Below are 143,193 nucleotides of genomic sequence, written 5' to 3' on the forward strand. Positions count from 1 at the left end.
ATTGGTGTCTGACTAAATACTTTTATGCCACACTGTGTGTGTGTATATATATATATATATATATATATATATATATATATATATATATATATATATATATATATATATATATATATATATATATATACAGGCGTCCTGCTATCAGACACCATTACTATGGAACCAACTTCCAATCTGGGTTAAGGAGGCTGACACCACCTCCACCTCTAAAACTAAACTTAAAACCTTTCTGTTTAGTAAAGACTATAGTTAGTGTTTAGTAAACCTCTAGTTAGTGTTAGTAAACCACTAGTTAGTGTTAGTAAACCTCTAGTTAGTGTTAGTAAACCTCTAGTTAGTGTTTAGTAAACCTCTAGTTAGTGTTAGTAAACCTCTAGTTAGTGTTAGTAAACCTTTAGTTAGTGTTAGTAAACCTCTAGTTAGTAAACCTCTAGTTAGTGTTTAGTAAACCTCTAGTTAGTGTTTAGTAAACCTCTAGTTAGTGTTAGTAAACCTCTAGTTAGTGTTAGTAAACCTTTAGTTAGTGTTTAGTAAACCTCTAGCTGGTGTTGGTAAATCTCTAGGTAGTGTAAACTCTAGTGTGTTAGAGTCAGTAGTCATAGTTGCAGCTATAGAACAAGACTATAATAGTTAGTCTCAAATATAGCTTGGTGGTAGATATGCTGCTATAGGCCTATGCTGCAGGGGGGCACCAACATGATCCACTGGGCGGTGCCCATCAGCCCTCCCTCTCTTTCCTTTCTCAGTTATTAATTTTAATTATACTACGGTCCGTGTGAATACTAGACTCTGATTGGCTGGCAGGTGTCCATTAAAAGTGATAACCTACACCTAGAAAACAAGTTCGGTCAAATTGCCTGATATCTTTGATATCGCTGGATCAACTGCCCGGTGGTAACCACGGCAACCGAGATTCAAAGAAGAAGAGCCGGCTACCGCAGGACGGTAAAGAGCAGAAGTCCGGCAAATCTTAATATATCATATGTAGCTTAATAAAACGATTTAGGAAACTATCTGTGGACTTTGATTCTTTGAAACAATTATATTTACTGTTTGTTACTGTACCTGGTTATTACTGTACTGTAAAAGAAAGGGTTACCGGAAAAACTCCCCTTTAGGAGGGAAGAAACCTTGAGCAGGACCAGGCTCATCAGGGGGGACCCTCCTGCCGAGGGCCAGACTGGGGGTCGGGGACGTCAACAGCACAGCAGGCAGGTGGAAGCAGCAACGGGATGACCGGGGGTGGGGACCGCACGCAGGCCAGCACGCAGCTCCCGAAGCTCCGGCCCAATCAGCAAGTCCCAGGTTAGGTGCAGGGTCGCGGAAAGGTTGATAAGTTTATGTCAAACCATTCAAAGGTTATGGCAGAAAATAGGAACTATCAAATATGGACCAACCAGATGAAAGGGGGGCGCGCTTTTTGGCATCTATCGTTGCCACGGTAATGCTTTTGACTGAGAAAAGTAATGCGCATCGTCGCAGGATGGAGACCCATATTTTGATGTATAACACACCTGGGTGCATGTTACGGTTTTCAATGCAATTCAATTTGATTTATATACGTCTAATACAACAAAAGTTGTCTCTAGACGCTTTCCAGAGACCCAGAACATAAACCCCGAGCAATTATTACATAAACAATGGCAGGTAAAAACTCCCATAGTGGGAGAAAAACCTTAAGTCAAACAGTGGCAAGAAAAACTCCCCTTTAGGAGGAAGAAACCTTGAGCAGGACCAGGCTCATAAGGGGGGACCCTCCTGCCGAAGGCCAGACTGGGGGGGTCGGGGACGTCAGCGGCACACAGCAGGCAGGTGGAAGCAGGCAGGTGGAAGGTTGAAGTCAGCTGAACATAAATCATTTAGTTTTGAGAATGACATTGATCCAGATGCACATTTTTACAAAGATTGGAACTCTGGGTCCAAATACTACACGGAAAATCAGTTTAATGAACTCAGTTTGGAAGGATTTTCAATTATACATTTTAATAGTCGAAGCCTCTATGCAAATTTTGCTCAAATCAAAGAAAATGTGCAATCATTAAAACATAGTTTTCAAGTCATTGCCATTAGTGAAACCTGGCTGACAAATGAATGGGCTCTAATTTTATATTAGAATTAGATTATATTAGAAACCATGGATTACAAAAGGTCTGCAAAGGGCATGTAATAAGAAAAATCAACTGTTCAAAAAGTTTTTACAGCAGAGAACTAGTGATAGTGAGGAAAAATATAAGAGCTATAAGAACAAACTAACCACCATTATGAGGATTCAAAAGAAGGAATACTATAGTAAAATATTGGCGGACAGTAAAAATAACATACAAAAAACTTGGAAGGTAATCAATCATATTATTCAGAATAAAAGTAATAACTCAGAACTTCCAGATTATTTTATAAATAAAGTTAATAATAATGTAAACGATTTAAAAAATATTGTTGACGAGTTCAATGACTACTTCGTAGATGTTGGAGCTTCGCTGGCAAAACAGATTACTGTATCCGATGACAATAAAAATATGTTTAATCTGATCAACACTAATGTCAGTTCTATGTTTCTAAGTGGAATACATGAAACTGATATTATTGAAATTGTAAGAAAATTTAAATATAAGAGATCACTTGACATACACTCCATTGATACAGTAATTATTAAAGATGTTATTGATTATATTTTGAGACCGTTGACCTATGTTTGTAATCTTTCTTTCCAAAAAGGAATTTTTCCAAACAACTTGAAGTTAGCAAAGGTGATCCCAATTCATAAAAATGGAGATAAACACTGTATGGAAAATTACAGACCAATATCACTTTTACCGCAATTTTCTAAAATTTTAGAGAAATTGTTTGTGAAACAATTAAATCGGTTCATTCATAAAAATAAATTATTAAGTGAAAATCAATATGGATTCAGAGAAAGTAGAACTACTGCTTTTGCAGTAATGCATGGTAGAAGAAATAGCAAATGCAAATGAAAATAATGAGTGTTCTATTGGTCTGTATATTGATCTGCAGAAAGCTTTTGATACCATAGATCACAATAAGGTATTGAAGAAATTAAAGATGTATGGAATACGAGGGGTTGCTCATTCTTGGCTGGAAAGTTATTCAGGTAATAGACAACAGTGTGTACAAATTAATGATACTATGTCAGCATTTAGAAAGATTACTTGTGGTGTACCTCAAGGATCAGTGATTGGTCCAATACTGTTTATTCTTTATATTAATGACATCTGCAATGTAACTGATTTTTTTAGATATGTTTTATTTGCCGATGATACCAATTTGTTGCTCTGGTACAAATTTAAGGGAACTTTTGTGTTGTGTAGAAAGGGAGCTGGAAAATCTCAAGACTTGGTTTGATGTCAATAAATTATCTTTAAATATTAAAAAAAACAAAATTCATGGTTTTTGGGAATCAAAATGAAAGTGATGGTAATATTAAATTAAAAATATGTAATGTTGATATTGAAAGGGTTTTTGAGACTAAATTCCTTGGGGTTGTCATCGACCAAAATTTAACATGGAAACAACACATTGAATACATTAAAGGGAAAATTTCAAAATCACTCGCAATCCTGTATAAATCCAGAAATGTACTGAATTCCAAGGCCTTGCATTTGATTTATTACTCATTGATTGTTCCCTATTTATCTTACTGTGTGGAATTGTGGGGATCCACCTTTAAAACCACCTTAAATTCAATAATAAAACTTCAAAAACGAGCCATACGTATCATCAATAAGGCTGATTACTACGCTCAGACAGATCCACTTGTTCTAAATTCTCATGTTATTACATTTTATGATTTGTTTTATTTCAAAATCATGCAAATTATGTTCATAGCAAAATCAAAAATGCTCCCTGACCCAATACAGAGGTTATTTTCAATTCAGGAGACTCGTTACAATCTTAGAGGTGTCTGCAATTTCACAGTGCAAATAGCTAAAAAAGGTATGAAAAGGAGATGTGTCTCCATCACTGGAGTTAAATTCTGGAATGATGCCAACATAAATTTAAAAACATGTCATTCTTTTTTTGTATTTAAGAAAATGGTTTGTAAAGCTATTTTTGAAGCTTATAAGTGCAATTGACCATCTATAAATGTTTCTTTGCTTTTCTATTGTTTCTTTGCCTTCTGTTGTTTCTTTGCTTTTCTATTCTCTTTTTGGTTTTCTGGAGGTCGGTAGCCAAAAAAAGAAAGTTGGTACAATAGGATAGGCTTTTATAAGCATTTTGCTTCAGCCTATGCCTTTTCAGTTATTGTTCAACACATTTTTTGGTTTTGTATGAAATGTTAATGCTGTGCACAATGTTTTTTTTGGTGTTGTTTTGTGTTGTCATGACTAAATAAACATTAATTCATTCAAGCAGCAGCGGGATGACCGGGGGTGGGGACCGCAGGCAGGTGGAAGCAGCAGCGGGATGACCAGAGGGGGGGGTGGGCGCAGGCAGGTGGAAGGGGTAGCGGGATGACCAGAGGGGGGGGGGGGGACCGCAGGCAGGTGGAAGCAGCAACGGGATGACCGGGGGGTGGGGACCGGGACCCCAGGCCAGCACGCAGCTCCCGAAGCTCCGGTCTGCAAACATGCACAAAAGAGAAAAAAGGGGGGCCAGCACAAAAAACTACAGGATTGTGGACAAAAATGATAGCTATGAGATACTTATGATAAATAAAAATGGAAATGGAGAAGAGAGGAACGGAAGAGGAGAGGAGAAGAAGGGTGAGAGGCACCGCCCAGTGGATCATGTCGGTGCCCCCCTGCAGCATAGGCCTATAGCAGCATATCTACCACCAAGCTATATTTGAGACTAACTATTATAGTCTTGTTCTATAGCTGCAACTATGACTACTGACTAACAGAGTAGAGTTTACACTACCTAGAGATTTACCAACACCAGCTAGAGGTTTACTAAACACTAACTATAGGCTTTACTAAACAGAAGTTAGTTTAGTTTAGTTTAGTTTTAAAGGTGGAGGTGGTGTCAACCTCCTTAACCCAGATTGGAAGTTGGTTCCATAGTAACGGTGCCTGATAGCAGAACGCTCGCCCTCCAAATCTAGATTTGGATACTCTAGGAACCACGAGTAAACCTGCACTCCGAGAACAGAGAGCTCTGCCAGGAACATAAGGCACTATCAGATCTTGCAAATAATGCAGAGCTAAGCCGTTCTGGGCTTTATATGCAAGTAATAAAATTTTAAATTGGATTCTGAATTTTACAGGTAGCTAATTGAGCAACACTAACACTGGAGAGATGTGGTCTCTCCTGCTGATTCCTGTCAGTACTCGTGCTGCTGCATTTTGGATCAGGTGGAGCCTATTCAGCAAATTACTTGGACATCCTGCTAATAACAAATTACAGTAATCTAGTTTAGAAGATACAAACGCATGATTCGGTTCGGGACGTATTAACTGCCGAAGGAATGGCATAAATTGCACCCAAATGACACGATTAATTAAAAATGGCCGACTTCCTGTTCGGTTTCGGCCATGGCGCCAAGAGACCTTTCTTTTGCCGCTTTTGCACTAGTATCACCTTAGCTCGGTTCTACCCGTTTTGTGCTTTTGCATTAGGGCTGAGACGGGTAGAGCCGCTCCAAGCCGATACCTTTTTCTGTAACCATTTCAGTGAGGTTCTATAGCGGGCTGAGCAGGGACTATTTCTGAGGTCACCACCCTCCTCGCCACCGATTGGTCGGGGGGCGGGGACGTCACCACCCTCCGCGCCACTGATTGGTCGGGGAGCGGGGCCGTCATCACCCTCCACGCCTCTGATTGGTCGGGGGGCGGGGCCGTCATCACCCTCCACGCCTCTGATTGGTCGGGGGGCGGGGCCGTCAAACGTTTGAATCAGGAAGCGGGAGTCAGCGCGAGGCGACTCGCGGCCATGGATCTATGGATCTATTGCTCGTGGCTCGCGGCGATTTTATTATACAGCAAAAACGTCTGTTTGGTGATCCAACTCTGAGGTGCAGATGCTCATAAACCTGGTGGCTGTCGAGAAAAAATTAAAAAAGCGATGTAGACGGGCTGTTTTTTTCTCAGCCGCTCCCGGCTCCAGCTGATTTCTCATCTGCGCCGACACAAACAAAGGTGTTGCGCAATCGAGTACGTCACAGCAGCTTCACCCCAACCCCCCCACTTCTCCCCTGGCAGTGCGAAAACACACGTGTGGAGCCGCGCCGAGCCGAGTCGGGCCAAGTAAGTCCTAGTGCAAAAGTGCCATTTAAGTTGCGACATGATACAGGTGTGTAGCGATTTTCGTGCATGTACGTCAAACTGTATTGTGGGGCTTGAGGCACAAAGTTTTCTAGGGGGCGCTGTTGAGCCATTTTGCCACACCCATTAATGCAAACCATTAAATATAAAATTTTTCGCCAGGCCTGGCTTGCGTGCAAAATTTGGTGACTTTTGGGGCACGTTTAGGGGGGCAAAAAGGCCCTCCTTTCGTCAGAAGAAAGAACAAAGAATACAATAGGGCCTTCGCACTGTAAGTGCTCGGGCCCTAATGAGAGAAGCTTCAAGTGGCAACGCTTTTTAATTTTGTTAGTTTGTCTCGGCGCTGCTGAAAAGTCAGCTGGGAGCCGCGAGCAGCTATGAAGAGACAGAGCTCCTGGTGGATCTGGTCGTTCATTATCGCCCATTTATATCCCTTTTTAATTCTCTCCTCAGCACCAGGTTTATGAACATCTGCACCTCAGAGTTGGATCACCAAACAGACTTTTTCTGACATTACTGGTCGAATAAATGAACAAGAAGCCGCCGTCAGAGTCGCTCTTTCGCTGATTTCCGTCACCTGACTCTGACGTCTGACTCCAACCCCCCGACCAATCGGGGCCTGTAGTGTGATGATGTCAGATGCAGCCTGACTCAGCCGCTTAGAACCTCGGCAGAGTCGTTACAGAAAAGTATCTACTCGGCACGCATCGACCTCTTCTGGGAAAGCGCCAAACCGAGTCGACATGCCCTGGCTTAAGCAGGGGGACACGTCTGGCCCTGCAGGATCTGAGTCCCTGATCGTAGTGAGTTACTGATGGTTCAGCTCTCTGCAGGTCCTTCACTAGGTCCCTGTGTGGTTCTGGGATCTTTACTCACCGTTCTGGTGATCATTTTTACCCCCCGGGGTGAGATCTTGGTGGAGCCCCAGATGGAGGGAGATTATCAGTGTCTTGTATGTCTTCCATTTTCTAATAATTGCTCCCACAATTGATTTCTTCACACCAAGCTGTTACCTATTGCAGATTCAGTCTTCCCAGCCTGGAGCAGGTCTACAATTTAGTTTCTCACGTCCTTTGACAGCTCTTTGGTCTTGGCTATAGTGGAGTTTGGAGTGTGACTGTTTGAGGTTGTGGACAGGTGTCTTTTATACTGATAACCAGTTAAAACAGGAGTCTTTTATACTGGTAACCAGTTAAAACAGGAGTCTTTTATACTGGTAACCAGTTAAAACAGGTGTCTTTTATACTGATAACCAGTTAAAACAGGTGTCTTTTATACTGGTAACCAGTTAAAACAGGTGTCTTTTATACTGATAACCAGTTAAAACAGGAGTCTTTTATACTGATAACCAGTTAAAACAGGTGTCTTTTATACTGGTAACCAGTTAAAACAGGTGTCTTTTATACTGATAACCAGTTAAAACAGGTGCCATTAATACAGGTAACGAGTGGAGGACAGAGGAGCTTCTTAAAGAACAAGTTACAGGTCGGAGAAAGACAGAAATGTTGCTTGTTTTTATACTTATTTTACCATGGAATTTACCAATTAATTCAGTGAAAATCCTTCAATGTGATTTCCTGGATTATTTCCATTCTGTCTCTCATAGTTGAAGTTACCTATGATGAAAATTACAGGCCTCTCTCATCTTTTTAAGTGGCAGAACTTGCACAATTGGTGTCTGACTAAATACTTTTATGCCACACTGTGTGTGTGTATATATATATATATATATATATATATATATATATATATATATATATATATATATATATATATATATATATATATATATATATATATATACAGGCGTCCTGCTATCAGACACCATTACTATGGAACCAACTTCCAATCTGGGTTAAGGAGGCTGACACCACCTCCACCTCTAAAACTAAACTTAAAACCTTTCTGTTTAGTAAAGACTATAGTTAGTGTTTAGTAAACCTCTAGTTAGTGTTAGTAAACCACTAGTTAGTGTTAGTAAACCTCTAGTTAGTGTTAGTAAACCTCTAGTTAGTGTTTAGTAAACCTCTAGTTAGTGTTAGTAAACCTCTAGTTAGTGTTTAGTAAACCTCTAGTTAGTGTTTAGTAAACCTCTAGTTAGTGTTAGTAAACCTCTAGTTAGTGTTAGTAAACCTCTAGTTAGTGTTAGTAAACCTCTAGTTAGTGTTAGTAAACCTCTAGTTAGTGTTTAGTAAACCTCTAGTTAGTGTTTAGTAAACCTCTAGTTAGTGTTAGTAAACCTCTAGTTAGTGTTTAGTAAACCTCTAGTTAGTGTTAGTAAACCTCTAGTTAGTGTTAGTAAACCTCTAGTTAGTGTTTAGTAAACCTCTAGTTAGTGTTAGTAAACCTCTAGTTAGTGTTAGTAAACCTCTAGTTAGTGTTAGTAAACCTCTAGTTAGTGTTAGTAAACCTTTAGTTAGTGTTAGTAAACCTCTAGTTAGTAAACCTCTAGTTAGTGTTTAGTAAACCTCTAGTTAGTGTTTAGTAAACCTCTAGTTAGTGTTTAGTAAACCTCTAGTTAGTGTTAGTAAACCTCTAGTTAGTGTTAGTAAACCTTTAGTTAGTGTTTAGTAAACCTCTAGCTGGTGTTGGTAAATCTCTAGGTAGTGTAAACTCTAGTGTGTTAGAGTCAGTAGTCATAGTTGCAGCTATAGAACAAGACTATAATAGTTAGTCTCAAATATAGCTTGGTGGTAGATATGCTGCTATAGGCCTATGCTGCAGGGGGGCACCAACATGATCCACTGGGCGGTGCCCATCAGCCCTCCCTCTCTTTCCTTTCTCAGTTATTAATTTTAATTATACTACGGTCCGTGTGAATACTAGACTCTGATTGGCTGGCAGGTGTCCATTAAAACTGATAACCTACACCTAGAAAACAAGTTCGGTCAAATTGCCTGATATCTTTGATATCGCTGGATCAACTGCCCGGTGGTAACCACGGCAACCGAGATTCAGAGAAGAAGAGCCGGCTACCGCAGGACGGTAAAGAGCAGAAGTCCGGCAAATCTTAATATATCATATGTAGCTTAATAAAACGATTTAGGAAACTATCTGTGGACTTTGATTCTTTGAAACAATTATATTTACTGTTTGTTACTGTACCATGGCCGAGCGGAGCTGAGCGGACTAGAATATCTCCCGTTGCTGAGTCGTATCTCAGGTCCGTCCTAGTTACTGGAGAATCAACACTGTGTCCATTAAGGACCTTATGGGACGGTAGATTGTTCCAGGTATTAGTCAAACCCTCAGGTGTTACCAAGAAAACTGAGTTATGGCTTGTTAAAAAACTTACCAGGTTGCAACGGCTGCAGACGAGAGATTAAATAGTCAGCTCAGCCGCTCAGCTGTGGCTTGTTATAAAACTAATGATTTCAACTGAAAACACATTAAAGCATGAATAACTCATTTAATATTTATGTTTTTTGGTAAGTGACCTTGGTATAAGCGGGATAATGCCCTTCGAGTTGGACATTAACATAAATATAAGGACTTTGCAGAGGCAAACCGTCCTCCGCTTCGGTTCACACCCCTGCGTCGTCCATATATTTATGTTAATGGACACTTCGTCGGGCATTATTCCTTACGTATCTCATTACCATCATTGTTGTCAATGTTGTCCTGGTCTTTTGATCCAAGAGAATTGAAGCATGTTGTCCAAGAGTGGCTTCCCCAAAACACCAAATACTTGGTTTAAAAGTTTATTTAAAAGAAGCAATCAGACCATAGTAATGGTTCCTGATAGGAGAAAGGCCCGCCCTCCAAATCTACATTTGGTACTCTTGGACGGAGGATGTTGGTAGGAGGTCTTATCTCTGTTACAGTCTGATCCATTTTGGGGATGGACTCCTCTGATATCCTCATAGCAACAGAATGGGTGGTCAGTTGACACGTATAAGCCCCTTAGAGTGAAGAAAAGAGTGTATGTTCGACTTTTGATCAAAGAGAAGTGAAGCATGAGTGGCTTCCCCAAAACACCAAATACTTGTTTTAAAAGTTTATTTAAAAGAAGCAATCAGACAAAAGCACAAAAGGCAAATTTAGTTACGATTTTATTACACGTACTGTAAGTCATTGGTGAATAAATTCAGACCAAAGAATTTCAAAGTTTGATTAATTTCCTGCTTAAATCTTTTTAACCCCACAAAACTTGAAATCATATCAGATCAGTGTCATAGATGTACAGTATTTGAATGCAGTGGAAATTAAAAGGTCTAACACATGTATTTCTATGAAATGATCAATGTTTTTCTACATATTTGAGGAGGAGATTTCTAAAAGTAGCGGTTCATCACCTCACGTTACCCGAGCAAGTCATCCATCCAGCTGCTGTTGACTGATTGTTGTTGTGTATTGGTGTTTTCAGATGCCAACAGTATGTCTGCGTTGCTTGGCTCAGACATGGGCAGCAGCGCTTCTGTTCCAAAGATGTCATCAGAAAAAATATTTAATTGAGCTGAAGGAGCTGCAGGTGCAGGTGGAGGTAAAGCCGACCCAAATAAATCATCCAGAGAGTTAGAGGCGAGTGCGCTGCTTGGTTGCACTGCACACACATCTGCACTACTCGATATGTCCCCAACTCCAAAGATGTCATCTGGAAACGGAGATAAGAGATTTGTGGAGGCTTCCACTCCTCCGTTACTGGGCATGTTAACAGTCGGAGGAAGACTGAATAGATCGTCATTCGAGCTGAATACGTCAAAGTCAGCGTTGTGTTCACTGGTCTGGTTGACTGTGCCAAAGGGATTTGAGGTGTCTTGTTGCTTCAGAGGTGCCGTGTCAGGTTGGTCTGACATGGCAGTACCTGATACTGGTTCAGAGTCAAACAGGTTAAAGACTTCGGCACAAGCAGGAGCAGACACAACGGTGTCAACCGGAAGAGATGGAAGTGTATGAGTGGGAGTACCAAACACATCAAAACATTCAGAGGAACCTGCTTGATTCAAAAGTGCATCACTGCTCATGTTTCCTCCCATTTCATGTGGTGCAGCAGCTGTTTTGATCATCTTTGGGGTAGAGTCATCAAAACAGTCAAAGGAATCTGGTTGATCGTCAGCTCTGAGACTGAGAAGCGCTTCATCGATCACCGTTCCTCCCATTTCATCTGGTGCATCAGCTGTACTGTCTGTCTTTGGAGAAGATTCATCACAGCATTCAGAGGGATGTGGTTGATGGTCAGTGCTGACACTGAACAGTGCTCCACTGCTTATGTTTTCTCCCGGTTCGTGTGCTGCAGCAGCTGCTTTGTTTGTCTTTATAGCAGGTTCACCAGAACATTCAGAGGGATCTGGTTGATGTTCGGCGCTGAGATCAGAAAGTGCTTCATTGTTCACCGTTCCTCCCATTTCATCTGGTGCATTGGGTGCCTTGTCTGTATTTGGGGCAGATTCCTCAAAGCATTGGGATGAATCTGGTGGCTGTTCAGTGCTGAGACTGAGAAGTGCTTCATTTCTCACTTTATCTCCCATTTTGTCTGGTGCATCGGGAACATTTTGCGTCTTTGGAGCAGACTCATCGAGACATTCAGAGGGATCTGGTTGATGTTCAGTGCTGAGACTGAAAAGTGCTTCATCGTTCACCGTTCCTCCCATTTCATCTGGTTCATCGGGTGTCTTGTCTGTATTTGGGGCAGATTCCTCAAAGCATTGGGACGAATCTGGTTGCTGTTCAGTGCTGACACTCAAAAGTGCTTCATTTCTCACATTATCTCCCATTTTGTCCGGTGCATCAGGAACTATTATCGTCTTTGGAGCAGACTCATCGAGACATTCAGAGGGATCTGGTTGATGTTCAGTGCTGAGACTGAGAAGCGCTTCATCGTTCACCGTTCCTCCCATTTCATCTGGTGCATCAGCTGTACTGTCTGTCTTTGGAGAAGATTCATCACAGCATTCAGAGGGATGTGGTTGATGGTCAGTGCTGACACTGAACAGTGCTCCACTGCTTATGTTTTCTCCCGGTTCATGTGCTGCAGCAGCTGCTTTGTTTGTCTTTATAGCAGGTTCACCAGAACATTCAGAGGGATCTGGTTGATGTTCGACGCTGAGATCAGAAAGTGCTTCATCGTTCACCGTTCCTCCCATTTCATCTGGTGCATTGGGTGCCTTGTCTGTATTTGGGGCAGATTCCTCAAAGCATTGGGATGAATCTGGTGGCTGTTCAGTGCTGAGACTGAGAAGTGCTTCATTTCTCACATTATCTCCCATTTTGTCTGGTGCATCGGGAACATTTTGCGTCTTTGGAGCAGACTCATCGAGACGTTCAGAGGGATCTGGTTGATGTTCAGTGCTGAGACTGAAAAGTGCTTCCTTTCTCACATTATCTCCCATTTTGTCTGTTGCATCTGGTGTTCTGTTTGTCTCTGGAGCAGCAGCATCTTTATTTTCCTGAATCTCCACGGCATCAACGAGGACTGACTTGATACCTTCTCCAAAAGTCGCATCATTTCTTCTCTGAGTAGTTGGATCACTGGCCGACTCCTCGTGCATGGTGTGCAGTGAAAGCCCAGCAGAGGGAAGACTGTTGGACTGTATTTCACGACCAGTGGCGGACTGGCCTGTGGTCTCGCTGCTCTGTAATTTGAACTCACGATCAGCTGGATGTTTATCAGTTGACTCTTGAGCTGTTAGATCGTCACCTCTCTCATTATTAGACCTCTGCGGCACGTTTGGTTCCTCTGTAGAGCGACAGATACTCTCCAGCACAGCAGGCTCAGAAGACTTTATATGGTTAGCATTATCTGGTCCCAGAGGTTCAGCTGGAGAAATATCCTTTTGCTCTTCTTTTGTTACAGCCTCATTTTCTTTCTCTGCGTTTGTGTCATCAGCTTGTGTTTTGTCATGTTTTTCAGCTTGTGCGGGCGATTTTGCGGCGTCTGTAGATGACTGCCACAACCTTCCAAGGATTCCACTACTAGCCTTGACATCAGGTTTCTTGGCATCCTTTGGTTCAGCTTTGTTTGCTCTGTCATTTCTGCTTGGTGTGAAGAGCTTAGACAAAGGACTCTTTCCTTTGGGCCAGGCTCCCAGTTTAGTCTTTGAATTTGCTCTTGCCAAAGGCTTCTTCTGATCACTGCTGTTTTGTTGGTCTTTGATTGGGTTGCTTGTTTCCAACTGGTTTTCCCTGCTACTAGGATTGTCTTCCTCTCTGGTTGCATGCCCTGCAGGACTTTGTGGAGCGCTCAGATGTCCTGAATCACTTGCACTGAGTGAATCTTTTGGAGGGACTTCCAGTCCTTCAGATGGCTCTTGTTGCTGCGTGACATCCTGAGTTACACTGGAAGTTTCCGCGAGGCTTTGTGAATCCTGTGAGTCATAAACCATGTCCACTCCTCCACCAGAAATCTTGATGTCAGGATGGGGACTTTCTGGACCGCTCTGCCCTGTGAATTCACCGCCGTGGTTTGAGGTGTCGGTTGTTTTTTCATGGGGTATGTATTTAGGGATGTCATGGTCCACGCTGATGTTATCGCTGATGTCTGTGGCACCGCTGGATTTATTCATGTGAATCTGTTCAGGTTGATCTGGGAGCAATTCATCTTGTGGGTCTACGCTCGGCTGATGCGACTGGTCGGATTGAAATACATCAATATATGGAGCAAACCTTACAGATTTCTGAACTTTATTTGGAGATGATGCTGGTCTGTTAGATGTTGCGTTGCCATTGGGGCTTAATGTAGGTGTCACACCTGCCTGACTAGTGTTTTGTTTTTTAACAGAACTACTTTTGTCTGTGCAGGGCAGCAGACGGTCTGGAGCTTTTGGAGAAGTGACAATTTGGATATGTCCCGCTTTGGTTGAACTGCTCACACGGCTTGGTTTCTCTGAGGGCAACTTCTCAACTGAGATCGAATCTGCTGTCCTACCTTGTTCCTTGACTCCCCTCTCTCTAATTTCCCCTCTGTGGTTGAGGCTTTCATTTCTCCAACGCTCAGAAAAGCTTGTGCGTCCTGTTGCTGCTTGGCCAGTGCCAGGTATCTCATTTTTTAGTGTTGGCACATGTGTTTTTTGTGTTGCATTAACCACTGTATTCTTCTTGTCAGGTGGCCAGCTCATTTTCAGTTTTCCCATGCCATCAGCAGTGCTGTTACGTCCCAGCTCTCTTGCAGCTGACTTTGTTAAAAATGCATCAGCGGAAGAGCTGAACTTGTCTTTTGTCATTTTGGGAGTGGAACTGGTGTTTGGCTCATCTGTTCCTTTGTCTTTGCTAAGCCAGTGATGTTTATGTTGTGTGCGCCCAAATCCTTCATCATAATTTCCTTTTCTCTTGAAAAGTTGTTGGTAGTGAGAAATGCAGTAGAACTCTCCATAAAGAGATGAATAATTGTGAATGCTGCAAGAGAACAGATGATAAAAACTGTTTATCTGTCCTACACCGTGTTTATTACTTGCATGATCCACTGCTGTGACAGATTTTATTGAATTAAATATTGGAAATGAACCCCAGAAGTTTGAAATTTAACCCGATCATATTTAAATGTGATTCATTTTATATTATGCTATTTAAGTCTCACCTGAGCTTCTTCTTGCAGTGTTTGCAGCAGAAACAGTTGTTGTGCAGTGTCATTTTATTGGCCACCATTTTCTCCATTGGGTAGACGGGTGTCAAACAGGCTGAACACATCTCCTGAGCCGGTGACTGGAACTATGAGGATGATGATGATGAAAAAAAACCTCAGTTTATGGTCACTCTTATGTACATGTGACATAGCAGGAACTAATGTCATCTAGGATGTAACCTACAGAAATCTATGATTTTCCTTTCATTTATTTATCTGTGGTCCAAATTAGTGAAAGACGACATGGAAGAGCTACCGGTACTTGAGCAGTAATTATTTTTTTAAATGGAAACGTTGAGACATTAAAGTGACTGGTTGCTGCCTTAGAGGTCTCCCCATGTAGCATCACCTCGTCTCCGCTTGCTGTGCGTTTGTGCGTGTGAAATACTGCCCCCTGGTGTTCAATACAAGGAAGTCCAGTTCTTTATGGACCGGCTCCTCACTAGCTTCGCTTACGCTAGTTTTTTGTTGCCATAGAAACGTATTTTCTGCATTCTAACTACAGGCCTGTTCCTTTACTCTCCCAATTCTCCAAAATACTCCAAAATAAAATGGTAATACAGACAGACTGGACAAATTCATTGAAAAACACAATCTGCTTAAAGACAGTCAATACGGATTCAAAACAGACAGATCAACATCTCTAGCACTTATTGAGTTAATAAAAGAAATCACAAATTGTATAGACGGCAGAGCTATTTAAGAAACAGGCAGCAGTTTGTACAAATAGGGGATTATAAATCAGAAGATATGGAAATTACTTGTGGAGTACCACAGGGGTCAGTATTGGGTCCAAAATTGTTTATATTATACATCAACGACATATGCAGGGTATCAAAAATACTGAAATTTGTTTTATTTGCAGACGATATAAATATTTTCTGTTCTCAAATCACAGCCGATGGCAATGGCAGGTTTGTAATTGTATCCAGGAAACTTTTTGATACAAATGTTGTCACGGTTAACATTTATGCTACAAATGTAGATGATGTTGCCTTTTTTGAACGGGTATTCTCCAAGCTCCCTGACCTAGACTTGCGTTTTTTAATTTTGCCGGGAGACTTTAACTACTGGTTCGACCCAGAACTAGATTGCTCTTGTACCAAACCAGCCATGAGGAGTAAGCCAGCCTCATATATCCAATCCTTTCTGTCGGAGTGTGGAATTTCTGACATCTGGCGCCTCCTTCATCCTAAAGATAGGACGTACTCCTTTTTCTCTCACGTTCATCATACATACACCAGGATAGACCACTTTTTTGTTGATGACAGGATCGTTCGGGGAGGATCCGGCCGGAATAACGTGATCCTTCCACGCGCTACGTCCGGCCGGAGAAGCCCCACCCTGTCTGGTGAAAAGAAGCGGCCTGCTCACTCGTCAGGTTAAGGAGGAGACCTGAGCTCAGTGCATACTCTGAATTTGACGGGGATGAGTCAAGGATAAGCACCTTTCTCAACTCACTACCCATTCCCTCTATTCCGCCAGATCTAATTAAGAAGCTATAACTCCTATAACTCAAGCTGAAGTAGCTCAAGCTATCTCCTCAATGCAGTCTGGGAAGACGCCTGGGCCAGACGGATTCCCCGCTGAATCTTTTAAGCAGTTCTCAAAGCCCCTTTCAACGCAATTTGCAGCTGCTCTACTTGAATCACACCAACGTGGTTCACTTCCACCATCGCTGACAGAGGCATTCATAACGTTCATTGCACAGAAAGAGAAAAACCCTGCCGACCTCGCCTCTTATCGCCCTATCTCGCTGCTCAACACTGATGCTAAAATCCTGGTGAAGGTACTAGCCCTCAGACTGGACGAAGCCCTTCCTCACATAATATCCACTGATCAAACAGGTTTTATCGAAAACCGCCATTCGTTCTTCAATGTACGACGACTACTGGATGTGCTATATACGCCTTCTCACGACCGAACCCCAGAGTGTATTGTTTCTATTGACGCTGAGAAGGTGTTCGAGCGTGTCGAATGCAGATATTTAGGGCCCGAGCACTGCCTGCGCCCCCCCTCTGGTCATCCCGTTGCTGCTTCCACCTGCCTGCGCCCTAATCGGTACACACCTGTATCATGTCGCAACTTAAAGAAAAGTCTCTTGGCGCCATGGCCGAAACCGAACAGGAAGTTGGCCATTTTGAATTAATCGTGTAATTTTGGCGCAATTTATGTGATTTCTTCGGCCGTTAATGCGGCCCAAACCGTAACGTGCACCCAGGTGTGTTATACATCAAAATTTGCGTCTCGATCCTGCGACGATGGGCATTACTTTTCTCAGTCAAAAGCGTTACCGTGGCGACGCTAGACGCCAAAAAGCGCGCCCCCCTTCATCTGATTGGTCCATATTTGATAGTTCCTACTTTCTGCCATAACTTTTGAATGGTTTGAGTTAAAGAGTCGTGGGTGGTGTCATCGGACTCGGTTTTGAGTACTTGACCTTCATTGGCCTGAATTAGCCCCGCCACTTCTTCTGATTGGTCGATATTTGATAGTTCCTATTTTCTGGCATAACTTTTGAATGGTTTGACATAAAGAGTCGTGGCTGGTGTCATCGGACTCGGTTTTTCAGCTGCAGCACGCCTGAACGTGCACAAGGGTGCGAGGGCCTGTTCATCACTGCTTGAAGCTTTAATTGTTTTTAGTTTTGGATACGTTTGGCTTTGGCCCTATGTTTATAGGCTGGATCAATTCAATTAAATTCAATTTTATTTGTATAGCGTCTAATATAACAGATGTTGTATTAGGTGTTGTATTATGTTGACGCTTTCCAGAGACCCAGAACATGACCCCCGAGCAATTATTACATAAACAATGGCAGGTAAAAACTCCCCTAGTGGGAGAAAAGCCTTAAGCCAAACAGTGGCAAGGAAAAACTCCCCTTTAGGAGGGAAGAAACCATCAAACTGCTCTATGCTGCACCCACTGCATCGGTTCAGACTAATGGCATAACTTCACGACCTTTTATGCTAGGCCGTGGAACACGTCAAGGCTGCCCACTGAGCCCAATTCTTTTCAATATGGCTACAGAGCCGCTTGCAATTGCGCTCAGAGATAATACCAGCATTGTTGGCATCCATAGGGGCGGCGTAGAACATAAAGTCTCTCTATATGCTGACGACCTCTTGCTGTATGTCTTGGACCCAACAAATTCCTTATCTGCGGCGCTGTCTCTATTTGTCAAATTTGGGCCCCTTTCAGGCTATAAAATTAACTTACATAAGACTAAGCTATTTCCGGTAAACGATGAGGCCCTAGAAGCGGATTATAGCAACATTCCATTTACAATTGAGAGACAACAGCTCACTTATCTAGGAATAGAGATCACCCGTAAATTTGACAAACTTTTCAAAAAAAACTTCATACCTCTGCAAAATCAGGTTTGCACTGGCCCTGACTGGCCGTATAAACTCTATAAAAATGAACATATTACCAAAGTTTACATACTTATTTCCATGTTTGCCTGTATTGGTTCTTAAATCCTTTTTTGCTTCACTAGACTCGACTATCTCCACATACATTTGGCAGAACAAAAGACCCAGAATAAACAAAACGGTACTTCAGCGATAAAAAAAGACAGAGGTATGGGACTCCTCAATATGCGCTATTACTAATGGGCAGCAAACATCCGCTCTCTCGCTTTCTGGCACCGATACAACCTTCAATCTGATGGCCCGGAATGGACAACTGTGGAGCTTAACTCTGTCCAAAACTTGTCACTTTCTGCACTACTCGGTGCCCCACTCAAACATCCAATACCCCAACAAATACAAAACCCAGTTATGGTTGTGATATACATTCTCAATGTAACATTGTTATTTTTATATTCATTGTGAAAAATAATAAAAAAGATTTGAAACAGAAAGATAATACTTTGAGTAAATACAGAATGTGTAGTGATCCTAACCGCCAGTGCAGAGCTCAGAATGTGCCATCGCGCAGGGTGTGAGTGGGCGAGAGAGAGAGAGAGCGTGAGCTGGAGCGGGTGTGAGATGGGTGAGCAGAAAAAGCAGGAGACTACTAAAAGACTACTAAGGTAGTTGCTGTATATTGGAGTGACTCAAATAAAGCTCCAAAGTGTCTCTGCCCAACCCGGAGTCCCCCTGTGTCTGTGTTCTCCACTGCGGCGAAAGGATGAAGGGGTTTAACCCCGAAGTGATAACCCTCCAGGAGACGGACAGGAACCCCGTTAACACCACGTTCATTAAATGCTATCAAAGTGCTTCATGCTGGAAATCCCTCAGCCTGAACTCGTAATTTATGTTACCGTAGTGACCAACCAGCACTTGAATCTTTTGCTTAGGGGTGTCAAATTAGCACGTTAATTGCGATTAATTAATTACAGGCATATTTAGCGCGTTATGTTTTTTAATCCCTTAATCTATTTTTTAATCTCTAACTTTACTTTTTCTGTTTGCGAGTTGCCTTTATTTTGAAATCTGTGTTTGTGCGGTCAGCTTTTTGTGCTTGAGTTGTGGGTGAAAAACAACGGCCAGAAAAGAAAAATGAGAGAATATGTGAAGTGCCGGTCAGGAATTTGGACACACTTTCTCATTCAAGTCAATGGGGGGAGTGTGTCCGGGCTCTGGACTGGCAGGAAACATACCAAATTAAAAAGCAAATTAAAGGGGAAAGGGAAACAAAAAACAAACAAAACAAAAGCACAAAAAAATGAATGTATGTAACTCTGCTGTCCGGACCGGTCCCGTCCTGCTGCTGTCTCTCTCCTAAAATAACTATCGTTCTAGAAAACCATCATACTCATACACACTTACATAAATACACTCACACACCCAAATGGCCACATCTGAAATCTGAGCAATAACATTGACTTAGTTTTTTTGCACAGTTTTGTTTGTCTGTTTGTTTTGTTTGTTTTCTAGTGTCCCCTCTTGTCCTGTACCTGTATGCGTTTTTGTTTTGCACATTTGTATTGTTACCTGTTTTGTATTAAATAAAGTTAAAAAAACCCGCGCACGTGCAAGTCTGGCGAATGTTCTTGCCAAGTGGATGTAAACGGCTAGGACTGCATCTGTTCAAGTCCACTAAAAATATGAATAAATTACTTTATAGAGCCACTTTTTGTTGTTATATATCAATCCTTTGATCTGCCACAATAATGTAATTAATTTAAAGGAAAAAACCTCGAGTTGAGGGCATTTCTCAGCAGTTTTTAGGTGAAATTAAAAAAACAGATTAATTAGATTAATTTATTACAGATCTTAATTAATTAATCTCTCAATTTCTTTAATCGCTTGACAGAACAAATTTTGCTACATAATAAAGTAATTTCCACAAAATCCTGTCTTTTAACTGAACTTTGAATTTACATTGTAAGGTTTTTGAAGGCGTCTGGGTCATATCTTGTCAGAAAAAAGGCAAACGTGGTCACCATCAGTTGTACATGACTCTTCATGATCCATTGTGGGACACATCAAGTGTAGTAAACAGGGTTTACCAGTTATGCCAACTATACTGTGAATCAAACCCAAAAATTTGAGAATGTAAACCCAGAATCCGTAACCAAGATATCAAAATCTTTATTCAGACTGCAATCGTCTTCTACATGTTTATTTTCCCACCGTCAGCTCTTAAACCTTTTCTGTTTTTGAACCAGGTGCCCTTTCTTTTTTTCTGGTTGCAATCTTCAAACTAGTGTGAAATCGTTTACGACGAGGGGGTGCTTTTCACGGCAGGGGTCCGTGGGTCCAGTCTACCTACTTTCTCAATAAATGCCACTAGTGCCACAAAAAATGTTTAAAAAAAAAAAGAATACTGTCGTCATGTCATGGATTTTCATGTTATAGATCACCGTTTGAATGACTAACAAAAGCCATCAGACATTGCAACAGCTTCTAAACTATGGTTACAGCTGCATGCACGGTTTCATGAGCCTTTTCATACCATATCATTTTCAACTCCAAATACAAGCTTGTCTGTATGGTGATCATTTATAGCACTCTGAGTGATTTCTTACGGGAATTTAGCAAAAGCCTCAACAGCGTTTCACTTCTAGTGCAGCTCACTTTTGTTTTGGGCTTGTGTTTTTCTTTAAATATTTCAAAACCATCGTTTGTGGACGTTACTTGGTGCCACCAAAGGCTCTGAATGCCTAATAGTTTCTACCTTACCATCGCCAGTGTAAGGCATAGAGTTGGAAGAGATGTCCCATCAATCATCTACCCTCTTTCATCAGAATATGAAACAAATATTTTCAATATTTTAATACTAATGTAATCTAATTTTGTCTTACTTGATTAATAATGGTAACTGCCGTTTGGTCGGAAATCTGGAGTCACAAGTATAAAGATCAAAACTGCACGCCACAAACTTTAATCTCACAACTAATCAAAATAAAAAATTTTATTCATCGGCCATCTGGTTTATGGAGGAGTACTGAATGACAGAATGAATATTTCCAAGTTGCTCCATAAGAGTGATTCAGGACAATAACCATCAACAAATACAAACCGTGAGCAGTTAATCTGTCTGTTTCAGCTAGAAACCGAAGAATCTCCTTTGTGGTTTCCCGCTCTTATTTTTTGCCATCTTTTTTTTTGCCAACGCAGTACTGAAATCTGATTGGCTGTTTTGTTTTAGAGCTTGCTTATGATTGGCTGAAAAAAGCATGTAACATGTAGCTCAAAAAGCAAGATGAGGTTATCTAGTTTTGTTGCAATAATAAGAAAAGAAAAGTGTGAAGCATACATTTTTACAACCTCGGCTTTTATTTAACAATTTAAACAGTGTTAACTATATGCTTATCTTTAATACATAATGTGAACACTTTTATCAAGTGGTTACAGTATAAAATCTATAAGACAAATGTTTTGCAATTAAAGGTAACATTTTAAATATAAGATCAATTCACACCTAACAAAAAAGCTTTCGTTAAAACACAATAGGATATAAAAACAAGTGGAATAGGTTTCTTCCTAAAGTTAAAGGGCTGTGATCACACTCAGTGGCATTTTTAGTGATTTTACTTTGGTTTACTAAACGTTACAAATACTGTCCCTTCTTCGTTGGCTTTGCTCGACGCTTTATCTTCAAAAGCGTGTCTCGATCTTTGCATCAAAGGAGATGCCATGACCTCGTATCTGGTTGGACTCCTGACTACTTCAAACAGAGCAGGTGCCTCGCTTTCAGGGTTGTTGGTGACGATTGTTGAAGTCGTGGAGGAAACAAATACATTACCAAATCCATCGCTCTCCTCGTACGTTTCTCTAACCGTCTTGGTGCCGATGATTCCCGCGGGTTGCTCTGGAACAGCTTTTACCTCGAGCACACTGATCTCGTGCGCTGGACTGGGGGGTATTTTTGGAGGTTCTGTAGCAGCAGACTCCGATACGTGATGTGCATCATTGCAACTTTGAGAAGTGTCTTCAGCTGTTGGTTTGAATGTGGACAGGACTTGCTTTGGTGGTTCTGCCGGCTTTCTTGCAGACTGAATGGAGATGAACGACGGGGAAGACGGGGAAGACTGAGAGGACGACTGTCTCACAAGCGGCTTGCCGTGCACCTGTTTGTTTTCTTTCTTAGAGAGGCTTGGCTCCACATCGGTGGTCTCTTTAGTGCAACCTAATTTCGACTTGTTAGACCCAATACTGATTTTCCTGATGTTGCCTGCAGGTTGAAGATCCTGCTCAGATTTGAAAGACTCGTCAAACAGCCCTGACAATCCTGCGATGTCAGCCTCAGATTTGAGATTGGACACAGAGTACAAAGCCTTCTTAATTGTTTCCTCAATGTCGAGCAGTTTTGATAATGTCTGATCCTTAAGCTTCCTTATCTCCTTGCTTGCCCTCTCCAGATCTTCAAATGCCATCTCAACTGATGAGATACTTTCAAGATCATCCTCCTGAGTTTCTACTTCAACTTTCTTTTCATCCATTTTCCTTTGCTTAACATTTCCACTTGATGTGTCCATCCAGTCAGGAACATGCTCATACAGAGTCTTCAAGGAGCTAGGGTCGACTCTGGTGGCCTCTCCTTCTATCTCCTGAACCTGACAAAGGATTCCTTTGAGTTCCTCTCGCTTTCTTAAATTGTCAAAGATTTCCATTGCCGCCTTCACATTTCCTGTCATGATCTCTTCCTTGTGCACAGAAAGCCTTTGTCGTCTTTCATCCTCTGTCTCCCTTACTTTCTTCTCTCTTAGAACAACTTTGTCTCCAACTTCTTGCTTCTTTTGATTGAACTTTTGCTGCAGATGGTTTGCTGCAGCTGGTCTGTCAGCCGTAGTGTTGTGCAGGGTCTTGGAAGGGTGGGGATGGCATTTGTGTTGTTCAGCAATGGTTTTGTCAATTTGTCCGTTGTCACAGACATCAACATGTGTGACTTTGACCTTCTTGGATAGCATGGGTCTTCTGTCCACAGCCTCTCTGTCTTTTCTTTCAAAGTTTTGCAGAGCAGCATGCAAACTCACGTTCATCTCTTGTTTTCCATCTTCTGCATAACTCTTCAAACACATCTGTATCTCCTCGGCTGCATTTATCTTCTGGATCACATTTCTCTCCATTTCCACTTTGTTGCTGTTTGACATTATAATATGGCAGTTGGATTTCTGCACTGCATCTCCCGCTGGCTTTGTTTTTTTCTCATTTCCCTTTGAGTTCATGGTTGGATGTTTTTTTGTCGGATTTGAACCTTGCAATGCATCATCAAAACATTTTTTGTGGTGTGTGTCTTGTAAGCTTGGGATACATGACTTCCCATAAGTTGCATGTTCTTGTTGTATGTTTGTGAGGTGTATAGGAACCTGCTGGCTTTGCTTTGGAGGAACCGCTGGACTGGCGTTGTCTTCAACAGGACAGGAAACTTTGAGAGCAGGAGCGGGTGAGGTATTTGGTCTTTCCACAACTACAGATTTCATCCACTGTGGCTTTGGTGGTAAAGCTGGCTTCTGCTCCTTTGGTTTTTCATTTTTTTCATGGGGTGAAGTGACTCTTTCCAAGCTGCATGACTTAGAATTTCCATTTGCTACAGGATTGGGGGTTGAATTCTGTGTTAGGATGGTTGGCCGTCCTTCACAGGTTACTGAAATTGAAGGAGATAGTTTTGTGTCAGATGGAGATACAGACACCACAACACCCTGATTGTGAACAGCCTTGCTCCTCCCCGAATAAGCCTTGCCTGAACCCCTATATATCATGGCACCTTTGTAGTCTCCTTTTGAGACATTTACGCTAGATTTCTCAAGAGATTCCAGAGCCAACTGCACATTACCTCTCACAATATTTTCTGTATCTGTGAACGTCTGATCTGTTGCTGCATTCTGCAGAGACCTAATAGCTGCCTTTACATCTCCTCTAATAACGTCTTCTGCCTTGGCTTCAACTGTCTGATGGTTAAAATCACAATCTATAAAAGCTGGCAGTGAATGTGGCGCACAATTACTGTCTAAGACTGCACTTTGTTGACAAGTCTCAAAGAAGATATGGCTTTCTTGATTCTTCTCTGTAACACTGACCTTTGGATAAGTCCTGATTTGCTGGCATCCAGAGGAAGATGAACATGAGGACTGTGCCAGCGTTGAAGAGCGATCCTCTTGCGCTGCCATGTTCAAGTTGTATATCTTTCCAGGAACAATGACTTCCCGCTCCACCAGCAAGCTTTGCTGTTTAGCCATTTCAAGAGACTTTTTGGCTGCTTTCACATCTCCAGAGATAATAACCTCTTTTTCTGGTTGATTTCCTTCCTTTACGAGACCTTGTTCTGACAAGTCCATATCATAGATAGTTCCAGGTTGAATAATCTCCCGCTCCACGCACAGACTCTGCTGCTTTGCGCGCTCTAATGACTCCAACGTTGCCTTGATGTCCCCAGGTACGATCTCCTCTTTGTCAACGATGACGGGTTGCTTGACAGCAAGCTGTTGTTTTGCTGACAAAATGTCTCCAGGGATGATTTCTTCCTTTGGTGCGCAGCTATCAACACATACTAAGCACTCTGACGAGAAAACCTTTTTGGTGTTCTTTACATTGCCCGGCAGCACGTCACAAACGGTTCTCTCAATCTGTTCCTTTTGCTGGCAGAGGCTTCTCTTTGCTTCTTTCACTCCCCCCTGAACTGTTTCAGGTTGCTCCTTTTCCACAAGGTTCTGATCAGCTTCACATTCGGACGTATCAGCATGAAGACTCTTTAAATAATGCAGATCTCCTTTTTCAATGCAACTTTTGTACAAGTTCACATTTCCCTTCTCATTTTCGTCAACTCTACATGATGTCGCGGTCCTCTGGCTGTTGGCAGTGGCCAAGAGATTTCCGATTGTAGACTTCACATCTCCTCGCTCTTTCACACAGCTCTCAAATTTTGTTTCATAACTGCTGGTAAGTGAATAAACAGACATATTTGCTTGTCCCTCCCCAGTCTCCTGCATTATGATTCCCTTTTTCAGATCCTTATTGTAAACAAGCAACTCTTCAATCATCTGGACGATGTTTCTGATTCTTTGATCACCCTCAATATTGACAGTGGCGGTTGACTCGAAGACTGGAAGCTCGACCACCGTAGTGTTAACTTTGCCCTTTTCTGTTTCCCTCAGGAGAGTAATTTGTGGTTTGAGCTTTGGTGTGAGCAGGAGTTGTAGCATGATGTTCCTGATGTTGCCCCCAACAATGTCCTCTTTCTGGACTTGCACACCTTCAGCGCTCTCAAGCAGATATTTGACCATGTTCACGTTCCTGCTTTCATTTGCTTCTATTATGATGCCACTTGATTGGACAAAATTCATGTCATACAGGTATGACAAGGTGTCAGCCACACTGCTGACAGTGATTTTGTCCAGTGGAGTGGTTTCAAAGAGCCAGGTGGTGCACTTCACATCAGCTTGGGGTATCTCCTCAACACCTTGCACTGAGTTATCTTTAGACTCCTTGATTTTGTCCAGAGGTTGCGATTCAAACAGCCAGGTGCAGCGTTTTACATCTCCCTTCTGGCTGTCCTCCCTGTGGACTGTCTTTAATGGACTCAGCTCCTGAGGCTCACCTTTCAGACTGTCCATGGTCTGATTCTCAAAGAGCCAGGTGGACGTCCTGACATCACCACGCTGGACATCAGTGACACTAACCATTCTCACAAACTTATGGGACTGGTCAGATTCAAATATCTTTTTGTTCAGCTGCACGTTGCCGCTTTCAAAGTCTTCAGTGACCCTGATGGCAGGCTCATCTTCATAGTTGAAGGAGTCCAGAGGCTGTGTCTCAAACTTCCATCTGGCTGATTTGACATCACCTTTCTTGACATCTTCTTGAGTGACAGCTCGTATTACATAAACTTCATTCTCTGCCTTGATGGCGTCGAGCGGTTTTGTCTCAAACATCCACCTTGCCCCTCTTACATCGCTGCTCATGACCTCTTCTTTTTTTACGGTGGTCACCTCATGAAACTGACCCTCCTTGTCTCTGATGGCATACAATGGCAGGGACTCAAACATCATGGTGCTTGACTTCACGTCAACATTGCCCACAGGTTCCTCCACAGAGCCCGACGTCTGCTCCATGGGTTCCTCCTGTATTTTGTCCAATGACGAAGTTTGAAATATGAACTTCTTGTTGTGTACGTCACCACTCTCAAGACCTTCAACGTTTTGCATGCTTGCATCACCAAGGTCCTTATTGATCAGGTTCATGGGACAATTCTCAAACATCCAGGAGAATTTATGCACCGAACCTTTCTCGATTTGGTTGTCTTGGTTCTGTCCCTCAGATGTCACAATTTCTGATCCTATTTCATCTAGTGACTGAGACTCAAAAAGTTCTTTAACCCGTGAGACATCTCCAGACTGAAAATTGACCTGGCTGATGCATCTCGAACCTTGTTGAGCATCTGAATTCTTACTTATTCTGTCCAAGGTTTCTGTTTCAAACAGGTGTGTGACAGTTTGAACACCAATCTCTGATTTAGAAGAATCCTGTATGGTGCTGCATAGCTTCAAGTTGAACGGCTCCCCATCTTGAATGATGTCTAGAGGCTGTGACTCAAAAAGCCAAGTAATGGACTTGACATTGGTTTTGTCAATTATTTCTTCATCCTTTGATTTCTCCAGTTTGTCATGCACAACATCCATCGGCTGTGTTTCAAATAACCATTTGCAGGTCTTGACGTCACCTCTACAAGTCCCCTCTTCCACAGAGGACTTATTCTCTCTCTGATTGAACTTGCAGTGGATCCCATCCATTGTCTGGGTTTCAAAAAGCCACTTTGCCATCTTGACATCGCCTGAGCAGTCCTCCTGCCTGGTGATTCCTTTGATTACTTCAACGTTTCCTTTTCCTTCCACCAACTGGTCCAGAGGCTTGGTTTCAAACATCCACTTGTAGTTTTTGACATTTGTATTGATTAATTCCTCTCGGCTGACTGTTGTAACCTCATGGAGATTTCCGGAGCTGTCCTTTATTGCATACAAAGGAGTCGTCTCAAACATTGCCTTGTAACCTTTGACATTTCCACCTGTGACACTACTTTCACTCTCACTAATCTTCTCCTCAGAATGAGCAATTTTGCTCAAAGGAATTGTCTCAAAGACTTGTTTGAATCTCTTGACGTCCCCCCTTTCGATCTCTTGTTCTTTTAATAAGTAGTTGGTTCGGAAACCACAACTCTCAAAAAGCTGTTTTTTGCCTTTAACTTCTCCTAACTCTTCAGCTGAAAGGCTAATCTTTTGCAGGTGCCCAACTTCGTAGCTGTCACTAAGAGTGTGCATGGGCTGAGTTTCAAACAGCCACATAGATGTCTTGACATCTCCCCCAATTATTTCTTCCTTTTCCACAGACCTTTCTGGAGAATCTCCTTTCAGAGTTGCCAAGGGCTGAATCTCGAAGAGCATCCTTTTGTTGATGACATCAGCCTCTCCTGTGTAGTCAGCAGCCTTTGTTTCAAGCTTGTCTACTCCTGTAATCTCTTGTATTGTGTCAAATGGCTGAGTTTCGAACATCCACCTTTTTCGTTCAACACCTCCTCTGTTCCCTTCCTCCAGAGATATACCCCGAATTATCTTCACGCCCTCACTCCCCTTATTTATCATGTCCAAAGGCTGAGTTTCAAAAAGCCAACGGGCAGTGCTGGTTTTGCCACTGTTAATCTCCTCCCTGCAGATTGACTTGATCTCGTGGATATTGCCACTGTTGTCTTTGATGGCGCAGCAAGGTTCAGCCTGGAACACTTTCACAGTCTTCTGAACGTCTCCTTTCTGCTCCTGAAGCTCAGATTTCAGTTTCAGGAAGCTGTGGTCTTCAAAGGAATTGCAGCGTCCCAAGTCACCCAGTGGTTTAGACTCAAAAAGCAGCCGAGTCCCTCTTACATCACCGGGCTGGATCGGTTCTTTCAGAACTGCCTCCACCAGTTCACCCTCGTCCGCTTCTGACTTGTTGAGGGAGTCTAAGGGCTGGGTCTCAAACAACCACGTTGATGTTCTCACATCCCCTCTTACGGATGTCTGTCGTGTAGCAGGCATGTGTTGGGTGCCGTCCATGTGCTCAAACATCGAGGAGGTGCTTCTGACATCTCCGCCTTTTAGCTCCTCATCATCCAGAAGCTTTTTGGTATCATGAGGATCTCCAATGTTCTCCAGATTCCAGTTCTCAAAGATCCACCTCATTGACTGCACTTCACCCTGATAAGCTGTGTCTGCAGCCTGGTTAGTCTCTGACTGCACTGCTCTCATGATGTCGTCATCTATCGCATCATCGAAACCAGCCCTTAGGTCAGGGTGGATGTGTTTAAAGAGCCTCTTCAGCTCACTCTTCTGCCGCTGCTGGTAGAAGATGGAGAAAGTTTCCTTAGGTGGAGGTGCAGGGAGGCTGCTCAATGCTATGAGTCCTTCATAGTCGAGGGGTCTCGGTGGTACAGGAGGTGGGGGTAGCGGGAGGTCATCTTCCTCATGAGTTGACTGTAAAACTGTGATTTTCCTGGCTGCATCAGCCATCTTGAAAAACAAAACAGATAGGGGTAGCAGTGTAAGGACAGAGCCGTGATAAAAAGTTATAAAAATATATCTAAAGTTGCATGCATGAAGTAAGAAAACCAACCTTTACCTTCAGCTACGCTCGTGGGTTGTTTTTCACAGCAAACCATCGTCTGTCACACCAGGGTTAACGGTACACTTCACAGCTGTTAGTGAGCAGATGTCTCTCACACACACACACACACACACACACGCTTGTGCTGTTTTTAGACGCAAACACCGGAGGAGGCCACTACACTCAGGGCTGGATTTGGTTCAGCGCTGATTCCAGTTTCCCGTCTAGTTTCCTGTTTCTCATTCAAAAATACACAACGCAGCGGGCTCAGGCTGTATCCACACGAAGACGGGACGCTCATAATTTCAAAAACGTTCTGCGTAAAGACGGAGATGAGACAGTAAAGTTATGTGCACGTCCACAGGAATGCACCCGATATCCCTGAAATAGCTGTGAAATACATGCCAGGCCACTTGATGGCGCTGTGATGATGGAAGTAAGCGGACACAGGCCGCAAGACATCGGGCATATGCAAAAAATCTGTTGGCAGAGATGCAGCAACAACGGAGCCACGTAAACTGAGATCCAGATCTCTCCACTCTGGAACCTGCTTTCCCAAATGATTGTTTAGAGACCCCCCCAAACGCCGGCTTCGTGTGGACAATACGCTGGTTTTATAAGATACTGTTTTTTTTTTGTTTTTTTTTTATTATAATCCCCAATTTTTTTTCCCATTTTCACCCAGTGCTCCTACCTAAGTGACAGTCCTGGGCGTTGCTCCCTCTACCAACCCCGGGAGTTCCTGCACTGAGCTCAGGTCTCCTCCTTAACCTGAGGAGTGAGCAGCAGCAGCATTTTTTCACCAGACAGGGTGGGGCTTCTCCGGCCGGACGTAGCGCGTGGAAGGATCACGTTATTCCAGCCAGATCCTCCCCACCCCATCTGTTCCCCGGTTGGCCAGAGGGGGCAGTAGAGCCCAGGACTGTTGCATGTTTTTGTGAGGGTAGAGAACATTAGCTACCCAAGGGAACACGGGGAGAACATGCAAACTCCACACAGAAAGATCCTTTCACCAACCCCACCCAGGGTGTGGTGCTGAAGTCATGGGGGAACTAACACGCACTTCAGCACCCACAGCATCCCCGGCGGGAATCAAACCCAGGACCTTCTTGTGTGAGACGGCTGCACTACCCTGCCCCGCTATTATAAGATACTGTTACGTTCAGCCCTGAGCTGGTCTGGGTGTGGATGGGTCCGGGTTCAACTGGGCTGGTCTTGGTGTGTCCGGGTTCAACTGGGCTGGTCTGGGTGTGTCCGGGTTCAACTGGGCCGGTCTTGATGGGTCCGGGTTCAACTGGGCTGGTCTGGGTGTGGATGGGTCCGGGTTCAACTGGGCTGGTCTGGGTGGGTCTGGGTTCAACTGGGCTGGTGTTGGTGCTGATGGGTCCGGGTTCAACTGGGCTGGTCTGGGTGCAGATGGGTCCGGGTTCAACTGGGCTGGTCTGGGTGCTGATGGGTCCGGGTTCAACTGGGCTGGCAGGTTGAACTTTCACATTGGGCCCTGACAGAAACCTCTCTGTTTGTGTTTGCATTCCCGTACCCTACGATTACCTTTTGACTCTAAATCAGATTTATTTTCTGGATTTTTTTAGGGGCAGTTGATAAAAAAGTCAAAGCATCTTGAATTCTTTAGTTTTATTTACAGGTAAATATCATTAAAATGTAGAATTAAAGATTTGAAGAGAGATCCACAGAGCTCAGAACAGCCAGCTGGGAGTGTTTTAACAGGGTTTTAGTGATGAACGGTATCATGTTGGTGGCTCCAAAAATACTTAGTGAACGAGTCAGGACAAGATGAAAGATGAAGAAAACTGCAGCTGTCAACTCATGCAGGAGTGTTGTTTGTGATGGGATCTAAATGTAGCCACGTTGTTTAAGCCGTTACTTCTTAAAAACTTGTGTTGTGCAAACAAAGACTTAAAGACACTGCACACGTTAATAAGACGACATAGTTTAGTACAGACAAAAGTTGATGAATTTCACGATACCTTAGTGTTTTTAGTTCTCGTTGTCGGAGTAGCGATGGATTCCTGTTTAAGAACATGAGGAAAATGATTTTCAGCTATATGACAAACACATGGGATCTGTAATCTCAGAGGATGCTCATTCACCTGTTGCTGTACTAAAAAAACTGGGGAAGGGAAGTTTTGGGCCGAAACAATGGGGTTGAAGAAATGACAGTCATTGATGATATATGGCTGCATTCTGTATAAACTTATCTTATCAGGGATGTTTTTCTTTGTCTGTCAAAGAGAAACAGTTGAATGCACATCCTCCAGTTATAGTGAATCAGTAATAGTCTTAGCTGCGTTCACACATTTAAAAGAGATTTATTTCAGCTATTGTGACAGCGCAGTTATTTCCTGCTGAAGCTTTGACCTCGGCGTGTGAGAAGAATGTGAAGCGTTTCAGGAACTCACTGGCGGTGTTGAGCCCCCTGAGGAGTCGCTCGCTGCTGCTCTGGACAGATAGAGCGCCGATCTGTCTCTCAGCGAGGAGGGAGTAGATGTCCTGTCCCTGGTTTGTCCCACTGGGGTGCCCCCCTTGTTCACTGATGATGGACTATATTTGTCATCTGCAGAAGAAAAGAAAACACATTGGAAATGCAGCTTCACCTTTCTGAATGAAACTCAGAAATCCTCCCAGGGTGGGGTCAGGATGGGACATTTGTAAAAGCAGTAGGGTGTTGCAGCCTAAAGAAAAGCAGGAGCAGATTGTGTTAAGTGTGAGCAACGAGTTACGGCAACAGCTCGACTGTGTATTTTTAGATACACTCATAGTGAGTGTATTTATAGCAAAGATGGAATCTGCCTTATCACCGTTAACTTGCCCGCTTTAGCGCACAGTGTACGCTAAAACCTCAGACACAGAGACAGTTTCTTCCCCCAAGCTGTTGCTCGGATGAACTCTAACAACTAATATAGTCTCGGAGAAATCAATCACCGTGCAATAATAACAATAATAACAGTAATTATAACTATAATAACACTATCATATGCTGTAACAATGCACCTTCCAATAATAATCATGTCTGCCTCATTCTGCTGCACCTTTCACTTTTTAAGAATTGTATATACGTTATTAAGAGCTGCCATTACCATGTATACCTCATACTGCTGCACCTTTCAGTTTTTAAAAATTGTATATATGTTATTAAGAGCTGTTATTACCATGTATACCTCATACTGCTGCACCTTTCCGTGTTTTAATTGTATATATGTTAATAAGTGCCACATTTGTTTATTACTGTTTGCTACTTTTTAAATCTGGGTACAGCCACCGAAATGACCAGAGTCAAATTCCTTGTCGGGCATGTTCAAACTTGGCCAATAAAGCTGATTCTGATTCAGATTCAGATTTTGATTCATGCATGCGCACTAAGGCATGAAACCGTGGTTTACTGCTCAAAAGAGAAACCACTGGGTCTTCTTGGGCTTTGCAGCCGTGAACAGCCCCAGACGGCCGACCGGGACCCTCGGCGCGCTGACCACCAGAAAGGAAAGGGGGGAAAAAACCCAGCAACTGCCAGCTCAGCTGGAGTGATACAGATTGTTTGGACATTGTTTGCATGAGCTCCGTCAAATCATCAACACCTGACCCGAGGAATTCCAACCGCCTGACTGAAAACAGCAGATGTCCTCAGTTTGCATCGTATCAGCTGAAAACAGCAGACTGCTGTCATTTAACCTGTTATGTAGCTGGTGTTATATGATAACCCCACCCCTCCCCCACCCCCATCAGGAAATCAACCCACAGCCACGTTAATAACAGAATAAATCTGAAGGTCACCGGGCCGGTGTGTGTTGCACCAGCCAACCATCTGTAACTAATGGCCAGATTGAAAGTCACACACCCTTTTTCGCAGGCTAAGCCCTCCCGGGACAAAAGGATGGGCTGGCGAGCCGGCGCCTCTCACGAGTCTGGACTTAAAACATTTTCATAGATGGGTGAGCAGACAGAATGAACCACCCAGGGCCGTGTTTGCGCTGCCGAGGTCCTAACCCACCAAACTGGGGGGTCGTTGGTTTGTTGTCCCCCACACATTTAGACACACTTATCTAACGTGAGGAAAGCAAAACTCATGCTGTAACCACACCAAAAGGGACTCAAAGGCACTACTTCTCTGTGATTCCCAACCTTGGCAGAGAAGACGTCTCTCTGATCGGGGCTAATTCTGCAGGAATGAGGAAGAGCTATTAGCAGCGCGGTGATGGGCCAGCCCTTTCTGCTGGGCACAGCTGTGCAAACGGTGGTGACATGCAGTTGGTGTTTGTTCCTCGCCGCCCTCACCTCCGGCAGCTGCTGGCCACTCTGGCCACATTCACAGACGGTAATGACAACCAGAATGCCAAGAGACTGCTCATCCTGGAGAGCCGGGGAGCCTGTCCACACCTCCGTCAGCTGCCTCAAACCTCACGTCCCAGTCTCCCCACAGCCTCCTTCATGGACATGCCAACTCCTTTCAAGATGAACGTTTGTGACCACGAGCAGGGGTCCGTGGTCGATGGTGCTCTTTGACCTCTAGCTTCAGTAAATAAATGACACCGTCTGAAGGACTAAAGCCAGTCCTTTACTAATGTGACATTTCAACAAATCTACTTCCCAGTCAGGTCTGACCATCACACTTGTATAATAACCAAACCTTTTCTATATAAAGGTACAGATGACTCCTTGATGCCTCTGACGGTCATTATTTACCACGCGTTCATGGACCCGTCCCGTTGGAGGGTTTGTACTCACTCAGCTATAATCCAGTCCTGGTGTCCGGGTGTCTCCCGGTGTAGCGCTGCGGGTTGGGATGGCAGACCCTGGCGGTCCGGTGGTGCGTCGTCCAGCGAGTCTCGCTGGCTCTGAACTCTTTCTAGTCTCTGGCCTCGGTCAGAGCTGATTTTATCTGGGGGCGCTGTCCGCTATTTTGGGCTGGTGGGCTGGCTGCTGCTGGAGGCCTGAGTCAGTCAGCCCTGTTGGTCACTGGGACACCCCCACCCCCCACCCCCACCTTTTCTCATGGCCACATCATCACCGACTATTACAGGCGCTGGGTGGGACCAGGACATGTGGCTCGGGGGTATGGAGACGAAACAATGCACAGAAACATGCAGAGGGCTCTTTTATTGGCCCTGCTGGAGCGCTCTGCTCCGACTGCATCAACGGGGACATTCGTTCGTCCAGTTACCGTCTGTTTTCCTGAAATACCATAGACATATATACGTAGATGAAGTAATATATATCCCCCCTCACAAAAATAAGAAAAAGACAGAAACATATTTTCTCATCAACAAAACATATTTAACATTTTTCAAATAACAAAATAACATATTTGAACCATTTTTCAGACAATAAAATAACTGAAAAAATCTGAAAAATGGTTCAAAAATTTTATTTTGTTACTTGAAAATTTTTAAATATGTTTATGTAAAATATGCTTTGTTGATGAGAAAATATGTTTCTCTATTTTTCTTATTTTTGTGAGGGGGATATATATAGTTTTTCGGCACTACCTTGTTCTCTATAGCTGATATAACATGAATTACTCCTATGTGGGATCAATAAAGTTCTTATTTTTGCCGAACATTTTTTGCCGAAAATTAAATATATTATATTTGGTGCTTAACTGTTTCCCAAGTATATTAGTGCGTGTGTGAATGAATAAATGAGATGTAAAACGTACATTTCTTTGTAAAAAGGCGCTTTATGAAAATAAGTCCATTCACTTGTATTAGTTTACAGCGCAGTCTTGAACATCCAATATGGCGGCGGCGTTGACGTATCGCAGCAGCGGCAAAACCACTCGATGTGGTGTTTACGTATATATGTCTATGTGAAATACCTGCCACGTTTAGATGTTCTCTGTCTCTGACTCACGCCACAACATGGCAAACGTCAGCGGTATCAGGTCCAGCTCTCAGACGTCTGCGTCACGCTCGGAGCCGTCAGACACAGCCTCGTGCTATCTTAAGCAAGAGCGGCAAACGCATAGTTATGCCTTTACAAGATTACATCCTCATCTTTATTTAGCTGTTTTCCTTCCACCATGACCAGGCGCACGGGAATCTGCTCAGCAGACGCTCGTTTACACGGTGGCCTCTCAGATCTTCTGACCTTGAACCTGATTACTGTCCTGTTCAGACTCACTGCTGCAGCGGGAGCAGATGCATTCATCGTCTTTTTAAAGCGAGGACAGCTGGTGACGCGCCGAGGCTCCAAGATATGCCCATAAATCATGACGTGGTCGGAGCTGGACCCCATCTGGCCTCTAAGATGTTGCTTTACATAAACATGAAATCAGACCCCGCTGCTCACCGTGTGTTCCTCTCGCTGCTCTGCCGGGAGACTCCGGGCGTCCATTCATAACTTTCCCACCATGCACCTGTGTCGTTCTCTGTGGATGAACAAGATGATGTCTTGTGATTACGTCACACAGGGTTTTTCAGGGTTTCAGGTGGACAAGCATGCCAACAGACCCTCTAACATTGTACCACATTGTGATATTCATTCATTTATTCTTCTCGATTAGAGCGTTTCATTCCCCCCATGTCTGTATTTATTAATTATATTAAAGGTATAGTCTGTAATCGTATTCAAAAACATTTATTGTTATACTGGGTGAAATGGTCCTTCCATCCTGAGAGTATCCAGTGAATAATGTGTTCAGAAAAAGGAAAGAAAAAAATCCGACCTCTCTGACAGCTTTAATCCTGTAAAAACTCTGACCAATCTGTTTTTTGCGCACCGAGTGGCACGGATTGGTCAGAGGACCAGAGGATTGGCAGGGGGGAAAGAACCAATCAGATGCCTACATTCAAGGCATCAGATGCCTACGGCGTAGGCTACGGCATAGGGTACGCCCCCCCCCCCCCCCCTAAAACCGGCCTCGCTTACAGGTGAATGAGACATGGGGTAGTTTTGTTGAAAATGTACTGTCCAAAATGTCCTGGAAAACTGGACTCCTGCAAATGCGCGTTCCCCCAAGTTTGTGGGGGCGTGGCTTTGGACGGAGCGCTGACGGGGGGGGGGATGGGGGGGCTTAGAGGAGGTGCCAGCTCTCCAACATTACAGACTACACCTTTAAGAGTGTCTAGAAGACGGAAAGAGCTGACATGCCCTGGCTACACATCGCAAATGCACTAAAACGTATCTAAGACTGTATGCATGTACCGTACTTCTCAAAAAGGGCAAACACTGATATTAATCCCAACATATATCTACAAGGTAAACACATTGAGGTGGTGCAAGACTTTAAATACCTAGGAATATCTCTTGACCCTGAACTCCTTTTCAAACACCAGATAAAAAAGACTAAACAGAATCAAGTTTAACTTGTCCAACTTCAGGTTTATTAGGAACAACCTACTCCTGAGACAGCAACATTATATTTTGATATCATGATCATACCACACATGTCCTACTGCATAACAAGCTGGCAAACAGCCTGCAAGACAACACTAAAACAAATTGAAATAGTCTACAAACAAGCCCTGAAAATATTGGATAAAAAACCCAAAACATACCATCACTGTCAGATATTACAAAAAGCATGAGCGTTTAAACTGGGACAACACAAAATATAATGACACTATTTTGATCTATAAAGTCTTTCATGGCCAGGCTCCACCCCACTACAAGAATGTGTGAAAATAAATTCAAACAGATGAACCAGAGCTGGTGTTAGAGGAGACTGGATAGTTCCTTTTAGAAAAAGTGCTTTTAGTGGAGCCACTTTTTGGGTTGGTGCCTCTCACTCCTGGAATAAAACACCAACGATACGAGAACTTCCCACTCTGACCTCTTTCACCAAACATGTTAAATCCTGGCTATTGGAGGAACAACACTGTTATCACGACCAGGCTTAAACTGGTGTAGTTTGTTTAAATGTTAATTCTCTGTTTTAATTCGTACATACAGGGCAATGTGCAATGCAACACATACTTTGTATGTCACACAACTTGGATACTCTCAGTAGCATAATATTACCATCGCTGGTATTTCATTATTCTAATATGCATTTTTTGCTCAAGTCACTTTAAACTCAAGTCACTTTAGATACAATCCATACTGCTTTAAAATGCTGCTAAATCTATTTTGCTATTATGTATGTTTTATGTTTGTTCCAGTGTGCGAAATACCCATCCATATTCGGGGGGGGTCCCTAACTCGCGTTTTTTGTTTTTGTTTTTTGTTTTTTGTTTTTTAAACAGTGTGGCCCTATGCAATAAACCATCAGCTACAATCAGCCTACAATAGCCTATGACAAATACACGCACACTTTTAACCATTTTAGATGCACGTTTTTTTTACTCACAGGAGGCAAAATTGTGCATTACGATGAAGAATGTTATTTACAAATTAAATCTGATAATTCAAATAAATAAAAGACATTAATTGGCACCACACTGGTGCACAGTGCACTTAATGAATAAATACCAGGTATAAGGACACTGGCGCACGACCAGTGTATTGTAGAAACGAATAAACAAATAAAATAGGCTAATGTATTTTTTTAGATAAATTAAAAAAAAAAACAATGAAAATTAATTGTGCATTCAAATAATTCAATTCAATTCAATTCAATTTTATTTATATAGCGTCTAATACAACACAGTTGTCTCTAGACGCTTTCCAGAGACCCATACCCAGAACATGACCCCCGAGCAGTTAATAGAAAATAACAGTAATAACAACAAATGAGACGTCCAATCAGTGCACTTAAACAGATCCTCAGGCCTGCACAATGATGACTGATTATTTAACGTTATGTAACCATCCAGGAAATTATGTTTTAACACAGCTGTGTGAACACATTCACAAATCACCCTCATAACAGGTCATCACGCAAAATGAAAAAAAAAACATGATGGCTCTCAACAGGTGGACTGAATTGTTTATGTTTTCTGTGGGGACTGTGGGTGGAAACCAGCATTTCTGCTAAAACCCGGTGTATTTACACTGATTAATGTAGTGTTCATTAATATGCATTGTCCCGTCTAAAAATAAACTTAAACTTAAAACACAAACAAACTAGTAAAGTATTTATTTTAAGCAGTTCAGGAAGTTACATCATGAGACATCATGAGCTTTTCATTATTGTTTGCTGATGTGATAAAAACAGTAATAAGACCTGAAGCCAACCAGCGAAACATGAAGCTCTGCAGCAGGGCAGTGGGGACTAACGTCTGCAGCAGAGCAGTGGGGACTAACGTCTGCAGCAGAGCAGTGAGGACTAACGTTTGCAGCAGAGCAGTGGGGACTAACGTCTGCAGCAGAGTAGTGGGGACTAAAGTCTGCAGCAGAGCAGTGGGGACTAACGTCTGCAGCAGTGGGGACTAACGTCTGCAGCAGAGCAGTGGGGACTAACGTCTGCAGCAGTGGGGACTAACGTCTGCAGCAGAGCAGTGGGGACTAACGTCTGCAGCAGTGGGGACTAACGTCTGCAGCAGAGTAGTGGGGACTAACGTCTGCAGCAGAGTAGTGGGGACTAACGTCTGCAGCAGAGTAGTGGGGACTAACGTCTGCAGCAGAGTAGTGGGGACTAAAGTCTGCAGCAGAGTAGTGGGGACTAACGTCTGCAGCAGAGCAGTGGGGACTAAAGTCTGCAGCAGTGGGGACTAAAGTCTGCAGCAGAGTAGTGGGGACTAACGTCTGCAGCAGAGTAGTGGGGACTAACGTCTGCAGCAGTGGGGACTAACGTCTGCAGCAGAGCAGTGGGGACTAACGTCTGCAGCAGTGGGGACTAACGTCTGCAGCAGAGCAGTGGGGACTAACGTCTGCAGCAGTGGGGACTAACGTCTGCAGCAGAGCAGTGGGGACTAACGTCTGCAGCAGAGTAGTGGGGACTAACGTCTGCAGCAGAGTAGTGGGGACTAACGTCTGCAGCAGAGTAGTGGGGACTAACGTCTGCAGCAGAGTAGTGGGGACTAAAGTCTGCAGCAGAGTAGTGGGGACTAACGTCTGCAGCAGAGAAGTGGGGACTAAAGTCTGCAGCAGTGGGGACTAACGTCTGCAGCAGAGCAGTGGGGACTAACGTCTGCAGCAGTGGGGACTAAAGTCTGCAGCAGAGCAGTGGGGACTAAAGTCTGCAGCAGAGCAGTGGGGACTAAAGTCTGCAGCAGTGGGGACTAACGTCTGCAGCAGAGTAGTGGGGACTAACGTCTGCAGCAGAGTAGTGGGGACTAACGTCTGCAGCAGAGTAGTGGGGACTAAAGTCTGCAGCAGAGTAGTGGGGACTAACGTCTGCAGCAGAGAAGTGGGGACTAAAGTCTGCAGCAGTGGGGACTAACGTCTGCAGCAGAGCAGTGGGGACTAAAGTCTGCAGCAGTGGGGACTAAAGTCTGCAGCAGAGTAGTGGGGACTAACGTCTGCAGCAGAGTAGTGGGGACTAACGTCTGCAGCAGTGGGGACTAACGTCTGCAGCAGAGCAGTGGGGACTAACGTCTGCAGCAGTGGGGACTAACGTCTGCAGCAGAGCAGTGGGGACTAACGTCTGCAGCAGAGCAGTGGGGACTAACGTCTGCAGCAGTGGGGACTAACGTCTGCAGCAGAGTAGTGGGGACTAACGTCTGCAGCAGAGTAGTGGGGACTAACGTCTGCAGCAGAGTAGTGGGGACTAACGTCTGCAGCAGAGTAGTGGGGACTAAAGTCTGCAGCAGAGTAGTGGGGACTAACGTCTGCAGCAGAGAAGTGGGGACTAAAGTCTGCAGCAGTGGGGACTAACGTCTGCAGCAGAGCAGTGGGGACTAACGTCTGCAGCAGTGGGGACTAAAGTCTGCAGCAGAGCAGTGGGGACTAAAGTCTGCAGCAGAGCAGTGGGGACTAAAGTCTGCAGCAGTGGGGACTAACGTCTGCAGCAGAGTAGTGGGGACTAAAGTCTGCAGCAGAGTAGTGGGGACTAACGTCTGCAGCAGAGAAGTGGGGACTAAAGTCTGCAGCAGTGGGGACTAACGTCTGCAGCAGAGTAGTGGGGACTAACGTCTGCAGCAGAGCAGACTAACGTCTGCAGCAGAACAGTGGGGACTAAAGTCTGCAGCAGAGCAGTGGGGACTAAAGTCTGCAGCAGAGCAGACTAACGTCTGCAGCAGTGGGGACTAACGTCTGCAGCAGAGTAGTGGGGACTAACGTCTGCAGCAGAGCAGTGGGGACTAAAGTCTGCAGCAGAGCAGACTAACGTCTGCAGCAGTGGGGACTAAAGTCTGCAGCAGAGCAGACTAACGTCTGCAGCAGTGGGGACTAAAGTCTGCAGCAGAGCAGTGGGGACTAAAGTCTGCAGCAGAGTAGTGGGGACTAAAGTCTGCAGCAGAGCAGACTAACGTCTGCAGCAGTGGGGACTAAAGTCTGCAGCAGAGCAGTGGGGACTAAAGTCTGCAGCAGAGTAGTGGGGACTAAAGTCTGCAGCAGAGCAGACTAACGTCTGCAGCAGTGGGGACTAAAGTCTGCAGCAGAGCAGTGGGGACTAAAGTCTGCAGCACAGTAGTGGGGACTAACGTCTGCAGCAGAGCAGTGGGGACTAGTCTGCAGCAGAGCAGTGGGGACCAACGTCTGCAGCAGAGTAGTGGGGACTAACGTCTGCAGCAGAGCAGTGGGGACTAAAGTCTGCAGCAGAGTAGTGGGGACTAAAGTCTGCAGCAGAGTAGTGGGGACTAAAGTCTGCAGCAGGGCAGTGGGGACTAACGTCTGCAGCAGTGGGGACTAAAGTCTGCAGCAGAGTAGACTAACGTCTGCAGCAGTGGGGACTAACGTCTGCAGCAGAGCAGACTAACGTCTGCAGCAGAACAGTGGGGACTAAAGTCTGCAGCAGAGCAGTGAGGACTAACGTCTGCAGCAGAGCAGACTAACGTCTGCAGCAGAACAGTGGGGACTAAAGTCTGCAGCAGAGCAGTGAGGACTAAAGTCTGCAGCAGAGCAGTGGGGACTAACGTCTGCAGCAGAGCAGTGGGGACTAAAGTCTGCAGCAGAGCAGACTAACGTCTGCAGCAGTGGGGACTAACGTCTGCAGCAGAGTAGTGGGGACTAACGTCTGCAGCAGAGCAGTGGGGACTAAAGTCTGCAGCAGAGCAGTGGGGACTAACGTCTGCAGCAGAGCAGACTAACGTCTGCAGCAGTGGGGACTAACGTCTGCAGCAGAGCAGTGGGGACTAAAGTCTGCAGCAGAGCAGTGGGGACTAAAGTCTGCAGCAGAGCAGTGGGGACTAAAGTCTGCAGCAGAGCAGTGGGGACTAACGTCTGCAGCAGAGCAGTGGGGACTAAAGTCTGCAGCAGAGTAGTGGGGACTAAAGTCTGCAGCAGAGTAGTGGGGACTAAAGTCTGCAGCAGAGTAGTGGGGACTAAAGTCTGCAGCAGAGTAGTGGGGACTAATGTCTGCAGCCCGGTGCTTGAAAAGATATGCACCTGTTCAAAACATGATCATGTTGATTGTATTAACATAATGCCAATAGGACAGGAATCAGCAATGATCTGCAGACGGCTGAACGTAGATCTGCAGACGGCTGAACGGCTGAACGGCTGAACGGCTGAACGTGGATCTGCAGACGGCTGAACGGCTGAATGTAGATCTGCAGACGGCTGAGCTGCAGACAGCTGATCTGACCTGATGTGCCTCACTGAGACCTGGCACCAACCTGAGGTCTTTTCCTCATTAAATGAAGCCTGTCCCCCTGGATACAGTTACCTGCAGAGAGCTCGCTGCACTGGCCGAGGTGGTGGCCTGGTGGTAATCTACCGTGATACTCTCAAGCTGTCTCCTCTGTCTCTACCTGAAGTGTCCTCATTTGAATATCTGGCCTTCAAATCAAAACCTCCATCCAAGATCAATGCTGTATTAATTTACCGACTGCCCAAACCACACCCATCCTTCATCACAGAGATTCATGACCTTCTCACCTCCCTCTGCTCTCTATCCTCCAATAATATTATACTGGGTGATATGAACATTCATATTGATAACCCCTCCTGTGTCTTTCTCCCGCACTGCCCCCTGGTTCACCAATGAACTGCGCGGGATGAAAGCTGCTGGCCGGGCCATTGAAAGGCGAGTCAAATCATCCGGCCTGGTGGTGCACAAGCTGGCCTACAAAGACCATTAGAAGGCCTACGCAGCAGCCCTTAAAGAAGCCCGGTCCACCTATTATTCGAACATCATCAATTGCAGTCCAGGAAATTCAAAACAGCTTTTTTCCACCATAAATCATCTCCTTAATTCCAAAAACCAAACCCAGACAGAGTCCACAGCAGAACACTGCAACAGGTTTCTTGCATTTTTCAAAGATAAGATCAATTCCATCTGGTCTCAGCTCGCAGGCTCTTCAGCACCATTTCTGCCACCTGCCTGCCCTCAACCTGCACCCTTTAGCTCCTTTGTAGCTGTCACACAGCCTGAAGTTGAGAGTCTCATCAAAACAATGAAACCCTCCACCTCCACGTTGGATCCCATTCCTACAGCTCTCATCAAATCCAACCTGTCTGTTATAAGCCCTCTTATCACACAAATAATAAACCACTCGTTAAACTCCGGCCATGTCCCGCCGTCACTCAAGACTGCCATTATCAAGCCCCTTCTGAAAAAACCCAGCCTCGATCCAGAATGTCTCTCCAACTACCGGCCCATTTCCCATCTTCCATTTCTGTCCAAGGTGCTTGAAAAAGCTGTTGCCACACAGCTACAGGAACATCTTCAACACCATTCTCTATTTGAAATTTTCCAATCTGGTTTTCCGCACTGCCCATAGTACAGAGACAGTATTATTGAGGGTAACAAATGACCTTCTCATCTCCGCCGACTCTGGATCCCCCTCCCTGCTCATCCTCCTCGACCTTTCAGCAGCCTTTGATACTGTTGACCACCATATCCTCTTAAGCCGTCTACACACCGACGTTGGTCTCCATCACTCCACACTGGACTGGTTCACCTCCTACCTTGCTGACAGGACAGAGTACGTCAGCTTGGGATCTTCCAAGTCCCAAACAGCCCCAGTTACGTGTGGTGTCCCCCAAGGATCTGTCCTAGGACCTCTCCTTTTTATCTTGTACATGCTGCCCCTGGGTCGTGTCATCAGCCGACACGGCATCTCTTTTCACTGCTATGCCGATGACACTCAGCTGTACCTCCGGACTGACCCCAACCTACGTTCCACCCCAGTCCTCTCATCTTCACCCACTCAAGCCTTTTCCAACTGCCTGGAGGAGATTAGGGGGTGGATGAGTCACAACTTCCTCCAACTCAACAGTTCCAAAACCGAAGCCATACAAATTGGCCCCCCTCACCAGGTCCAGTCATCCCCCATAACCACCATCTCCTTCTCCGGTCAAGACATCCCCCTCTCTACCTCTGTTACCAACCTCGGTGTGAAGCTGGACCCACAACTCACCTTTGTAAACCACATCAAACATCTGTACAAAACTTGCTTCTTCCACATTAAGAACCTATCCAAACTCCGCCCCCTCCTCACTTTCTCCGATGCAGAAAAACTCGTCCACGCTCTAATCTCCTCCAGGCTCGACTACTGTAACAGCCTGCTCATCGGTATCCCCAACAAACACCTCCGGAAACTTCAACTCATTCAGAACTGTGCTGCCCGAACTCTGATGAAAACTCACAAATATGACCATATCACCCCTATTCTCCAGAAACTACTCTTCCCATAACCGCAAGAATCCGATACAAGATCACCCTCATCACCACCTCTGCATCTACAGCAATGCCCCTCAATACCTCAAAGACCTCCTGACCCCTCACTCATCCACCCGTAACCTCCGCTCACAAAAGACCAACCTCTTCTATCAGCTCCATGGGAGACCGAGCTTTCTGCTCCGCTGCCCCCACATCTGGAACTCCCTCCCTGAACCTCCACATCTGGAACTCCCTCCCTGAACCCCCACATCAGGAACTCCCTCCCTGAACCTCCACATCTGGAACTCCCTCTCTGAACCTCCACATCTGGAACTCCCTCCCTGAACCTCCACATCTGGAACTCCCTCCCTGAACCTCCACATCTGGAACTCCCTCCCTGAACCTCCACATCTGGAACTCCCTCCCTGAACCTCCACATCTGGAACTCCCTCCCTGAACACCTACGTCCACCCCAGTCTGTGGACGCCTTTAAAAAGGGGCTTTCCCTGGTCTTTTTTAGATGTTTTTATTATTTGTATGCTTTTTTACTTCTGATCTTTTATGTGTCTGGATTTTTTTCCCTTGTTTCTGTAGCACTTTGAGATTATTTATGAAAAGTGCTCTACAAATAAAATGTATTATTATTATTATTATTATTATTATTATTATTATTATTATTATTATTATTATTATTATTATTATTATTATTATTATTATTATTATTATTATTATTATCTGCAGACGGCTGATCTGCAGACTGCTGAGCTGCAGCAGGTGATCTGATCTCTGGACACGTGGTGTGGTATCAAAGGTCGCAGACTTTTATCAATATGAGCTTGTGTTTGTATAATTTTACAGCCTGGTGGGTTTTAATTATTTCCTAATGCATAAAACGTGCCCATAATCATTGGCATGTGCGGTGGTTCTCGTGCACTGAAGGAGCAGCAGCTCACCTGATTGGGGGCCTCTTTTCGAGGCGTGTTGTGATGTTTGGGATCCTCTAGGGGGCGGTCTTTCCTCTTCTTACTGCTGGCTGCAGGCACGCTGCTCAGTCCAGGACTGCTGTCACAGCTCTTCTCCAGACCGGCCTTGGACTCAAACAAGGCACACAGAGCTCTGGTGCCGGCCGGCTCTCTCTGAGGCAGGACTTCCATGGAGCGACTCCGGGACAGCGTGCAGCCTTTTCCTGATCTCCACAGCGCCTCGCTCTCCCGGCCGTCCGGCCTCCTCCACCCCTCACCCACCCAGCTCTCTGAGACCTGGAGACAGTCGCTGGTTTTAGTGCTGTTGTGGAAATTTTATAAACTGCACAAAGTAAAGTACAGATCCTTAACAAAACTACACCGGTGAGCTCAAGATTACCAAAGTTTATTTTTAACTGATGTTGATCAGGAGAGTCGACGTGCAGCACACAGGCTGGACAGTCGAGTCTGAGGCAACATGTTGTTGGACTTCTTTTATATGGGAATGGGTAAGACCTGATAGGCCATTGAAACAATGGTCATTCAAGGGAAATTGTGTCCCCCCTGCATGAAACACACATAGGTGCTTGACCTTTGGTAGAAAGTATATAATGTTTGAATTTTTCCAAGACAATGCTTGTCTTGGTTTCTAGTACTCATCAGAGTAAAGGACAGTACCTCAGGTGCTCCCCCTGCTCCTTCTGGACTCCTCGGGGCGGCACCGCCTTGGTACCTGTTGAAGTATATTCATTGACAAACTTACGAGCGTTGCCCTGCTTCAGAGAGAACCAAATACCAAGCACACTCAATCACTCAATCACTGATTCCACAGAAGACTGGAGAAAGGAGCTTACTGTTGGACCAGCTGAGAGACAGACTTCCTGTTCCAGCCGGCTGAAGCCGGCGTGACCCATGACCTTTCCTGAGGCTCCGACAGAACCTTCAGGGACTGAGTCTTCCTCAGGCTGAACGACTGCATCGTGCTCTTCCTGACAACAGCTACGGTCGGGAAAGAGAGGTTGTTCTCATCCACTCACTCATCAGAGCCACAAATGCTGCACTTTAATTCATGCTTCGGTCATAAAGCTGAGCTTTAACTACGTTTGAGTTGTTGTATAACACGCTGACAGTCATATGACTCCGTTAATGTTTATGACCTCCTGTACTTCCACAGAAAACCCCACTGAGCGGCTGCACAATCACTGAATGATCATATGTTGCTGGAAGTCCTTCTATGATAATACACAAAGATAATGAGGATAAAAAAGTTGCACCTTCATTTCAAACTGATTTTTTTTAAAGGAAAAGTTCTTTTTTTTTAACAAATGTTTTGTATGAGCCGTGCAAATCTACAGGCTATGAAGTGAAACCCAGCTGCAACAGTGTGGAATAATCCTGGGCTTTGTCCGGAGATGGGACGGAGGCTTACATACCTGCGGAGGAGGAGAGGCTCGGTGGCTCGGTCGCTCTGGCTCTGCCTTCCTGTCGTCTGGTGCTGGAGCAGCATCTCTCACCGGACACAGCTATATCTAGGGGCCAAAGTCCTGGTGCACCTTGTGATTAAGGACTTCCGCTGGTGGCCTTTGCATACTTAGCATCACCTGATATTGTCTGATATGGAGTCATAAAACACATAAAACGGGGCAAAGCTCGGGGTTTTCAGTGTGTGAGTGTTGCTGCCAAGACTGAGGGGTTAAACGCCGTGTGTGAGCCTGCTGCTGTCACAGCTGGTCAGGGCACACATCTGTCACACATCTGCGTGGAGACGGCAGGCGTCGCTGCTCCGCTGCTCCGTCTCATGCCCGAGTCCCAGCTGCAGCACATCTGTACTCTGCAGCAGCAGCACTGATTCACCTCACACGCTGGGTGTTCGTCTCCTTCTTTTTCACTACTATGTTACAAAAGGCCAGAAAAGCTGACTCTGCATTGGCGGCGGCCCAGAACTGCTGCTGCATCAGTTTTAACCACAATAAATGGGGGGGAAGATTGTGTTTCAGGATATATGACATGGAGTTTCAAAGTCTGACCAGGCTCCCAGTGCTGCGTCGTCTCCGCTTCCTGGAACTGGACTGGAGAGACGTCCTTTGTGTTTGTCCCCCTGTGACGCCTCCGAGCCCGGAGACGTCCACGCCGCTTCTGGACGGGGTTTATATGAGGTGTCTCTGGACGGGGTTTATATGAGGTGTCTCTGGACGGGGTTTATATGAGGTGTCTCTGGACGGGGTTTATATGAGGTGTCTCTGTGCGGGGTTTATATGAGGTGTCTCTGGACGGGGTTTATATGAGGTGTCTCTGAGGACGGGGTTTATATGAGGTGTCTCTGGACGGGGTTTATATGAGGTGTCTCTGGAGGGGGTTTATATGAGGTGTCTCTGAGGACGGGGTTTATATGAGGTGTCTCTGGACGGGGTTTATATGAGGTGTCTCTGGACGGGTTTATATGAGGTGTCTCTGGACGGGGTTTATATGAGGTGTCTCTGGACGGGGTTTATATGGGGTGTCTCTGGACGTGGTTTATATGAGGTGTCTCTGGAGGGGGTTTATATGAGGTGTCTGTGAGGACGGGGTTTATATGAGGTGTCTCTGGACGGGGTTTATATGAGGTGTCTCTGGACGGGGTTTATATGAGGTGTCTCTGGACGGGGTTTATATGAGGTGTCTCTGAGGACGGGGTTTATATGGGGTGTCTCTGGACGGGTTTATATGAGGTGTCTCTGGACGGGGTTTATATGAGGTGTCTCTGGACGGGGTTTATATGGGGTGTCTCTGGACGTGGTTTATATGAGGTGTCTCTGGAGGGGGTTTATATGAGGTGTCTGTGAGGACGGGGTTTATATGAGGTGTCTCTGGACGGGGTTTATATGAGGTGTCTCTGGACGGGGTTTATATGAGGTGTCTCTGAGGACGGGGTTTATATGAGGTGTCTCTGGACGGGGTTTATATGAGGTGTCTCTGGACGGGTTTATATGAGGTGTCTCTGGAAGGGGGTTTATATGAGGTGTCTCTGGACGGGGTTTATATGGGGTGTCTCTGGACGTGGTTTATATGAGGTGTCTCTGGACGGGGTTTATATGGGGTGTCTCTGAGGACGGGGTTTATATGAGGTGTCTCTGAGGACGGGGTTTATATGAGGTGTCTCTGAGGACGGGGTTTATATGAGGTGTCTCTGGACAGGGTTTATATGGGGTGTCTCTGGACGGGGTTTATATGGGGTGTCTCTGGACGTGGTTTATATGAGGTGTCTCTGGACGGGGTTTATATGAGGTGTCTCTGGACGGGGTTTATATGAGGTGTCTCTGGACGGGGTGTATATGGGGTGTCTCTGGACGGGGTTTATATGGGGTGTCTCTGGACGGGGTTTATATGAGGTGTCTCTGGACGGCGTTTATATGAGGTGTCTCTGGACGGGTTTATATGAGGTGTCTCTGGACGGGGTTTATATGAGGTGTCTCTGGACGGGGTTTATATGAGGTGTCTCTGGACGGGGTTTATATGGGGTGTCTCTGGACGGGGTTTATATGGGGTGTCTCTGGACGTGGTTTATATGAGGTGTCTCTGGACGGGGTTTATATGAGGTGTCTCTGGACGGGTTTATATGAGGTGTCTCTGGACGGGGTTTATACGAGGTGTCTCTGGACGGGGTTTATATGAGGTGTCTCTGAGGACGGGGTTTATATGAGGTGTCTCAGGACGGGGTTTATATGAGGTGTCTCTGGACGGGGTTTATATGAGGTGTCTCTGGACGGGGTTTATATGAGGCTCTCTCTGAGGACGGGGTTTATATGAGGTGTCTCTGAGGACGGGGTTTATATGAGGTGTCTCTGGACGGGGTTTATATGAGGTGTCTCTGGACGGGGTTTATATGAGGTGTCTCTGGATGGGGTTTATATGAGGCTCTCTCTGAGGACGGGGTTTATATGAGGTGTCTCTGAGGACGGGGTTTATATGAGGTGTCTCTGGACGGGGTTTATATGAGGTGTCTCTGGACGGGGTTTATATGAGGTGTCTCTGGACGGGGTTTATATGAGGTGTCTCTGGACGGGGTTTATATGAGGTGTCTCTGGACGGGGTTTATATGAGGTGTCTCTGGACGGGGTTTATATGAGGCTCTCTCTGAGGACGGGGTTTATATGAGGTGTCTCTGAGGACGGGGTTTATATGAGGTGTCTCTGGACGGGGTTTATATGAGGTGTCTCTGGACGGGGTTTATATGAGGTGTCTCTGGACGGGGTTTATATGAGGTGTCTCTGGACGGGGTTTATATGAGGTGTCTCTGGACGGGGTTTATATGAGGTGTCTCTGGACGGGGTTTATATGAGATGTCTCTGGACGGGTTTATATGAGGTGTCTCTGGACGGGGTTTATATGAGGTGTCTCTGGACGGGTTTATATGAGGTGTCTCTGGACGGGGTTTATATGGGGTGTCTCTGGACGGGGTTTATATGGGGTGTCTCTGGACGGGGTTTATATGAGGTGTCTCTGGACGGGGTTTATATGAGGTGTCTCTGGACGGGTTTATATGAGGTGTCTCTGGACGGGGTTTATATGGGGTGTCTCTGGACGGGGTTTATATGGGGTGTCTCTGGACGGGGTTTATATGAGGTGTCTCTGGACGTGGTTTATATGAGGTGTCTCTGGACGGGGTTTATATGAGGTGTCTCTGAGGACGGGGTTTATATGAGGTGTCTCTGGACGGGGTTTATATGAGGTGTCTCTGGAGGGGGTTTATATGAGGTGTCTCTGGACGGGGTTTATATGAGGTGTCTCTGGAGGGGGTTTATATGAAGTGTCTCTGGACCGGGTTTATATGAGGTGTCCTCAGGGTAGGGGGGGTGCTGGGGAGGTTTCTGCTCACGTACGTACAGAGATCATCTCTGATGAGTTAAACATGTCAAGGAGAAGACGTTCCTTCAGCTTGAAATGACATTCAATGTTTAAAGGAGCATGAGGCTCCTTTTAAGAAATGAGACTCTCTAGCGCCACCCTTCACCACGACGGCCGTCGGGGGTACTGCAGCCAACAGTGAAGCCGGCACGGGAGAACGGGGAGAACGCACATGCAGCGTCATGTGACGTCACATCCGCAGCCCAGCGCGGGAAATTCGGGACCGAATTGCAGCACATTTTGCAGCACACAGCCTGTTCAAGGCAAAGGAGAGATACACTAGAGGGCTCATTCTTTTTGGTTTGGAACGCTTCATCTGACATTATTACTAGAAAACTTAAAATGTATACGGATTTTTTTCATAAATCCTGCCACAATCCGGCCTCAAGCTCCTTTAACTGTTTCGAACAATATTGGTCAAGAACTTCCCAACTGTCCCCTGGCTGGATCCATGACTTTCTCAGTAACGTGAGGTGATGAACCGCTACTTTTAGAAATCTCCTCCTCAAATATGTAGAAAAACATTGATCAATTGATGATTTCAAGTTTTGTGGGGTTAAAAAGATTTAAGCAGGAAATTAATCAAACTTTGAAATTTTCTGGTCTGGATTTATTCACCAATGACTTACAGAACGTGTAATAAAATCGTAACTAAATTTGCCTTTTGTGCTTTTGTCTGATTGCTTCTTTTAAATAAACTTTTAAAACAAGTATTTGGTGTTTTGGGGAAGCCACTCATGCTTCACTTCTCTTTGATCAAAAGTCGAACATACACTCTTTTCTTCACTCTAAGGGGCTTATATGTGTCAACTGCCCACCCATTCTGTTGCCATGAGGATATCAGAGGAGTCCATCCCCAAAATGGATCACACTGTGACAGAGATAAGACCTCCTACCAACATCCACCGTCCAAGAGTACCAAATGTAGATTTGGAGGGCGGGCGTTCTGCTATCAGACACCACTACTTTGGAACCAACTTCCAATCTGGGTTAAGGAGGCTGACACCACCTCCACCTGTAAAACTAAACTTAAAACATTTCTGTTTAGTAAAGCCTATAGTTAGTGTTTAGTAAACCTCTAGTTAGTGTTAGTAAACCTGTAGTTAGTGTTAGTAAACCTCTAGTTAGTGTCAGTAAACCTCTAGTTAGTGTTTAGTAAACCTCTAGTTAGTGTTAGTAAACCTCTAGTTAGTGTTAGTAAACCTCTAGTTAGTGTTAGTAAACCTCTAGTTAGTGTTAGTAAACCTCTAGTTAGTGTTAGTAAACCTCTAGTTAGTGTTTAGTAAACCTCTAGTTAGTGTTTAGTAAACCTCTAGTTAGTGTTAGTAAACCTCTAGTTAGTGTTAGTAAACCTCTAGTTAGTGTTAGTAAACCTCTAGTTAGTGTTAGTAAACCTCTAGTTAGTGTTTAGTAACCCTCTAGTTAGTGTTAGTAAACCTCTAGTTAGTGTTTAGTAACCCTCTAGTTAGTGTTAGTAAACCTCTAGTTAGTGTTAGTAAACCTCTAGTTAGTGTTAGTAAACCTCTAGTTAGTGTTTAGTAAACCTCTAGTTAGTGTTTAGTAACCCTCTAGTTAGTGTTAGTAAACCTCTAGTTAGTGTTTAGTAACCCTCTAGTTAGTGTTAGTAAACCTCTAGTTAGTGTTAGTAAACCTCTAGTTAGTGTTAGTAAACCTGTAGTTAGTGTTTAGTAAACCTGTAGTTAGTGTTAGTAAACCTCTAGTTAGTGTTTAGTAAACCTCTAGTTAGGGTTAGTAAACCTCTAGTTAGTGTTAGTAAACCTCTAGTTAGTGTTAGTAAACCTCTAGTTAGGGTTAGTAAACCTCTAGTTAGTGTTAGTAAACCTGTAGTTAGTGTTTAGTAAACCTCTAGTTAGTGTTTAGTAAACCTCTAGTTAGTGTTTAGTAAACCTGTAGTTAGTGTTAGTAAACCTCTAGTTAGTGTTTAGTAAACCTCTAGTTAGTGTTTAGTAAACCTCTAGTTAGTGTTAGCAAACCTCTAGTTAGTGTTTAGTAACCCTGTAGTTAGTGTTAGTAAACCTCTAGTTAGTGTTAGTAAACCTCTAGTTAGTGTTAGTAAACCTCTAGTTAGTGTTTAGTAAACCTCTAGTTAGGGTTAGTAAACCTCTAGTTAGTGTTTAGTAAACCTCTAGTTAGTGTTAGTAAACCTCTAGCTGGTGTTGGTAAACCTCTAGTTAGTGTTTAGTAAACCTCTAGTTAGTGTTAGTAAACCTCTAGTTAGTGTAAACTCTAGTGTGTTAGAGTCAGTAGTCATAGTTGCAGCTATAGAACAAGACTATAATAGTTAGTCTCAAACATATCTTGGTGGTAGATATGCTGCTATAGGCCTATGCTGCAGGGGGGCACCAACATGATCCGCTGGGCGGTGCCTCTCACCCCTCCCTCTCTTTCCTTTCTCATTAGAAGTATCTCAATACCACCATTGTTCTCCATCATTTTTGTAGTTTGTTGTGCTGGTCTGGTCAGTCATCTGCTCAGACACTGTTGCTGCCACCATCACCAAACATGTTCTCTCAAGCCTTGAAGGAAACCTGCAAACCAGCTGGACCAGGTGAGCTCAGATCCACTTCAGCATTTCATTTGGAGTTTCAATGCTAATTCAGCTATTTCCACTAGTTCCCCCAGCTGAGGAGCTGAATCATTGCAGATTATTGCTGTGGTGTATGGTGCTTCAATCTGCATTGGTGAGCATTCTGATCTAAGGCAAATGGATATGTTGAATCAAATGTATCAGAATCTTACATCTGCCTTCTGCCTGTTTTATTTAACAGGTCAGGCTTTATTGGAAGCTTTGAATTTCGTTGAACTGATCGGACTGGATGGCGAGCCAACCCTGAACCTTGAATACCTGCAGAAAGGATTTGAACCTTGTTCCAGAGCTCAATTAGCCTCAAGCCTTGGACTTTCCTGACTTGGCTGGTCTGACTCTGACTGTGGTTGGGAACTGAAGTAAAAGTGCACTACTCATTTGAACCAATCTATTACTAGTTTTTGAAATGACTAAACTAGTCACTGTTTGAAAGGCCTTTGTCTTTTGTTTTTTTTCTATGTTATATGTTGTGTCCTTTTTGTAATGTTTAATCATTTTAACAATATACTGCAGTTAAATTCAAACCTTGGTCTCAGTGTTTCATTGCCTTGCACTAGCCCACACTTGATTATAGCCTGATTATATGTGCTACATATTTTTTTTTTTCTAGATAAACTTCACTTTTATTTTTGATTTTCAAACCTTATTTTTTTTTATTATGGGCCGTGCAGAGATCTCAAACTCCCCTGTATTGGCTTTAAACATTGTACTTTTTTTTCATATCCACATGTAGTGACATCTCTGACATGTTTATTTAATTTCACGATCAAAACACTTGATAGATTATTTTTCTGCAATATTTTTAAAGCGTTATAACCTGAAGTCAACGAAGCGGTTGCTGGAAAGTGGCTGAAGTGGGAAGAAGGTCAATCCACTTTGAAACGTGGTTTTATTCTCCAGGTTTACTATCGATTATGTCTTGAGAAATATGTTTTGATGTCTCTATGGAAGTCACAAAATAAACCTTTATTTCCTTCATCGGTGATTTCAGATCTGTTCTTGAGTGTTGCATATTTCATTATTAATGTAGGATTGTCAGTTATATATTTGGTGGGTTTACTCTGCATGCACAAAAAATAAAAACACTTTCCACACAAGCAGACAACGTGTTAATTATGACTCCTTTAAGTACTACATTGTGACATAAAACAACCTAATTGAATCCTCATCTGATTGGTATAAAATGTTCTGCTTTTGCTAATGTTTTACAAAGTGCTTTAGAACTGGTTTTCTGGCTTTCTTTCTGGTTATTAAAAAAACACACACACACAATGGCCACGGTTACATGATGTTTTTTAAGTCGGAATTAATTATTCCGAATTAAACAATTCAGAATTAAACTATTTTCCTTCCAGTTTACATGGAAACAGTTATTCCGAATTGAGGTTTATATGGATAGGGGGGCGGACCGGAAGTCTACCGGGAATTGCGTCTACTGGAAGAAGAACTAACTTAGCCGCTACAACTTTGAAAAGCTCACAATTGTTATGTTTCCTGTTTCCATCTGTTATTTTAATGATTTCTATTTATTAAATAAATGGTCTCTGCTCTTGACCAGCGTTTACTGCGTGCTGCCATCTTGAAACTTTGTTAGGAAAACCAGCCCAGTGGAATATAAGATCATGGAGACAGACGGGTGAGAGAACGAGCAGAAAGAAAGACCGGAATTAATTTAAAGAGGAATGAGTGGATACATGATTGCGGAATTCTATTTGGATTTACAATCGGAATAAACCAGCCACTTACTTGGGAATTAAGTTTAATTCGGAATGGCCATTTTCATTCGGAATTAGGTGTTTACATGGTAAATTTTACTCATTTTAAATCGGATTTAATTTTAATTCTGAATTATAGAGGAATTAAACTTCCCATGTAAACGCACTGAGTGAAAATCAATAGTATAACTCAATAAAATGTTTGACGGTGAGAGCATTTCTTCACAGGCACACGGTGGAAAAGCACTTAGCGGTCAGGCTGAACGTTCCTGGGAAAATGTAGCTTTCCTTTGTTCTGTTTCAATTCTTTCTCCTCCAGAGATTGAAGTGCAGCAATCAGGGGAAACAAAGAACATCTCATGTGTTCTGATGGCTCCAGATTTAACATCCAGGAGATCTCATCAAACCTGGAGAACGATGGCGATGGTCTCTTGCTGCAAGGAACAAACAGGGAATATTATGGAGTTTATTACGTACGCAGATGCCAATAAAAAGCTATATTCATACACCTCTCCCCTGTCACTACTTGCACAAGAACATGAATAGTCAAGAACTGTCCATGTTGTCTTCCTGGTTCTGGACAGGTCCATAGTTTTATTATCTTTTATTGCTCAGGGGTTTATGTTCTGATCTCTGGAAAGCGCCTAGAGACAACTTTTGTTGTATTACACGCTATATAAATAAAATTGAATTGAATTGAATAGTTTTACCCTGCTGGTGCTTCGTCCTCAGAGTATTGTCCGTGAATAAACTCCTCATAGGACGCTTAATCAGAGATCAGTACTTTCCATTGGTTTTCAACCCAAATTCTCTCAAGAAGAAAGCACTTCCATAAACAATGACATAACAACAACTAATCAGTCAATGTTCGAATAAATCAAGAAGTGATTTCCACAGTTTCATCAAATCAACTGTCAATTTATCACCCTCATTTTTAAATTTGCAGTCTATGACTTATATTTTTAATTTGCAAGGGTTTTTGTTTTCAGTTAACCCTTAACTGCTCAATTTTTCCATTCACATCCATTTTTATCATCTCTATTTTGATCCTTTTGTTTGTTTGTCTTTTATTTTGAAAAAAGAAAAAGAAAAGAAAGAAACTGAAACGCATATTCTGAAGTAAGATAAATCAAACATCTACAAACAATGTTCATTGGATTTAATACAACTAAACTGGAAACTATCAACTTTAAAGGGGAAATATTGTGGAAGATAAAAGTGACACAAGCTGTGCTTCTCGTCCCTGGGTTTGGGGACTCAGGCGCCCCCTACCGGCACATCAGGGTAACACCACCGACAAGGATTAATCACATCCGTTACTCACCTGCTGGCGCAACACAACTGTGAACTAAACTAAGAGCATAAATATATATAAACATTATAAACAAAATTAACTTTTAGGTAACAGAGACGGTACATGCATTGAGAATGTATAAATCAGTAATATCAGCGATAAAAACCACATTAACCATAAAGTTCCGGTGTTCTGCCATTTTTTGCTGCTTTGCCAAAACATGCTACCTAATGGGTTTCTACCTTTGTAGAGCTACAATTTTACTGTGTTTTACTCCCTAAACCACTTCCTTTTCCCCCAGTGGTCCTTGTCTCTTACCAGGCCGTCATTGTAAATAAGAATGTGTTCTTAATGATCTTCCTGGTTAAATAAAGGCGAATGACTGAATTAATATCAAATAAAGTGATAGAATTGTTTTTGTTTTCTCTCTTTATCGTATAATGTTCACAAAGTGTAATGCGATTCATGTCATGGGTAGTGTATTTTTGAAGGATCAAATACTCAACATCCCATATTATCACTTGTTAATTGACTGTGCGCATGCGCAGAACCACAAAGGAGCATTTCTCGGCAGGTAGCAGAAATTGGCAGAACACCCTGACGCTGCATCGACTGCATGGATGTATTATCGAGTGGTTTTGCCACTGCTGCGATACGTCAACGTCGCCGCCATATTGGATGTGGCAAGACCTGCGCTGTAAACTAATACAAGTAAATTGACTTATTTTCATAAAGCGCCTTTCTACAAAGAAATGTACGTTTTACGTCTCATTTATTCATTCACATATTGCATATTTTACATAAACATATTTTACATTTTTCAAGTAACAAAATAACATATTTGAACCATTTTTCAGATTTTTTCAGTTATTTTATTGTCTGAAAAATGGTTCAAATGTTATTTTATTGTCTGAAAAATGGTTCAAATATGTAATTTTGTTACTTGAAATTTTTCTAATTTGTTTTGTTGATGAGAAAATATGTTTCTCTATTTTTATTATTTTTGTGAGGGGGGATATATATTGTTTTCCGGCACTACCTTGTTCTCTATAGCTGATATAACATTAATTACTCCTATGTGGGATCAATAAAGTTCTTATTTTTGCCATCTGAGAAAATTAAATATATTATATTTGGTGCCTAACTGTTTCCCAAGTATATTAGTGCGTGTGTGAATGAATAAATGAGATGTAAAACGTACATTTCTTTGTAGAAAGGCGCTTTATGAAAATAAGTCCATTTACTTGTATTAGTTTACAGCGCAGTCTTGCCACATCCAATATGGCGGCGACGTTGACGTTTCGCAGCAGCTGCATGGGGCGGATACGGATACATGTCTATGATTAAAAACCACATTACCCATAAAGCTCCGGTTCGACTGTTCTGGTTTTACTTCCGGATATGACGTCACAGGAGTTGACTGTCAACATGCAAGATGGCGACGCATCACAGGCAGAACGCTGCTGGGCGCAGGAAAGTGCAGGTACCGGTGCAGAGCTCTGCGGCCGCCCCGCTGTCCCGGGTGCGGGGACAGCGGTGGTTGGGGCCTCCCCTCGAACAGCCGCGTCACAGACTGTCCACTACTCTCCAGAATCAGCGCTTAGAAGCCGCGCTGCTGGGATCGAGCCTGGAGCCGAGCTAGCCCAGCTAGCCTAGCCGCTCGGGCTAGCAGCTCAGGCTAACTGATGGGTCTAAATGTTCAAAAACTTAATTCTGTGACGGCAGCACGCGTCAAATGTTTTATAACAGGCTTAAATACGTTGCCGGTTTCCCGAGCGTGCAGTGTTCCGCATCGCTAGTGAGCGTTATGGTGGAATATTAGATCCGGCTCCGTCTAATTGTTGGGGAAGCGTTCGCGTTTCTCTGGTTCCTGCTGGGGCGGGAAATCCTGGAAACTGATTCAATTCCAATGTTGTGTTTTCAAGGCCTGAAAGGTGCTTGAATTTTAGTGTAAGTGCTTGAAAGTGCTCGAAATTATAACTCTTGTGTCTTTCACAAAATTGGGATCAGACTGTATAGTTTAGTTATTACAAGGAGAAATTAAAGCTGCAAGCAGCGATGAACGGGACCTCGCACGTGCAATTTGCACCAATTATGGTCAAGGACTCAAAACTAAGTCTGATGACACCACCTTGACTCTTTATGTCAAACCATTCAAAAGTTATAGCAGAAAATAGGGACAACCAATCAGGAAAAAGGGGCGGGGCTAATTTGCACCAATGAAGGTCAAGGACTCAATCCTGAGTCCGATGACACCACCCACGACTCTCTATGTCAAACCATTCAAAAGCTATGGCAGAATCACATATCGGCCAATCAGCTACTAGTAACACTTCCTGTTTAGCGTTGAATTTTGACGCCACGGCCATGCCATTTCACAAAAACTCACGATTTTGATAACTTTTCATCATTAACGTCTTTTGTGTCTCCTGAGCGAGTTTTATGTTGAACGGACGATCCTGCTAGGAGGAGTTTGTTAAAGTAAGACACATGAAAATGGCATAAATTGCGCCAAAATGACACGATTAATTCAAAATGGCCGACTTCCTGTTCGGTTTCGGCCATGACGCCAAGAGACTTTTCTTTAAGTTGCAACAAGATACAGGTGTGTACCGATTTTCGTGCATGTACGTCAAACCGTATTGTAGGGCTTGAGGCGCAAAGTTTTCTAGGGGGCGCTGTTGAGCCATTAGGCCACGCCCCTTTTTGACACTATTAGAATACGTAATTTTTTGCCACATGGGACGTGCGTGCCAAGTTTCATAACTTTTCGAGTAAGTTATGCGCCTCAAAAACGCAATTGTTTTCAGATAAAATAATAATAATCGTACAATAAGCCTTGCTGGTGCTCGGCCTCTAATAAAACCAGTCAGATGAAACATAACTAGATGTTTACAGCACGATACAATGTACATAATTGTGATAAAAAGCGGAAAAAATAATTATGAGTGTATATATTCCTGTAGATATTTTACCCCAGCGATAAGGTGCTTGAAGATTTAGAAAATGACCCTTGAAAGTGCTTGAAAAGTGCTTGAATTTGACCTTGAAAAATGTGTAGGAACCCTGTTTTCAGTAGTTGTGACGGGCTTTCTCTGAACTGAATCCTGGACGCACCTCGAACGCTGTCCTTGAATGTTTTATTTCTGTACCAGGGTAAAAGTTCCACAGCTGGACCTCCGCAGGTTTACATCTCAATGCTTTGAGAAATGAAGCTTTAGTGCTTAATTTCTCATTCACTGCCCCCCCCTCCCTTCTCAATGCTTTGTAAAAGCATTGAGGTGCGACCTGCGGAGGTCCAGCTGTGCATGCAGCTTAATGCACCTTCCACTCACATCTGTGTCCCGCAGGTGTCTTATGTCATTAGAGACGAAGTGGAGAAGTACAATCGGAATGGGGTGAACGCGCTGCAGCTCGACCCTGCGCTGAACCGGCTATTCACCGCTGGGAGGGACTCCATCATCCGGATATGGAGCGTCTACCAACACAAAGTAGTGTTTGTACCTCTTGTGTATTGTGTTAAAACAACACATTATTTTATAGACATGTAAGTATAATTGTTACGTACTCTTAGTGATATTTGTGTATTTGTATTGTCTGTTTGACTGCAGCAGGACCCATACATTGCCTCTATGGAGCATCATACGGATTGGGTCAATGACATAGTTCTCTGTTGCAATGGGAAAACATGTGAGTTTGAACTGCTTTTCTCACTGCAGTTTGGTTTAGAAATGACTTTCTAAGCTTTAGTGCTTAATTTCTCATTCACTGCCCCCCCCCTTCTCTTCAGTGATATCTGCCTCATCAGACACAACCGTGAAAGTATGGAATGCACATAAAGGATTTTGTATGTCAACGTTACGAACGCACAAGGACTACGTCAAAGCTCTGGCTTATGCTAAGGACAAGGAGCTGGTGGCGTCCGCAGGTCTTGACCGGCAGATCTTCCTATGGGATGTGAACACACTAACAGCTCTCACTGCTTCCAACAACACTGTCACCAGTGAGTCCTGGGTTTAAGCCCCTTACAGTTGTGGACATTTGGGACCTGTGAAGTTTTGATTACTGTCTTGTTTGTGTCAACTATGGCCCAACTTTGGACTCAGCACAATTTGTCTCCCAACAGCTTCGTCACTGAGTGGGAACAAAGACTCAATCTACAGTCTGGCTATGAACCAGATGGGCACAGTTATTGTTTCTGGATCCACCGAAAAGGTTTGCGTTTCCACACTGACACACACACAATACTGAGAGGAGGATTTGAAAAGAAAGCCACTTTGATTGTTCCACTCATCCTGTTGTCAATGTATTTGAGATATTCAGTTACAGCCTGAAACAAGATTAGAAAATACTTAAAGGGGACCTATTATGAAAACCATTTTTTTTTTCTTGCTTTAACATATATAAAGTGGTCTCCCCTCAGCCTGCCAACTCAGAGAAGGAGGAAAGCAACCAAATTCTGCAGTGTCTGTACAGCCGCCCGGATGAGCCGTCCAGTGTGATGTGGATCTATGAGCCAATAAGATTCTGCTCCCGTCGTTACATAACGAAAATGCAATTTACATAGTTTGGCCTCCGATGCTGAAACCACGCCCACAACTAACTCCGCCGGCCGGAGCTTCCGCCATTTTTTCGTATCGCGTCATTCGGGCAGCCAATCAGCACAGAGCCTCATTATCATAGCCCCGCCCACTCAGAATCCTGCATAGATAATGAGGTTAGAGACTGGGAAGATAAAGACATGGTTTAGAGGCTGAATTTCTAATTTACTTAGCAAAAACAATGAAAAGCTTGTTTTTAAGAAATTCAAGGCTTGTTTAAAATAGGTATTAGATGCTGTAATAGGTCCCCTTTAAATCACTTCTTCAGTTGTCAAACTTTTAAGAGTATGTTCTCAGTTGCATTTGCAAGTGTTAAAGTTCACCCACAATAGTTTGTCCTTTGTTCCGTCTCTCTCCCTCCCTCTTTGTTTTGAATGTTATCTTCCTCAGGTTCTGAGAGTGTGGGATCCGCGGACATGTGCTAAACTGATGAAGCTGAAAGGCCACACAGACAACGTCAAGTCCTTGCTGCTGAATCGAGACGGCACTCAGGTGACTGAAAGTTGTCAACATTGCAGTGACTGTAAAGCCGAGGGAACCTTAAAACCTGACGCTCATTTCCCTCTGCAGTGCCTGTCGGGCAGCTCTGACGGGACCATCCGCCTGTGGTCGCTGGGACAGCAGAGGTGCATCGCCACCTACCGGGTACACGACGAGGGAGTGTGGGCCCTGCAGGTCAACGAGGCCTTTACGCATGTTTATTCTGGAGGCAGAGACAAGAAGATCTACTGTACTGACCTTCGTAACCCAGACATCCGCGTCCTCATCTGCGAGGAGAAAGCCCCTGTGCTCAAGGTAAGAAGTCCCAACACTTGGTGGAGAGAAGTGTCCTAAACAGCTGTGTGACGTCAGCAGGCCCTGCAGAATCACCTGGAAATGTCTGACGTTAAATCCTTTCCTGTGGAGTTTTAGTAACATTTTTTTTTTAGTAACATTTTTTCCCTTTTTTTTTTTTTTTAAGACTATTAGGGGTTCTGCTCTCATGTTTTCAACTGTGTAGGTATCGTTTATTTTAGTAGATATTTAAGCATTCTTTCATCCTGTATCTCGAAGTGTACAATGACCAAATGTATGGCTTTTTATTTCTGTGTTTTAATTTCTCTATTCAGGCTCGTTTATTTCTGGGCCTTGTGGGAATGAAAGTACATACTATAAGAAAAATGTTAATGATTACCATAAAAATAAAAACATTTGCTCCATAATGTGGTTGAGCTCTGCATGTTGAGGGTGCATGTTTTTCTCTTGCTCAGATGGAGCTGGATAGATCTGCTGACCCTCCTCCAGCCATCTGGGTCTCCACCACCAAGTCATCCGTTAATAAATGGGTAAGCATGCGTGACTCATCACAGATTCCTGCTTTACTGTCAGCTTTATGAAGCCTGGGCACAATCTAACCTTCCTGCAGGACGGGTGGAGTTTTAAAGCAGCTTCACCACCAAGTGGGTGATTAACAAAAGATCAGAGCAATCTCAGAAAGGAAGAGTGAGGAAACTATTAAAATCCAGGGTGGTCTTTAATAGGGGTGTAACCATACACTAATCTCACCATACGGTACATGATACTGAGGTCACGATAACGATACGATATTATAGCAGTATTTTTTAACAACCTTGAATGAGGAACATATGATATTTGAAAAACACAAAATACAAAACAATGCTGTGCGTTTGCCCTATTGTTCCAGTTTGTAATGCTTTATAACTGTTTAAGTTTTAAAGAGAAAGCCAGGCCAACCATTTTCCACAAACTGAACTAAAAGTAAATGTCAGGTTTGCATTATGATCTTCAGTTTCATACAAGTACAAATATTTAGACACAAACTGAATAGTTTCTCTCATGTATGATTTTACTTTTTTCTTTTCCAGAAATTTAACAACTAAAATTAAATAACTAAATAAAAGTAAATAAATAAACTATGAAAAGTCCCAAACTCCAAATGCAGCATGACTGTTATTGATCTTGTGTCAGAGCTCAGAGCTTCACCTGCTCCAGCCTGAGGCCGTAAGGTGAAACCGTTATCGTTTCATCCTCACACCGTCGGGGACGACACAATCTTTACATCATAAAAAACATTGATTCATGCTCACCTTAGAAGTCAAACCCCTGCAAAAGTCCCGTGATCGGGACACAAAACGGTACTAGTTTCTTCTGAGCGGAGGAAGATTTTGGTCCGCGGGTCGAGGTCGTCACGTGATCCCGCTGCACCAATAGGATGTTACTAGTAAACACAATATATTAGGGTCAATGACGTGACGCCTATATTTTCTGAAAAACAGATTTCTTTTTCAATTCAAAAAGGTTTAAATGGATAAAAAAAATATCCTATATATGACCTACCTGTCCCACATATGGACTCACTTGAATTTTACAAAAAATACTAGTTATTTGGGATTTTGTTGTTGTTTTAAGCGTCAAAATGTCATGTGGTGCAACCGTCAGACCAGGACGCTGGTTTTGAAAAGTTTTTTTGAAATCACTCTAAATGTTTTTAAATCAATCTTCTTCTATCTGGCATGATTTCCGAAATCTCTTGTAGTGTGTAAGATTGCAACACATTTGTATTTATATTTCCATCATAATATACAAACAAAGTTTGACTGATGTCCATTTTATGAAATACCATGTGGCGCGACCATTAAAAAAAACAACCATTTCTGTATAATACTGAAAACTTGTAAAAAAAAGTTGTCAAGATGTTAAGGAAATGAATTCATTTTAATATAAATCATGGTTGCACCACATGCCTTTTAAGGCTAGTGCCAATTCATCTTGACAAAAAACTCTGAAATCACTTAATTTAAAATTTTTATATGAATTTATGTGTACAAAACATTCTTAATGTTTGAACTACTGCAATAGATATTCTTTTTTTTATTATTTTAAAATTGACCTGTTGAAAATCCTTATTCGTCATTGACCCATTAGTATTAATAACCAAATATCAGCTACAGTTCTTCACCTCCACGACACGTATCGTGACGTTTTTGTATCGCGAAATTTCGTGGCATGACATCTTGTTCCAGCCCTATTAATGATCTCCGTTGTCTGCTTGAGTTGGGGTTCATGTGTTTCTCTTTCCTCCCGGGTGTGCAGTCTCTAAAGGGAATGCACAACTTCCGGTCGTCAGGGGAGTACGACAACGACTGCACCACCCCTCTGACTCCACTCTGCACTCAGCCAGAACAAGTCATTAAGGGTAAACTGCTGCTTCTAATCATCAAAAACTCCACTGTTTCTCTTCTCATACTAAAAAGTAAGAACTTGTTTCCTCTTGCAGGAGGTGCCAGTATTATCCAGTGCCACATCCTGAATGACAAGAGACACATCCTCACCAAGGACACCAACAACAACGTGGCGTTTTGGGATGTTTTGAAGGTAGATGACGCTCTGCAGTGACAGTATTGCAGCTATTTAATCAAGTGTGGTACACCTGCCACTTACATGCCCTCATGTTCACCCTGCTTATTTAAACTGCTCATTTGATGATCATTCTTCTGATGGTCCTTGTTTTTTTTGTGTTTTTTTTAAGGCTTGTAAGGGGGAAGACTTGGGGAAAGTAGAATTTGACGAGGAGATTAAAAAGCGCTTCAAGATGGTCTACGTGCCAAACTGGTTCTCTGTTGATCTGAAAACTGGGGTGAGCGGTGAACCTGATATTTGCTCTGGCTCTGGTGAGGCTGTTTCTGAGTGGTGTTCCTCTCTCCCCCCTCTTCCAGATGCTCACCATCACGCTGGACGAGAGCGACTGCTTCGCTGCCTGGGTGTCGGCTAAGGATGCAGGATTCTCCAGCTCCGACGGATCAGATCCAAAGTGTAGGCATCATTTCACATACAAATACATGCTAACTAATGTAGGCCTGCAGCTATCGGATACTTTAGTAAAATTCCATCGAGTAATTGGATAAAACATTTTTGTTTAGTTAAAGAGCAATTATAAATATACATAAGATGTTAGCGGTTAATTCACATTACTAAGACTTATTTCTAACCTAAAAATGCCATTACACCTGATAACACACATCACTTAAAAGGTTAGCTGTTTTCCCACGTGTTTCAATTAAACTTACATTTGTGTCAAGCACATTTTAAGTTGTAGTTAAGTTTTAAGTTAAAGTCTTGATAAGATTTTGAGTTTTGGCAGTGTTCACAATAAAATTCTGATTCTGCTGTATTGGAGCACATTAGGCTCCAGAGCTACTTGATGTTTTATCCATCAATGACTACAGAGATAAAACTGAAACTACCCAGTTAGCTTTATTACATTTTTATTTTCCCCCCTCATCTCTCTACAGCTCTGTGTTTGTACAGATTAAATGCGTTAGCTGCATGGACAGTCGTCATAATTAACAGAAACCCAGCCGTCCACAGGGTAACGTTATGTTATCAAGGTAGCGTAACGTTAATGTCATTAATTATCGCTACGTTAACTTAGTTTTCCCGTGTGTGGGTGCCGGTCCTCCCTCTGGGAGTAACAGGGTGTTGGTGGAGAAGCTGCAGCGTTGAGGACGTACTGTTGTATCAGCTCTGTCTTACAGTGAAACAGCAACAGTGTTGCCTTGGTGTCCAGCTGGAAATGACCCACACTTTTCACATTTTCTGCTTTTCTTTTAGTTAAAACCAAACATATCCTCCTCTTTCTTCTACCTTTACGTGCGTGACGTAGTCCGGGTGAAATACCTGCTTTGAGCTGGTGAAATTAAACAAAATTAAGCAAAATTAAAGTTCGAGGCAGAGAAAATTCCTCCATCATTTTTTGTAATCAAATTACTGGAGGAATGGTTTCAGCCCTAAACTAATGCAGCACTGGAAAGTGGAGGTGACGTTGCCCTGCTGATCTTCTGCAGTGAACCTGGGTGGCCTGCTGCTCCAGGCTCTGCTGGAGTTCTGGCCCAGGACTCGCATCAACCCCATGGATGAGGAGGAGAACGAGGTGAACCACGGTGAGGAGACGCTGCTCACATATGTGTAGTTGTTTTAGCATGAGTGGGAGTTGCTGTCCCAGCGCCGCCCAGTTATCCTCACAGCCAGTTCTGTCCTCGTGCCCTCAGTGAACGGAGAGCAGGAGAACCGCGTCCAGAAAGGAAATGGATATTTCCAGGTTCCACCGCACACGCCCGTCATCTTCGGAGAGGCAGGAGGAAGAACTCTGTTCAGGTACAGTCAGTACTGGAGTTGAGGGGGGATGAGAGGGGGTGAGGGGGGATGAGGGGGGATGAGGGGGGATGAGGGGGGATGAGGGGGGATGAGGGGGGATGAGGGGGGTGGCATCCCCCCTGAAATAAAAACAGTCCAAATCATCCCCCCTGTAAAACTGCCATCCCTCTTTTCCATCCCTTATGTCATTTCATCAATGAATGTGGTTTTACTGCTATTTCAACATTTAGAGTCATCACCAGAAAAATGTGACAATTTTCACCTGTTTCAGGGAAATTTTCACTTGAAATAAGTAGAAAAATCTGCCAGTGGGACAAGATTTATCTTCTTACTATAAGCAAAAAAATCTTGTTCCACTGGCAGATTTTTCTACTTATTTCAAGTGAAAATCTACTTGAAACAGGTGAAAATTGTTGTTTTTTCCAGTGATGAGTCTTGTTTTAAGTGTAATGAGATTTTTTTTTTACTAAAATGAGATATTTTAACTAGGCCTGTGTCTAAAAAATCGATTTTCCGATTCTAAATCGATTCTCATATTCATTCCTAAAAATCAATTCTTATTTTTAAAGATCGATTTTTTTTTTTTTTCCCCCCAATCATTTTCTCCAGGTGAACTTTAATCCCAGTAGTCGGACACACAGTTTATCATGACACTTCTGAAAAATGCCAGGTGCTTCATGGCAATATGTGTGTGTGGTGACAGAATAAATTAGATAAGCTAAAATAATTTGTTTACTGCATGAACTGTTGCAATTTCTTTCTTTTTTGCACTTTAAATGGATATTGAAAGGCCTGTTTGAGTTATTTATTTCTTAGTTATTTTACTGTCATATAATTCAGGCAACAGCTCAAAAAACATTTTAAATAACATTAACCATAATCGATATCAGATCGATCAAATCATGATAATTGATTCTGAATATTGAGAATCGGAATCGAATCAATTCTTGACATTTGAATCGATACCCAGCCCTAATTTTAACTAGAAAAAAGACAAATATTCTTGTTAAGATTGTGAGTTTTTGCAGTGATCCATGTTACTTATCCTGTGAAGGACAGAGTCATATTGATAAGTTCAGAAAAGTGTTTTTTATTGTTGTGTTTTGATGTATTTGATGTAAGTCCAGTGGATATTTAAAGCTTACAGAAGGCTGCATTTAACTGCTGCTATGTCATTCCTGCAGTATTTCTGCAGCTGTTTTGGTCACTGCTATTATTTGTAATATATTATATTATTTGTAATCAGCACAAATGATCTGTCCCCATATGATCAAATCCACCACACCCCTGATTGTTTTTTACAACTTGAGTACTGGGTACAGTGACGGTAAAAGCTTTGATGGTGTGAGTGGAGCTGAAGGTGGACGCAGACTCTGATGGTCCATTCACCCACTCAGAATAAAACCGTACAGATTTGACTGCTCCACGTGTGGAATCCTCCGTACTGATCCAGCTCTGCTCTGTTGCTCTGCAGGTTGCTCTGCAGAGACTCGGGGGGAGAGACTGAGTCCATGCTGCTCAACGAGACCGTCCCACAGTGGGTCATCGATATAACCGTCGACGTGAGTGTCACTCCTCTCTCTCTGCTCTCTGAACAACTTACAGAAACAAATAGACAATATCTTTCTCTCTAGAAACAGTGACTTCCCTCCTTTCACTGGAGCCCTGCCCTGATCTAACCTCTTTAAATGAACAAAAACACATTTGTATGTATTGATATGGATAGTTTATTGCCCCACCACAGTGGGTTCAACCTAATCTGGGGTTGAAAGCTTTTCAGGAAGAAACCGTATCCCAGTTGTCTGTAATGCATACCTCCTCCTCTCCTCTAAGGCTACGTTCACACTGCAGTTCCCAAGTGACCCAAATCCGATTTTTTGCTCATATGTGACTCAGATCTGATTTGTTTATGACAGTGTGAACAGCACAAGTCACATGGAATCTGATCTTTTCAAATCAGATTCAGGTCGCTTCCATATGTGGTTCTAAATCGGATACAGGTCTGATGTTTTGCAATGCGACTTCAGTGTGAACAGCCAGGTCGGAATTAATGCGACTTTGACGTCACACGCAGAGCCCCGAGCCGCGGGGAGAGACACGGGAGACGGCGGGGGTCCCTCCGGGCCGCCTCCGCCTCTCCTCCACCTCTCCCCAGCGCTCACCTCTTTATACGACCTCAGATCAGACGAGACAACCTGCTGAATTAAAGCATATTACTAAATAAATAAGGATTCAAATCAGCAAAGCGGTCGTGGTCGCATAACCTGCCCGTTTTACAACGAGCTGGACCGTGTGTTAGGTGATAAACCCAGCTGAACGCCGGAGAGCAGAGCTGACACTCCGGGGAGCGGAGCTAGAGCCCTGCTATAGCGGGACTGTTTTCTTCATCCCGCTCCCGCTGCATTTCTGACCATTACTGCCCGCTCCCGCAACGTGTGTGTTCCACTCCCGCCCGCACCCGCAGTGTTTACATCCGCTCCCGCCCACTCCCGCAAAACTCTGAGAATTCATGTCCGCACAATGATACAGAGATGCAAGAGAAACGTCCTTGACAAATCTATCTGATTTAATGTTAACATGATAATTGTGGAGCTTGATGGATAATTGGCAGTTCACAGGCACCTGTTGGATGTAAATCCATCATTGTCATCATCACACGCCTCTGCGCATGCGGGTCAGTTCAGGGCCGCGATGCGTTCACACTCGAGTCGGATATAGGACACATTTTAAAAGATAATGTGAACAGCCACACAAAAAAATCGGAATTGGGACAAAATCGGAATTGAGCATTAAGGACTGCAGTGTGAACGTAGCCTAAAAGAATCTCTAAATGCTCCTGGAGAAGAGAGGGGGTTTGCTGAAGGAGCCAGAGAACACCAGTGTGTCGCTCCAGGAAGTATTTGGGAGCCACTGTTGGAAGGGGGGGGCTCTGACGCACAAATAAGATAAAAATGGACACAAATGCTCATCGGACAGAAATAATGCAAAACAGTGACAATATTGTGCTGCTGTTTCCTGTAAAGGTATTGAGATGCAACAGTTGATGAGAAGAGGATGTTCAAAGTGGGAAATGTGATGAAGGCCGTGGCTCTTGAAGCCCACAAGTGCTTAGAATACGTAATACAATACACCAGATACTCTAATGGCACTTTTCCACTAGAACCTACTCAGCCCGACTCCACTCACTTTTCCCTCGTTTCTTTTCAATACCCAGATCAGAAGTAGGAGGTTGGAGAAGCTGCTGTGACGTATTTGATTGTGTATCTAAAGGAAGAAGACAACAACACTAAAGATGTAGAACCTGGAGGAGATGATAGATGTGCTGCTGGATCTGTGGCTTGTGTTTGATATCAAGTTAAAAAATGAGAGTGAGAGAAGCTTCAAGTGGTGACTCTTTTTTTTTTTTTTTGTCTCTGCGCTGCTGAAAAGTCAGCTGGAGCCGTGAGCAGCTATGAAGAGACAGAGCTCCTGGTAGATCTGGTCGTTCCTTATCTCCGGTCTAGATCCATTTTTAATTCTCTCCTCAGCACCAGGTTTATGAACATCTGACCCTCAGAGTTGGATCATGAAACAGACTTCTGCTGCCGTTGCTGGTTGAATAAAATGAACCAGAATCCGTCAGAGTCTCTTTCTCTGATTTCCTCCTCCTGACTCAGACGTCTGACTCCAACCCCCCGACCAATCGGTGGCCTGTAGTGTGATGATGTCAGATACAGCCGACTCAGCAGCTTAGAACCTCGGCAGAATAGATACAGAAAAGTATCTACTCGGTAGTTAGACCCCTGGTGGAGAAGAACAAAACGGGGGCGAGGAGAGTCGGGCTGAGTAGGTTCTAGTGGAAAAGCATCATAACTGGGTGGCTTTAGTGTAGGAGGGCACTGAAACCCAACAAAACGGGTTTATACTTCCGTTTGCAGAGGTTTCTGGTTCTTTCTACAGAATAACATGTTTTGGCATCTCTGCTCTTTGTTCTGATCATAAACACACACTGACGTCATTTTGCTGTACAGTAAATGTATGTTTATATTTCCATGGTTCCCAGAAACTTCACATTTGAAGTTAAAGTTTGAATACAAATGGAAGTGTTAGCGTTGGGTTTTCACTGTTACAGCAGCTGATGAGTTTCATGGGTTCTTCTCTCCTTCTGTTGCAGAAAAATATGCCCAAGTTCAACAAGATCCCCTTCTACCTGCAGCCGCACTCGTCCTCCGGGGCCAAGACTCTGAAAAAGTTAGTGGGGGGTTTCCTCCGTGTCTCCTCCGTGTTTCCTCCGTGTTTCCTTTGTGTTTCCTCCGTGTTTCCTCTGTGTTTCCTCCGTGTTTCCTCCGTGTTTCCTCTGTGTTTCCTTTGTGTTTCCTCCGTGTCTCCTCCGTGTTTCCTCCGTGTTTCCTCCTTGTTTCCACCGTGTTTCCTCCGTGTTTCCTTTGTGTCTCCTCCGTGTTTCCTCCGTGTTTCCTTTGTGTTTCCTCCGTGTCTCCTCCGTGTTTCCTCCGTGTTTCCTCCGTGTCTCCTCCGTGTTTCCTCCGTGTTTCCTTTGTGTTTCCTCCGTGTCGTCTCCGTGTTTCCTTTGTGTTTCCTCCGTGTTTCCTCCGTGTCTCCTCCGTGTTTCCTCCGTGTTTCCTTTGTGTTTCCTCCGTGTTTCCTCCGTGTTTCCTTTGTGTTTCCTCCGTGTTTCCTTTGTGTTTCCTCCGTGTTTCCTTTGTGTTCCCCCCCGTGTTCCCCCCCGTGTTCCCCCCGTGTTCCCCCCGTTTTCCCCCCGTGTCACCCCCGTGTCACCCCCGTGTCAGCTGCACGGCTGCTCCGGCCGACCCCTAGAGGTCTCCAGACCCCGGTCTCTAGACCCCGGTCTCTAGGGTCTCCAGACACCGGGGTCTAGAGACCGGTCTCTAGGGTCTCCAGACCCCGGTCTCTAGGGTCTCTAGACCCCGGTCTCTAGACCCCAGTCTCTAGGGTCTCTAGACCCCGGTCTCTAGACCCCGGTCTCTAGGGTCTCTAGACCCCGGTCTCCAGACCCCGGTCTCTAGGGTCCCCAGACCCCGGTCTCTGACCCGGCTGACCTCTCTGTCCTCAGGGACCGGCTGTCGGCCAGCGACATGCTGCAGGTGAGGAAGGTGATGGAGCACGTGTACGAGAAGATCATCAACCTGGACAACGAGTCCCAGACCACCAGCTCGTCCACGGACAAGCCCAGCGAGCAGGACAAGGACGAGGACATGGCCCTGCTGGCCGAGGAGAAGATCGAGCTCATGTGTCAAGACCAGGCACGTCCTCTCCGTCCTCCCTGTCCTCTAAACCCGGCATGCTGCAGCGTCCCCGCCCCGCCTAACCCCCCCCCTCTCTGTCTCTGTCTCCCCAGGTCCTCGACCCCAACATGGACCTGCGAACAGTTAAACATTTTATCTGGAAGAGCGGCGGGGACTTGACGCTTCACTATAGGCAGAAGTCCACGTGAGAGTCCTCACTTTTACAACAGAACTCTTTGTCATTTGCCAATCACCACCCACCTCTGACATGTAGTTCCCCGACCCCGCTGGGGCCGAGAGTCGTATCCCAGAGAATCATTAGTGAGGACGTCAGAGACGTGAGCGGAGCCGCTGCCAACACTCCCCCGGGGGGGACGGATCATACTGGCTCTTCAGAGGAATGGACTGATTTATCAATCTCTTTTCCTTTTCATTTGTCTCCTCTTCCCCTCTCGATTGGCATTTATTCAAAGCGACTGAAGTTGCAGTCTGTGTTTGTGTGTAGTGGACTGTGGGCTCCACTGCTGCCCCCGCGTCCCCCCCGTCCCAGCAGCACCACCTGTAGGACACTGGTCTCTGGACAGCACCAGAACATCCACCACCTTAACTGGACCTGATCTCCGTCTGGGAGCCTGACCCTCAAGCACTCGTCTGTTACTCAGCCATGTCCTCCGTGGAATGAATGTCATGTTGGTTTTTGTATATATACATGCAAACCTTTTTCATTTAAATGACTTTTCTTTCCTTTATTTTGTGATTTAAATGACTTTTCTTTTCTGTTGTACAGTTTCCTTCCCCCGGATCCTTGAGCACATTCCTGGTCATGAAGGTCACGTGACTTGGGTGTTGAGAATTGCATTTGTTTATTCACTGCAACCTGGAAATTGCAGTTTACCTTGAAAAGTGTTAGTTTTTTTTCAAGTCATCTTAGCAATTGGAAAATTATATATAAGGTATATATCTTAAAGGCTAACTAATGCTTCCATGTTGTGTTTGGCTAAACGAGTGGTGATGTTGGCAGTGAGGGCTGTTTTTAGTGTATATTTCATTTAGATTTAAGGAGGAACTGTAACTTGAAGGAGAGATGAAGCTCCAGCTGATTCAGCAGAGTGAAGTAACGGCTCCGTCTGCAGCAGACGCCGGGGGGGCCGGGGGGGCCCGGGGGGGGCCCGGCTCTTCACTGGCAGTTTCTGGAGTTTATTTGCCACATGTGTGTAATGCCATAATGGAAGATGTGTTTAGTAAGCTCTAATTGGCCAAAAACAGGACGTGTACTACAATTAGGCCATAACACTGCAATATTCCTTGTTGTAATAATTTGTGAAATATGTATATTTTAGGCATTCAAAGAAATAAATGGGAATGGTTTAAAAATGACAGATCTACAGAGATTATAAATAATTATCTCGAGTTGGAATAAAAACAAGCAGCACTTTTTTGAAAGTCAAGTTATATGATTGTTTAACAATCAAGTTTTACCCCAGTTCACTTTCATCAAGACTCCGCACTCATTCCTAACAAAACGTACAATTCATTAATAAAATATCTGTAAAAATACTTTTCTCTTATTTCTACACGAGCACCTACTTTCACAAACAAAAACACATTTAGAAAGTCCCATTAAGAGCAGAAGACAGTTATACAGTTTCCCAGGGTGACGTGGTCACAAACGTTTCTGACTTACATAGTTGCATAGATCATAGGAACAGAGAAAACCATTCAGACCTGGAACATCCAGCTAAAGGTACAGCAGTACAAATCACATGACCCATAATCACTAGCATTAAGAATATAGACTCAAAAAAAGTATTTTAACAGGACAGAACATCCTACAGATCCAACACCCTTCAACATTCAGGAAACAACTAAAGCTGCGATGCTGTTCTAGCTAAAAGCTCTGATTAGTAATGACAGAAACACGGTGAATAAAATCAGCCTTACTTGCTGAAAACAAGGTTTGGAAGTCAGATATGAAGGTGCAGCTGTGCTCTGCAGTAGTAAACGCGTTTGTCTTTGGATGCGCTCGTGCCCTCGTCACGTCAGCGCACCAAGGAACGCAGCATCAGTGATCTAGTGTCATGGTTGCTTCCTTGTAAATAAGCCATAACATTTTCAAAAACAAAAACTCCTACGTTTTGTAAAACTTTTCCCTGTAGTGTCACTATTTTGGTAATGCAGTCATACTCTGACGTAAGACAGGTTTTCTATAATTAATATGGGATATTACGGAGCCCCTAAAGGGACACAGATTTTTTATATATATATATATATATATATATATAAATATATATATATATATATAATGAGTGTTATGTGCACGCGTAAAACCTTTAAGTGAGCACGTAAAGTTGTTCTACGCGAGCGTGTAAAAGTAAGTACATGGGAGTATTATGGTACTATAAGTACTATTGCTGGAACAGGAGACCGTACAGTTGCTCCTGCTCTGTTTATGAATGGAAATGACGTTACAGGATTTAGCTGAGCTATAATTTAACCTGGGACTTCATTATAAGGACATTAGCACTTTGCTTGCAAATAAACAACTTTACGTGCTCACTTAAAGCAGCACAATGTAACTTTCAGCTTTTGTTGAGTTTGGCGGCTCCTTTGGACCAAAGCGGTAGTGCTTTACCAGAAAGAACTACATTTCCCATGAGCACCAGCGTGTACTGCCGGAAAACTCCTGTCCCCGTCGCTGCATTTGTTTTGATGAGAGAAGACGGGACGGACTTTCAAAACGACTTTTCTGTTTTCAGCGGTCGTTTGCAGGATGGATAGTGAAGAGGTAATGCATCTATTTTTGGATAAACAATATAATATGACGATGTTGAAAATCACTAAGTTCAACTTGGTTTTATTAGTGAAGTCTCCCCCGCCCACCTGTGCTGTTTCAGACAGATAATGATCCCCAAACTACAAACTCATACGCTAGTCCAACATACTTACTGACAAAATAAAAGAATACTTTATAACCTGTGAATAACTGAATGTTTTGCAGATCAGCCCTGCACAATTTGACATTTCTCAGGAAAAATAGTAGAAATGTTCTATACATTTCTTTGCATTGCATTCTTTCCTCTAGTGCTGTAATTCTATTCAATTGTATTATTATTTTATAAAGCTTCCTCATTGCCAATTACACAATTTTATGATCACTATTATTATTCTGTGTCTGTTGTTGATATTGTCAGTAATTTTAGAATTACCAAAACCCAAGACGAATGTGAAAACATTCTAATTTAGATTCTTATTGAACATAGAACTCTACATTTACATTTGTATCATAACAATTCTGGCTCTCTTGTCGGACATCCCTCCTCATCTTTCAGCTCACGCCAGCGAGTGAACGCCGGGACAATGTTTATTCTTATCAGGTCATTTAGCTTGTTACTCTCCCGCTTTCTTTTTTCGCCTCCTCCGATAAAACTTTTATTTTCTTGGGTTTTTCCGCTGCTTGGGCCATGACACCAGCTTCTGCTGAGCTCTGCGCTCCACGCCCCGCCCAGCTTTGGTCTGGACTACCAATGGGGAAGGAGGGGGAAGTGACGTATGCCGTAAAGCAGTCAAAGCCGTACAAATGTGTAGTTTTTTAGTGTGGCAGGGGTCCTACCATGCTCCTCAAAGTTACATAGTGCCAGTGAAGGAGATACAGACCCCTCAGACCATGACAGAGGTTCATTAAACCTGTTGGAAGTTGATGTTCCATCACAATGATGATGATGAAATATTAGATTAAGCTGGAAAAGTTACATAGTGCTGCTTTAAAGGTTGTACGCGTGCGCGTAAAACTCATTATATATATTTTAAAAATCTGTGTCCCTTTAGGGACTCCGTAGGGGATATATATATATATATATATATATATATATACATATATACATACATACATACACATATATATATATATATATATATGGTGATTGTCAACTCCATGTGGTACCTTGTTCATTTTTTAGCTTATTCAGTGTACGAGTTGTCGCCGGGATCTACAGCTACATCTGTGGGCTCTGCAGACGCCTCAGCAGACGCCTCCGCGTCCTCCGCGTCCTCAGCGTCCTCCTCTGCGTCCTCCTCAGCATCCTCCTCAGCATCCTCCTCGGCGTCCTGAGCCGGACAGGCGTCATCAGCGGGGGTGGGGGGTGACGTTGGCAGAAGACTCTTCTCTGCAGAGGGGAGACTCGGTGGGGGGCTGCGCCGAGTCCTCGGAGAGGGACAGCACACCCACGGGTGGGCTGGGGCTGCTGCTGCTGGACTCGTTGAGGGACTCGTTGAGGGACTCGTTGAGGGACTCGTTGAGGGACGCTTCTTGGCCCGTGGAGTCTGTGAGCGGGAGAGACGTCTCCGTCGGGGGGACGCCTGAATCAGACCAGGTGGGGGTGGAGTCCAGAGAAGGCTGAGGTCCCCCGGTGGCGGGGAGCTGAGCTCCTGGGGCTGGCTGCTGGGTTTCTGCTGATGATGGTGGGGATGGGGATGGGGATGTCAGGGTGCTCTCCTCCAGCTCCTCTGGAGGACAGAAACACAGAGAGTCTGGATCAGCACCACAGCTCCTTCACAGGGGCGATAACACTAGGAATGGGCCAGATTTTACCGTCCAAAAAATTCCCCACGGTAACAATGTGTCATCTCGCGGTAAAAACGATAAATTCCCGTTGATGACGTTTTTGTTTAAAGCTGATTTAAGGAAGGAAGGAAGGAAGGAGAGGAAGGAAGGAAGGAAGGAAGGAAGGAAGGAAGGAAGGAAGGAAGGAAGGAAGGAAGGAAGGAAGGAAGGAAGGAAGGAAGGAAGAAAGGAGAAAAGAAAGAAAAGAGAAAGAAAGAAAAGAAAGGAAGAAAGAAGAAAGAAAGAAAGAAAGAAAAGAAAGAAAGAAAGAAAGAAAGAAGAAAAGAAAGAAAGAAAGAAAGAAAGAAAGAAAGAAAGAAAGAAAGAAAGAAGAAAAGAAAGAAAGAAAGAAAGAAGAAAGAAGAAAGAAGAAAGGAAAGGAAAGAAAGAAAGAAGAAAGAAAGAAAGAAAGAAAGAAAGAAAGAAAGAAAGAAAGAAAGAAAAGAAAGAAAGAAAGAAAGAAAGAAAGAAAGAAAGAAAGAAAGAAAGAAAGAAAGAAAGAAAGAAAGAAAGAAAGAAAGAAAGAAAGAAAGAAAGAAAGAAAGAAAGAAAGAAAGAAAGAAAGAAAGAAAGAAGAAAGATAAATTCCTGTTGACACGTGTTTGTGTAACAAACATGGCGGATCTGAGTCATTCTAGTTTTGCAGTACAGGTGTAACTCGTTTAATTGGTTCTTATTAATTCAATGTAATTGGTGTAGTTTAGTAGTATTTAGTATCTTTTACAGCAGTGTTTTGGGGGCTCCAGAGACTGAATGTGGAGATAGATTTATAGTTACAAAGGTGGTGTTGAATTGGTATTTTTTTGTCGTAATTTTTATCGTTATCGGGATAAATGCCAGAAATGATCGTGATACATTTTTTAGTCCATACCGCCCAGCCCTAGTGAAAGGTAAAATATGTTTTGTGTCCTGGAATGCGCTGAATTCAACTTTTCATAATTTTCATAATTTGCATAATAATTATGCTCATGTATTATGCTTGTTTTTGAATTAGGACATTTTCAGGCCAGAGGTGGAATGAAGGGAGAAATATATATTTTGTGTCCTGGAAATGCCCTGAACTCCCAAAACACAGTCTCAGTCCGGTCGAAGGACGCTCATATCCAGAGCCGGATTAAATAAATGGACTACACTAGGCAGACTGTGATTTTTGGGCCCCCCTCCATCGATGTTATTTATGAAATCTTAAACTTACCAAAGTTACTAATAAAACTTAATTCACATTTTACATAGCACAGTCAAGTTGATTCTTTGTATTCCAAAATAAGTCATGTGTTGTATATTAAACAGTCTATCAGACTATTTTTAGATTTTTATTATTTATACGTTATTACAACGCTCTATTAAATGCTATCGAAATGATCCTTATCTTATCGATTGTGAGCATTTTGCAGAAAATCTTAATTAAATGTGTTGATTAAATTGAATAGTTAAATAAGAAGTCAAATCTACAAAGACCAATAAAATTCGCAGTAAGACAAAGTGTGCTGTAGTCTGTATGTCTGTATGTGTATATGTATATGTATGTATGCGTATGCAGAGCCGTTTGAGAGATTTGCGAGGCCCTGTGTGAAATAGCCAGGGGGGCCCTCGCGCGGGAGCGTAGCGAGCGCGCACAAAATTTTGGGGTTTTTCGGGTCGGATCGGGTGTCTATATGCGCAATTTTAACTCTCCAATTAGCAAAATACTGGATACCTTCCCCTGCCTCATCATCATTTGACTTGCCTCGACGCGGGGCCCGACGGCTGCTTGAGACCCGGGCGGATCGGTGATTTTTTCAATTTATCAAACGCGCCTTTCAGAGAGGCATTAAACTCTTCCATTTTTCTTTTGTTTTTTTCTTTTTTCATTCCCTGATGGAAATTTCCTGAATCTGTCTCGTTCACTCCACATTGTGTGACAGTTTGTTCCAACTCCAACCGTCCTGGATCAGACTAGCTTGTGTCTGCGCTTGGTCTGATCAGTTGTATTGAACAACAGACACGCGCATCAATGCACATATATTTATTGATATGCACAGACTAGTCACATTTAGGTCTGTAATGAACGTGACTGTTGATATTTATAAGGAAAAAAGAAAAAAAAAAAGGAAAAAAAAAAAAATTGGGGGAAAAAAAAAAACGGCCCATAGTGCGAGGCCCCGTGCGTTCGCACGGTTCGCACATCCCTTGCGGCGGCCCTGTGCGTATATATATATGTATGTATACTAAATATAGTAATAATGCACATATATATATGCCTTAGGTTTTTACCGGCATGGTATCAACCATTAATATGTGTGCAGACAAAAAGAAAATTTTTTTTTTTTTTTTGTCCCTCTGTCTGGGCCCCCCCCTGTCAATTGGGCCCTAGGCACATGCCTAGTTTGCCTTTGCGTTAATCTGGCTCTGCTCATATCAGCTCTGCACCTGCTGTTTATTAACAAGTGTAACTGTGAGAGAGGAACCCCCTGTGTGGCTTGTTCACACGGGACTGAGCTCCCGTGGGAAGCAGCTACGTGGCGGGAGGCCAAGACTTAGTAAAGTTATAAAGACGAGACAGCCGGAAGTTCGGGCAGAGTCAGCTGCGGGTTTGGTGCACGACGCCCAGCTGGGTTTTTTGGCCACTCTGTCCAGGACTGTTCGGCTCTCCAGTCTTCTGTGTGGAGGTAAGAGTATTATAAGGCCTAGCCCTGTGTAATTGTCTATTGCTCTATCATTTGTGGGGGACAACTTGACACATTTATCCTAGCAAAAGAGCAATTGTGTGTGTGTCTTCTATGTGCACTGCTTGCTAATAAATGTATTCATATATCATTACAGCAAAAGCAAGTGTGTGTGTGTGATTCATTTTGTGCAGCCGACCACTCTCGAGCTTTAATCGATTTTCTCCCAAAACACCGAGTTAACACGCCCCGCTCACGGTACCAGCACGTCAGGAAAACTAACACAATCTAGTCACAATATGAATAGTTAGGAATAAAGCCTTGTTTCCTTGGTGAACTACTGGTGAACATCTGCATCGCAAACAGTGAAACTTCAGGAACACGCCTAAAAGAGATGAAGCAAAAGCAGGCGGGCTCTTGAAACATGAACTCACCCACACCGGACACCTCACTGTCCTTCTCCTCGTGCATGGCCAGCAGCGTGTTGGTCATGTCGATGGACGACATGGACAGATCCAGCTTCTCCACCAGGTCTGCAGCGTCAGGGTTCACGGCTGCCACCTCGGAGTCAGAGAGTCCTGGGAGGAACAGCAAGACGCACGGGTTCAACATCAGCAGGAATGTGAGCGCGGCCGAACGGCGGCTTTGAAAGGCTGGTAAAAGCTGCAGAAACACTGACCGGGGTCCACCACTCTCTGGACAGGCGGAGGCAGGGGAGCGTCATGGAGGGGGAGCTGCTCCACGTCCAGGGAGGCCCCCCCGGGGCTGGACGGGGCCCCCCCGGGGCTGGACGGGGCCCCCCCGGGGCTGGACGGGGCCCCCCCGGGGCTGGACGGGGCCCCCCCGGGGCTGGATGGGGCCACCAGCGGAGCCTGGAGGAAATGAGAAGAAGAAGGCTCAACGTGGATCTGCTGGTTTTCTGCTTTTCAACTCAAACTCAAACCTCAAAAAGTACTTTATTTTTCCGTTAGGAACTTTGTTGCAGGAGGACAAAAGTGCAAGTGCAAAAATCACAGTCCACGCATCCTTACATGCAGTACAATAATAAAAACTCATTCCTACATAAGCACAAGTACTCGTAGCAAGGGTTAAAAACAATCACATAGGCTATAGGATAAGAAAGTTACTTACAGGACTGTCTCAGAAAATTAGAATATTGTGATTTTCTGTAATGCAATTACAAAAACAAAAATGTCATACATTCTGGATTCATTACAAATCAACTGAAAGCCTTTTATTATTTTAATATTACTGATCAGCTTACAGCTTAAGAAAACTCAAATATTCTATCTCAAAAAATTTGAATATTCTAGGAATCTTAATCTGTAAGCCATAATCAGTAATATTAAAATAATAAAAGGCTTGCAATATTTCAGTTGATTTGTAATGAATCCAGAATGGATGACATTTTTTTTTTTTTTTTTTTTTTTTTTTTTTTTAAATTGTATTACAGAAAATAAAGAACTTTATCACAATATTCTAATTTTCTGAGACAGTCCTGTAGGATAAAAGAAAGAAACAGGTCTGTAGAAAAAGGAAAACGGGTGTTTAAAAGTGGGATTGAGACTGGACGATGCTCTCTTTTCCTCTCTGAATCTCCCGGCCAGCAGTGTTAGCAGAAGAGTTGGACAGGTCATCAAGGGTCCAGAACTTCTTGGGATGGTTGTTACACTAAATCATTTCAATCATTTAAAAAAACTGAAGTTGCAGGCTGCAGACCAGCAGCAGCAGCAGCAGCAGCATTTACCTCCGTGTATCCGTGCGTGGGCTGCTGTGGAGAGGGTGTCTCCTGTGGAGGGGGGTTTTCTTCAGGAGGGGGGTTTTCCTCTGGGACGGGTGTGAGGGGCTTCACCGTCCACGCCTCAGGGTTAACAGGGATGCGGTGCAGATACCCGTAACCAATGCCGCAGCCCAAACTAAGAGCAAACATCGTCATTTGCTTCAAAAACAGTTAAAGAAACATTTGAATCAACTCATCACAGAGAAAACATGACGCTTCCTTTCACGTTTCTCTTAATAAGCCTTACTATGCAACACCTGTCCAGTTACAAAATGGTCAAACAGACCGGAACTACGAGTATGAACGTATTAAAAGTGGAGTGAGCCTACCTGCCCTCTCCCCCCCACGCCCCGTTGGGCGTGACCAGCACCTCTCTGCAGCCGTCCGTCTGTGTGTTGTACACCAGCAGCTTCAGGGGCTTCCCTTCGTGGGCCTCCACCAGCGAGAAGAAGTCCTCCGACTGGAAATCAGAAGCCAGGATCAACACTCACAGGTGTGGCGCTCAAATACAATATTTACTTGCTGAGGTGGAAGAAATAGAGGGTTTGCATTGACGTCACTTCCCCACTGGACCAGCCCCCTTACTCGCAAAAACACCTGCAACTAGTGGAGAAGACGGGATAACAGCTGATTATCAGCTTAAATTAAAGGCAGTTGGACTTGACAGTGACCCGTACAGTTACCCCAAGAACCAGTGGTCCATGGACATTAATATTTGGTACAGTTACCAAGAACCAGTGGTCCATGGACATTAATATTTGGTACAGTTACCAAGAACCAGTGGTCCATGGACATTAATATTTGGTACAGTTACCCCAAGAACCAGTGGTCCATGGACATTAATATTTGGTACAGTTACCAAGAACCAGTGGTCCATGGACATTAATATTTGTCCACCAATCAGTTTCCTGATATTTATATGTACTTAATTTCTACGCCGGGGCAATACACAAAGTAAAGCTTGAAGGCTTACAAAAGTCTTGACGCTTGGTCCGACTTCAAGGCAGGATTTGTTGTAGAAATTAAAGTGATGAGGACACCGAACTTTATGATTTGACCGTTTAACGTTAGCTACCCAAAAATCCAACATTACCTGATACAAAATGGGAACCACAAATCCACGTTTCGGTGTCTGGAATCCAGTTGTTTCTGTGAATTGCAGTGATCCATTTGTCTCTCTTAAGCTTATTTTTCAGCAGTCTGTAAAACCATAACTCAGATTTCTTGCTAAATCTATGAGTACAGTCGATCGCACAACAGCTCTTTCCCATTTTAGATGTTTTCCAGTTGCTCAAACTGAAAGTTTACGCTGACACTCAGTCTTTCTGCCACTCAGTCTTTCCGACACTCATCTGTGACGTCATGTCATTCCCTCTATTCAGCAGGGATGATCAGACCCAGAACACAGCATGTTATGAACTTCACATAAGTGGTAATGTGTGATTTTATGATGAATCTTACATCTTGCAGCACCTGATCTGCTCCGACGATGTAGTCGTCGTGGGGCTGGAAGCCGGCCAGCCCTGCTGGGGAGCTGGGCTCCACGTCCTGCAGGGAGAGGAGACACCACCCACCGTTAACATGGTCCCAGTGTGTGAGGGTTCACAGTTCACTGGTCACCAGCTCACCAACACGTGCCACACGTTCTCGTTGGCTCCCTGGTAGTTGCAGAAGCGAACGCTGGCGCCCAGCAGGCCCTGCCCCCCCCACATGTTGCTGGGTACCACCTCCAGCTCCCGGACCCTCATGCTCTTAGTGCTGTACACCTCCATCTTCACTGACTTCTCCATGTTGGCTTTCAGCAGCTCCTTTAACAAGTCCTGTTCCTCATTCTGGCACAACGAGGAGAAAATCAACACACAAACATGAATAACACCATTCTGAAGCATGAAGACAAACTAACCTTTACTGATCAGAACCATCACCCAACTTACAAGTCTTTTGTTGTCCAAAGACAGAATGAAGTCAAAGAAGGGCTGCAGTCCTGCCTTTTCTGCAGGAGAGTCAGGCTGCACCTGTCAACAACAACAACAACAACAACGTCATCATCATCGTTTCCTCTTTGCCGTAACAACACAAACTTTAAGCTAATTTTAAATACATTATTTAATCGTAAATTATTTGTTCATAAATAAATGGCATATAACTTTTTTTTAATTAAATCACAACCACGTTAAATACAAACGTACATCTGGATAGAATGAACTAGTCCTTCATACGTCACAAGACCACAGCGTAGCAAAGTCAGGCGGCAGCCGGTGTTCTGACCATTTCTGCTGCTTTGCCAAAACATGCTACCTAATGGTTTTCTACCTTTGTAGAGCTACAATTTTACTGTTTTACTCCCTAAACCACTTCCTTTTCCCCCAAGTGGTCCTTGTCTCTTGCCAGGCCGTCATTGTAAATAAGAATGTTCTTAATGACCTGCCTGGTTAAATAAAGGCCAATGACTGAATGAATATCAAATAAAGCGATAGAATTGTTTTTTTTTCTCTCTTTATTGTATAATGTTCAAAAAGTGTAATGAGATTCATGTCATGGGTAGTGTATTTTGAAGGATCAAATACTCAACATCCCATATTATCAATTTTACATCGTGCAAGAAATCATGGACGAGCCAATCAAACTTTGAAAATCCACTGTGCGCATGCGCAGAAAGTAGCATTTTCTGACAGGTAGCAAAGATTGGCAGAACACCGGCGAACATTTACTTATTTTTTCATTTTATTCGTCTTCGCGCCTATTTTGTGAAATAATTATGCACAGGTGTCCTTCTTCAAAGATGCGGCATATTGTTATCAGGTGCAGGTTTTTAATTCTAGCCTCCTGCTGACACATTAAGTAAGTAAAGGAATGTTGCGGCCAGGTAGGTCATTTTGCACATGTAAATATTATCCGTTTTTTGGGTTTACTATTTCCTCTTGTACATTGCTTATTTTTCTACATTTTATATTGCTCTTTTTTTTATTATTTAGCCATTTATTGGTTATTTAAATTTTTAATTTTTTTAGGATATACTTTTTTATATATTGTCATACTTTCATGTGTATTTGTATAAACCGTAGAGCGTGTGTGTTTTGCTGCTGCACAATTTAATTTCTCCTCTGGGAGATCAATAAAGTATATTCTAAACAATCAACAGGTAAACAAAAGGCAGTTAAACAATAAGCAGGTCAATATTAAGCATGTAAACATTAAGCGGTCAGTAAGGCCACCTCATCAGCTGTTAGCATGTTAGCAGCGTTAGCAGCTAGCTGCTGCTAGCAGCTGAGCAGGGAAGCGCAGCTTCTACAAAGTGCTAATCGTGCCGGGAGTCTCACCGCGTGGACGTGGAACCCGCCCGTCCCTCCCTCGGAGGTTTCTGAGCTCTGGGACAGCCCCATCTCTGATGAGAGGACTAAAGCAGCGAGAGGAGAGAACTACAGTTACTGCGGCTCAGCCCGACAGCATCCTAGCAGCCCAGAGCAGCCGAACCCAGAACCGCTCCGTCTGCAGACCAGGACTGTCGAGCACCGAAACATCGTTCACGCCTGCAGCGCATGCGCGAACTGGTCCGTCTACAGCTGAGCAGTGGATCAAAATTTAAGAAGGATATAGATGTTAATTGTTCTTTTTGCCAAAAGCATCCTGAAACATATTCTCACTTATTCTGGTCAAGTGAATTCACTTATAAATTCTGGAGGGACTTCCACAAGTATATTGCTGATTCTTCTGTCTTTTCTGATTTTGATCTTTATTTTAAGAATGTTTTTTTTTGGTTTTCATAATTTTAATCACAAAGATAGGGTCGCTTTCTTTTTTATTAATCTCTCTTTATTTTTAGCTAAATTTCACATACACAAGTGCAAATTCATCCACAGAAAGTCTGAACACCTTGTACTCAAAAAAGAACTTGATCAATATATAAGGACAATTTACTCATCCAAAAACACAAAGGCATAAAAGACCATCGGCATCTGTAAATCACTCAATTTGTTTACATGAAACCTACTCTCGCACATTATGTTGTTTTTATTTTTATTTATCCTTTTAATTTACATTCTACTATCTTGTCCTTTTATATATTCTTTTTTTAAATGTATTTTCAATATGGTGTTCGAATCTCTGTATTTGTATGTTACCCTTGTTCTTAATTTTTCATTGTATTTAATTAAAGATTTAAATATGGAATAAAAAAAAAAAAAAAGAGTGGCGACAACTTTTGATCTCACCGCCAGAGCGGTCACGTGGTTCATGTCAGCCTCAATAGTTCCAAAACAAAGCTGCTGTCATGTTCGTCTATCATATATATATATATATATATATATATATATATATATATATATATATATATATATATGGGACAGACAGCAGTGAGCTCGCTTTTGAACGGTACATATTCAAATAAACCATACACAGGTACATTTACAGCTGATAATGAATAACTGGGAATACGTCAATGTCAGTCACGTGTATATGTGATGACATTAACAGTATGACATGAATCTGGCTTCATTTCACCACCTCACCGCCTGCGTCGCCAGTTCCCCATATCTTCAAAATGTTCCTGCGGGAGGGTCAGGGTTGGCGTAAAGATACACACATTTTTTGGTTAGTTTTTTCTTTTTAAATCCCAACCTTTGCGTAGAAGGTGCTTGCGCATCTTTCAAGCCCTGTTTTTTGCGCAAGCAAGTTTTATAAATGAGGCCCCTGGGCTGTGAGCACATGCTGATTGGCTGTAAAGCCTGATTTATGGTTCAGCAGTAAATCAACGCAGAGCCTCTAACACAATCTAAATAGATTGTGTAATTTTAGACCTGTTATGTTTTTTTTTGTATTTAAGCTGTATCAAAGATGGAACTGAGTCAGTCCGTGACTATCTGAGTTTTCAGCGCCATGTGATTGACAGCTGTCAGGCCTGTGTGTGTGTGTGTGTGTGTGTGTGTGTGTGTGTGTGTGTGTGTGTGTGTGTGTGTGTGTGTGTGTGTGTGTGTGTGTGTGTGTGTGTGTGTGTGTGTGTGTGTGTGTGTGTGTGTTCTTCTGAACAAGTTTGTGACTTTACCCTGTTTTTTGCAGCATAGGCTTGGCTCAATAAAAGTGAGAATAAATGTTGTTTGATGGGCAGGATGATGTTGTTGAACGTTAAAATGACTATCATAAGGGCCCATGGAGAATGCGCCGCCCCCTCTGTACTGAGACCCGCGCTCCACCACTGAACGTGATCCTTCCAAGCGCTACGTCCGGTCAGAGAAACCCCACCCTGTCTGGTGGAAAGAAGCTGCTGCTGCTCAAGTTAGGAGGAGACCTGAGCCCAGTGGTTGGTAGAGGATGGCAATGCCCAGAACTGACTTAGGTAGGAGCACTGGGTGATAAAATGGGGAAAATATTTGGGAAAAAAAAGCACTTTATAAATAAACCTGACTTGACTGGACTACAGTAGGGGAAGAACTGAGCATTCTGAATACTGTCTGTGACAAACCGCCGGTGCGGTCAAAGCTTCTGTGTGTCCTCTGTAGTTCAGACATGAGCTGTCCAAGCATGGAAGAAATTTTGATTTCAGAGGTGGGGGGGACACACCTGGCTTGAGAAAGGAGGGGGGGGGGGGTTAAACTGCTTGAACAGTGCCATGATATCTACCTATAAAACTATAGCCTAGAGGCTTTTAAATACAAAAATTGTTTTAGACAGAAATTTCACAGACACAAGTATGCAAAAAAATAAACTCAAACTCTTTCAGTTCACTGTGTTTTCTAGTAGTTCTTCTAGTTTTCTATTGTTACCGGTACTTTTAAGTTCACTGTTCCCTTTGTGGTTTAACTGGTTGTAAAGCATGTAGCTTTAATTATCATGCATGTAGCTAAAACTATCACCCAATTCTGTGTTTCACCTTGTTAGTCAACTTCCCTCCAACTCATTACCACCAATTTTACACTTATTTTTGGAATGAATGGTCAATAGACCTCATTTAGATAAGATTATAACTCATTTTTTAATAAAGATAAGCAGAAATTCTGAATTATTTTGACTATAGTTAAACTCAGAGGCATATAAATGGATGGATTATCACAGACGGGTATATGTGAAAATGAAATGAAATAATTTCAAATGTTTGGACCACTACCCAGCACCAGCCAGTGGTTGGTGGGTCAAATTGAATATCACAGGAGGGGAGAAATTGAATAAAATATCCATAAAATATCCACAATTCAATCTTTATTCCTTAAACCTCACCTGGGAGCCTCCAGCCTCTCCTCCTCGTCTGTTCTTGGACAGTCCAAGAACAGACGGCATGTCCTATCTCAAGCACTCTAGAAAGGGCTGGCTGCTGTTTTCACTTTCTACCACTAGATGTCGCTACACCCTGCATAGTAGAACCTGAATTACAGCTGAAACGTTGGTAAATCTTTACTGCCTCATTTAAATTCCATTTTGGCGATTTACACCAGCAGAAATAAGTATACGTTACAGTCCAAACAGTCATGAACCAAACGTTAACAGAGAAACATTTGTCAAAAACAGACGTTACGTTTGAAAGGTGCAAATCAACGCTGGGCTGTATTTCGGTCAAGGAGGCTGCGTTTGTTTTGAAGCATGTAAAGCACAGAGGAGAGGGAGGCAATTCAATTCAATTCAATTTTATTTATATAGCGTCTAATACAACAGAGTTGTCTCTAGACGCTTTACAGAGACCCATACCCAGAACATGACCCCCGAGCAGTTATTACATAAACAATGGCAGGTAAAAACTCCCCTAGTGGGAGAAAAACCTTAAGCCAAACAGTGGCAAGGAAAAACTCCCCTTTAGGAGGGAAGAAACCTTGAGCAGGACCAGGCTCATCAGGGGGGACCCTCCTGCTGAGGGCCAGACTGGTGGGTCAGGGACGGCAACAGCACAGCAGGCAGGTGGAAGCAGCAACGGGATGACCGGGGGTGGGGACCGCAGGCCAGCACACAGCTCCCGAAGCTCCGGCCCAATCAGCAAGTCCCAGGTTGGGGTGCAGGGTCAGGAAAAGACTTGTGCTCCGTAATGCAAGCTACAAGCCACCCACGGCCACCTGCAGGACAAAAGAGAGAAAAGGGAGGAGAAGGGGGGGCCAGCAACGGGATGACCAGGGGTGGGGACCGCAGGCCAGCACGCAGCTCCCGAAGCTCCGGCCCAATCATCAAGTCCCAGGTTGGGGTGCAGGGTCGGGGAAAGGTTGAGAAGGGGCAGGGCCAGGGAGAGGAGTCTTGAGGGACGAACATTCTCCCCCGCCCAAAAGGGGCCGTTACCCTGCCCCCCTCACTCCCACACTGCAGGTTCCGGTGTCCGGCAAAGGATGCTGCAACATGGACAAAAAAGAGAAAAGGGAGGAGAAGGGGGGGCCAGCACAAGAAACCACAGGAGCGACTCTGACACACTAAAGTTTACACTACCTAGAGATTTACCAACACCAGCTAGAGGTTTACTAAACACTAACTATAGGCTTTACTAAACAGAAATGTTTTAAGTTTAGTTTTAAAGGTGGAGGTGGTGTCAGCCCCCTTAACCCAGATTGGAAGTTTGTTCCATAGTAGTGGCGCCTGATAGCAGAACGCCCGCCCTCCAAATCTACATTTAGATACTCTAGGAACTACGAGTAAACCTGCACTCTGAGAACGGAGAGCTCTGACAGGAACATAAGGCACTATCAGGTCTTGCAAATAATGCGGAGCTAAGCCGTTTTGGGCTTTATACGCAAGTAATAAAATTTTAAATTGGATTCTGAATTTTACGGGTAACCAGTGGAGCGACGCTTACACTGGAGAGACGTGGTCTCTCCTGCTAATTCCTGTCAGTACTCGTGCTGCTGCATTTTGGATCAGCTGGAGCCTATTCAGCAAATTACTTGGACATCCTGCTAACAACACATTACAGTAATCTAGTCTAGAAGATACAAACGCATGAACTAGTTTTTCTGCATCACTCTGTGAGAGGATTTTCCTAATCTTTGCAATATTACGGAGATGGAAAAAGGCTATTTTACAAACCTGATTGACATATGGTTTAAACGACAAATCCTGATCGAAAATAACACCAAGATTTCTCACAGTTGCACTGGAGGCCATCGCAACACCATCTAATCCCTTCCTAAGATGCTCTGGACCAAGAATGATAACCTCTGTTTTATCTGAATTTAGAAGCAGGAAATTTCTGGACATCCAGTCCTTGATGTCCCTAAGACATGCCTGAAGTTTAACTAACGGTTCTGTTTCATCCGGCTTCATAGACAAATAGAGCTGTGTATCATCAGCATAACAATGAAATTGTATGCCGTGATTCTGGATTATACTTCCCAACGGCTGCATGTACAAACTGAACAAGATTGGCCCTAGCACTGAACCCTGCGGAACACCATAACAGACCCTTGACTGTTCTGAAGAAACCTCATGTACATGAACAAACTGGAACCTGTCAGATAGATATGATTTAAACCAACATAGAGCTGTCCCTTTAATCCCAACAACATGCTCTAACCTGTGCAGTAAAATGCCATGATCTATAGTGTCAAAAGCAGCACTGAGGTCCAGTAGAACCAGTATGGACACTAATCCCTTATCTGAGGCCATAAGGAGGTCATTCGTGACTCGAACCAGTGCTGTCTCTGTGCTATGATGCATTCTGAACCCTGACTGAAAGACTTCAAACAGATAATTTCTATACAAATAGTCACATAACTGGCTTGAAACTGCCTTTTCCAGAATTTTAGACACAAATGGAAGGTTGGAAATTGGTCTATAATTAGCTAAGGTGTCTGGGTCAAGAGAAGGTTTTTTAAGTAAAGGTTTAATTACTGCGACTTTGAAAACCTGTGGTACATATCCTAAACTTAGGGATAAGTTAATTTGGTCCAGTATTGTCGTACCAATAAGAGAAAAAATATGTTTGAATAGTGGAGTCGGGATGGGGTCTAACATACATGTGGTTGACTTAGCTCTATTAACGAGTGAAGTCAGCTCAGGGAGGTCTATAGGATCAAAACAGTCTAGAGACAAGTCAGAGCCTAGGGAAGTCGCTAAAGCTGAAGAAACACCTACAACCGGCTGGTTGATTTCTTCTCTAATTCTCGCGATTTTACTGTTGAAGAGAAGGCACCAACAGACACGTCAGTGGAGAGATGGAAACGCTGTCGGGGGTGAAGGAAGTATATCCAGAAGAAGGATTACAGCGAGAGAGTACAAGGTCTTCTTGCGATTTCCCAAAGAGCCAAAGAGCAAACGGAGAATGTGAGGCCCAATGAAACTTCCTGTAGATGGGACCTGGGATGAGTGTCACACATGTGAGCATATATCCCAAACCACGTAGTCAGGTATGACGGCTCCATTGGGCAGAGGTGGGGTTATATGAGGATACAGGACAGCTGAAACAAAAGCCACCTCATGCCCTTCAGATAAAAATCGACTTTTTAATCATCACACCTGATTCTAATTAATGGTCGTCATCAGCTTGTCATCCAGGTCTGCACAAGTCTGTTAATGACAGTCATTTGTATCAGGGTGCTGAAGCAGGAAACATCTAAAACATGCAGGACGGGGTCCTGAGGACCAGGGTTGGAAACCACTACAACAGTTTTAGGATAGGGGGGCGTTTCATTCGTACTTCTCACCTAAAATATTGAAATGAACTGAATTTGAACTAGTTCAAAATTGAAAATGGTGAACTATGAACTATGTGAACTGTTCATTTTTAAACTATGTGAACTGAACTTTGAAGTAGTTCATGAGAAGTATGAACTTGCACAACACTGCCCTGCGGAGGGTGTAGAGCTGGTCCAGTGTTCCACGACCGGGACGAAAACCGCATTGTTCCTCCTGAATCCGAGGTTCAACTATCGACCATATTCTCCTCTCCAGTACCCTGGAGTAGACTTTCCCGGGGAGGCTGAGAAGTGTGATCTCCCTATAGTTGGAACACACTCTCCGGTCCCCCTTTTTAAAGAGAGGGACCACCACCCCGGTTTGCCACTCCAGCGGTACTGTCCCCTTCCTCCATGCAATGTTGCAGAGGCGTGTCAACCAAGACAGGGGGGGCGGTACTCCGCCGGCCTGGGGCCCACCGCCCTTCGAGATTTTTTTTTTTTTTTGTGGCACCACTTGGTTCATATTAGTTATAAAGCATTGTATAATATTTTGTGCTGAGATTTTCACACTCACAGTTAACATTAAAACCAAAATTGCAAGTATAATCTCCAAATGTATTTTGGGTAAAATTGTTGGTCATCAACAGCCGTCTATCAACGTCATCATCAAGCACTTGTCAACACAGCTCAGTAATCCTACAGCCTAAACATGAGCGGGAGTTAGAAACACAAAAGTGGAGCCATAAAACGCAAAGAAAAAGAAAAAAGGGAGCAAGAAAAAGCCAAATTGCCCAAGCCAGATGCATATTTTGTTGGCCTTAATCCTCCTCCTGTGGGAGATGAACCTGACGTTGTTAGCAGAGATTCATCCCCGGGCCCCGGGCGAGTTCAGGGAGAACAAGGCTCGCCGAGTTCCTTCAAGTACTGGTCAGTAGGCCACAGTACTTCAAACTGAATTTGAACTATTTATGGGCCGCCGAGCCAGTTTGACTGCACTACTGTCATTAGTTGAAGTGGATCAGACGGTGATTTCAGAGATCTGGAGGCTCCGTGCTGCTGAACTCCTAAACTGCCTTGAATTTGTGTCTGAAATGTATTTGTTTTACTAGGCTGCTTTTGTTGTTCTTGTGGTTTGTTGGACTTTGTCATGTTATATCATTATTTGAAGTGGGTTTCCACTATCTATGGTGCTGATAAATACAATCAAACGCTTTGGATTGTGTGTCAAACAGCGTGGCTGCAGGTGCTGCTGGCTTGTGTGCGATGAATAACTTGCTGGGATAGATGTATAAAGTCCAAAAAATATAATTTATTAAAAAAACAGGTTTCAAAATTCAAATGACCCTTTGTAGAAATGAAATCTTAAATATTTCACCCTTTCCTTTCTTTCAAACATTTTTTAAAGTGTGTTCCTGCAGCGAGAGACAGAAACAGGTCCACACACCGGAGTCATAGGGTAAATTATGTTACCCTGCTGCCAGTAAGCATCATTATTCTGAAAAATGTTATTATTATTTTAACAAATTTGAGAATTATCTTCCACAATCTCTAATAGGCTATGTTCTGCTCTTACATCTGGTAATGCGTAATGTGTAGGCTATGTTAGTGGGAGGAGAGGCTCCAGGCTGCAAAGGGCCTGCCATATTTAATTAAATGCTCTGTTCACAAGGAATCCTGGTCTTTTGAGTCCAGGAAGTTCTTATAAACACAGAGAAACACAAGACCAGGAGGAGACTAATCACTTCATAAATGTAATGAAGGATATGAACATTTCTGCATTTGTAGACGGTAGAAAGTACCGGGATAGCCAGATTTAAAAGGAGGTGAGCGAAAAGTTGCGTGAAGCAGGATTTGTAGGAACGCTAGACCAGATCAAGCTCCACTGGAAGACGCTGAAACAGCTTCTACAGGGCTGTTCATTATCCGCCATGCTGCTTGTTGTTGTTTTGAATTTGGATACAGGAAGAAGAAGCAGAAATGAGGGGAATTGCATCATGAGGTTCTCCGTGTGTCGCTGGTTTGATCCAGATATCCCAAATGATTAATTACCATGTATACAGGGATAACCCTGTTAGCTCACGCATGGAAACACATTATTCCCAATGTTTCAGTAACCGGAATATTGACCTTAACCCCAGTTTTGACTGCATGTAAACGTAGTCACTGATAGTCACTGCTTTGACCCAGAGAGCAGTTTCATTGAGGACGTAGAGGGAGAGCTTTGTGTGCAGAAGGGTCATGTCAGGTCAAAGGTCAAATTATAAACATACAAACAGACAAAAGAGCAACAACTAAACGAAGACATTTAGATATTTACAGATGTTTATTTACATGAGCACTACAGCCCCCCACTGTTACAGGTGTGGTGTTGAGTCTCCTGAGCGTTTCTTCTGGGGCCCGGGTACTGCAAGCGGTCACTTCTGAGCGGGGAGTTGCCGGATCTCGTCCAGCCGGGTGCGGTGCAGCTGGAAGGCGGGCGTGACCCAGCGGCCGCAGGAACACTGGTCCCCGTACCAGCTGAAGGAGCCCAGCTTGGAGCTGCACTTAGGACAGAGCAGCTGAGACGGGAGGGGGAGAGGACAAACGCTCATGCTGGAGAACCCAGGGTTTACAGGGAGAGTTATTCCTCCTTAATTCAGAATTTAAATTAAATCTGATTTAAAATGAGTAAAAATTACCATGTAAACACCTAATTCCAAATGAAAATGGCCATTCTGAATTAAACTTAATTTCGAAGTATTGGCTGGTTTATCTGATTATAAATCTGAACAGAATAATTCCAGATCATGTATCCACTCATTCCTCTTTAAATTAATCCCGGTGTTTCTTTCTGCTCGTTCCCTCGCCCGTCTGTCTCCATGATCTTATATTCCACTGGGCTGGTTTTCCTAACAAAGTTTCAAGATGCAGCAGCAGTAAACGCTGGTCAAGAGCAGAGACCATTTATTTAATAAATAGAAATCATTAAAAGAACAGATGGAAACAGGAAACATCAAAATTACGAGCTTTTCAAAGTTGTAGCGGCTAAGTTAGTTTTTCTTCCGGTAGTTTAACTTCCGGTCCCCCCCCTATCCAATCAGAACCTTCCCAACCCCCAGACCTGGAGAGGAATTGGATGAAGCTGATCAAACCTGTTTTCCATGTAAACCTCAATTTGGAATTACCATTTCCATGTAAACTGGAAGGAAAATAGTTTAATTTGGAATAATTAATTTGGATTAATTCTGAATTCAAAAGCATCATGCAGCAGCTGCGTGTGTGTTACCTGTCCGTTCATCACGCCCAGCAAGGCCTGCTCCATCCACAGCACGGGCTCCACGAAGTAGGACGTGCAGGTGAGCTCCCCTGGAAGAGAGACGTGAGCGTGAGCTGCATGTGAGCGGAGAGCCGTGGCCTGCCGGGCCACCGGGCCACCGGGCCACCGGGCCACCGGGCCACGGCGTGAGAGGTGCTGAGCACGGAGGCTGGGTGGGATTACCAGACATGTTCCTGGACTTCTTGTGAATGAAGGCTGATGCTCCGTCTCCCACGGGATGACCCAGAATGCTGGAGTCCCGGAACAGCGTCCGGCTGCAGAGAGAGGCTCAACGTTAGTAACGTTAGTGCTTCGTCTCTGATGAGGTTCCATGAAACGTCTCAGAGATGCCGCTACGCCTCCAGATCACCACCGTCGGCCGACATGCGCCGTCTAATGGAGCTTTTCCACTAGAACCTACTCAGCCCGACTCCACTCGCCTCGGTGCCGAGTAGATACTTTTCTGTATCTATTCTGAGGTTCTAAGCTGCTGAGTCGGCTGTATCTGACATCATCACACTACAGGCCACCGATTGGTCGGGGGGTTGGAGTCAGACGTCTGAGTCAGGAGGAGGAAATCAGAGAAAGAGACTCTGACGGATTCTGGTTCATTTTATTCAACCAGCAACGGCAGCAAAAGTCTGTTTCATGATCCAACTCTGAGGGTCAGATGTTCATAAACCTGGTGCTGAGGAGAGAATTAAAAAGATCTAGACGGTGATAAGGAACGACCAGATCTACCAGGAGATCTGTCTCTTCATAGCTGCTCACGGCTCCAGCTGACTTTTCAGCAGCACAGAGACAAACTAACAAAAAAAAGCGTTGCTGCTTGAAGTTTCTCTCTCTCTCATTTTTTAACTTGATATCAAACACAAGCCACAGACCCAGCAGCACATCTATCATCTCCTCCAGGTTCTACATCTTTAGTGTTGTTGTCTTCTTCCTTTAGATACACAATCAAATACGTCACAGCAGCTTCTCTCCAACCTCCTACTTCTGATCTGGGTGTCTAAAATAAATGAAGGTGAGCCGAGTCGGGCTGAGTAGATACTAGTGGAAAAGTGCCATAAATGAACGATGAACTTCTCTGTGAGTGATGGTTTATCCTCCCGGTTAGTTAACGCTGTTGAATCGTCAGGAAATGAATCTAGTTCTTCACAGCGAGGGATTTCAGATTCTGACTCACGACCGAGGGCTAGAGAAAATTTCCCAGAATGCTTTACGTCATCATTTGCAGACTGAATCAAACAAAAAAACATGGCTGACATTTCTTATTTTTAGTGAATAAAATCAATATTTTGAGTTAGTTTCTGCATAAAAATGTGTTTTGATTACATTTCTAGCGAGAAATATATATTTTACTTTCATAATATTCACTCAGTGAATGTACATAATCACTCGTTTGCTCGTTGTTGCGAAGTCTTTTCAGATCTCGCCATAAATCAGCTCCTGGGCCGGCGTCTCTTCTCATCCCAAAAACTTTGGATCAAATTTCTTAACAGGCGTTATTTGGATAAACTGAGCCCAGGTTGGGGATCTTAACGGTTACTTTTACGCCTGAAAAAATATTAAAACTTAATAAAGTGGCATATTACCAGCGATACAGCTGAAATTAAAACAGCTTTTAGCTCTGGGCTTCCTGATATGGTCTGACGTTTGTGCAAACGTAACTACGCAGTCGCTTACGTACCCGAACCTAAACCACGCAGTGACGTAGCAAGTGGTGTCCCAATCCCTAGGGAACATTACAAGGACCTACGCCTGTGGCTTCATTTTTAGGGCTAGTGGTAGAAAGTAGGGGGGGGATGGGGATTGGCCCAAAATCTAACAGATACAAATTAGGGCTGTCAGTTTAGCACGTTAATTAGATTAATTAATTATAAAACCTGTAATTAATTAGATTAATTGTTTTAATCGCCGGACAACACTAGTACAAATGCATCTTTGTATCTTCATGGCCTGCAGAAATCTGTTCACCTGCACTTCCTGCACCTGTAGGAAACCTCAGAGGAGCGGGAGTGGGCCGGGTCCAGGGCGAACACCTCCCTGGGAACCTGCTGGAGCTCTGCACACACACACGCACACACACACGCACACGCACACAGAGACACGCACGCACGCACGCACACACGCACACACACGCACACGCGCACCACACAAATGTGAGCGTGGGCACTGAGGCAGATTTTGTGTGTGTGTGTGTGTGTGTGTGTGTGTGTGTGTGTGTGTGTGTGTGGTTATGTGTGTGTGTGTGTGCGTGTGCGCGCGTGTGTGTGGTTATGTGTGTGTGTGTGTGTGTGTGTGTGTGTGTGTGTGCGTGCGTGCCTCTGTGTGCGTCTGTCTGTCTGTCTGTCTGTGTGTGTGTCTCTGTGTGTGTGTGTGTGTGTGTGTGTGTGTGTGTGTGTGTGTGTGTCTGTGTGTGTGCGTGTGTTACCTGGGTATCTCTCAGCGATCTTCATCAGTCTGTATTGTTTGTATGCAGGACTGGCCGTGTCCACCTCCCACTGCATGTCTTCATACAGCTGGAGCTGCTGCTGGAAGCCGCTGTTCACCCTGAAACCGTTTACAATGCTGGAGTCACACTGACAGCGTCAAAAACCTCCTGCATCGCGCTGCTGGGTGGATTCAAGTCTGTCCATGTCTGCAGGGGGCGGGGCTTCAAGCTGCGCTGCAGAACTGGAGGGAAACATGTGCATATAGCCCGCATATATCTATATGTAGCTGCACATCTTCAGTTTCCTATTCCACCATGGATCACTACGGTGGCCGAGACCGCCATTGCTGAAAATTAAAGTAAAGCTGCAAACAGAAACAAACGCTGCTGCAAATAAAAGAAACGCTTAGCAAATAAAATAAACGCTGCAAACAAAAAGAAACCCAGCTGCAAATAAAAGAAACGCCGCAAATAAAATAATAAATGCTGCTGCAAATAAAAAAAAAACGACTGTTTTTTACGTGAGAGGAGAAGAAGAAGACGAAGAGGACGTAAGTGAAAAGGAAGAAATAAGAAGAGCGAGGAATAAGAAGAACAACGAACGAGAAAATAAGTGAAAAGGTTAGTGTTCAACGTCGCTACGTGTAATTTTTTTCGTCTTCTTCTTCTCCTCTCACATAAAAACACCGGTGCATCAGCAATAATAGTCCCCGGTAATTCACATCCATTGTGGCTTTTTTATTTGCGTTGTTTTTTTTTATTTGCAGCGTTTCTTTAATTTTCAGCAATGGCGGGTCTCGGCCACCGTAGATCACACTTTGGGAAGCTTCTTTATATTTCAGCGTTATTTCCACATAGATAAGATTTGATTTGGTTTGATGCTCCTTAACCAGGTTGGCCCTTCATGTGAAGACGGGACATTACCGGACACACACAAGGACACAAGCTTACTGTACGTCTGCTTTGAGCGTCTTCAGTTTGAGGTAAGCCTCGCTGAAGCCCAGCTGGTACTTCTTCATCAGATACGCAGTCACCACGGTGGCGCTGCGACTCCGGCCCGCCTGGCTGGCACACATGGAGGAGGAGGAGCCACATTCATGAACAAATCCAGCCCATCTTACATCTGCTGGCTTCACTTGCACTAGAACAGTTACAGGAGTCGGTAGCTTAAATAATAAGTACCAAACATCACTCCATTACCAGTGGACGAGTGCGGCTCCGCCCCCGTCCAGCGCCTGGTCCAGGAAGGCGCAGCAGGCATCCAGGTGGCTGAGGAGGTCGGCCGTCGCCTCGTCCAGGACGTTCACCCACTTCCTGGAGAAGCCTGGGCCGGCCGGCAGCAGCGGCCCGGGGTCCACCGAGTCCACGGAGAGGACGTGGCTCACGGACGCAGCGCTCAGCGCCTGGACGTCATTGAGGTCGGCGGCAGCGCCGATGTACACGCCGGGGTCCACCTGCAGCATGCTGGGACACGCACCGCCGTGAGACTCACAGGGATTCAATTCAATTCAATTCAATTCAATTCAATTCAATTCAATTTTATTTATATAGCGTCTAATACAACAAAGTTGTCTCTAGACGCTTTCCAGAGATCCAGAACATGAACCCCCGAGCAATTATTACATAAACAATGGCAGGTAAAAACTCCCCTTTAGGAGGGAAGAAACCTTGAGCAGGACCAGGCTCATAAGGGGGGACCCTCCTGCCGAGGGCCAGACTGGGGGGTCGGGGACGTCAGCAGCACAGCAGGCAGGTGGAAGCAGCAACGGGATGACCGGGGGTGGGGACCGCAGGCAGGTGGAAGCAGCAACGGGATGACCGGGGGTGGGGACCGCAGGCAGGTGGAAGCAGCAGCGGGATGACCCGGGGTGGGGACCGCAGGCAGGTGGAAGCAGCAGCGGGATGACCGGGGGTGGGGACCGCAGGCAGGTGGAAGCAGCAACGGGATGACCCGGGGTGGGGACCGCAGGCAGGTGGAAGCAGCAGCGGGATGACCGGGGGTGGGGACCGCAGGCAGGTGGAAGCAGCAGCGGGATGACCGGGGGTGGGGACCGCAGGCCAGCATGCAGCTCCCGAAGCTCCGGCCCAATCATCAAGTCCCAGGTTGGGGTGCAGGGTCGGGGAAAGGTTGAGAAGGGGTAGGGCCAGGGAGAGGAGTCTTGAGTGATCACCTGCAGGACACTAACCACGGAGCCCAACAGGGCTCATCCTGCCCCACAGATACCCTGTTGGACCTGACATCATCTGTGGGAAGTAAAACCTTTTTTTTTTATTATTATTATTTTAAACTGAACAGCGTTCCCTCTGCCATTTATTTATTTTTTAATATTGAATATTCTTTAATTTACAAAACCAACAAGGCACATCAAAGATACTACAGGACTGTCTCAGAAAATTAGAATATTGTGATAAAGTTCTTTGTTTTCTGTAATGCAATTAAAAAAACAAAAATGTCATACATTCTGGATTCATTACAAATCAACTGAAATATTGCAAGCATTTTATTATTTTAATATTGCTGATTATGGCTTACAGTTTAAGATTAAGATTCCCAGAATATTCTATTTTTTTGAGATAGGATATTTGAGTTTTCTTAAGCTGTAAGCCATGATCAGCAATATTAAAATGGCTAAAAAAGGCTATAAAAGGCTTGCATTATTTCAGTTGATTTGTAATGAATCCAGAATGTATGACATTTTTGTTTTTTGTATTTGCATTACAGAAAATCACAATATTCTAATTTTCTCAGTATGTAGCAAGCACAATAGAAAAGGCCTGTACTGAGTGGACACATTAATGAAATAGGAAATAGAAAATAAGGAACAAAAAAAACAAACTTAAATAAATAGATTTTCTAAACATCATAAATGTTAGGACAGTTTTGTGGGAAGTAAAACTGATTCACCAAATGATCTAATGGGGCTTTAATGTTAAATACATGCTAAACTTATTACTTTTCAACGAACACAAGTTAAACTTAAATCGAGACTAACCGTGCCAGTCAAGCCCGAGCTGTTTGAGCAGTTTAGTTTCAGTTTAGTTTCAGTTTAGTTCCAGTTTAGTGTGATTATTTTGTCCTGTTTACCGCAGACTTGACAGATCTCTGTTTACCTGGTTCCGCCTCTCGGTGTTTTTTATCCTACAAACTCTGCTGTTACAGTTGATCACAGCTTTTAACACAAGATACGCAGTCCAGTGTGTAACTTATCATAAGTTACACACTGGACACTGGACATAAGTTATGACAAAAACAACTAAATAACAAACTGAAAAAAATAATACATGCAGTCAGCGTGGTGTTCGTCTCTTAAAATGTGCCGTCGGAAACATAATAGCGTTGCAGCGTTCCGTACTTTCCTCCGCGGAGACATGCGGTGTGCCGGGAATACTGGTCCGGCTGGAAACACCGACCTCCCCGCTGTGCTGCTGCTGCTGCACTTGGAAATTACATTGTTTCTTTTTGTTTTTAACTTTATTTAACACAAAGAATGTACAGATCAAGGCAGGGTGAAGAAGGTATAAAATTAGGAAATAATTACAGAAACAATGGTGAAGATAACTACGACAGAGTATTAGGGTCAAACTAAGACAAAAAAAAAAAAATCATAATAATATTAGAATAAAGTCGTAAAATTACGAGAATAAAGTCGTAATATTTTGAGAATAAAGTCGTAATATAACGAGAAAAAAGTCGTAATATTAAATATATTATACATATATAAATATAACTTCACAAGATGCTCAATATTCCTCATTTTAACACAGGGAGAAGATGCTGTTCCTGTTAGAGTTCTCAGAAATTATATTTTCATAATATTACAACTTTATTCTCGTAATATTACGTCTTTATTCTCATAAGATTACGTCTTTATTCTCATAATATTACGACTTTATTCTCGTAATATTACAACTTTATTCTATTACGTCTTTATTCTCATAATATTACGACTTTATTCTCATAATATTACGACTTTATTCTCGTAATATTACATCTTTATTCTATTACGTCTTTATTCTCATAATATTACGACTTTATTCTCATAATATTACGACTTTATTCTCGTAATATTACATCTTTATTCTATTACGTCTTTATTCTCATAATATTACGACTTTATTCTCATAATATTACGACTTTATTCTCATAATATTACGACTTTATTCTCGGAACGGCAGTTCCGACCAACGGCAGTTCCGACCAACGGCAACCAGGCCCAGACCCAGGCCTTGCAGCAGTTTAGCCACCAGGCCACGCCCTGCAGTTGCTTCTAAATTGAAATTGCGGCTTTTGGTGGCAAGATGGCCACTAAGGAAATTAAAAAAGACATTGAGGAATTGAAGAATGCAGTGAGCATGATGACTGAAGAACTGGCAAATATAGCCAACCAGCAACGTTCAATACTAAATCTGATGAATGAAATTAAAGAGCTCAAGAAACAGAATGAGGAGCAAAAGAGCAAAATTAATTTCCTTGAGAACCGAGTATCGGACTTAGAACAGTACTCGAGAATGAACAATGTCATTATAACTGGTCTGTCGATCAAGCCACGATCTTATGCCAAGGCCCTGAAAGGAGTGTAACAAGAGGACACTGATGAACATGATGAATCAACAGAGGCACAGGTAACAACTTTCCTTCATGACAATGACATCTCGGTAAACAGGGTGGACATTGAAGCATGTCACATTATACCATCAAAGGTCCAAAAAGGCAAACAAGTTGTCATTGTCCGTTTTGCTAACAGAAAGAACAAAACTGACCTGCTTAAGCAGGGCAGGAAATTGAAGGGCACAAATGTGTATATTAACGAGCATCTCACTAAAGCAAATGCTGATATAGCAAAACAAGCACGGTTCCTGAAAAAGAAGGGGAAAATTCAGTCCACGTGGACTGCAAATTGCAAGGTGTTCGTTAAATTAAATGGTAGTCCTGAACAGGCCAAAGTGATATGTATTAGGAGCACTGAGCAGCTGGATAAGTTATGTAACCATTAGTTCAAATATGTTCATGATTCCGAACAACCTAGTGAATAGGTAGTAATGTTTAGTTTAGATATTTTTAAATGTTCTTTTTGTTTGTTTTGCTATTGTTCTCATCTTTACCACAAACATGTCTGATAACATAAATGATTTTCAGTATATTGAACATCTCAACCTGGGACAAAACTTAATAGAATATGAACAGGATATAGATCCAGAATATAATCTTTTTAAAAATATAAACACCAGTTGCTGTTATTATACAGAGAAGCAGTTTAACAATAATATTACTATTGAACATGGGATACATATTATTCATTTCAACAGCAGAAGTTTATATACAAACTTCCAAAGTATAAAAGAATATTTATCACAGTTCAAAACGCATTTTAATATTATCGCCGTCTCAGAAACATGGCTTAACGAAGGAAGAGGCACAGATTTTGTTTTGCAGGGATATGAGCTGAATTACATTAGTAGAGAAAGCAAAGTTGGAGGAGGTGTGGCTCTATTTGTTGATAAAGGCCTCAGATATAAGGTTGTGAACAATATGTCGGTTACCATTGATGATGTAATGGAGTGCATTACTATTGAAATATGCATGGAAAAAATTAAAAATGTAATTGTCAGTTGTGTGTATAGGAAACCTGGGTCAAACATTGGAATCTTTATAGAAAATATGGAAAAGGTGTTCACTAAAGAAAAGCAAAAAGTCAAATATGTCTGTGCATAGACTTGTTGAATCCCAGCAGGCATAAAATGACAGATGACTTTGTTGAGGCAATGTACAGTATGGGTTTATTTCCAACAATCATAAAACCAACCAGAATAACATCCCACTCAGCCACTTTGATTGACAACATTTTTACAAACAATATGGACAATACTGTAAGCGGAGTATTAGTTAATGATATTAGTGATCACCTGCCTGTCTTTGTGATTCATGAATGTAGCTACAAAAGGAACTGGTCGTGTAAAGAAGTTGAGTACAGGAGAGTAAGATCTGAGGAATCGATAACAGCATTTAGAAATGACTTAATGAATTATAATTGGAAAGTACTTTGTGAAGAAACTGATGTTAACAAAGCGTATGAATTATTTTTAGACATATTCAAAAATGCATATGACAAAAACTGTCCAATCAAACAATGTACTAGTAACAAAAAGTATTCTGAAAACCCCTGGATGACTAAGGGACTGCAAAATGCCTGTAAGAAAAAGAATACTCTGTATAGGCATTTTATAAAATATAGAACAAAAGAGGCGGAGGTTAAATATAAGAAATATAAAAACAAATTAACTAATATTATGAGGGTATGTAAGAAGGATTATTATAATAAATTATTAGATAATAATAAAAATAACATAAAAAGTACATGGACTATATTAAATAATATTATTAGAAAAAAACAAAACAAACCAGACTACCCTGAATGGTTTACGGACAAAGACATAACAATTACCAATAGGAATGAAGTGGTTGATAGATTTAACAATTTCTTTGTTAATGTGGGTCCTGAACTGGCCAAAGAAATAAAAAACTCCGGGAAGAAATTTGTTGAGGAAAAATGGGTGGAGAGAAATCCAAACTCAATCATACTGGGAACTGTAAAAAGTAAGGAAATTATAGATATTGTAAATAAGTGTACAAGTAAGACATCAAAAGATTGGAATGATATTGATATGTTTCTTGTAAAGAAAATAATACATGGAATTGTGAAACCGCTAACTCACTTATGTAATTTATCATTCAAAACAGGAACATTTCCAGAAAAAATGAAAGTGGCTAAAGTAATTCCGTTGTATAAAGATGGTGACAAACACCTGTTCACCAACTATAGACCTGTATCCTTGCTTTCTCAGTTCTCAAAAATAATCGAAAAACTTTTTGTTACAAGACTGGATAATTTCATTGAAAAAAACAATATATTAATGGACAGTCAGTATGGGTTTAGGTCAGGCAGATCAACTTCCATGGCATTAATTGAGTTGGTAGAGGAAATAACAAACTGTATAGAGGATAAGAAATATGCTATGGGAATATTTGTTGACCTAAAAAAAGCATTTGACACAATTGATCATGAGATACTACTAAAAAAACTGGAGCGGCATGGCATAAGAGGGGTTGCATTTGATTGGATTAACAGCTACATTAAAAACAGGCGTCAATTTGTGCAGATGGGTCAGCATAAGTCTAAGAGTCTTAATATTACCTGTGGTGTCCCACAAGGGTCAGTCTTAGGCCCAAAACTTTTTATTTTGTATATCAATGATATTTGTAAAGTTTCAAAGGTACTTAAGTTTGTTGTATTTGCGGATGACACAAATATTTTTTGTTCTGGAGAAGACTTGCCGCAGCTCGTGGAAGTGGTCACGAAAGAATTGGTTAAATTAAAATGTTGGTTTGATACAAATAAGTTATCATTGAATTTGAAGAAAACAAAATTTATGTTATTTGGAAATCGTAAAATGAATGAAGATGTTCAAATAGAAATGAATAATGTTGTATTAGAAAGAGTTTATGAAAACAAATTTTTGGGTGTCTTAATAGACCACAAGTTATGCTGGAAGGCCCACATTAGGTATCTGTGTTCTAAGATGGCAAGGAGTATTGGAGTGCTGAATAAATGTAGACACATCTTGAACTAAACAACACTATACAATCTGTACTGTGCACTCATATTACCATATCTGATCTATTGTGTTGAAATCTGGGGTAATACTTACAAGAGCACCTTACAAAGGATATGCACATTGCAAAAAAGAGCAGTAAGGATAATAAATCATGCTGGGTATCTCGATCACACCAATCCTCTATTTCTTAAATTACAGACTTTGAAATTTATGGACTTAGTGAAAATTAGAACAGCAATAATAATGTTCAAAGCAAGAAATAATTCACTGCCTGAAAACATTCAAAAAATGTTTCAAGCTAAAGAAGGACAATATAGTCTAAGAAAAACAAGCAAAAAAATCTTGTTCCACTGGCAGATTTTTCTACTTATTTCAAGTGAAAATCTACTTGAAACAGGTGAAAATTGTTGATTTTTCCAGTGATGAGTCTTGTTTTAAGTGAAATAAGATTTTTTTTTACTAAAATGAGACATTTTAACTAGAAATAAGACAAATATTCTTGTTAAGATTGTGAGTTTTTGCAGTGATCCATTGTACTTATCGAGTACAATAGTACAATAAGGAATCCTGGTCTTTTGAGTCCAGGAAGTTCTTATAAACACGGAGAAACCAAGACCAGAAGGAGACTAATCACTTCATAAATGTATTGAAGGATATGAACATTTCTGCATTTGTAGACGGTAGAAAACCGGGATAGACAGATTTACAAGAAGGAGAGAGAAAAGTTGCGTGAAGCAGCATTTGTTTTGAATTTGGATACAGGAAGAAGAAGCAGAAATGACGGGAATTGCTAAACGACGGCGCAACTAGTGGACAACATGTGGTACCGTGCCATGGCCACTGTGACGAGGAAGCTGACCAATGAGATCAATGTGACAAATGTTGTCGGACACCTGGATAAATTGTTGCATTTGCAGAGGAGGTCCTGGTTTTCCATTTCAGGGTGGCAAACCGCGCTGTTCCACCTCTCTGCCCCACTCCTGACTGTTCTTTTTGGTTTGTGTGTTTTCCTGTGTTGTGTTGTGCCGTTCATGAAGAAAAAAGGTTACTTCTGCCGTCTCCGCCTCTGCTGGACAGTTTGCCCAGCAGGTGGGCCAGGATGATGAGTGGATTCCTCCTTTCTTGGAGGAAGAAGAGCTACTTTAATTTCATATTCTGCATTAATCCTTCCTCAAGTTGATGTTTTCATTAATGCTGTTTTGAACTGATTATGAGCTGTTATGTCCTGTTGACAATGTGAGGGAATCAAGCATTAGCCCCGTGTTACGGTGGGTTGATACATGGAGGGTTATGCCAGGAAATATGGAGAATTTTGTTATTTTTTATTATTATTATTATCATTATTTTACGTTTTATCACATTTTATCCTTAACCGCTTGGTCACACAGTGCCTTTGATTTTTTCTTCTCCTTTTCCCTTCATGGACTGTTGTGCTGAATGTCACTCACTCATCACTCATCTTCTCCCGCTTTATCCGTTACCGGGTCGCGGGGGCAGCAGCCTCAGCAGGGATGCCCAGACTTCCCTCACCCCAGACACTTCCTCCAGCTCTTCCGGGGGGAGTCCGAGGCGTTCCCAGGCCAGCCGAGAGACATAGTCTCTCCAGCGTGTCCTGGGTCTTCCCCGGGGTCTCCTCCCGGTGGGACATGCCTGGAACACCTCCCTAGGGAGGCGTCCAGGAGGCATCCGGTACAGATGCCCAAGCCACCTCAGCTGACTCCTCTCAATGTGAAGGAGCAGCGGCTCGACTCCGAGCTCCTCCCGGGTGACCGAACTCCTCACCCTATCTCTAAGGGAGCGTCCAGCCACCCTGCAGAGGAAACTCATCTCTAAGGGAGCGTCCAGCCACCCTGCGGAGGAAACTCATCTCTAAGGGAGCGTCCAGCCACCCTGCAGAGGAAACTCATCTCTAAGGGAGCGTCCAGCCACCCTGCGGAGGAAACTCATCTCGGCCGCTTGTATCCGCGATCTTGTCCTTTCGGTCACTACCCAAAGTTCATGACCATAGGTGAGGGTAGGGGCGTAGATTGACCGGTAAATCGAGAGCTTCGCCTTTCGACTCAGCTCCCTCTTCACCACAACGGTCCAGTACATCGACCGCATTACTGCGGACGCTGCACCGATCCGTCTCTCAATCTCACGCTCCATTGTTCCCTCACTCGTGAACAAGATCCCGAGATACTTGAACTCCTCCACCTGAGGCAGGACTTCTCCACCCACCCGGAGAAGGCATGCCACCCTTTTCACCCGGTCGAGAACCATGGCCTCGGTCTTGGAGGTGCTGATTCTCATCCCTGCCGCGTCGCACTCGGCCGCAAACCGCCCCAGCACATGCTGGAGGTCCCGGTCTGATGAAGCCAACAGGACAACATCATCTGCAAAAAGCAGAGATGAAAGTCCTCCTCCATTGCCTCCCCGAACTCCTCCCAGACCCGAGTTTTTGCCTCCAAGACTGCCCGAGCCGCGGCCCGCTTGGCCTGCGTCTACTGCGTCTACTGCTATCTACTGCGTCAGGAGTCCCACCGGCCAACATAGCCCGGTAGGACTCCTTCTTCAGTCTGACGGCATCCTGTACTTCCGGTGTCCACCACCGGGTTCTAGGATTGCCGCCACGACAGGCACCGGAGACCTTGCGTCCACAGCTTCGAGCCGCCGCGTTGACAATGGAGGCAGAGAACATGGTCCACTCGGACTCGATGTCCCCCGCCTCCCCCGGGATCCGAGAGAAGCTCTCCCGGGGGTGGGAGTTGAAGATGTCCCTGACAGAGGGCTCGGCCAGACGTTCCCAACAGACCCTCACAATCCGTTTGGGTCTGCCCGGTCTGTCCAACCTCTCCCTCCGCCAGCGCATCCAACTCACCACCAGGTGGTGATCAGTTGACAGCTCAGCCCCTCTCTTCACCTGAGTGTCCAAGACATGCGGCCGAAGGTCAGATGAAACGACAACAAAGTCGATCATTGACCTCCGGCCTAGTGCTGAATGTGATTTGGTGAATTGTTTTGTTATTGTTTGAAGTAGATTAGTTTATATTTCATAATGGGTCTTTTCCCCTTCAGGTTTTTTTTTCCCTTTTTATCTATGATAGAGTAGCTAGACAGATTGAGTCTTTTGACTCTCCCTTTGTCTAGTGGAGGGAGGGGTTTTGGCTCTTCTGTACCCGTGACCTATGATCCTCTGTCGGGGTTTCTTTAACTCCCGAGTTGGAGACGGGGTGCGCTAGCATTTGGCTGGTGCGGGACAGAGCATAAAGGTCACGGGGTAGGTCATTGCAAAATTTCCTTTTTTTTTTTTTGTGGTTTAGCATAAAATGCAAAAAAGGGTGAAATGTAATGGGAAATTTTGGCATAAACAATGTCTTTTGCCTGTTTTCAAGTGAATATTCCTATGCCGAGGTCTTGCTCCTTTGACACAGAGCCTGGCATGGTTGCCAGGGTGATATTTTGTCTAGTTGTTCCCAGCCTGGCCACTATAAGATAGCGTGTGCTTAAACATTGCTAGGGCATTACTGGCTGACTGAGCGTCTGTTCAGATCGGCACTGTGTGACCCTCCATTCAATTGAATGTTTTTCCTCTCTTCATTAAAACTTCAGAAAGACAGCTGAGGTGTCCTGACATTCATTTTTGAACAACAATTTATGCCACCACACACGTTCTCCGTGCGTCGTTGGTTTGATCCAGATATCCCAAATGATTAATCACCATGTAAACTGAATATTCCGAATGTTTCAGTAACCGGAATATTAGCAATAACCCCAATTTTGACTGCACGTAAACGTAGTCAATAAGTGCAGCTCCTGTTCTGTTAGGTCCGTACTAATTATGATGTCTATCAATAGGTGTCAGTATGTTTCACTGTGACGTCTGGAGGGTTGTCTTGTTTCCCTCCTCACCCTCCCCATCAGGAGTTTAAGAGGATTCTGTCTGACTCTGGAAACCAGCTGGGTATTTTTCTTATTTAAAGAGAATAACTTTGAACGACAAACAAGACCCAACTTCTTAGCCGTGGCTGCTGATCCATACTCTCACAACTGTAGCCCCAAAGCACCGTCCCTCCACCAACCAGAAAAGCAACTTCTATGCAACTTTGAAAGCTTTTTTCTTAAAATGATCATTATTATTATTTGGTTTTACATTTGGAAGGACATTTGAGCAGCTGACAGAGCTGGTGGTTTACCTGGAGGGCACTAATCATTATTCTGAGATGTTTAATGTATTCAGCCTTTGATTATACGACCTCCCAATACTACCACACAATTGTTTCCTTCCTGGTAAGAAACCATACCTTTGTCATTTTGGAGGAAGTTGTAAAGCTCCAGCCCCTGACTGTACCTGGTTGTTGTAACTGCAGCAACAGCTTTGCTGTCTGCTGGTTCTCTGCAGTACAGATCAGGGGCCAGATTCACAAAACATTCTTAAGAAAAATAATCTTCTTAAGTGTCATTTTTTTATTAAGTTTGGTCTTAAGAAGAAAAAAGAGGAGAAGTCATATTCTCCAAAAAAGTTCTTAAGTATTTTCTCAACTTTCTTCTTAAGTTTCTTCTTAAGAAAAAACTGAAGAATAAATGGTATTCTTGAAATAAAAGTTCTCAAATTTGTTCTCGACTTTTTTCCTAACTTTAACACAACCTTGACCTGTCTTAAAATGTCTTCTGTGGAAAGGTAATAATAATAATAATAATAATAATAATAATAATAATAATAATAATAATAATAATAATAATAATAATAATAATAATAATAATAATAATAATAAGCCTCTAATATCAACTTTTTCAACACATTTTAGACAAGTTTAGACTAGTAGGTCATAGTTTGAGGATATACTTTGTAATTAATTACACAAAGACCCTGTTAACTGTTTGTTAGCATGTTAGTTAGCGTGGTAGTTCATTATTATTAATTTCCCCAATAGTATTTTTTTCACACATTAATCTCATCCACCATAACCTTGAAAACCTTTTCCTTGCCACTGTTTGGCTTAAGGTTTTTCTCCCACTAGGGGAGTTTTTACCTGCCATTGTTTATGTAATAATTGCTCGGGGGTTCATGTTCTGGGTCTCTGGAAAGCGTCTAGAGACAACTCTGTTGTATTAGACGCTATATAAATAAAATTGAATTGAATTGAATTGAATTGAAAAGTTCCTGCATCTCTTTTTCTCCTTCTCCATGTTTAGTGAGTGACTGACGGTTAAGACCAAACTACCTGTATAAATGTTGTTTGTTGGCGCGTGCAATGACATATTTTAAGAAGTTCTTAAGTAGGAAAAATAAGAAATTCGTAAGAAATGACGGTTCTTAAGAAAATATTGAGGAATTGCACTTAAAAACTTTCTTATGAACTTCTTAATTTCAGATCTTAAGACATTTCTTAAGATCGTTCTTAAGAACATATTGGTGAATCCGGCCCCTGATTTCTCAGCCCCTTCAGATCACCAGGAAGCTTCTTTAAGTGTCCTTATTAACAATCCACCTAGACCCTGGAGAACTAACTTACACTGTATTATTGTCTCTTTCCACATCATATTATGTGATTTCTGAACAACTTACAATAGAAAACTACAATTTCCAGTCATTTCTCAGCTGATCCGTGCATCTCATTCTCTAATCATGATGCTGGATCTCTTCTCTCTTCCTGCTCTAAAGCCACATATGGTTTCATTTTCATGTATCTCGGTTACTTAGTGTTGATATAAATACACAACACGCTTTTCCTTTCCTGCCGCTGATAATCAGCTTCCAGTGACCAGAAGAAACATCAGTATTTCTGTTCTTGTTGCAACAAAACAGCAAGTTTAAAGACTTTTCTTCTCACAGTTGGACTTCTTCTCCAACAGTAAAGAGAAAGAGAAACTACTGGGCTACTGAAATGTTCTAAAATATGCTCTTTAGTTGGACGCTGGCCCACTGAGTTTTCTCCCCTGACAGCGCTGGTCTCAGCTGGGTCTGTATCAGAGTCTCCATGAGGTGGCAGTGGAGGACGGGGAACACTGCTGACCCAGTACACATGAGAGAGGATCTATGGAGGAGTAATTAGACGGTGCTGCATCAGGCCATCTGGCCAGCATCAGCTCAGATCAGTAAATCCTGCAGCCGGCTGGCTGACTGCAGCACTCGCACCCAAAAGGCTGTTTCTGCTTTTTAAATGTTTAGTTCTGCAGCCGTTTAGTTTAGTCGGCCACAGTGCCGTTCAACCATCACAGAGCAAATTGAATGCTTCATTAATTTAAAGTTAAACTAGGTGAACATCTTTATGTGCAGTAAAGTGTCCAATCTGTCATGATTTCTAGTCCAGTGACTTCAGTGTAACAACACCGCTGAAATATCAAAATAATACAAATGTCTCCATTTCTGGAAACTCCGGGCAAAGTGGAGATTTGCAAAAACCCCATCTTCACGTTTGCTTGTAAACGGAGAGAAACAGACATTTAGTCTTCAGAATGTCACATTATGAGACAGAAACGTCACCAGCGTCATGAGTGACACCTGTGGTTACAATTAGTTTGTAACCGTCAATATTTTCTTGTATTTTACTTGTTTTATATTCTAACGTCACACTTAAAAGTAACTCCACTTCTCTGTCGCTCCAAACCAAAGACTCTCGTTCATCTTGGAAGTAACTGGAAGTTACTGGTGTCATTTGTTGATGTTTTTTTCCAGGATTCTGATTGGCTAGCATGACTTTATCTTCTCGTTACACTGCCCCCTGTAGGTTTGGCTGCTCATAGCACCTTAACAGATATTTATGCAGGTTCCTGGAAATGATGGTATGTTTCAAAACGTAGAGGGGGAAATGTCCGTTTTTGTAAATACTCCACAAGTCTGCAGACTGGGGAGAAGTTGTTGTCAACGCTGACACTGAGGGAGCTGGGAATGGAGGTGCGGGTGGACGAGTGAGAGAAGCTGGAGAAAGAGCTGAGGGGTGACGCGTGGATGCAGACGAGAGGTGGAGGTGAAGCCTCGCTCTCACTCTGTAAGGAGACATCACACTGATGATGGTGAATGGTAACACAGACTGGACAACACACATCATAAGGATACTATTGGAGTTACATAACATGCTCTGGTGAGTACATACTCCCAGCACTGACAGCTAGAAGACAAAAAGAGTGTTTGACATAGTTGTAAGTGATATATAATTCATGAGAGTTGTTTACAACCAACGTGTTTGAGTTTATAGACGGGTTGAAAGTTGGTGTCTGGTTTATCCCATGAGTGAAACACACTCACCTAGTGGCCTGTTCTTTGTAACAATGGCCACACTGGCACTTTGCCTTTACTTCCCAGAGATACTTTGTCCAGTATTTCTGTTACTACTGGGAACTGGTCCTGCTGGGACCGGTTGGCAATATGGAAGTTCTCGTTTTTCTATTGCATATTTTGATTTACAGGACTGTCTCAGAAAATTAGAATATTGTGATAAAGTTCTTTATTTTCTGTAATGCAATTAAAAAAACAAAAATGTCATACATTCTGGATTCATTACAAATCAACTGAAATATTGCAAGCCTTTTATTATTTCCTGTCACCGGTCCTGTTCATAATTTTTATGGACAGGATTTCTAGGCGCAGCCAGGGGCCGGAGGGGATCCGGTTTGGGAACCTCAGGATTTCATCTCTGCTTTTTGCAGATGATGTTGTCCTGTTGGCTTCATCGGACCGGGACCTCCAGCATGTGCTGGGGCGGTTTGCGGCCGAGTGCGACGCGGCAGGGATGAGAATCAGCACCTCCAAGACCGAGGCCATGTTTCTCCACCGGGAAAGGGTGGTGTTCCTTCTCCGGGTGGGTGGAGAAGTCCTGCCTCAGGTGGAGGAGTTCAAGTATCTCGGGATCTTGTTCACGAGTGAGGGAACGATGGAGCGTGAGATTGACAGGCGGATCGGTGCAGCGTCCGCAGTAATGCGGTCGATGTACTGGACCGTCGTGGTGAAGAAGGAGCTGAGTCGAAAGGCGAAGCTCTCGATTTACCGATCAATCTACGCCCCTACCCTCACCTATGGTCATGAACTTTGGGTAGTGACCGAAAGGACAAGATCACGGATACAAGCGGCCGAGATGAGTTTCCTCCGCAGGGTGGCTGGACGCTCCCTTAGAGATGAGTTTCCTCCGCAGGGTGGCTGGACGCTCCCTTAGAGATGAGTTTCCTCCGCAGGGTGGCTGGACGCTCCCTTAGAGATGAGTTTCCTCCGCAGGGTGGCTGGACGCTCCCTTAGAGATGAGTTTCCTCTGCAGGGTGGCTGGACGCTCCCTTAGAGATGAGTTTCCTCCGCAGGGTGGCTGGACACTCCCTTAGAGATGAGTTTCCTTCGCAGGGTGGTTGGACGCTCCCTTAGAGATAGGGTGAGGAGTTCGGTCACCCGGGAGGAGCTCGGAGTCGAGCCGCTGCTCCTTCACATTGAGAGGAGTCAGCTGAGGTGGCTTGGGCATCTGTACCGGATCCTCCTGGATCCTCCCTAGGGAGGTGTTCCAGGCATGTCCCTCCTCCCCAGGGAGGTGTTCCAGGCATGTCCCTCCTCCCTAGGGAGGTGTTCCAGGCATGTCCCTCCTCCCTAGGGAGGTGTTCCAGGCATGTCCCTCCTCCCTAGGGAGGTGTTCCAGGCATGTCCCTCCTCCCTAGGGAGGTGTTCCAGGCATGTCCCTCCTCCCTAGGGAGGTGTTCCAGGCATGTCCCTCCTCCCTAGGGAGGTGTTCCAGGCATGTCCCACCGGGAGGAGACCCCGGGGAAGACCCAGGACACGCTGGAGAGACTATGTCTCTCGGCTGGCCTGGGAACGCCTCGGACTCCCCTCGGAAGAGCTGGAGGAAGAGCTGGAGGAAGAGCTGGAGGAAGAGCTGGAGGAAGAGCTGGAGGAAGTGTCTGGGGTGAGGGAAGTCTGGGCATCCCTGCTGAGGCTGCTGCCCCCGCGACCCGGGAACGGATAAAGCGGGAGAAGATGACTGACTTTTATTATTTTAATATTGCTGATCATGGTTTACAGTTTAAGAAAACTCAAATATCCTATCTCAAAAAATTAGAATATTCTGGGAATCTTAATCTTAAACTGTAAACCATAATCAGCAATATTAAAATAATAAAAAGCTTGCAATATTTCAGTTGATTTGTAATGAATCCAGAATGTATGACATTTTTGTTTTTTTAATTGCATTACAGAAAATAAAGAACTTTATCACAATATTCTAATTTTCTGAGACAGTCCTGTATTTTGTTTCTACCTTGACAGATGTTCTGGGCATACTAACGTTAATAGACAGGCAAATATATAATATCTTGCTGGTTTTGACTACTCTTGCAGTAAAAGATATAGATAGAAAACAAGTACTACTGACAAAAAGATTGTAATTTTAAAATGTGTAAACTATCATTTAAATGGGATTAATAATCCCATTAAGAGGAAAAAACTCTATAACCAATTAAAGAATCTAAGATGCTCTAGAGGGTTTATTAAACAGAAAGGTTTCAAATGTTGATTGCTAAATCTCTAAAATTCTAATTTCAAGCGGGATTTTGGTTAGTTATAATATTTCAATGAAAATCAGTGAGGGATGGGATTGGCATTATTAAATAACTTCTTAAATAACCCCCCCTCCATCCCCCCTCACAACAAATACACCTGTGTTTAATGGGAAATGACCACTGCTTGACATGAAGTCAAGCCACGGGTGTCACATTCCCGTCACCCTGCACGGTTCACGTTTCTCTGCATCACCTGATCAGACGACGTCATCAGGTGGTCCTGCACATCTGCATGCACATCTGCATGCACATCTGCATGAGTGTGATCCCGGCGCAGCCGTCTGTGTCAGGCTGTGTTCAAGCAGAGGACAACTGTGCGTAGGTGCAGGTGTGCACGTGCATGTGGTTGACCGGCAGCCTCTCCAGGTCGTGTCCCAGCTCTTCAGGTGACGGCCAGCAGAGCTCCAGGATGTGAGGAGAAGATGGATGGAAGAACACGGATCCTCCAACCTCTTCTGTCTCTGCGCTGGTGACACAAACCTCTACAGACAATCAGCAGAGCGGTGCAGGGATGCTGCTGTGTTTGCTGCTGTGTTCTAATTAGACATAGTGCCTTTATAATCTGTTTAAAAATGTTTTCTCTCTGTGTTGGGGCCTTAATCTCCACCACATGTCCAAATGATCAAAAATCAGATCAATTACCAAGGCACTTTCAATAAACTCTGCTTTTGCTGGCACTTCAAGCACAGAGCTGAATTAAATTCGGTGTAATTATGAGGATGGATAGCAAAAGTCAAGTGTGCGTGTGGCGGACGTGTTAATGCACGCATGTGCACGTGTACTGTACGTGTGAGTGTGTAAATGTGCATTTGTGAGCGTGTAATTAAAAGAAAATGATTTTTTTTGAAACATCCAGATTATCCCTGCAGCCAGCTGCTCAGCTCAGTCCCCAGGCCGTCCTGACGGGGATTTTAGTTTGTTTTTGTTTTTTTACACACAAAAGAAAGAAGTGGGAACCCCTCAGCTATAAACTCACGTTGAACTAATCTGTAAGAGTTATTTCAGCGTCCTCTCAGGAAGACTCCGGTCCTGAAGACGGGGGGAATCAGGCGGCTGCTGTTCCTGCTGCCGGCTCATCCCCGTCTGCTTCTGTCTGAGCCTCCATTTCTCTAACGCTTGAGCCGCGTTGCCCAGGAGGTTTTGTGTGATTGTGCTGCATTTGCAGACACATTGCACACAGTACTGTGTGTAAGTACACACAGTACTGTGTGTAATGTGGCATCCCACCTGAAATAAAAACGGTCCAAATCATCCCCCCTGTAAAACTGCCATCCCTCCTTTCCATCCCTTATGTCATTTCATCAATGAATGTGGTTTTACTGCTATTTCAACATTTAGAGTCATCACCAGAAAAATAACACCAGAACAATAACTTATTTGACAATTTTCACCTGTTTCAAGTAAATTTTCATTTGAAATAAGTAGAAAAATCTGCCAGTGGAACAAGATTTATCTTCTTATTATAAGCAAAAAAATCTTGTTCCACTGGCAGATTTTTTCTACTTATTTCAAGTGAAAATCTACTTGAAACAGGTGAAAATTGTTGTTTTTTCCAGTGATGAGTCTTGTTTTAAGTGTAATGAGATTTTTTTACTAAAATGAGACATTTTAACTAGAAATAAGACAAATATTCTTGTTAAGATTGTGAGTTTTTGCAGTGATCCATGTTACTTATCCTGTGAAGGACAGAGTCATATTGATAAGTTCAGAAAAGTGTTTTTTATTGTTGTGTTTTGATGTATTTGATGTAAGCCCAGTGGATATTTAAAGCTTACAGAAGGCTGCATTTAACTGCTGCTATGTCATTCCTGCAGTATTTCTGCAGCTGTTTTGGTCACTGCTATTATTTGTAATATATTATAATATTTGTAATCAGCACAAATTATCTGTCCCCATATGATCAAATCCACCATCCCTGATTTTCTTTTACAACTGGAGTACTGATTACACACAAGCGGAAGCTTAAAAGGACAACATCCTCCCAAGGACGCGCGGCCGGAGAAGCAGCCCGGGCACATCTGTCCCGTTTTTTCTGTTTTGATACACATCCACATGGGCTCAGAGAGATAGCGTGAGTGTGTGTGAGTGAGAGATTTAATACGACTTGTAATGAGGTCAAATCAGCTAACTGGCTCCTCTAAAAATAGAGCCGCTGTCTTAGATGTTGTGCAGCGCATGGAGCTGCAGCCATTGGTCAGCTGCACCAGACAGGAAACGTATTACCGCTTATATAAACCGCACTGACAGTTGTGAAGCCCACAATGTGTTTTATTTTCACTTAATAAAATAAAATCCATGAACTATTTTACCTCCATTCAGTACAGACAATCGTGTTCTTCAGGAAATGTTTTATATAAAAATGAGCACATTGTTCTTATATAATCTAACTCTGCCCCGTTATGACCACTGTGAGTCACTCACATGGCATTTTCATATAAACACATTACAAAAAAATTGTTAAAAATCAGCTTTGCATACATTATAGCCCCAAAAGCTCTTTAGACAGCAAGTAACAAAAGTGCGTGCATTCATGCCCTTTCAGTCCACACCAGTCTGATCGGATGAAATGGTGAAAATAGTTTCAGAGAAATATGTGGATAACAGTCAACATCAGGCACATGAAACGGGGCTCGTCTAAACGTACCTTCCTGTCACCGACACAGAAGTTGAAATGTGTTGGATGCAACAGATTATAACTGTAAACCTCAGTTTTCAAGAGGAAAGAATGTCTTTATATCAGAAGTTGGATCAAGTTTAATAGAAAAAAGAAAACAAAGAGTGCTATTCTTCATATTTCTGATATATGAAATACATAGATTGCGTGCATTCATGTATAATCCATATTTAATTCCCCTGAAGTGGAGCCACTTGTGTGGATCTCTCCAGAAACGTGGTCTCTCTGGTTTTATCAGCCTAGCAGTCCCACGGGGATCCGTCTCTGCAGCAGCAACAACATGACTGATGGATGACCTTCTGAATAACTATCTCCTAACTATCCGTTAACTATATCCAGTAAAACCTGTTAGCAAAAGTAATCACTTTAAAAACATTTGTATAAAACAAGAATATGACTGCAGAAAGACATTTGAAAAAACCTCCAGTATTCTCTGACTAAAACATGTGATGTTGCTATATCAGTAATAAAGCTGCTCTCATCTTCTTTTATGAATTGCGTCGGCAAAAAAATAAAATAATTACAGACATTAACCAAACTGTTTTGTTAGCAGATTTTGATGAGGACATAATATAACTTTAAAGGCCTCCATAGCTGATCATCTTAGTGTGTTCAGCATCTCTCCATCCGTCGCTCCGGGTTTCCCCACAGATATTAAACTGAGGACAGACTTAGTGGAGCTGTTTCCATTGTGATTAAAGCTGGAAGACACACGTCCCCATCATGACATTTACACTCTACAGTTGTTTAAAGGTGAGAGAATGGTACCATATCTGAACAGCTTGAACAGGAAATAGATCTTCACAAAGTTTTGTTGCTTTAAAGTGGACGGCCAGTAATGCAGTGATGTTTATACGCTTCATTCATTTATTGAGGACAGAAATCTAAGTGCGGTGGTTGATGGCGAGCACCGCAGGGGCCTGGGCAACGTCTTCAAAAAGTAACGGTTAGCTTATCAATGCAACATTTACAAATTCCCAACGGTCAGAGTGCTGAACAACCATGATGTTCAGAGACAGAGACACATGGACACGTCCAGAGACGCTGCTGTCCGTCGGCAAGGACAGACCTGAAGAATATTCTGATGGCTCAAACCCAAACTAATCATTGGGTGTAAACTAGTAGCTTGATGTTAGCATGTTGAGGCTGGACAGTTGGTCTGCTAGCAGAAATGTTAACGGCTGAACTACAGGCTAAAGCATCACCAGACCTTAGTACACATGGAAACCAGACAGGAAACAGTTGTTAAATCGGTGCATTCTTCAATCCACTTTAAAGACGTGTGTGAAAATCAGTTTTTCCTCATATTTGTGCAAATAAATAAAAAAATGGAGAATCGAAAATGGTGGAGCTGATATTAAAACCTGTATATAAAGTGGCTTATTGTTCCTGGCGGTGCCGTCATGATGTTGAAGTGTAATATTCCTAGTTTGTAAGCTGCTATGAGAACAAGCGTGGCCCACAGCTGCTGGTGTCAGACGTGTGAGCTCCTCTACCGGATCCTATATTCTATATTTCCTCTGCATCTCCTTAAATATTAAAAAAATAAATCTGTTTGTCCTTCTGAACAACAGATACTTCCTTCAAAAGTCATGAACCAAAAGCAAGGAGAAATGAATGGCTCTCCCTGCACACGAGTGCCGCTCAGAGAAAGGTTTCCTCGTAGTTTTCTCCGGGTTCCCCCGGTTCCGAGCCTCGGGCCCCGGGGCCCAGAGCCTCCTCCCGTGTCACGCTGGCGTAGGACGGTGGCGAGGACATGGCCGTGTGCTCGGGTCCCTGGCCGTCCCCCCCCGGGGGCCCGTAGTGCTGGATCATGGAGGCCAGCAGCCCCTCGGTCTCCGGGGCGTCGCCTACGTCCACCACGGCCTCGTAGGTGATCTGTCTGTACAGGTAGGACGCCTGCTTCATGTGCCGGCGCACCAGGTGCCTCCTGTAGCAGCGCTGGACCACGATGGCCGACACCTCCTCCATCTTGCGGCGCAGCGTGGAGGTGATTGGCTCGTGGGAGATCTTGGAGGGGTTGGTCATCATGAACTTCTCCTCCATCTGCTGCTTGAGGGCGTCCATCTCCCCGGACTCCCCCAGGACGCGCTTGGTGAAGGCAAACAGGATGTCCAGGCAGTGGATCCTGTCCCCGCTGACCATGGGCAGGTCCATGGAGATCAGCTGGATCTTGTTGGGCTTTGCGATGCGCAGCGGCTCCGACAAAGCGTCGGCGAACCTCGACAGCATGGAAAACTCAATGAACTGCGTGGCTTCAGAATCAAACTTCTCCCAGACCTCGTAGAACATCTCAAAGTCGTCCTCGCTCAGGGGCTCGGTGCTCTCCTCCGTGGCCACGCTGAAGTTCTCCAGGATGATGGCTATGTACATGTTTACCACGATGAGGAAGGAGATTATAATGTAGCTGACAAAAAACGCGATGCCCACAGAGGGACTGCCGCAGTTTCCTCGAGTGTTGGTGCCAGTATTGACAAAGCTGGCGTCACACTCCTCGGGGGGGCTGGACATGATCGGGCTCAGGAGGTTGTCCCAGCCCGCCGAGGTGCTGATCTGAAAGAGGGAGATGATACTGTTCCCGAAGGTCTCAAAATTAAACATGTCATCAATCCCATCTTGTTTTTTCACGTAGGCAAAGTTCGCCATACCGAAGATAGCATAGATGAACATGACTAGGAAAAGCAGGAGGCCGATGTTGAACAGGGCCGGCATGGACATCATTAAGGCAAACAGTAAAGTCCGTATTCCTTTGGCTGCACGAATGAGTCGAAGCACGCGTCCAATCCTCGCCAGTCTGATGACACGGAACAGGGTGGGAGATACAAAGTACTTCTCAATGATGTCAGCGAGAACGATCCCTGAAAGGAGAAGAAGAAGAAGAAAAGGGTTAGTTCGTCCAGCTGCTAAGGATGCAGTTACACGCACGAGGCCCCTTCTTTTACAGTATATAGAGCCTTTTTAAGTCTACGTCATGTAACGTTGTGTGTGTATCTTGGCAACGGGAGTGGTGTTGTCCTCCAGCAGTTGCGACTGAAAGATGATGAGGCATTGTGACACCGTGACTGACGTGAAACTTCAGCTCCCTCCCCCCTGCAGAGCCGACACCTTAGAACAGACTTGAACCACGGGAATGCCATATGACCAAGTTCCTGACTGACTGATATGTCAATACCAACTCATTTGAACACCCTATGGGGTAGTTTCCAACTGAATGATATTCATGCCGAATGCCCGAGGACGGCATTTGGCCACAGATCACATCTGACTGTAAATACCCTTTAATTGCTTTTTGTCTTTCACCTTCACAAACGCCAATCATGAGGAGGAATAAATCAAGGACCGCTACGTCGCCCGGATTGGCGTCACCGGGGCCCCGCCCTGGAGCCAGACCTGGGGTTGGGGCTCGTAGGCGAGCGCCTGGTGGCCGGGTCTTTGCCCGTGGGACCCGGCCGGGCTCAGCCCGAAACGGCGACGTGGGCCCGCCTTCCTGTAGGCCCACCACCCGCAGGAAGGTCCATGAAAGGCCGGTGCAATGTGGGCTGGGTAGCAGTCGTGGCGAGGTGCCTCGACGACCCAATCCCCGGACCAAAACCCTCACAGTGGGGACATGGAATGTCACCTTGCTGGGGGGGAAGGAGCCGGAGCTTGTGCGTGAGGTTGAGAGATACCGGCTAGAGATAGTCTGGCTCACCTCCACACATAGCTTGGGCTCTGGAACCAGCTCCTTGAAAGGGGCTGGACCCTCCACTACTCTGGAGTTGCCCAGGGTGAGAGGCGGCGGGCTGGTGTGGGCTTGGTTATAGCCCCTCAGCTCAGTCGCCATGTGTTGGAGTTTACCCCGGTGAACGAGAGGGTCGTTTCCCTGCGCCTTCGGGTCGGGAAAAGGTCTCTCACTGTTGTTTGTGCCTACGGGCCGAACAGCAATGCGGAGTACCCGGCCTTCTTGGACACCATGTTCAGGCATAAGGGTGTCCATCAGTGCACGTGGCACCAGGACACCCTAGGCCGGAGGTCAATGATCGACTTTGTTGTCGTTTCATCTGACCTTCGGCCGCATGTCTTGGACACTCGGGTAAAGAGAGGGGCTGAGCTTTCAACTGACTCCTGACACAGTAGATGGGTACCGGCAGGCCAAGCGAGCCGCGGCTCGGGCGGTCCTGGAGGCAAAAACTCGGGTCTGGGAGGAGTTCGGGGAGGCCATGGAGGAAGACTTTCGGTCGGCCTCGAGGAAATTCTGGAAGACCGTTCGGCGCCTCAGAAGGGGGAAGCAGTACTCTGCCGGCACCGTTTACGGTGCGGGTGGGGAGCTGTTGACCTCGACTGGGGACATTGTCGGACGGTGGAAGGAATACTTCGAGGATCTCCTCAACCCGACTGACATGCCTTCCATTGAGGAAGCAGAGAGTGTGGGCTCGGAGGCGTACTCATCCATCACCCAAGCCGAGGACACTGAGGTAGTTCATAAGCTCCTCAGTGGCACCGGGGGTGGATGAGATTCACCCTGAGTACCTCAAGTCTCTGGATGTCGTAGGGCTGTCTTGGTTGACACGCCTCTGCAACATTGCATGGAGGAAGGGGACAGTACTGCTGGAGTGGCAAACCGGGGTGGTGGTCCCTCTGTTTAAAAAGGGGCACCGGAGAGTGTGTTCCAACTATAGGGGGATCACACTTCTCAGCCTCCCCGGGAAAGTCTACGCCAGGGTACTGGAGAGGAGATTACAGCCGATAGTTGAACCTCGGATTCAGGAGGAACAATGCGGTTTTCGTCCCGGTCGTGGAACACTGGACCAGCTCTATACCCTCCGCAGGGTGCTCGAGGGTTCATGGGAATTTGCCCAACCAGTCTACATGTGTTTTGTGGATCTGGAGAAGGCATTTGACCGTGTCCCTCGTGTCATTCTGTGGGGGCTCAGTGAGTATGGGGTCCGGGGCCCTCTATTAAGGGCTGTCTGGTCTCTGTATGATCGAAGCAGGAGTTTGGTTCGCATTGCCAGCAGTAAGTCAGACTTGTTCCCGGTGCATGTTGGACTCCGGCAGGGCTGCCCTTTGTCACCGGTCCTGTTCATAATTTTTATGGACAGGATTTCTAGGCGCAGCCAGGGGCCGGAGGGGATCCGGTTTGGGAACCACAGGATTTCATCTCTGCTTTTTGCAGATGATGTTGTCCTGTTGGCTTCATCAGACTGGGACCTTCAGCATGTGCTGGGGCGGTTTGAGGCCGAGTGCGACTCGGCAGGGATGAGAATCAGCACCTCCAAAACCGAGGCCATGGTTCTCCACCGGGAAAGGGTGGTGTTCCTTCTGCGGGTGGGTGGAGAAGTCCTGCCTCAAGTGGAGGAGTTCAAGTATCTCGGGGTCTTGTTCACGAGTGAGGGAACGATGGAGCGGGAGATAGACAGACGGATCGGTGCAGCATCCGCAGATATGCGGTCGATGTACTGGACCATCGTGGTGAAGAGGCAGCTGAGTCGAAAGGCGAAGCTCTCGATTTACCGGTCAATCTACGCCCCTACCCTCACCTATGGTCATGAACTTTGGGTAGTGACCGAAAGGACAAGATCTCGGATACAAGCGGCCGAGATAAGTTTCCTCCGCAGGGTGGCTGGACGCTCCCTTAGAGATAGGGTGAGGAGTTCGGTCACCCGGGAGGAGCTCGGAGTCGAGCCGCTGCTCCTTCACATTGAGAGGAGTCAGCTGAGGTGGCTTGGGCATCTGTACCTGATGCCTCCTGGACGCCTCCCTAGGGAGGTGTTCCAGGCATGTCCCACCAGGAAGAGACCCCGGGGAAGGTTTTGATAATATTCTTCAACAAAGACCAGGTAGCAACTGGTTAGCAGGCATTTAAAATGTTCCCAGCATGGACATGTCTGGCTGTTGCGTATACGGTTGTAGCAATCACTATTCCACCGGCGGACTAAAGTTCTAAAGGACTCCGACAGCATCACAATCATTTTCAGAGCAACTGGCGGCGTCCGTGGCTGCAGGCGGTTAAAGGTGTGGGCTGGGATGAGGACATGAGAAGCTTCATATCAGGTTTGGTTTTACAGGAAAGCTTGTTTACATTAGTGATTGTCTGTATGATGTAGAACAATAATCAAATGCAGCTACAGCTTGATAAACTGGTGTTAGATTTGGCTGGTGGATAATAGGCTAAACAAACATGTTTGTGTTTTATTTTTGCCGGCGAGGCGTCATTGGACTCTAGTAGTCCTGGACTTGTGTCATCTTTGCTTATGTAAAGAAAACAAGGCCAGAAGGGGGAGTTTCTCATCAGAGATGAGCTTGCAGCCCATGGTGCATCCTTTCCTATCCATCACTTCACAAAAGGAAAGAAGCAGCCTCCTGCACAGAAAGTGGACACATTTACTTAAAGTGATTAACCATATGTTAATCCGGTTTGTAAAATAGCGTTTTTCCATCTCCGTAATATTGCAAAAATTAGGAAAATCCTCTCGCAGAGTGATGCAGAAAAACTAGTTCATGCGTTTGTATCTTCTAGACTGGATTATTGTAATGTGTTGTTAGCAGGATGTCCAAGTAATTTGCTGAATAGGCTCCAGCTGATCCAGAATGCAGCAGCACGAGTACTGACAGGAATCAGCAGGAGAGACCACGTCTCTCCAGTGTTAGCGTCGCTCCATTGGCTACCTGTAAAATTCAGAATTCAATTTAAAATTTTATTACTTGCATATAAAGCCCAAAACGGCCTAGCTCCGCAGTATTTACAAGATTTGATAGTGCCTTATGTTCCTGGCAGAGCTCTCCGCTCCCAGGGTGCAGGTTTACTCGTAGTTCCTAGAGTATCTAAATGTAGATTTGGAGGGCGGGCGTTCTGCTATCAGGCACCATTACTTTGGAACCAACTTCCAATCTGGGTTAAGGAGGCTGACACCACCTCCACCTTTAAAACTAAACTTAAAACCTTTCTGTTTAGTAAAGCCTATAGTTAGTGTTTAGTAAACCTCTAGCTGGTGTTGGTAAATCTCTAGATAGTGTAAACTCTAGTGTGTTAGAGTCAGTAGTCATAGTTGCAGCTATAGAACAAGACTATAATAGTTAGTCTCAAATATAGCTTCGCGGTAGATATGCTGCTATAGGCTTATGCTGCAGGGGGCACCGACATGATCCGCTGGGCGGTGCCTCTCACCCTTCTTCTCCTCTCCTTTTCCCTGCCTCTCTTCTCCATTACCATTTTTATCTATTATAAACATCTCATAGCTATCATTTTTGTCCATCGTTCCTGTAGTTTCTTGTGCCGGCCCCCCTTTTTTCTCTTTTGTGCATGTTTGCAGGCTGGAGCCTCGGGAGCTGCGTTCTGGCCTGTGTTCCCGGCCCCCCTTCCCCCCCATCCCCCAGCGTCTAGAGACAACATCTGTTGTATTAGACGCTATATAAATAAAATTGAATTGAATTGAATTGAATTGAATTGAATTGAATTGAATTGATTTAACATTTGTAAAACATGTATTTGGGCCTACTGTACTTAATGCATTTGCATAAACCTTTCCAGCTCGGCTGCTACTGGTGTGTCTAATGCCCCTTTTGCACTGGCTGAGACGGGTAGAGCCGCTCCAAGCCGATACTTTTTTCTGTAACCATTTCAGCGAGGTTCTATACGGGGCTGAGCAGGGACGTCACCACCCTCCGCGCCAGTGATTGGTCGGGGGGCGGGGCCGTCAGACGTTTGAATCAGGAAGCGGGAGTCAGAGCGAGAGCGACCCGCGGCTCGCAGCGATTTTATTATAAAGCGCAAACGTCTGTTTGGTGATCCAACTCTGAGGTGCAGATGTTCATAAACCTGGTGACTGACGAGAGAATTAAAAAAGGGATGTAGACGGGCTGTTTTACTCTCAGCCGCTCACGGCTCCAGCTGATTTCTGATCAGCGCCGACATGAACAAAGCGGTTGCGCAATCGAGTACGTCACAGCAGCTTCACCCCAACCTGCCCACTTCTCCCCTGGCTGTGGAAAAACAAACGGGTAAAGGTGTGACGAGCCGAGTCGGGCCGAGTAAGTCCTAGTGCAAAAGTGCCATTATGGTCCTCCCCTCTGTATGTTGTAAACGCTAAATAATAATTAAAAGTTGCATCTATCTGTATGGATACGTACTGTATATAACATTACAGAATTTATGATCTTACAACACGCTAGTCTGAGTCTATGTCATGTTATTTGGCATGACCACAGAGAGCGTGTTCCCCAGCATCCAGGGACGTCCAGCTCCTCATTTCTCTCTGGTGTACACGCTGGGTTTCTCACTTCCATAGGTACATGTATCACCTGCTAATGTCTTCAACCCACTCGTTAATAGAACACAGATCTAGACGTAGGACACCCTGTGTCAAAAGTCAACCTGTTAAGGTAACGTTTGCGATCTTTAGTTGGCCCTTGCATAGCTGGACAAGCTGTTTATCTCCGTCATACTTCCGTTGCCAAACTGTCCACGCATACGGTCTACCTCATCACTGTTTACAAACACAAAAAGGGTCTATACACACGAACCCGCATAAATACGCTGTTAAGGTGCTATGAGCAGCCAAACCTACAGGGGGCAGTGTAACGAGAAGATAAAGTCATGCTAGCCATCAGAATCCTGGAAAAAAACATCAACAAATGACACGTGGCCAAACTAATTGTAAACACAGGTGTCACTCATGACGCTGGTGACGTTTCTGTCTCATAATGTGACGTTCTGAAGCCTAAATGTCCGTTTCTCTCCGTTTACAAGCAAACGTGAAGACGGAGTTTTTGCAAATCTCCACTCTGGCTGGAGTTTTCAGGAATGATCGTTTTTGGTGACTTTGAGCCAAAACGCATGAAAAGACCACCGTTTTTGCTACAGGTAAACGAGGCATAAAGCCTGAATTATGGTTCTGCGTCAAATCGATGCCATGCCTACGCCGTCGTGAACCCTTCGGACTTCTCCGTCACAGTGAATCAAAGAGATAAGGACAACTATTGTGCAAAAAAAACTAAACCCAAAAAATCACACATACACGAAGAAAAGAGCGCTGAAAGTTCACGACTGCTTCAAACCGGAAACCGGAAATGCGTTGCTACCAAGCAAACCAATCACAGCCCTCTCGTCTGCGTTTGGTCTGTGTCGCCTCGACGTGTAGTTACATTTTTTGGAAGGTGACGTCATTGACGGCGTCAGCGACGGCATCAGCGACGGCGTGTGGTCTGCGTCCACGCGTAGCCTACAGTGTAGGCACGGCGTGGTTTTGCCGCAGAACCATAACTCAGCCTTTAGGGTAGGACAATGAGCGGAGAGGGGGGACATGGAGCGGGGGGTCGTTCTTACCCACGATGGAGAGGACTATCACCACAAAGTCAAAGATGTTCCAGGCGACGGTGAAAAAGTAACAGCGGAGGGCGAAGAGCTTGATCAGGCATTCGGTGGTGAAGATCACGATGAAGACCATGTTGATCTTGTGGAGGACGGACTCCATGGGCTCCGACTGCTCGTCCGTCTCCACCATCATGGTCACCATGTTGATGATGATGAGCATCATGATCATGATGTCGAAGGCTTGCTTGGACACCAGGTCGAAGAAGAAGGCCTGGGGGATGTTCTGGGGTGGAAACACAACCATCGCCTTAGTGACACATGAGTCTTCCAAGACTTTACAAACAATCCCTGGTGATATGTGGCGTTAATAGTGTCATACATGGAAGTAGACACTGGTTTATCTTCAACCCTTGTGCTGTCTTTGGGTCACAATGACCCAATTCTTCTATCCTTCTTTCCTCCTGCTCTCTCCTTCCTTCTTCCTTTCCTCTTTTCCTCCTTTTTTACCCTCCTTTACTCCTTTTCTTCCTACCTCCCTTTCGTCATTTGTTCCTTTATTACCTTCTTTGCTTTTCCTTCCTTCTTTCCTTATTTTATCCATTCCTTTCTTCTTCCCTCCCTTCTTTCTTTCCTTTTCTCCATTCCTTCCTCCCTCCCTTCTTTCCTTTTCTCCCTTCTTTCCTTCCTTTCTCCATTCCTTCCATCTTTTCTCCCTTCCTTACTCCCTTTCCTACTTCATCCCTTCTTTCCTTCTTTTCTCCCTTCCTTCCTTCCTTCCTTCCTTCCTTCCTTCCTTCCTTCCTTCCTTCCTTCCTTCCTTCCTTCCTTCCTTCCTTCCTTCCTTCCTTCCTTCCTTCCTTCCTTCCTTCCTTCCTTCCTTCCTTCCTTCCTTCCTCCCTCCCTCCACCCTCCCTTGACCCAAACACAGCACCAGGGTTAAACCTACAGACATTAATATACAGTAGGGCTGCACGATTAATCGTTAAAAAATCGCGATCTCGATTCATGCTTGAACGCGATCTCATTTCCAAATGACCACGATTTAAAAAAAAAAAAAAAAAAAAAAAAACTTTTTTTTTTTTTAAAGATGGCTGCATAAAAAAGGACTAGGCCTATGTTCTAGGTTGTTGTAGTCCTGTCATGGTCAACTATCATGTTGTCATGTTTGTTATATTTTGTTAATGATTGTGGATTACATTTGGAGAAACATCTACCTTTCTCATCACCTGACACATATTGCACATAAATATTGTTAAAATTGTTATTGTTAAAATTATTTAAAGACAAGAGAGATGTTTATTGTTTTTATGTTCAATGTCAGCTGTTACAGCAAAAGCAGCCAGAGGAATAATTTGTTGCCTCAGAACTACAGGATCTGTTACAAGTCCCCTTTCTGAAAGGGTGTTCAACTCAGGGAGGAACAAATATTGTTCAAAATTGTTATTATTGTTTAAATTATTCAAAGGTTTGTGTAAAGAAGACAAGAGATGTTTATTGTTATTATATTTTTGTTCAGCTGTTGCAAAGTTAAAGTAATAAGTGCAATAAATTTTATATTGGAAAAAAATCGTGAGAGAATCGTGATCTCAATTCTAAGCAAAAAAAATCGTGATTCTCATTTTGTCAAGAATCGTGCAGCCCTAATATACAGTGTTCTGTATTTATGTCTTGTTTTCATTACCGAAGGTCTCGGTATCGGCTTTTGAGGTTTCTTAGACCCCAACTTCTTCATGGCATTATAGTACTTCCTCTGTTCGTCAGTCATGAAGATATCCTGCCCACCTAAGTGGAGAGGAAGAAGAAAAATCTCACATTATTTTTCACAGATGTCAACATATTTAGGCATATTTAAATCCTAAAAAGTGAAATCTTTTAGTATAAGCGTTTAAATCTTTGTTATGGAAGCTCTCCATTCATTATCTATGCTTGCTGATCTCCATCCAGGATGTCAGGAGTCTGCAGGAGCAGGTCCAGCTCTCTCTGAGTGGAAGGTACGGCCTCAATTCAAAACCCAAGATCTGAGAACCAGAACCCAGAACCAAGGTCAGTAACCAAGAAGTCTTTCTGGTTACACCGTCCTTTCTGCTCCACCAGGCCTCTGTCTGTCTGAGAACCACTTCATTAGACTTAATTAGAGAAGTCTCTAATTAAGACTCCACAACGTGTTAAACGTCTTGTTCTTGAGGAAGAAGAAGATGGTACAAAACCAAGTGAAAAACAGAAACAGCACAGGAACTAGTCTTCAAATCTCACTGGTTTTTATTTGACTCCCAACATCAACAACTAGCATTAAGACACTCTTGTTGTCAATTTGAACAAAGCCACAGCATTTACATCCAGACTGAAAAACACCTGACACTTGTTTCAGAGTAACTACTGCAAGAAGAAAAAGCACAACTGAGGAAGACGGGTTTGAGGACTGATGGAGAGAAAAGAGAAGTGTAAGAGTAAAGATGAGCGTACTCTCGGCTGGAGATTCTCACTTCTTGGTTATACATTTTGGATTTTGAGTCTCGGGTTCTGGGTTTTGATTTGCATGTCATTTGGCGTTAAAGCAGCACAATGTAACTTTCAGCTTTTGTTGAGTTTGGCGGCTCCTTTGGACCAAAGCGGTAGTGCTTTACCAGAAAGAACTACATTTCCCATGAGCACCAGCGCGTACTGCTGGAAAACTCCTGTCCCCGTCGCTGCATTTGTTTTGATGAGAGAAGACGGGACGGACTTTCAAAACTACTTTTCTGTTTTCAGTGGTCGTTTGCAGGATGGATAGTGAAGAGGTAATGTATCTATTTTTGGCTAAACAATATAATATGACGATGTTGAAAATCACTAAGTTCAACTTGGTTTTATTAGTGAAGTCTCCCCCGCCCCCCGTCCTGTTTCAGAGAGATAATGATCCCCAAACTACAAACTACAAACGCTCTGGTTTTGTTCTACTGCACCTTTTTTCTGTCACGTTTTTTAGAGGGACTTGGTCATAAATTAGTAGTCCAACATACTTACTGACAACATAAAAGAATACTTTATAACCTGTGAATAACTGAATGTTTTGCAGATCAGCCCTGCACAATTTTACAGTTCTCAGGAAAAATACTAGAAATGTTCTATACATTTTCTTTGCATTGCATTCTTTCCTCTAGTGCTGTAATTCTATTCAATTGTATTATTATTTTATAAAGCTTCCTCATTGCCAATTACACAATTTTATGATCACTATTATTATTCTGTTTCTGTTGTTGATATTGTCAGTAATTTTAGAATGACCAAAACCCAAGATGAATGTGAAAACATTCTAATTGTGATTCTTATTGAACATAGAACTCTACATTTACATTTGTATCATAACAATTCTGTCTCTCTTCAGCCTCCTCCGATAAAACTTTTATTTTCTTGGGTTTTTCTGCTGCTTGGGCCATGATACCAGCTTCTGCTGAGCTCTGCGCTCCACGCCCCGCCCAGCTTTGGTCTCCACTACGAATGGGGAAGGAGGGGGAAGTGACGTATGCCGTAAAGCAGTCAAAGCTGTAAAAATGTGTAGTTTTTAGTGTGGCAGGGTTCCTACCATGCTCCTCAAAGTTACATAGTGCCAGTGAAGGCGATACAGACCCCTCAGACCATGACAGAGGTTCATTAAACCTGTTGGAAGTTGATGTTCCATCACAATGATGATGATGAAATATTACATTAAGCTGGACAAGTTACATAGTGCTGCTTTAAAGTGACGCCATAGAAAAGGTGTTTGAGGATAATCTGTAATCTGATCCAAACCAGGATCTGAACCAGGATCTGAACCAGGATCTGAACCAGGATCTGAACCAGGATCTGAACCAGGATCTGAACCAGGATCTGAACCAGCCACACATCAGTGTTGTTATTATTTTGTGATACTTATCTTTCTTTTCTGCTGATTAAAGTTGTCGATGATGACACCTATGAAGAGGTTGAGGGTGAAAAACGAGCCAAAGATGATGAAGACAACAAAGTAGATGTACATGTAGAGGTTAATCTCTCTGCTGGGCTGCTCCTCCACCTGAGAAGGAACACGGGATCACAGTGAGCCAGCTTTTTACTGCCAGACATCTGCAGACGCTGGACAGAGACGGACATACTTACTCCTCTGGAGTCCACGGCTGCATTCATGATCTCCATCCATCCTTTAAATGTCGCCTGTACCAACACACCACAAGTGGATCAGTAACCGTATCCAAGGTGTGTCCTTGCTGGTGAACAATGACTACGTTTCCATGCAGTCACAATTCGGGTTATTGCTAATATTCCGGTTACTGAAACATTGGGAATATTCCGTTTACATGGTAATTAATCATTCTGGATATCTGGATCAAACCAGCGACGCACGGAGAACATTATGACGCAATTCCCGTCTCCTCCTGGTCTTGGTTTCTCCGTGTTTATAAGAACTTCCTGGACTCAAAAGACCAGGATTCCTTGTGAACAGAACATGTGCAGAAAACTAATTCCTGTTCCGTTTGATGGGGATATTCTGTTTGGAGTTTACATGACCCAATATTCAGGTTTTAAAAGGAGTAACCCAGGGGTCATATTGGGGTTTTTACAAACCCCAATATGAGCAAATTCAGGTTATTCAAAGGGGTTATTGGTGTTTACATGGCCGTGCAAATTCGGGTTATTGCCAATATTCAGGTTTTAAAAGGGGTATTTATGCATGGAAACATAGTCAGTCATGTCTGATAAATGTATAGATACAATCTTAGTGAGGGAAGCTCACCACTTGCAGAAGGGACAGGTATCCCAGTCCCACGTTGTCAAAGTTGACCTTGACCGTGGTCCAGTAGAACTGGGTGTCGTTCATGGCCAGGCAGTCGGACTTGTTGTTGACCACGGAGATGCTGTGGGTGAAGCCGGTTCTGTTCACGCACTTGCCAAACTTGCCGGCGAACAGATTGACTCCCATGATGCTGAAGATGAGCCAGAAGATGAGACACACGAGCAGCACGTTCATGATGGAGGGGATGGCGCCGATGAGCGCGTTCACCACCACCTGAGGCAGAGAGACACAGCTCAGTCCTGCAGCTCTGCAGCTCAGTCCTGCAGCTCAGTCCTGCAGCTCAGTCCTCCTGCAGCTCAGTCCTACAGCTCAGTCCTGCAGCTCAGTCCTGCAGCTCAGTCCTGCAGCTCAGTCCTACAGCTCAGTCCTGCAGCTCAGTCCTGCAGCTCAGTCCTGCAGCTCAGTCCTACAGCTCAGTCCTGCAGCTCAGTCCTACAGCTCAGTCCTGCAGCTCAGTCAGTCCTGCAGCTCTGCAGCTCTGCAGCTCAGTCCTGCAGCTCAGTCTTGCACCTGCAGCTCAGTCCTGCAGCTCAGTCTTACAGCTCAGTCCTGCAGCTCAGTCCTGCAGCTCAGTCCTACAGCTCAGTCCTGCAGCTCAGAGCTCTGTTTTCCTGGGAAGAAGCTTTACTTCAATTCAATTCAATTTTGTTTATATAGCGTCTAATACAACAAAAGTTGTCTCTAGAGACGCTTTCCAGAGACCCAGAACATGAACATAAACCCCGAGCAATTATTACATAAACAGTGGCAAGAAAAACTCCCCTTTAGGAGGAAGAAACCTGGACCAGGACCAGGCTCATAAGGGGGGACCCTCCTGCCGAGGGTCAGACTGGGGGTCAGGGACGGCAGCAGCACAGCAGGCAGGTGGAAGCAGCAGCGGGATGACCGGGGGTGGGACCGCAGGCCAGCACGCAGCTCCCGAAGCTCCGGCCGATCATCAAGTCCCAGGTTGGGGTTCAGGGTCGGGGAAAGGTTGAAAAGGGGCAGGGCCAGGGAGAGGAGTCTTGACTGACAAATCTCTCCCCCGCCTGCCCGGGCCGTTACCCTGCCCCCCTCACTCCCACGCTGCAGGTTCAGGTGTTGTGCTTCACACTAGACTAATGGAGCTGCCTTACTCCGAGTAAGTCAACCATTTTTAGAAGGAGTGTTTCACTCAGGTGGGCGATGACATCCGTGTGACACGCATGAACTCCACCTCCTGATGACTCCAGTCAATAATCCCGTCTTATACCGCGGTCTGTGTGAATACTCCATTCTGATTGGCTGGCAGGTGTAGGTTAAAAGTGATAACCTACACTTAGAAAACAAGTTCGGTCAAATTGCCTGATAACTTTAATATCATTGTGCTGGATCAACTGCCAGGTGGTAACCACGGCAACGGAGATTCAGAGAAGAAGAGCCGGATACCGCAGGACGGCCACATGAGTGATTTTGTCATTTCTTTTAATTTATTTGGTGAATTTAACAATTTTGATGACTGGGATGCAGAAGAGGAGAGAAAAGAAACTAGCCGAGCGGAGCTGAGCGGACTAAAATATCTCCCGTTACCAAGGAAACAGACTAGAATATCTCCCGTTGCTGAGCCGTATCTCTGGTCCGTCCTAGTTACTGGAGAATCAACACTGTGTCCATTAAGGACCTTATGGGACAGTAGATTGTTCCAGGTATTAGTCAGACCCTTTAACAAGCCATAACTGAGTTATGGCTTGTTAAAAAACTTACCAGGTTCCAACGGCTGCAGACGAGAGATTAAATAGTCGCTCAGCCACTCAGCTGTGGCTTGTTATAAAACTAATGATTTACACTGAAAACACATTAAAGCATGAATAACTGATTAAGAAGCTTAAGAAAACTCAAATATCCTATCTCAAAAAATTAGAATATTCTGGGAATCTTAATCTTAAACTGTAAGCCATAATCAGCAATATTAAAATATTAAAAGGCTTGCAATATTTCAGTTGATTTGTAATGAATCCAGAATGTATGACATTTTTGTTTTTGTAATTGCATTACAGAAATTAAAGAACTTTATCACAATATTCTAATTTTCTGAGACAGTCCTGTAAATGTGTCCGGTACATTTAGGATAAGATTTCTGGATCAGGAATGGCACAAGTGACCCCTCAGCGACCACTTTGTTCAACGTTTAGCCCAAAAGGAAAACAAAAGAGGCACAATCTCATTAACTAACATGTTCTTAGTCACTTAGATTTAAGAGCTAATTAAAAGTAATGCTCACCCTCATGCCTTCAAATCTGGACAGAGCTCTGAGAGGCCTCAGCGCCCGCAGGGTCCGCAGGGACTTAATGGCAGCGAAGTCGGAGTATCCCAGTGAATTAGCCACCAGGCTGATCAGGGACACCTTTACAGAGCAGAAACACACATGAACCGTACAGGAACACAAACCATCCTCACACGCATCAGTCACCTCTCTGTTAACCTCTGGAGGAGTTACTGGAGCAATCCATGTTAACGGACATAAATACTGACGCAAATAAAGAATGAAATTCATAGACAACAGGCAAAAAACATTTAAAGAGCCATATTTGGATATTTTGGGACATTCCACAGTTAGGAACACACCTGTTACGTTTTTGAGGTTTTAGATTTGGTTATAATTTTGATTTGAGCAATTTTGGACTTCCACTCTATTCTGCATCCAAAACAGACAAAACAAAATGGTATTCCGCTGTTGAATGACCCTCGGATGAGAGCGATGATGGAGACGGCAGGGTGTACGTGGAGGACGGAGGAAAATCATGTCATGACTGATGAGCAAAACAAAGACAAGTATGCACATATGGACAAACATCCATGCATGCATACTCAGCTATATATGCATATTAATATGTATATATATCAAATAGAGTGAGTTTTATAAAGAACTTTGCCAAATTTGTTTCCCAATTTATGCCCAATTGATCCAATATGTTCATTTAAACAATTTAAGGTTTATAAGAGCCAAATGTCCTGCATTTCTTTATAAAAGTCCATTTAGAGATGTATTTGTCCAATATATCTAAAGAAGATATGTAAGAAGAATTATATTCTCTGAACTGCAAACATCCTTGGCTCCACAAGCATACAGACAATATAAATATAAATATATATAAACTTAGCACAGAAAGTAAGGAGGTTTATGTTTGGTAGGTTTTCTTTGTTGTAACCATGCTTCTTGGCATGAATCTTATACCGTTGGAAAGCCTGTTTATTTCCCTTTTAAACGGCGTCACATTTGTCAGGAACATGCGTTTGTGGGAGGAGCAGCAGAGCTGAGGATGTGGGTTGGACCCGTGAAAAATCTGCCAAAGCTTCTCTGCCGATGCCAAACAGCTTGTTTTGCTGTTGCTCTGGAGTCTTGGTCCCCCCAGTTACCCAGAGTCGCTACGCCCCCTCTGACCGATCTGGGCAGGCTCCGTACCAAGCTGGGGTTCCGCAAAAAACAACGCTTGGACTGAGCCCTGGTTCCATCTCCAAGCTGAAGGCCAAGTTCCATCTAATGGAGGATGTCAAGGACGACACCCCAAGAAGATGGTTTCCTCCCCACGTCAGCATTTGGGCTGTCTTCTACAGATTTACAGGATGCTATGGACAGGGGCACGGTGGCACGGTGGTGCAGCTGGTAGTGCAGCCATCTCACATCTCCCAAAGGTTCAATTCAATTCAATTCAATTTTATTTGTATAGCGTCTAATACAACAAAAGTTGTCTCTAGACGCTTTCCAGAGACCCAGAACATGAACATAAACATAAACATAAACATAAACCCTGAGCAATTATCACATAAACAATGGCAGATAAAAACTCCCCTAGTGGGAGAAAAACCTTAAGCCAAACAGTGGCAAGAAAAACTCCCCTTTAGGAGGGAAGAAACCTTGAGCAGGACCAGGCTCATAAGGGGGGACCCTCCTGCCGAGGGCCAGACTGGGGGGTCGGGCACGTCAACAGCACACAGCAGGCAGGTGGAAGCAGCAGCGGGATGACCGGGGGTGGGGACCGCAAGCAGGTGGAAGCAGCAACGGGATGACCGGGGGTGGGGACCGCAAGCAGGTGGAAGCAGCAACGGGATGACCGGGGGTGGAGGCCGCAGGCAGGTGGAAACAGCAGCGGGATGACCGGGGGTGGGGACTGCAGGCAGGTGGAAGCAGCAACGGGATGCCCGGGGGTGGGGACCGCAGGCAGGTGGAAGCAGCAACGGGATGACCGGGGGTGGAGGCCGCAGGCAGGTGGAAGCAGCAGCGGGATGACCAGGGGTGGGGACCGAAGGCAGGTGGAAGCAGCAACGGGATGACCGGGGGTGGGGACCGCAGGCCAGCATGCAGCTCCCGAAGCTCCGGCCCAATCAGCAAGTCCCAGGTTGGTGCAGGGTCGGGGAAAGGTTGAGAAGGGGCAGGGCCAGGGAGAGGAGTCTTGACGGACAAACCTCTCCCCCGCCTGACTGGGCCGTTACCCTGCCTCTCTCACTCCCGCGCTGCAGGTTCAGGTGTTGTGCATTCAGAGATGCTCTTCACCACCAGCAGAGGATGCTGGGAAGGTCCTGGGTTGGATTCCTGCCGGGGACGCTGTGGGTGCTGAAGTGCGTGTTAGTTCCCCCATGACTTCAGCGCCCTGGGTGGGGTTGGTGAAAGGATCTTTCTGTGTGGAATTTGCATGTTCTCCCCGTGTTCCCTTGGGTTCACAAAAACATGCAACAGTCCTGGGCTCTAATGTTCCCGACAAATGTGACGCCATTTAAAAGAGAAATAAACGGGCTCTCCAACGGTATAAGATTCATTGCCAAGAAACATTGTTACAACAAAGAAATAATCTACGAAACACGACTTTTCTTACTTTTTGTGCTAAGTTTATAACATTAAGAAGTAAAGCAGCATTTTTTTTATTGACAGAGAAAAAAGAAGTACTTGAAATGACTAACAATATTTGTATTTTCTTCAAACAGACATAACATTGAACTCAGTACACCATTTAAACATAACAGATTCGACATAAATAATATCGGTGCATTTCTATAGTGAAAAGAGGAGAAAAAAAGCCTGTTCAATAGCATTTGTTCAAAGTTGCGTATACTTGACATAATAGCAGCAGATCTTCTGTAGATAAGAGTACATGGTACTGCGTTTGTCTGGGATAGGAAAGCCAGCGTCCTGTAGTACCTGATTGGAAGAAGGACTGCTGGGTAGTTTTGCAGCGTGACACACTGTCGTGAACTCACACCGTTGTATTTCTTAAGAAACAAGACACTGGCTTTTCATATCACAACAGGGCAGACTTACGAGTGAAGAAACACAGAAGATTTAGTGGAACAGGTGCGAGTGTCCAGGTCCGGGGCCCATACTCACCTGGGACCGACTAACTACCACTTACCCTAACAATAGCGCGGTCTGTAGAAATCTGTGTAACAGCAGGCGAGATCAGAGGGAGTCAAGTCAGGCCAGGGGTCTAAGGATGCACAGCTCGGCCACGGGACGTCTACGCGCTGCAGAGCCACAACCACCCCCCCTAAAGGCTTCACATACAACCAGGGGCCTCATTTATAAAGCTTACGTGTGCACAAAACAGGGCTTGAAAGATGTGCAAGCCACCTTCTACGTAAAGGTTGGGATTTAAAAAGAAAAAACGAACTGAAAAATGTGCTTATCTTTACGACAACCCTGACCCTCCCGCAGGAACATTTTGAAGATATGGGGAACTGGCGACGCAGGCGGTGAGGTGGTGAAATGAAGCCAGATTCATGTCATACTGTTAATAAAAGAAATCCGTGTCCCTTTAGGGGCTCCGTACCTCTTGGCCTCCACCTTCACATCACATCACTTCTTTCTGCACCATCTGTCCGTGGCACTCACGGCGTTTAGTGCAGCAACGGCGTGCTGCCACTCACTCCCTTTATTTTATACTATTTATATACTATTTATGCTTTTACTGTGACCACCAAATAATGTGGTTTTCCTGTCCTCCACCTCATCCACAACATCTCCATCTCAGTCTCAGTGAAATTTAGTGGCACGGTGGCTCGACACGTCTCATTCATCCTGACGCAGCAGAAACAGACTGCAGGTGGCGCTGCGCATGCTCAGCAGGCTCATTCATATGCAAATACAGTCATCAAGTAGTTTGCATTGCCCATTTATGGTATGAAGTGGGCGTGTAGAGGATATGAGGCGAATTCAGCTGTGCAACCTTCCAGCTGGACTGTGATTTATAAAGAGAACATTGCGTGCAGGTGTGCATGCACACGGTTTTATAAATCCAGATTTTTTTTTGCGCACGCCATTTTCGGCTTTTGGGCGCACGTGCACTTTTAGTGTGAATCCTACACACTCTTTTATAAATGAGGCCCCTGGTCACTGCTGTTTCATGTGGCTACATCTTGGCATGTCGACAAGGTAAAACCTGTCCCAGTGTGTGATTCAGGGTCTTATTAACTGCTTCAAGTTCCTGAGATTTCATTTTATTTTATTTGGATCCCCATTAGCTGATGTAGTTTACATCAACTACTCTTCCTGAGAGTTAGTGACTACGTTTACATGCAGTCAAAATTTGGGTTAAGGTCAATATTCCGGTTACTAAAGCATTGGGAATAATGTCAAAAAAGAAGAAAAATCCAAGGCACTCTTCTTCATATACAGGACTGTCTCAGAAAATTAGAATATTGTGATTTTCTGTAATGCAATTACAAAAACAAAAATGTCATACATTCTGGATTCATTACAAATCAACTGAAATATTGCAAGTCTTTTATTATTTTAATATTGCTGATCATGGCTTACAGCTTTCTTCTTCCGGCTCTCAGCGAAGGCGGACGCTTTTTCTGCTCCTCTCCCTTATCAGCCTTCCCTGCACTGCTTTTGCTTGTCTCGTCTTCAGAGTTCTCTTCTTTTCACTCCTCCGAAATTTACAATATGGAATTGATTAACTGGTCTCTCAGCACAATTGACCAAATTTTTGCAACAAGAAGTCAGGGGGTAAGGGAGCCCTCTTGCCCGGATGGGACATTTTTTTGCTGGATATACAATGGATTCCTACAAATATTGGAAGCCTTTGTGTATGGCGATTCTGTCCGTCGAGGACGTCGAAGACGCCTTCATATTTGGATTTATGATAGCAGGATTTCTCCTGATTATCCTCATGATTGGAGGTGGGGGTTTCCTGATGTATCGACAAACGCGTAAGTCGTCGGCAGCCGTCTCGGCTCTTTCAAAGCTGCCGGACGTGGCAGAAGGATCAAGCAAAGCGATCAACGCTCTGACTTTTACGTTTTACGGGGAGCAGGGCCGCAGGCTGGATGCGATTCTCGAACAGAACCGCAGGCTGGCGGGGGTCTTTGAGCTCATTAACAAGATTGATAACAACCTTGAGAAGTTAGGAGCTCAGCTTGGCGGGAATTGATAACAATTCGTCTGATTGGAGTCGCCGCTGATGAACCAGAGACTGAAGGTAAACGGAAAATTACTGAGTCTGCTCTTTTTGCTGATTCTATAATCTGCCCTTGACAGAGCGGTCTTAGGCCGATCGCTCTTGGTCACAATCTTCCTGGTGGAATGTAAACAAGATGCCCCCACTAACCCTCCCCTCTCCCACGAACACCTGTTGCAGAACTGTACCGAGCCGCCTGATAACACCAAGGACATTGGCTGAGAGCAGCTCTGGGCGGGGGTTCACGGACGGACTCATTGCACACACCACCGCACACACACACACACACACACACACACACACACACACACACACACACTCACTGATAACCACACACCCCCTCCACCCCCATCTTCAACGCCTTCCCTGGCTGGCTCCCCTCTTATCATCCCCCCTGACACGGACGTCGGGTTCGAGCGCCACGCTGCCGCGGCCCTCACTTGGATGTACTGTGCCGGGATCCCCCCCCCCGACTGCCCACCCCCCATACCCACAAGCTATGATGTTGTTTTGTTGTGTGTATGTTGCTTTTCTGTGCTGAGGTGTTTTTTTTGTACCTTGACACTAGGTATTAATACACAGTGTGAATATGCCTTTTTTTCCCCCCCTCCCTCCATCCCAGTGTCATCCTTCCTCTAAAAATGGCGTCCGTATTAATGGTGCCATCGGTGTGAACCGGAGTCAAGTTCTCTTATCTGATTTATGTCTGACTTGGCAATAAAGCTTTTCTGAGCTTAAGAAAACTCAAATATCCTATCTCAAATCTTAATCTTAAAATGTAAGCCATAATCAGCAATATTCAAATAATAAAAGGCTTGCAATATTCCAGTTGATTTGTAATGAATCCAGAATGTATGACATTTTTGTTTTTTTAATTGCATTACAGAAAATAAAGAACTTTATCACAATATTCTAATTTTCTGAGACAGTCCTGTATAAAAAGCCTTTATTTGAAATGGCTATTTCATGTGGAAGATTAAAAAAGTGGGTTAGAGCCCACGCGTTTGGGCCACAGCCTTCCTCACCTTCCACCCTGAGGCTCCCCACTTTAAGTCAGAAATAAACACATTTACAGCCTGGTACTAAAAAAGGAAAGAGAACATAGTCACTCTTATTTTGTGCTGTTAACTGTACTAACAAACCCGGCTTCAGACAGACCCAGGAAACCCCGTACGAGGTCCCAGTAGGTTTCTCATCTGGTTTTTATACAGTCCACAGTCACGCAGAGGGAACTCACCCAGCTGTAAATGTTAGCTAGGCTCTGCTTACAGGGATTACACCTCAGCCTGAAACCTTCACCACTTATTTAGGATTCACAGCATCTTTTCACGGGAGGGAAGGAACACGTGTTCACTCACATCCACGATCAGGAAGTCCAGCCAGCACCAGTAGTTGGTGAAGTACTTTTTGAAGCCGTACGCGGTCCACTTGAGGAACATCTCCAGCACGAAGATGTAGGAGAAGACTTTGTCAGCGTACTCCAGCACCACCTTCACCACCTTCCTCCTCTCGATGTAGATGTCTTCAAACGCCTGGAGAAACAAACCACCACTAAATCACTGCAGCTGCCAGGGACTAAAACACATGCTATACACAGAAAGAGAGAGTAAAACAAGTCAAATATTTCCCTTAAACAGATTTCTATGAGGGTAGGGTGATTTGATATCTCAACTTAAGATGAACTTGCACAATTAATCCATCAGTAACATCCTCGTTAAAAGCCTGACTGGGGCAACATTGGACCCATCACTTGCCTTCTTTTTTTTTTTTTCAAATTGCGTGGTTGTCTGCTTCATTTTCATTTTTGTAAGTTAGTAACACTGCAGAGCTAAAAACCAGATTGATAGTGACCACTGTCGTCAGGGACGCTGGGACATTTCATGATATGAGGGGGGTACAAGTGTTGGGAAAGATAATACCTAGTGAAATCCATCATGTTGTTCTGATATGCATTTGTAGTTATTTTATATGTATGAAGTAATAGAATAAATCAATACAAATAGACACAGAGTAATTCCATACATGTATTTAACCCTTGTACTGTGTTTGTCAGGGTTTGACATTTCCCCCAGTTTGTGTTTTCTGTTCTGCCCCGCCTGTTTCCATCTGCCCTGATTGTCTGCACCTGTGTCTCGTTACCCCCTGTGTATATCTGGTCTGGTCTTTCCCTGCTCCCTGTCGGTCCGTACTGCTTCCTTCCTCCATGTGTCCTGTTCAGGTTTTCGGTTTTTGCTCTCGTGTTTTGGTTAATCCTGCTCTGCAGCGTTTTTGGTTCTTGCTTTTTTGTTAAATAAACCCTGTTTTTTGGTGAACTCCTGCCTTCCGATCTCCTGCGTCTGGGTCCTCAACTACACCAGCCTGACAGAACGGACCGACCAGCATGGACCCAGCGGGAGAAAGTTTTGCCTTCTGGCAATATGTCTACAGGGAGGCAGAACTCACTATTCCTGGTTGGCGGCACCCGGAGGAGGAGGAGGAATCTCCCTTCCGGGGAACACGCCTGGCTCGGGGTGGGCCCAGGAGCATTCAGGCTCTAGAGCGACGACGGCGTCGGCGCCAGCCCCAGCTAGCCGCTGTTCCGGCGGTGGTCTTGGGCGCATCGTCAGTGGTGGTCCCGGACGCATCAGCCCCTGCTCCGGTGATGGTCCCGGACGCATCAGCCCCTGCTCTGGTGATGGTCCCGGACCCCCCGCAGCCAGCACCACGGACCCGGGTTCCCCCGCAGCCGGCTCCACGTATCCTTCCTGCTCCCAAGCCAAGTTCCCCGCCGAGTCCAAGTTCCCCGCCGAGTCCAAGTTCCCCGCCGAGTCCAAGTTCCCCGCCGAGTCCAAGTTCCCCGCCGAGTCCAAGTTCCCCGCCGAGTCCAAGTTCCCCGCCGAGTCCAAGCCCCACGCCACAGCCCAGGCCAAGCCCCACGCCAAGGCCTCGAGGGCGACCCCCTAGAACTGTCTCGCCGGTCTGCCTGGCCCCCAGGACGGCCCCCGGAGCTTTGGCCGTGTGTTGGCCTGGGCCCTCCTGCGGGCCCCCTCCACCCACCCTGGGGGATATGTCCATGGGGACATCTGGGATCTGTCCCTTGAGGGGGGGGGGGGTTATGTCAGAGTTTGACATTTCCCCCAGTTTGTGTTTTCTGTTCTGCCCCGCCTGTTTCCATCTGCCCTGATTGTCTGCACCTGTGTCTCGTTATCCCCTGTGTATATCTAGTCTGGTCTTTCCCTACTCCCTGTCGGTCCGTACTGTTTCCTTCCTCCATGTGTCCTGTTCAGGTTTTCGGTTTTTGCTCTAGTGTTTTGGTTAATCCTGCTCTGCAGCGTTTTTGGTTCTTGCTTTTTTGTTAAATAAACCCTGTTTTTTGGTGAACTCCTGTCTTCCGCTCTCCTGCGTCTGGGTCCTCAACAACCACTCCCTGACAGTCTTTGGGTCAAAATGACCTAATTCTCCTGTTCCTTCTTTCCTCCTGCTCTCTCCTTCTTCCTTCCTTCCTTCTTTCCTCCCTTCTTCTCTTCCTCCTTCCTTGACCTGAAGACAGCACAAGGATATAAAAAAACTAACATTTCCCTTTCCCCCTGAAGCTGAGGTGTGGCGGCTGCCGTACCCAGTGGACGCCCCTGGAGCCCCAGGCGGCAGCGACCAGCCGACCAGCCGACCAGCCAACCAGCAGGCCGGCCGGACGGACGTCTGCCGTGACCTTCACCTACGCTAACGTTTGTCAGCCTTACCAGCGCGCCGCTGCTCAGCAGGATCATGAAGATGATGAAGGACTCGAACCAGCTATGCTCCACGATCTGGAAGCAGGTCTTCCTCAGCCTCCACCAGGCCTGGCCCAGCCCCCGGCTGGTGTCCACCTCGCAGCACGGGCAGTGCCGCAGGCACACTGGCCCCACGGAGGAACAAAACACAGTCGTCACGGAGGAATAAAACACAGTAGTCACGGAGGAATAGAACACAGTAGACACGGAGGAATAAAACACAGTCGTAATGGAGGAATACAACAGTCGTCACGGAAACAGCATGCAGTACCCAGCAACGGTCTGGGGGGTTAAAGCTCAGCGCTGATGAAGCACTGACTACCGTATTTTCACGACCATACGGCGCACCGTGTGAAAAGGCGCACCCTCAGTTTTGTGTGTCATTTTTGGTTTTAAAACACACATACGGCGCACCGACCCAAAAGGCGCCGTCTACAGACACGGAGCTGCACAGACGCGCGCTGCAAAACACGCACACGCGCTGCAGAACACACACACAAGAGTGCTTATTTAAAAGTAGAGCAGGAGCAAAACTTAGTTTGATATTTTATTTCACTTTTCACATCAATCAAACCCTTCAAAGGTTCATCTTCTGTTTGTATGTTTCCATGCAGTCTAAATTGGGGTTAAGGTCAATATTCCGGTTACTGAAACATTGGGAATAATCTGTTTCCATGCTTGAGCAAACAGGGTTATCCCTGTTTACAGGACTGTCTCAGAAAATTTGAATATTGTGATAAAGTTCTTTATTTTCTATAATGCAATTAAAAAAACAAAAATGTGATACATTCTGGATTCATTACAAATCAACTGAAATATTGCAAGCCTTTTATAAGATTCCCAGAATATTTAAATTTTTTGAGATAGGATATTTGACTTTTCTTAAACTGTAAGCCATGATCAGCAATATTAAAATAATAAAAGGCTTGCAATATTTCAGTTGATTTGTAATGAATCCAGAATGTATGACATTTTTGTTTTTGTAATTGCATTACAGAAAATCACAATATTCTAATTTTCTGAGACTGTCTTGTACATGGTAATTGTAATGATTTGGGATATCTGGATCAAACCAGCGATGCACGGAGAACGCCATGACGCAATTTCCGCTTCAAAATCCTACAAATGCTGTTAGTCTCCTCCTGGTCTTGTGTTTCTCCGTGTTTATAAGAACTTCCTGGACTCAAAAGACCAGGATTCCTTGTGAACAGAGCATGAGCAGAAAACAAATTCCTGTTCCGTTTGATGGGGATATTCTGTTTGGTGTTTACATGACCCAATATTCGGGTTTTAAAAGGAGTAACCCAGGGCTCATATTGGGGTTTTTAAAAACCAGAATATGAGCAAATTCCGGTTATTCAAAGGGGTTATTGGTGTTTACATGTCCGTGCGTAAACCGGGTTATTGCTAATATTCCGGTTAGAAAAGGGTTATTGATGCATGGAAACGTAGTGACTGTACTCACGTCCAGGGAAGCAGTCTTCTGGCTCCATGCTGTCTTCAGCGAACTCTGAGAAGTTATCCTCCTCTTCTCCGGGCTTCCTCAGGTCCACGGTGCTGCCCTCCGACAGGCTGATCTTCTCCTAGGAGGTCAAAGCTCACCGTTAATCAGCAACCCCCCATGGAAATCTCAGAGCCATGAACCGGATCATAGCTAGACCTGGTCCTGGACCTGGACCTGGACCTGGACCTGGACCTGGACCAGGACCAGGACCAGGTCCAGGTCCTGGACCAGGACCAGGATCTGGACCAGGACCAGGACCAGGACCCAGACCGGTCTCTCCTCCTGCGGATGCAACACCCCGAGTTACAGCAACTTTGCTCTTTATTTCTCACGTTTGCACCTCGATAATCCCGTCGGCACAAATTTATTTCTGCAGCAGAGGAATCAGGTCGTAATGCTTCATGTTTTAAATATAAATGTATATTGTTAACATTGTTACTTATGAGAGAGTTGATCGTGGACATCCATAATGTGTAAGACTCAATAAACGTGTACATTGGTCTTAATCCGTTAGTATATAATATGCATGACAATAAAGCGGAACGAGGAGCCGTTTTTCATCCACCAACTTAAGTTCTGGTGTCGGTTCTTAAAATACAAACAGGAAAAGCAGAGTGTAAAGATGCACTAACGCTGCCCATAAACATTCACAAACCCGTACGATCATAATAAAACACAACTCTTCACGGAACGCAACACAAAGCAAAGAACAACATTATCCCCATAATGCAATGCAGCTGAGATCGGAAGAAATGCCCCCAAATACATTATTTATTCCAGGTCTCAACTTCTGACAGGACTTTCTCCAGCTCACAGCAGACGTTTTTTTAATTTGTTTTACTTGTTTTTGCAAGTTCCTTGTTAAGAGCGGTTTTTAATGGATATTATCTTCATTATCATATTCAAATATATGTATTTGAGGGAGGAGACAGGGCGGAGTGTTGTGCTGGATTTCAACGTGTGCTCATCACAAACAAAGAAACGTGCGTGGATTTGGGAGTACGCACATTTTTTAACATCTGCATTTTTTTTGTGTACACAAGAATTCCACACACGGATTCACGTTGAAATCCACGCACTCTCTGTACATGAGGCCCCCGGTCCTGGACCAGGACCCGGTCCTGGACCTGGAGCAGGTCCTGGTCCTGGATCAGGTCCTGGACCTGGATCAGGTCCTGGTCCTGGACCGGGTCCATGTTTATACTGAGATGTTCATGAGCAGCAACAACATGGGTCTCAGTGAAACAAGCGCTCCTCCTGCTGTATTAAGCAGATGTTTTCCAGTGCTGACATGTGAACAATGCTTCTCCGTTTCAGGATAAAACAAAGCAGTGAAGGCGTTTCCTGTCGGTATGAGCAAGGATTCATCCCGTTAAGGTGAGCTCACCTGCTTCCTTTATCTTTCAATCTCCTCTAAGCCTGAACACAATTTTGATGAGATTTTCATGTTTAGTACAAGCAACATATTTCCCACAATTTGTAAGACAGAGGTAGCGCTTTAATCCAGCCATGGTAGGAAGTCTAATCCAACATAAACATCTACAGGATCTGCAAACAAGATTAACAACATTACCAATCTGACTATTTGACGACTGGGCAGAAATAACACGCACCGTCATTTTGGCGAGTGGACACTGCGTCCGGCTAACGGCGGGCTCAGCGGCAGTGGGGCGTGTGTCACGTAAAGGGAGGTAAGTCAATTATTTCATGATTAACTTCTAATCATTTTGTGTGTATTTGGAGCTCCACAAGGGGGAAACCAGTCCCTGATATTAAACGGGTGGAGGATTGATGGAGGATAGATGCAGGAAGGGAAAGTGGCAGACAGCAGGCTGCTCAGCTCAGCCGCGGCGCTTTAATCTGCTCTGCAGGACCGAGCTGCACATCTGGCCTGCTGCTGTCTGCCTGCCAGACGGGACAGAGGGACGCAACCTCCACCTCCACCTCCACAACCTCCACCTCCACACAAACACACCACACAGATCTGCTCTGAAGGGCTTCCATGTGGGATATATACCTCATCATTTGAGTTTAGCTGCAGTCAGGAAGGCACCTAAACGCTTGACTTGAGGGGGGACCGACATGATCCACTGGGAGGTGCCTCTCACCTTTCTTCTCCTCTCCTCTTCCCTTCCTCTCTTCTCCATTTCCATTTTTATTTATTATAAGTATCTCATAGCTATCGTTTTTGTCCATTGTTCCTGTAGTTTCTTGTGCCGGCCCCCTTTTTCTCCTCTTTTTTCTCTTTTGTACAAAGTCCAGCATCCTCTGTCGGTGGCAAAGAGCATCTCTGAATGCACAACACCGGATCCTGCAGTGTGGGAGTGAGAGGGGCAGAGTAACGGCCCGGTCAGGCGGGGGAGACGTTTGTCCGTCAAGACTCCTCTCCCTGGCCCTGCCCCTTCTCAACCTTTACCCGACCCTGAACCTAACCTGG

At 44.2% G+C, this 143,193-nt stretch overlaps 5 protein-coding genes across 11 annotated transcripts in view; 1 reads left to right on the plus strand and 4 right to left on the minus strand.

Annotated features, from left to right (window-relative positions):
* Window positions 1-21,483: 21,483 nt before the first annotated feature.
* xirp1 (xin actin binding repeat containing 1) lies at window positions 21,484-45,908 on the minus strand. 5 transcript variants are annotated; one of them, XM_061733039.1, is made up of 9 exons: window positions 45,794-45,908; window positions 45,215-45,359; window positions 45,039-45,093; window positions 44,352-44,657; window positions 35,103-35,181; window positions 31,220-31,374; window positions 30,788-30,829; window positions 24,251-28,705; window positions 23,680-23,817 (listed from the first exon to the last, which is right to left on the minus strand). In XM_061733039.1, the coding sequence occupies exons 2-9, from the start codon at window positions 45,337-45,339 to the stop codon at window positions 23,815-23,817; spliced, it is 5,220 nt and encodes a 1,739-aa protein (XP_061589023.1). In that variant the 5' UTR covers window positions 45,340-45,359; window positions 45,794-45,908; the 3' UTR covers window positions 23,680-23,814. The 5 variants fall into 5 exon arrangements, with proteins under 5 accessions (XP_061589019.1, XP_061589020.1, XP_061589021.1 ...); XM_061733035.1 differs by having other exon boundaries at window positions 21,484-28,705; XM_061733036.1 differs by having other exon boundaries at window positions 21,484-28,705; window positions 45,215-45,364; window positions 45,802-45,828.
* A 10,379-nt stretch (window positions 45,909-56,287) lies between these two features.
* Window positions 56,288-71,426, plus strand: wdr48b (WD repeat domain 48b). Its single transcript, XM_061733050.1, has 18 exons — window positions 56,288-56,344; window positions 58,212-58,352; window positions 58,473-58,551; window positions 58,652-58,864; window positions 58,988-59,076; window positions 59,853-59,954; window positions 60,033-60,257; window positions 60,713-60,787; window positions 62,556-62,658; window positions 62,740-62,837; window positions 62,992-63,099; window positions 63,179-63,275; window positions 64,307-64,402; window positions 64,511-64,616; window positions 66,091-66,178; window positions 68,770-68,846; window positions 69,688-69,877; window positions 69,973-71,426. Exons 1-18 carry the CDS (start codon window positions 56,297-56,299, stop codon window positions 70,066-70,068), a joined length of 2,031 nt encoding a protein of 676 aa, XP_061589034.1. The 5' UTR covers window positions 56,288-56,296; the 3' UTR covers window positions 70,069-71,426.
* A 697-nt stretch (window positions 71,427-72,123) lies between these two features.
* Window positions 72,124-82,358, minus strand: gorasp1a (golgi reassembly stacking protein 1a). Of its 2 annotated transcripts, XM_061733049.1 has the most exons (10): window positions 82,205-82,358; window positions 80,819-80,899; window positions 80,513-80,716; window positions 80,346-80,432; window positions 79,214-79,344; window positions 78,852-79,020; window positions 77,960-77,976; window positions 77,784-77,917; window positions 77,539-77,682; window positions 72,124-74,362 (listed from the first exon to the last, which is right to left on the minus strand). In XM_061733049.1, exons 1-10 carry the CDS (start codon window positions 82,265-82,267, stop codon window positions 73,983-73,985), a joined length of 1,410 nt encoding a protein of 469 aa, XP_061589033.1. In that variant the 5' UTR covers window positions 82,268-82,358; the 3' UTR covers window positions 72,124-73,982. The 2 variants fall into 2 exon arrangements, with proteins under 2 accessions (XP_061589033.1, XP_061589032.1); XM_061733048.1 differs by having other exon boundaries at window positions 77,784-77,976.
* Window positions 82,359-90,822: 8,464 nt separating this feature from the next.
* On the minus strand, window positions 90,823-97,521 carry dusp12 (dual specificity phosphatase 12). Of its 2 annotated transcripts, none has more exons than XM_061731360.1 (8): window positions 97,303-97,521; window positions 95,392-95,655; window positions 95,143-95,256; window positions 94,192-94,310; window positions 93,735-93,822; window positions 91,941-92,032; window positions 91,728-91,807; window positions 90,823-91,020 (listed from the first exon to the last, which is right to left on the minus strand). In XM_061731360.1, the coding sequence occupies exons 2-8, from the start codon at window positions 95,652-95,654 to the stop codon at window positions 90,877-90,879; spliced, it is 900 nt and encodes a 299-aa protein (XP_061587344.1). In that variant the 5' UTR covers window position 95,655; window positions 97,303-97,521; the 3' UTR covers window positions 90,823-90,876. The 2 variants fall into 2 exon arrangements, with proteins under 2 accessions (XP_061587344.1, XP_061587345.1); XM_061731361.1 differs by lacking the exon at window positions 90,823-91,020 and adding an exon at window positions 91,395-91,562.
* Window positions 97,522-113,581: 16,060 nt separating this feature from the next.
* scn12aa (sodium channel, voltage gated, type XII, alpha a) overlaps window positions 113,582-143,193 on the minus strand; it is a 119,498-nt gene continuing 89,886 nt past the window's right edge. Inside the window, exons 18-28 of the mRNA XM_061733053.1 lie at window positions 140,718-140,835; window positions 139,223-139,377; window positions 136,862-137,035; window positions 133,455-133,481; window positions 130,331-130,453; window positions 128,032-128,304; window positions 127,398-127,451; window positions 127,177-127,314; window positions 124,966-125,070; window positions 123,297-123,567; window positions 113,582-116,850 (exon numbers count right to left, since the gene is read on the minus strand). Coding sequence (XP_061589037.1) covers window positions 115,637-116,850; window positions 123,297-123,567; window positions 124,966-125,070; window positions 127,177-127,314; window positions 127,398-127,451; window positions 128,032-128,304; window positions 130,331-130,453; window positions 133,455-133,481; window positions 136,862-137,035; window positions 139,223-139,377; window positions 140,718-140,835 — 2,652 coding nt within the window. The 3' untranslated portion in view covers window positions 113,582-115,636. The remainder of the gene's footprint in view (window positions 116,851-123,296; window positions 123,568-124,965; window positions 125,071-127,176; window positions 127,315-127,397; window positions 127,452-128,031; window positions 128,305-130,330; window positions 130,454-133,454; window positions 133,482-136,861; window positions 137,036-139,222; window positions 139,378-140,717; window positions 140,836-143,193) is intronic.

Source organism: Cololabis saira, chromosome 10 (assembly GCF_033807715.1).
Source record: "Cololabis saira isolate AMF1-May2022 chromosome 10, fColSai1.1, whole genome shotgun sequence".
In the NCBI taxonomy this organism is placed as follows: Eukaryota; Metazoa; Chordata; class Actinopteri; order Beloniformes; family Belonidae; genus Cololabis; species Cololabis saira.

Bases quoted from the DNA above. Each gene is read 5' to 3' on its own strand.
- xirp1 (XM_061733035.1), bottom strand. From the start codon at position 45,339: ATGCAGTCGTTCAGCCTGAGGAAGACTCAGTCCCTGAAGGTTCTGTCG. The intron at 31,375-35,102 runs GTGAGCAGCGGG...TTTCTTCTGCAG, and splicing joins AGCAGCGAGAGGAACACACG to ATGACAAATATAGTCCATCA. The intron at 28,706-30,787 runs GTATCGTGAAAT...TTGTTTTTCAAG, and splicing joins CGAGAACTAAAAACACTAAG to ATGGCTGATGCAGCCAGGAA.
- wdr48b (XM_061733050.1), top strand. From the start codon at position 56,297: ATGGCGACGCATCACAGGCAGAACGCTGCTGGGCGCAGGAAAGTGCAG. The intron at 59,077-59,852 runs GTTTGCGTTTCC...TATCTTCCTCAG, and splicing joins TTTCTGGATCCACCGAAAAG to GTTCTGAGAGTGTGGGATCC. The intron at 62,838-62,991 runs GTAGATGACGCT...GTTTTTTTTAAG, and splicing joins CGTTTTGGGATGTTTTGAAG to GCTTGTAAGGGGGAAGACTT.
- gorasp1a (XM_061733048.1), bottom strand. From the start codon at position 82,267: ATGGGGCTGTCCCAGAGCTCAGAAACCTCCGAGGGAGGGACGGGCGGG. The intron at 80,717-80,818 runs GTAAGTTGGGTG...TCGTTGTGCCAG, and splicing joins CTTTGGACAACAAAAGACTT to AATGAGGAACAGGACTTGTT. The intron at 77,977-78,851 runs GTAAATGCTGCT...CATTTCCTCCAG, and splicing joins CCACGCACGGATACACGGAG to GCTCCGCTGGTGGCCCCATC.
- dusp12 (XM_061731360.1), bottom strand. From the start codon at position 95,654: ATGCTGCAGGTGGACCCCGGCGTGTACATCGGCGCTGCCGCCGACCTC. The intron at 95,257-95,391 runs GTAATGGAGTGA...CATGTGTGCCAG, and splicing joins GGAGCCGCACTCGTCCACTG to CCAGGCGGGCCGGAGTCGCA. The intron at 92,033-93,734 runs GTGAACAGATTT...CTCTCTCTGCAG, and splicing joins TACAGGTGCAGGAAGTGCAG to CCGGACGCTGTTCCGGGACT.